The following is a 144,179-nucleotide window of genomic DNA, read 5'->3' as shown; positions in this document are numbered from 1 at the left end:
GAGTACATCATGAAAAACGCTGGGCTGAATGAAGCAAAAGCTGGAATCAAGATTGCTGGGAGAAATAGCAATAACCTCAGATATGCAGATGACACCACCCTTATGGCAGAAAGTGAAGAAGAACTAAAGAGCCTCTTGATGAAAGTGAAAGAGGAGAGTGAAAAAGCTAGCTTAAAACTCAACATTCAGAAAACTAAGATCATGACATCCGGTCCCATCACTTCACGGCAAATAGATGGGGAAACAGTGGAAACGGTGACAGAGTTTATTTCTGGGGACTCCAAAATCACTGCAGATGGTGACTGCAGCCATGAAATTAAAAGACGCTTGCTTCTTGGAAGAAAAGCTATGACAAACCTAGACAGCATATTAATAAGCAGAAACATTACTTTGCCAACAAAGTTTCATCTGGTCAAAGCTCTGGTGTTTCCAGTAGTCATGTATGGATGTGAGAGTTGGACCATAAAGAAAGCTGAGCACACTGAAGAACTGATGCTCTTGAACTGTGGTGTTGGAGAAGACTCTTGAGACTCTCTTTGACTGCAAGGAGATCCAACCAGGCCATCCTAAAGGAAATCAGTCCTAAATATTCATTGGACTGACTGATGCTGAAACTGAAACTCCAATACTTTGGCCACCTGATGCAAAGAACTGACTCATTGGAAAAGACCCTGATGCTGGGAAAGATTGAAGGCAGGAGGAGAAGGGGATGACAGAGGATGAGATGGTTGGATGGCATCACCAGCTGGATGGACATGAGTTTGTGTAAGTTCTGGGAGTTGGTGATAGACAGGGAAGCCTGGTGTGCTGCAGTCTATAGGGTCTCAAAGAGTTGGACACGACTAAGTGACTGAACTTAACTGAAATGAGACTTATGTTTAAATTTATATTAAGGTATAAAGATTAGAAACAGAGGAATATTTAATAATTAATCCAAGTCTTCAAGGACAGTAAATTCTGGTTAAAAGAACAAAATTTAGGTTTTTACTAGCTGAACTGTCTACCTGCTAAATAATTTCATGGAATCTTTTATAATTTAAGAATGTCTAAATAACACTTCTCAAATTTGAGAATGTCTAAAATTTTCTGTTAAAAATGTGAGATCTCAGTATTCATTTACTGTTCCTAAAACTGGGACATGGTAGGTGAATTTGGCATTTGGATATGATACATTCTAGAGTACAGAAAATATTTATGCACTAATTACAAATATGGGCTTCCCTGGTGGCTCAAATGGTAAAGAATCTGCCTGCAATGAAGGAGAAGTTAAGTGAAGTGAAGTCGCTCAGTCGTGCCCAACTCTTTGCGACCCCATGGACTGTAGCCTACTAGGCTTCTCCATCCATGGGATTTTTCAGGCAAGAATACTGGAGTGGGTTGCCATTTCCTTCTCCATGAAGGAATGGAGAAGGAGTCTCCAATGAAGGAGACTTGGGTTCAATTCCTGGGTCAGGAAATTCCCCTGGAGGAAGGCATGGCAACACAATCTAATATTCTTGCCTGGGAAATCCCATGGACAGAAGAGCCTGGCAGGCTACATAGGCCCTTGACAAGTCAGGAAATTTGTACCAAAACATCCTTTTAATCTTGTTGATGGAAACTCTTTGCATTATTCAAGTGCAGTTCTTCATTTTATAGATATAGATTGATAAACCAGTAATTATCTCTTCTTTCTGTTACTGAAGAATGTCTTTATTTCCACTTGATCTTCTATACCAGTGCAAATGCTTTTGAGAACTTAATTTTTTTAAAGACAAAACAATAAACAAGAAGTCTAACAAAAACTCCTTTGAACCCGTGTCTTCTCTCATCCATATTCTGTTTCTCTCTTTCCTTTTTTAGCCAATCTTCTTGACATGTAAATTAAAGCCATTTCCTTACTTTTCTTTCTATTCTTTTAATTTTTCTTTCTTTTTTTTTTTTTTCATTCTCAATCCACTGCAGTCTGGCCTCTTCCTCTACCACACATGTGAAACTCTAACATCAAGAGTCATCAATATCCTCCTGATTGACAAACATAGATCTTTTAATTACTGTACTTCTTCCTTAATATATTTAAAAAAATTCAGTTTCATTAACTGACATATTAAGTTCCCATATAGTCTAAACAAAACCTTTCAAAACCCACCCTATAATGTTTGATCAGCATTTGGGAATTTGGGATTAACAGATACACACTACTATATATAAAATGAGTAAACAACAGGGACTTACTGTATAACACAAGGGACTGTATTCAATATCTTATAAAAAACCTATAATTGAAAACAATATGATAAAGAATATACTACTCTCTCACAACATTCACAAAAGTAAATTCAGAATGGATTAAATATATATATGTAAGACCCAAAATCATGACTTCTAGTGTTGAGATCAGCTCGACAAGCAGGTTTTCTGAAAGCGTGATACGGCAAGAGAATGAGAAATGAGACACAAGAATTCAGAGAAAAGCGAGGATCAGGAGACCAACACCGCTCCAAGGTGAAGGTCCTGAAGCCAGGTTTATTATACTTTCAGCCGTGAATGAAAGAATATGCAGGGAGTTAAACTATAACTCCTGTGGCCTTCAGGACCAAAGAACAAAATGATCATTAACCATTGAGTAATTAGGAAACAGTAATCAATAACAAATCAGTAACTAAGACTAATATTCTTATCTATAGATTTTCCACCAGATATGTAAAACATGTGACTCTGATACGCCAGTTGAGAAACAGTCTGGGGCCAGTTTTCCAACCCCAGGACCATATCTGGTTTACAAGATTATGAACTGTTCCCTCTGGACTTGTCCCAAGAGTCTCATGCCATATAGCACCCAGTTTATCAATAATTATAAATTTTTTTTGTGGCCCTTGCTGGGGCCTGCTTTTCTTTTATTCTTCCTGTCTCCTACATTCTAGAATAAAATATAGGCAGTACTTTCTTTGACATCTACCATAGTAATATTTTTTTTTTTTTGGATATGTCTCCTTAGGCAAGGGAAACAAAAGCAAAAATAAACAAATGAGACCACATCAAACTAAAAAACTTTTTTCCAACAAAGGAAACTGTCAACAAAATAAGGCTACCTATTGAAAGGGAGAAGATATTTGCAAACTATTTATCTTATAAGGTGTTAATATCCAAACTATATCAGATCAGATCAAATCAGTCACTCAGTCGTGTCTGACTCTTTGCGACCCCATGAATCGCAGGACGCCAGGCCTCCCTGTCCATCACCAACTCCCGGAGTTCACTCAGACTCACGTCCATCGAGTCAGTGATGCCATCCAGCCATCTCATCCTCTGTCGTCCCCTTCTCCTCCTGCCCCCAATCCCTCCCAGCATCTGAGTCTTTTTCAATGAGTCAACTCTTTGCATGAGGTGGCCAAAGTACTGGAGTTTCAGCTTTAGCATCATTCCTTCCAAAGAAATCCCAGGGCTGATCTCCTTCAGAATGGACTGGTTGGATCTCCTTGCAGTCCAAGGGACCCTCAAGAGTCTTCTCCAACACCACAGTTCAAAAGCATCAATTCTTTGGCACTCAGCCTTCTTCACAGTCCAACTCTCACATCCATACATGACAACAGGAAAAACCATAGCCGCCTTTGTTGGCAAAGTAATGTCTCTGCTTTTGAATATGCTATCTAGGTTGGTCATAACTTTCCTTCCAAGGAGTAAGCGTCTTTTAATTTCATGGCTGCAGTCACCATCTGTAATGATTTTGGAGCCCCAAAAAACAAAGTCTGACACTGTTTCCACTGTTTCCCCATTTATTTCCCATGAAATGGTGGGACCGGATGCCATAATCTTCGTTTTCTGAATGTTGAGCTTTAAGCCAACTCTCCACTTTCACTTTCATCAAGAGGCTTTTGAGTTCCTCTTCACTTTCTGCCATAAGGGTGGTGTCATCTGCATATCTGAGATTATTGATATTTCTCCCGGCAATCTTGATTCCAGCTTGTGTTTCTTCCAGTCCAGCGTTTCTCATGATGTACTCTGCATATAAGTTAAATAAGCAGGGTGACAATATACAGCCTTGACAAACTCCTTTTCCTATTTGGAACCAGTATGTTGTTCCATGTCCAGTTCTAAATGTTGCTTCCTGACCTGCATACAAATTTCTCAAGAGGGAGATCAGGTGATGGAACTCTTATAAGTCAACATTAAAAAAATACAAACAGTCTCTACATTTTGAAGCACTATTCAAGTTTCCGTGACTTTAATACCTGGGCCCACAATGTCATCAGAATACAAGATTTCTATCAACAGTAGATGCATTTGTCTTCACTACTGAACATTAAAGTTTTACAAATATTTGATCAGGCCTAAGTCTTTGAATATTTGATCAAATATTTGATCAGGCCTAAGTCTTTGACTGCTAGGAGATCAAACCAGTCAGTCATAAGGGAAATCAGTCCTTAATATTTATTGGAAGGACTGTTGTTGAAGCTTAAGCTCCAAGAATGGATTCATTAGAAAAGACCCTGATGCTGGGAAAGATTGAAGGCAGGAGGATAAGGGGACAATGGAGGATGAGATAGTTGGATGGCATCACTGACTCAGTGGACATGAGTTTGAGCAAGTTCCAGGAGTTGGTGGTGGACAGGGAACCCTAGTGTGCTGCAGTCAATTGGGTCTAAAACAGTCAGACACGACTGAGCAACTGAACTGGACTGAAGTCTTTGAATATATTTGAGTATCAAATGTCCTTTTTCAACTTTAGTTCATAGAAACTCCAACCTTCCAGTTGCTCAGGCAACAAAAAATGTACATTTGTCTTATTTTGCTCTTTGTTTTTAACCACCCACATCCATTTCATTAGGAAATTCCCTTGACACTACCCTCAACTGGTTCCAGTACCTAATAACATCTCATCTCCTACGCTGCTATGACTTCACTACTAGACAATATCAGTCCTCACTTGGGTCATTGCCATAGTCTCCAATCTCCAAACTGGACTCCTTGCTTCAGACCTTGCTCATATTTATTCTATTCCTAAAACAGCCACTTGATTTATCCTTTTTAAAGATAAGTATAAGAGAGAGAAAGGAAGAGGAATTTAAAAGAGTTGCTTATTCAATGTAGATAATTCACGAAGCAATAATTTAGAATACTCAAGGTAAATAATAGATTTCAATGTTAAATAGGGTATTAAAACACACAAACGCACACACTGACAAGTTGGTAATTTCCAGAAATGTGAAGGTGATAAAGGGGCCAGTGATGCCTGCAATTGAAGAGTTCCACGCAAAAGGAGTAATAGCTATAAAAACCCTGATAGAGAACTATGCTTCTGATTGATATTTAAAAAAAAAAAAAGGTCATAGTGACTGGAGCAGAAGGGATTTGACTGAAGTGTTTGAATGAATGTCTACCCGTATGTGGGTCTGGATGCAACCCATGTGGGTCTTTGTAGGCTATGCTAAGATTTTTGTTTTTTAGTCTATGTGAGATGAGAAGATTCACAGAGAATGAAGTGAGGAGGTATCTATCTCTTTGTTCTTAATTGTTCTCTTCCATTATACAGTGTATGGTACTTGAGGTCAAAGACTGTTTTATTCATCTTGTCCCTAGAATAATGCCCAACACATAGTTATGAAATAACTTTTTGTAAATATAAATGTGTCTGTCAATTTTTTTTTAAGTAAAAAAAAAAGTGATGAGATTAAGTCCAAAATGGGACAGTTAAAATATTTAATATTATGTAATTTTAAATTATAAAATTAAAATTATATATTAAAATTATGAAAAATTTAATTTTCCCCTATGTTGCGGCATTACCATGTCAATTTTTCATATCAGGGAGTTATACAAAAACTGGCCTGATGAAAGCTTTGGGATTAGCATTTTGTTAGTTACTACAGCTTAACTAACCAATGCCAAAAATTAGCTGAGTTTGTGTTTTGGGCAATTTGCAACAAGTTATTGAGTTTTTCAGGAAATAAAGCCTTTTAAGATAACAAAAAATGTAAACTTTTGAAATAAATGAGCAGATGTATTTTACTGAATTTTGATTATATTTTCCTATGATTTAAATTTAATTTCAATCATTATCAGTAGGGATTACTATTATTAATGTTTTCATATGTAATTTTTTCAAATGGGGACATTTTCATTAAATTCAGATATAATTTAATATAATTCTATACCTAAGTATGCAAATATTTTCCTACAAGGTAGATGGGCGTCACAAAGAGTTGGACATGACTGGGCATGAACACACCAGTGAGCCTTCTAAGCACTCTACTGAAGTCCTATTTATTTATTTGAAGTTTTTTCCTACCCTTGCTAATAGGAACACAGATTTCCAGCCCCATGAGCTCTGGTGACTGTTTGACCCTCTTCTTTTTGGTGTAACCTCTCAATACTCTCTTGCTTGCTTTGAGCATGTATATTCATAGCTATGTGCTGATCAGTACTCAACTGAAGTCCAGAAGGAAATGCTCTGTAGCTCTCCTGAACCAGCTTTCTGTGCAGCTCTTCCTTCTCCATGCAGTTCTCTCTCTTCACAGTTCACAGGGATCTGCTCCGTAATGTCTGAACATTTGGTAATCTGAAAATCTCACTTTAATGTCCTCAGTTTAGTGAGACTTCGGGGTTCTGTTTAGATTACCCGTCCCAATTTTGTGGCCTGGGGACTCTCTCAAGCCAATAAACAAGAAATTGTAGGTATCACCTTTTTTTATCTTTCCCAGTCATTGTTCTATGTTATCTATTACCCAATGTCTGAATCTTTTTTTTTTTTTCGTATATCTTGTCTAAGGCAGGAGACTAAACCCAGTCCTTGTTACTTCACCATGGTCTGAAAAGAAAATCTGTGATCAAATTTAAATTTGTAATGAAATGAATATTAAAAGTCAACCTGAGATAATGGTTTTACTAAAGTTTATCTATCACTTTATATTTTCCATTAATTAAAATGAAAATATTATATATGCCAAAGGAACTGATTTCTTTTTTTTTAACTGAGAGTAGAAGGTTTTCAGCCTCAGACACCTAACAGATAGGGAAGGAATTTTCACTGCAATTTGTGTGGAAGATAAATATTCTAAGCTCAAATATATAGGATAGAGTCTGCAAATACCCTGAGGCATCTATTAATTTGAGAAAACTCTGAATCAAATTATTGTTTAATTTTGAAAGAAAATATGCAAACACAGCAAGGACCTGTTACATTTATTATGTTAGCTGCGTTGTTAGTGGGGACATTTTACGTACATCTATTTATTACAGGAGTAGCCTGCTAATATAGCTCCAAAATTCAAATTGACTCCTTAATTCAGTCTTTGGGCAGCCACCAAAGCCATTTTATGCTTTCAATCCACCACCAAATGCTTCCCCGCCCCAACCCTTTGTTTCTTCTTTCTGTATTATTTTTGATGGAGTAAAATGTATTTCATTACCTCTCTGATGAAAACTATGCAGGATCTTCCTATTTCACATAAATAACTCCTAAATAGGGGATGACAGAGGTAAGATGGCTGGATGGCATCACTGACTCAATGGATGTGAGTTTGAGTAAACTCCGGGAGCTGGTGATGGACAGGGAGGCCTGGCATGCTGCAGTCCATGGGGTCGCAAAAAGTTGGACACGACTGAGTGACTGAACTGAATTGAACTTTAAGCAATATACCACTTCAGATAAAATGTAAGAACCTGATATAACCATTTATTTATTCTTTCCTTCTTCCAGGATCTGTGCTATTGTCAAATGAAATTTTTCAGGAAGAAGGAAAATGATTCCAGATAAAAATTTGAATCAACAGAAGAAAATAGCACTGGAAATGGTAAATGTGTTGGCAATTTTTTTTTTTTTTTTATGAAAGATAATTGACTGTTTAATACAAAAGTGACAGCAGGATCCTGCATTCTTATTCCCTGTACTTTGCATACATCTTGTCCTATATTTAGCTACTCAAAGACACCAGGAATTTCTTTCCTTAGCTAAGCTGTTCTTTCAGCTTGGAGATACTGCATCCATATTTCATACAAAAGCACTCACATTTGCTCTGGCTCATCTTTTTGTTTGTGAAGTCTCAGCATAACTTTCACTTGCCTAAACAAATCTTTTCAATTCATCTCACTATAGCAACTCCCCACTAAGTATACTTTACCACCACAGTTTCTTCAGTTCCACTTTTCACAATTTGCAGTGTTATACTTGGCTTTGTTGTTGTTGCTCAGTCGCCCAGTCATATTCACCTCTTTGCGACCCCATGGACTGCAGCACACCAGGCCTCCCTGTCCCCCACCATCTCCTGGAGTTTGCCCGAGTTCATGTTCAATGCATTAGTGATGTCACCCAGCCCTCTCATTCTCTGATGCCCTCTTCTCCTTCTGCCTTCGATCTTTCCCAGCATCAGGGTCTTTTCCAATGAGTCATCTGTTTGCATCAGATAACCAAAATACTTTAATTTCAGCATTTAGTCCTTCCAGTGAGTATTCAAGGTTGATCTCCCTTAAGACTGACTGGTTTGATAGCCACATTTTTTAATATGTCTCATTACTAGCTCTATAATTTCCATGAGAATAAGAAACATTATATTGTCTCAATAATCTAAACAATGTTTGTGAAGTACTCATTGAATATTTGTAGAATATACGCAGGGTGCACTTCAAAATTATTTCCTTAGAAGTTTATTTTCCTACTAAGACACTCTTAAAAAGTCCTAAGAATTAATGTTTAACTTATTCTACATCATGCAATGGGTCATGTGAAGTTATTTAATATTCTTTACTTTGCGTTGTGTTCTACCTATAAAATAAGCATTACAAAACAGGCAAGTGACTTTTATTTTTAGCATGATTTCAGAACCTAGAAGAAAAATTACCATAACATTTTTCATACTCTTGAGCTTCTTTGAAGTGACCCTGTCACTTCATGTGATGTTGATCTCTCAGTGTTTCAGCACTTAAAGCTGTTTTTTTGGTTTCTTGCCAAAAGAACCACCATGGGGATTTATACTGGCAACTTCTTAAAAAATATACAGAACACTTCCAAAATAAGATGTACCTTGGGGCAATTCAAATCATTGTGTCACTAGTGATGAAAAGGCTGTGTACTGATATGACATTATATGTATTCTTAGGGTTGATAATTGGTAAGGCTTGACAGTCAACTGACTAGTTAACCTCCACAAGGGGATGTCAATGGACATCACAACCACATAGTCACAAGTGATACAGTTTTGCACTCAGGGGTTGCAGATATTTATATACACACAACATAAAACTTGTGGCCTAGGAAGAGATGAATAGAATGATTAGCAAGATATGTAATGCAATGGCAAAACCTAAATCTATTTTTTCTCTTAGTAAATAGTAGGTTTATAGTCATTATTTTTTCTTGTATATGTTTGTGTGTAGGCTTCTCACATATACATGTACACACATTCAATTTTTATTTAATAAAGCAATGTACTTTGGAATTGTAATGATCAGTTCAGTTCAGTTCAGTCTCGCAGTCATGTCTGACTCTTTGCGACCCCATGAATTGCAGCATGCCAGGCTTCCCTGTCCATCAGCAACCACCCGAATTCACTCAAACTCACATCCATTGAGTCGGTGATGCCATCCAGCCATCTCATCCTCTGTTGTCCCCTTCTCCTCCTGCCCCCAACCCCTCCCAGCATCAGAGTCTTTTCCAATGAGTCAACCCTTCGCATGAGGTGGCCAAAGTACTGGAGTTTCAGCTTTAGTACCATTCCTTCCAAAGAACACCCAGGACTGATCTCTTTTAGAATGGACTGGTTGAATCTCCTTGCAGTCCAAAGGACTCTCAAGAGTCTTCTCCAACACCACAGTTCAAAAGCATCAATGCTTTGGTACTCAGCTTTCTTCACAGTCCAACTCTCACATCCATACATGACTACTGGAAAAACCATAGCCTTGACTAGACAGACCTTTGTTGGCAAAGTAATGTCTCTGCTTTTGAATATGCTATCTAGGTTGGTCATAACTTTCCTTCCAAGGACTAAGCGTCTTTTAATTTCATGGCTGCAGTCACCATCTGCAGTGATTTTGGAGCCTAAAAAAAGAAAGTCTGACACTGTTTCCACTGTTTCCCCATCTATTTCCCATGAAGTGATGGGACCAGATGCCATGATCTTCGTTTTCTGAATGTTGAGGTTTAAGCCAAATTTTTCACTCTTCTCTTCCACTTTCATCAAGAGGCTTTTGAGTTCCTCTTCACTTTCTGCCATAAGGGTGGTGCCATCTGCATATCTGAGGTTATTGATATTTTTCCCAACAATCTTGATTCCAGCTTGTGCCTCTTCCAGCCCAGCATTTCTCATGATGTACTCTACATATAAGTTAAATAAGCAGGGTGACAATATACAGCCTTGATGTACTCCTTTTCCTATTTGGAGCCAGTCTGTTGTTCCATGTCCAATTCTAACTGTTGCTTCCTGACCTGCATACAGGTTTCTCAAGTGGCAGGTCAGGTGGTCTGGTATTCTCATATCTTGAAGAATTTTCCACAGTTTATTGTGATCCACACAGTCAAAGGCTTTGGCATAGTCAATAAAGCAGTAATAGATGTTTTTCTGGAACTCTCTTGCTTTTTCAATGATCCAATGGATGTTGGCATTTTGATCTCTGGTTCCTCTGCCTTTTCTAAAAACAGCTTGAACATCTGGAAGTTCACGGTTCACGTATTGCTGAAGCCTGGCTTGGAGAATTTTGAGCATTACTTTACTAGCATGTGAGATGAGGGCAATTGTGTAGTAGTTTGTGCATTCTTTGGCATTGCCTTTCTTTGGGATTGGAATGAAAACTGACCTTTTCCAGTCCTGTGACCACTGTTGAGTTTTCCAACTTTGCTGGCATATTGAGTGCAGGACTTTCACAGCATCATCTTTCAGGATTTGAAATAGCTCAACTGAAATTCCATCATCTCCACTACCTTTGTTCATAGTGATGCTTTCTAAGGCCCACTTGACTTCACATTCCAGGATGTCTGGCTCTAGGTCAGTAATCACACCATCATCATTATCTTGGTCATGAATATCTTTTTTGTACAGTTCTTCTCTGTATTCTTGCCACCTCTTCTTAATATCTTCTGCTTCTGTTAGGTCCATACCATTTCTTTCCTTTATCAAGCCCATCTTTGCATGAAATGTTCCCTCAGTATCTCTAATTTTATTGAAGGGACCTCTAGTCTTTCCCATTCTGTTTTTTTCCTCTATTTCTTTGCATTGATCACTGAGGAAGGCTTTTTATCTCCTCTTGCTATTCTTTGGAACTCTGCATTCAGATGCTTATATCTTTCCTTTTCTCCTTTGCTTTTCACTTCTCTTCTTTTGACAGCTATTTGTAAGGCCTCCCCAGACAGCCATTTTGCTTTTCTGCATTTCTTTTCCATGAGGATGGTCTTGATCCCTGTCTCCTGTAGAATGTCAGGAACCAACGTCCATAGTTTATCAGGCACTCTATCAGATCAGATCAGATCAGATAAGTCACTCAGTCGTGTCCGACTCTTTGTGACCCCATGAATTGCAGCACGCCAGGCCTCCCTGTCCATCACCAACTCCCAGAGTTCACTCAGACTCACGTCCATTGAGTCAGTGATGCCATCCAGCCATCTCATCCTCTGTTGTTCCCTTCTCTTCCTGCCCCCAATCCCTCCCAGCATCAGAGTCTTTTCCAATGAGTCAACCCTTCGCATGAGGTGGCCAAAGTACTGGAGTTTCAGCTTTAGCATCATTCCTTCCAAAGAAATCCCAGGGCTGATCTCCTTCAGAATGGACTGGTTGGATCTTCTTGCAGTCCAAGGGACTCTCAAGAGTCTTCTCCAACACCACAGTTCAAAAGCATCAATGCTTTGGCACTCAGCTTTCTTCACAGTCCAACTCTCACATCCATACATGACCACAGGAAAAACCATAGCCTTGACTAGATGAACCTTTGTTGGCAAAGTAATGTCTTTTCTTTTGAATATGCTATCTAGGTTGGTCATAACTTTCCTTCCAAGAAGTAAGCGTCTTTTAATTTCATGGCTGCAGTCACCATTTGTAGTGATTTTGGAGCCCAGAAAAATAAAGTCTGACATTGTTTCCACTGTTTCCCCATCTATTTCCCATGAAGTGGTGGGACCAGATGCCATGATCTTCGTTTTCTGAATGTTGAGCTTTAAGCCAACTTTTTACTCTCCACTTTCACTTTCATCAAGAGGTTTTGAGTTCCTCTTCACTTTCTGCCATAAGGGTGGTGTCATCTGCATATCTGAGGTTATTGATATTTCTCCCGGCAATCTTGATTCCAGTTTGTGTTTCTTCCAGTCCAGGGTTTCTCATGATGTACTCTGCATATAAGTTAAATAAACAGGGTGACAATATACAGCCTTGACGTACTCCTTTTCCTATTTGGAACCAGTCTGTTGTTCCATGTCCAGTTCTAACTGTTGCTTCCTGACCTGCATACAGGTTTCTTCAGAGGAAAGTCAGGTGTATATAGACATGTTGAACACTCAGGGTGTTGCAGAAGGGAAAAACACAATCCAAGCTAAATCTATTGTGCATCATGAAATCGATAATGTCCTTTGAGAAATAATATCCTGTCTTATTCAATGCATTCCTTTAGTTTATAATAAATTTCTAAACCTAGATACCAGTTATCAAAGACCTTGAAGGAGTTAAGCAGCAGAAACAAAAGGAGGAAAAAGTCTGTGTTACAGGTCATAAGAGATTACCATCTTAAAACTTTTTTTCATGTTACTGAAGTTAATTTTGATCTATTAAATTACTTGCATGCCATCTAATTACTTAGAACATATTTTATTGAATATGCTGCACTTATTCTAGATTCTCTAAGTCCTATGATTTTATAATTCAGTGTTACTGAATCAAACCTTGGTCTTCTCACTCACACATAGTGAAGGCAATCAGCTGACAATAGATTGTGGTGAAGAAACACATAGCATTTAATGCAAAGCATTAAGCAAGGAATCCAGGCACCTAGCACTCAAAAGGTCCACATTCCTGGGTGGTTTTCAGGGAACGATTTTTAAAGACAGGGTGAGGGAGGGGTTGTGAGGTATGTGACTAACTGGTGGACATTCTTCTTGGCTTATGGTGAGGTCATCAGGAGTCAACATAAATAACCTTGTGCTTCCAACTAGTCTGGTGTCTCTGTTTATTTCTTCCATCTGGTGGGCTTTTCAGTAGCTGCAAAAATTACTCCAAGGATACATCTCAGAACATTACCTATAATCCATGAGGAGGAACTAAAGGTCCCTGACTTTAATGGTTTAATGGTTAAACCATTATTATTTTTTCTGGCTTGACTGTTTTCCTTTGTTTCTGCATTTGCTCATTTATCTGATTAAATTTATTCTTTGGAAGTTGAAAAAGGCCTTGGAAGCTAAAGACTTTCCACAAACAAGAGGCAAGTAGAGGACTGGGGTGGAGCTCTGTCTCAGAAAGACCCCCCATAGGGTCTTGCTTGGTTAAAAGAGATAGATATATAAACATGAATATTGAACTCTTTGTGCCTTATATGTTATTAACACATTTAATAGACTTTTAACTTGATATTTGTAACTGAAATGCTGTAGCTAATGTATGCACAGAGTCGGACGTGACTGAAGCAACTTAGCAGCAGCAGCCAATGTATATTTATCAGAAGACAAAATCATATTTTTCTACTAGGGAACATAAATTCCATAATAAATTATTAACATGTATAATTTTGTTGTTAATTAACAATTTGATAGATTTTTCTTTTAAAGCTTTTTTGTTCAGTATTGGAATATATGTTTTTTTGTTTTTACAATTCAATTTTCTTTTCAAAATTTGACTGAAAGCAAATGCATGTTTAAAAGTAAAAGGAAAACAAAACATTGAAATAACAATGTCTAAAATCTAGACATATTCAATGTCTGAAAATATGTACCAGCATTCAATGTGATGCTCAAACTATGAAATACCTGTTTTATATTAAATTATGAAATTAAGACATAATTTGTTAACATTGTGTTATATGAAAGAATATAAACTTAGTGATAAGAGTTCAGTGTTCAAACTGCTTCCTTGTTTCTTTTTGTCTCTAAGATTTGAAACAATTGCTGAATTTCTCTGGGTTCTTCCTGATCTTTTAAATTAGGTTGATCATGTCACACACACTGAGAATTTATGAAGATTCAAGAAACATTTTAAGTTTCTCTAATTGGTGCTACAATGTGTTAACTAGCCTAATTGTTGATGCTAACTATGTATCCTCAATATATCCAATATCCTATAAGGTTTGACTGTATAAAAAGCATGAATAAAAGTGCTAGGCACAATTAGAAGACTCAAAAAGAGTAATGGATAAAAATTTCAGATTGTTTTATTGTATGGGACAAGTGATACTGATGAACAGTTCATTTGTTATTCTAGAAAGTGTTTAAAAATCATGCCTAACCACTAAGAGAATATAAATAGAAAGTTATAACTCAAAATAAAAAAGGAAAACTGAAAAAAATTAGGATATATTATTGTATCAAAAAAGACAGTACGTGAAGAAAAAGTGTTCAGGTAAATCCATAATGCTTACAAACTGGAAAGTGGAAAGGCAATATAATACTATGATGAAATAACTGTTTCAGAGCCTGCATTATTTTTCTAGGGCACATCTGTTGCACATAGGAAATACAGTATTTATATAAATTCTAATAGCCAATATAAAATATCAGTGCTTATATTTAACATAGGAAATACACATAGGAAATACAGTATTTATATAAATTCTAATAGTCAAGATAAAGTATCAGTGCTTTATATTTTAAGAAGAGAGTGACAATAAAATTCAAATCAGTAGTCTAATTCAAGATTATAACTAGTTCAAATGTTGCCAGATCATGGCAAATGTTGTAAGAACATTCATTTTGCACTACAGTAATTAAGAGTGGTTGTATTAGTCATGGTTCTCCATAAAAAAAAACATATAAACAATTAGCTTATGTGACTATGGTGGCTGACAAGTCCAAATCTGAAGTGTGAGCCACCAAGACTCATTAGAGTCAATGGTACAGTTCTATTATGATGAATGACAGCCTTAAGGCCTAGGAAAGACAGTGGTGCAAGTGAAGTTGAAAGGCAAACTGCTGAAGTTACTTTTTCTTTTTTACATGGGAGAGGGTCAGGCTTTTTCTTCTATTCTAATGTTCAATTGATTAGATACAGCCTACCCGAAGTATGGAGGGCAATGTTCTTTCCTGTGCTGACTAATTCCAGGCTTCCCAGAGGGTTCAGTGGTAAAGAATTCTCTGGCCAATGTAGAAGACACAAGGGACACTGTTCATTCCCTGGGGTTGGGAAGATCCTCTGGAGTAGGAAGTGGCAACCATTACAGTATTCTTGCCTGGAAAATCCCATGGACAGGGGAGCCTGGCGGGCTATACTGCATGGGGTCACAGTCAGACATGACTGAGTACACTGCTGATTCAAATGTTAATCCCATCCAAAACAGATTCATAGAAACTCTCAGAAAAATGTCTCACCAGATATGTGAGCAATCTATGGCTTAGTCAAGTTGAAACATACAATTAACAATCGCAGAGGTGTTGATTTGGGGAGTGGGGAAAGAAAAAAAAATAAAATGTGTGAAGATGCACTGGTGGGATGTAATGTTAGAAGGATTAGTGGGACTCCAGTATAAGGTTTATTCTAGAAATAATATGGTGGCATTGAAGAATTACTGACTGTGAAGTTGTGACTTGAAAGACACTGTGCTTCTTTATATGATCCACTGCTAAAATTATAGTATTTTTACTCATCTCAGTAGAAAATAATCTTGAAACAAATTAAATGAAATATAAGCAATAGTTTGCACTTGAGACTATGTTTTAAGAAACATTTTACTACTTATATTGTTTCCACACTCATTTTTCAGTTCACATTAAAAATTTCTAGATAATAGACCCTCTTGAACTTTAAAATTTCCCATTTGAAATATCACCCCTAGCTAATGTGCATTAGATTGCTAGGGATTTTATATCCATTGCCTTTTAGCAATACAGTCAGATACATTTGTGTCATTTTTACAATAAGGAAATAGATAAATAACTTACCCAAGGCCACACAACTTTAGAGTCTATCTAACTCTAAATAAAACAAAATATTAAATTACATGGGAAAAGGGGAAAAAAAAAGTATACTGACATACTTTAGTACATATTTGACCTGGAATAATAAAGATCAAAGAATAAATGACTCAAAGGAACCTGGTTTTGAGAGTTTCCCTAGGAATAGCTATTTAATGAGATGGATTCAAGGCAAAGAAACAAATGATCAGCACTAAATACAAGTAGCAGGGGAATATTTTAATGCTAAACTAGAAAGGATGTTTAATGTCAAACATTAAATAGCTCTCAATAAGTTTTTAGATTCAACTCAGTGTCTTGACAGTAGAAAAATGCAAATGGGCAAAAACATGCAAAAAATAAGGAATGTTTTCTTAAGAGCTGAAAAGCAAATTTGCCATATAATTAGACCCAGAATTGAGGACTGGAAATAACATAATGTAAAGGCTGTCCATGGTATCAAAACTAGGACTGGGCAAATGAGATAGATGCATATCCTATACAGTTACATGGCCTATACAAATATCAGCAGAATTATATTTTAGCATCTGGTCAATATTTACAGAATGAATAACAAGGTAAACACAAACGGAAAATGTTGGCTTAAAGCTCAACATTCAGAAAACTAAGATCATGGCATCTGGTCCCATCACTTCATGGCAAATAGATGGGGAAACAGTGACAGACTTTATTTTGGGGGACTCCAAAATCACTGCAGATGGTGATTGCAGCCATGAAATTAAAAGATGCTTGCTTCTTGAAAGAAAATTTATGACCAACCTAGACAGCATATTAAAAAGCAGAGACATTATCTTGCCAGCAAAGGTCCGTCTGCTCAAGCTATGGTTTTTCCAGTAGTTGTATATGGATGTGAGAGTTGCACTATAAAGAAAGCTGAGCACAGAAGAATTGACGCTTTTGAACTGTGGTGTTGGAGAAGACTCTTGAGAGTCCCTTGGACTGCAAGGAGATCCAACCAGTCCATCCTAAAGGAAATTAGTCCAGAATATTCATTGGAAAGACTGATGCTGAAGCTGAAACTCCAATACTTTGGCTACCTGATGTGAAGAGATGACTCATTTGAAAAGACACTGATGCTGGGAAAGATTGAAGGCAGGTGGAGAAGGGGACAACAGAGGATGAGATGGTTAGATGGCATCACCAGCTCAATGGGCATGAGTTTGAGCAAACTCTGGGAGTTGGTGATAGACAGGGAGGCCTGGCATGCTCCAGTCCAATGGGTTACCAAGTGGTGGATACAACTAAGCTACTGAACTGACTGAGCTGAAGCACAAATGAAAATGAAACCAGCATAGTGTACAAGTATCAAAAGCTCTGCACTGAAAAATCCAAAGTTGGGAGACCTCTGGTTTCCAGTTCTCCATGAAAGGGTTTAAAAAGCCTTCCTTCATTTCTATCCTTCACATTTAGTCTGAGAAACTACAGGACATTTTATATTTCAATTCCTTTGCCAAAAGTTTGGGAAAACTTGTTGTTTCTGGTCCCAGATGTAAAAAGCTTGGAAACCACCACTCTTCTCTAAAGACAACTAAAAAACTAGCTCAGTTGTTAAGGAATCTGCCTGCAGTGCAGGAGACCCATGTTTGATCCATGGGTCATGAAGATCCCCTGGAGAAAGAAATGGCTAACCCTCCAATATTCTTGCCTGGGGAGTCCAATGACAGAGAAGCCTGATGGCAGAGGAGCCTGGTTGACTGCAGTCGATGGGATTGCAAAGAGTTGGACACGACTGAATGAGTAACACTTTCACTAAAAAATTAACAATTCTTCCAATAGCTGTAAAAGAAGGGAAAATACAGGGCAGACCACTGTCCCCAAGACTGGAGACAAAGTAAAATTCAGGGAATCATAGCTTAGTGGAGCAGACTCAAGAGGGAGACATAATAGCAATCAGTGCCAGGACAGGAAAATTTAAACTGTAATGGAAGAACTGTTAGGGAATTATTTTAGACAACTGACAGTTAAAATTCTATTTGAAGGACTTCCCTGGTGGTCCAGTGGTTAACAATCTGCCTACAAAAGTAGGGGCCACAGCTATGATCCCTGGACTGGAAAGCTCCCACACGCCACAGGGCAACTAAGCCCACGAGCCACAACTATAGAGCCCGTGCTCCAGAGCCTGGGAGCTGCAACTACTGAAGCCTGTGCACCTTAAGTCCATGCTCCACAGGAGAAGCCCCTGCAGTGAGAAGCGTGTGCACCACAACTAGAGAGTAACCCCCGCTCACTGCAATTAGAGACGTCCACATGCAGCAACAAAGACTCAGCACAGCCCCAAATAAACTAATTTAAAACAAAAAATTATGGGGACCAAGGCCTAGAGGAGCTTCCTCTAGGAAGAATATTAGGGATTTATCTAAAGGACCTTGACCAGGTTCCCACAGTAAAAACATAGAACACACAACACCAAGGTGAACAATAATGTAAACTAAGGACTTTGGAGATTATGATGTGCTAAAGTAGGTTTATCAGTCGTATAAGTGTACCACTCTGGTGGTGGATGTTGATAATGGGGACATTATGCATGTAAAGAGGTGAAACTATACTTTCAGTTCAGTTGCTCAATTGTGTCTGACTCTTTGGGACCCCGTGGACTACAGCCTGCCAGGCTTCCCCATGCATCACCAACTCCTGGGGCTTGATCACCCTATGTCCATCGAGTCGGTGATGCCAACTAATCATCTCATTCTCTATTGTCTCCTTCTCCTCCAGCCTTCAATCTTTCCCGGCATTAGGGTTTTTTCCAAGGAGTCAGTTCTTCACATCAGTTGGCCAAAGTATTGGAGTTTCAGCTTCAGCATCAGTCCTTCCAATGAATATTCCAGACTGATTTCCTTTGGGATTGACTGGTTTGATCTCCTTGCAGTTCGAGGGATTCTTAAGAGTCTTCTCCAGAACCACAATTCAAAAGCATCAATTCTTCAGCGTTCAGCTTTCTTTATGGTCCAAATCTCACATCCTTACATGACTACTGGAAAACCCATAGCTTCGACTAGACAGAACTTTGAGGACAAAGTAATGTCTCTGCTTTTCAATATGCTGTCTAGGTTTGCCATAGCTTTCCTTCCAAGGAGCAAGCGTCTTTTAATTTCATGGCTGAGTCACCATCTGCAGTGATTTTGGAGCCCAGGAAAATAAAGTTGTCACTGTTTTCACCATTTCCCCATCAGTTTGCCATGAACAGAATGGGTAGGATACCATCATCTTTGTTTTTTGAATACTGAATTTTAAGACAGCTTTTTCATTCTCCTCTTTCACTTTCATCAAGAGGCTCTTTAGTTCCTCTTCACTTTCTGCCATAAGGGTGATGTCATCTGCATATCTGAGGTTATTGATATTTCTCCTGGCAATCTTTATTCTAGCTTGTGCTTCCTCCAGCCCAGCGTTTCTCATGATGTACTCTGCATATAAGTTAAATAAGCAGGGTGACAATATACAGCCTGGACATACTCCTTTCCCAATTTGGAACCAGTTTTTTGTTCCACCTCTCATTCTAACTGTTGCATCTTGACCTGCATACAGATTTCTCAAGAGGCAGGTCAGGTGATCTGGTATTCCCATCTCTTTAAGAATTTTCCACTGTTTGCTCTGATCCACACAATGAAAAGCTTTGTTGTAATCAATAAAGCAGAAATAAATATTTTTTCTGGAACTCTCTTGCTTTTTCTGTGATCCAATGGATGTTGGCAATTTGATTTCTGGTTCCTCTGCCTTTTCTAAATCCAGCAGTTCACGTACTTTAGAGACTCACAGGGAGAATTTTGAGCATGACTTTGCTAGTTTTTCAGAGGAGTGAAATTGTGCAATAGTTTGAAAATTCATTGGCACTTCCTTTCCTTGGGACTGAAATGAAAACTGACCTTTTTCAGTCCACTGCTGAGTTTTCCAAATTTGCTGGCATATTGAGTGCTGCACTTTCACAGCATCATCTTTCAGGATTTGAAATAGCTTAACTGGAATTCCATCACCTCCACTAGCTTTGTAGTGATGCTTCCTAAGGCCCACTTGACATCGAATTCCAGGATGTCTGGCTCTAGGTGAGTGATCACACCATCGTGGTTATCTGAGAGGTCATGAGGATCTTTACTGTATAGTTCTTCTATGTATTCTTACCACCGTTCTTAATATCTTCTGCTTCTGTTAGGTCCATATCTATTGTCCTTGTCTTTTCATGAAATATTCCCTTGGTATCTCTAACTTTCTTGAAGAGATCTCTAGTCATTCCCTTTCTTTTATTTTCCTCTATTTCTTTGCATTGATCACTGAGGAAGTATTTCTTATCTCTCCTTGCTATTGTTTGGAACTCTGCATTCAGATGGGTATATCTTTCCTTTTCTCCTTTGCCTTCACTTCTCTTCTTTTCTCAGCTATTTGTTAAGACTCCTTAGACAACCACTTTGCTTTTTTGCATTTCTTTTTCTTAGGGATGGTCTTGATCACTGCCTCTTGTACAATGTCACAAACCTCTTTCCATAGTTTTCCAGACACTCTATCAGATCTAATCCCTTGAATCTATTTGTCACTTCCACTGTATAATTGTAATGGATTTTATTTAGGCCATACCTGAATGGTCTAGTGGTTTTCCCTACTTTCTTCAATTTAAATCTGAATTCGGCAATAAGGAGTTCATGATCTGAGCCACAGTCAGCTCTTGGTCTTGTTTTTGCTAACTGATAGAATTTCTCCATCTTCGGCTGCAAAGAATATAATCAATCTGATTTCAGTATTCACCGTCTGGTGATGTCCATGTGTAGAGTCTTCTCTTGTGTTTTTGGAAGAGGGTGTTTGCTATGACCATGCATTCTTTTGGCAAAACTGTTTTTTGCCCTGCTTCATTTTGTACTCCAAGGCCAAATTTGCCTTTTACTCCAAGTATCTCTTCGTTTCAACCTCTTTCATTCTAGTCCCTTATGATGAAAAGGACATTTTTTTTTTTTTTTTTTTTTTTTTTGCTGTTAGTTCTAGAAGGTCTTGTATGTCATTATAGAACTGTTCAACTTCAGTTTCTTTGGCATTAGTGGTTGGGGCATAGACTTGGATTACTGTGATATTGAATGGTTTGCCCTGGAAACGAAGAGAGATCTTTCTGTCATTTTTGAGATTGCACCCAAGTACTGCATTTCAGACTCTTTTGTTGACTATGAGGGGTACTCCATTTCTTCTAAGGGATTCTTGCCCACAGTAGTAGATATAACACTCACATGAATTAAATTCATCCATTCCAGTCCATTTCAGTTCCCTAATTTCTAAAATGTCAATGTTTTTACTTGCCATCTTATGTTTGTAAGTTGCCACTTCCAATTTACCTTGATTCATGGACCTAACATTCCAGGTTCCTTTACAATATTGTTCTTTACAGCATTGGACTTTACTTCTATCACCAGTCACATCCCCAACTGGGTGTTGGTTTGCTTTGGCTCCATCTCTTCATTCTTTCTGAAGTTATTTCTCCACTGATATCCAGTAGCATATTGGGCACCTACTGACCTGGGGAGTTCATCTTTCAGTGCCCTATTTTTTTGCCTTTTCATACTCTTCATGGGGTTCTCAAGGCAAGAATACTGAAGTGGTTTGCCATTTCCTTCTGCAGTGGACTACAGTTGGTCAGAATTGTCCAGCATGACCCCATCCATCTTGGGTGGCCCTACATGACATGGCTCATGGTTTCATTGAGTTAGAGAAAGCTGTGATCCATGTGATCAATTTGGTTAGTTTTCTGTGATTGTGGTTTTCATTCTGTCTGCCCTCTGATAGATAAGGATAAGAGGCTTGTGGAAGCTTCCTGATGGGAGGGACTGACTGTTGGGGAATCTGGGTCTTGTTCTGATGCTCAGTAAATCTTTAACCCAATTTTCTTTTGATGGGTGGGGATGTGTTCCCTCCATGTTGTTTTGCCTGAGGACAAACTATGTATAGTTGTGGTAATAACAGTAAGGTAATGGCAATCTCCTTCAAAAGGACTTTGCCCACACTGTTGTATTCAGTGCCCCTGACCCTGCACCAGGCCACTGTTGAACCATGCCTCCACTGGAGACTCCTGGACACTCACAGGCAAGTTTGGTTCAGTATCTTGTGGGGTCACTGCTCCTTTCTCTTGGCTCCTGGTGTGCACAAGGTTTTGTTTGTGCCCTCCAACAGTCTGTTTTCCCAGTATGTAAATCCCACTGGCCTCCAAAGTCAAATTCCCTGTGGGTTCTCAGTCCATTTGCAGGATCCCCAGGTTAGAAAATGAGTTGTGGGTCCTACAGTTTTATTAACAGTGTGAGGATCTCTTTGGTATAATTGTTCTGCAGTTTGTGGGTTGTCTGCATGGTGGCTTTATTGTGGGGCTAATAGCGACCTTCTCCAAGAGGGTTTATGCCATATGCTGCATGTCCCAGGTCTGCTGAAGCCAGAGCCCCTGTCCCCATGTCAGGCCACAGCTGACCCATGCCTCAACAGGAGATATTCAAATACTCAAAGGCAGATCTGGATCAGTCTCTGTGGGGCCTCTGGGTACTGGTGTGTACAAGGTTTTGTTTGTGCCCTCTGAGCATCTCTGGGAGGTATGGGGTTTGATTCTAAACATGATTTCACCCCTCCTACCATCTGTTAGGGCTTCTCCTTTGTCCTTGGATAGGGGCTATTATTTTTTGGTGGGATCCAACATTCTCCTATTGATGGTTATTCAACAGCTAGTTGTAGTTTTGGAGTTCTCACAGGAGAAGGTGAGCACACATCCTTCTACTCTGCCATCTTGTGAGAGACTCCATCTTGCAAGGAAACTATATATAGTTTTGATAATTTTGTTCAATCCTCACATCCTAAAACTAACATACATTGCAATTTAAAGCATAATTGATATATTAACTATAAATATAATTAAATTTCCTATTTCTAAATCACAAACTTCTCAAAATTTGAAAGTAAAGATCTATTTTAATTTTTTATTCAATGAAATTAAAGTTTTCAAATACACCCTATATATATTTGAAAATTAATGTGCTTTCAATTTTGTAACTCTTCTGCATTCATAAGTCTTCATGAGAATAATGAGAAAAAACTTGTTGCTGAATTGATAGTTAAACACAAGTGTTATTTTTTTGTAATATAATTTAGGAAGTTTATATTGTAACATGAACATAACCAAGCCAATAGTTGCTTGTATAATTCCTGATAAAATTCATGTAATTTTCTCTGTCAGAGAATTGAAGAAGAGTAAAATTTATCGCCAATGGCCTTTGATTTAAGATGTCAGAATATTCATTTTGATCCAAAGAAAGGCATTGAAGTCAGACTGAACCTAATAATCAAGTATAGAAAACAAATGGATTAGTTATAGGCACTAACTCTACATTCTATACAGGACATACATAGTGCCCTGCAACATCTCAGGGACATTTGAAACTAAAATTTGATATTGATTATTATAAGATCTGTAAGCAGCCTATGTGAGTACCAATTCATCCTTTCACTCTATTAGGGAAACAATGCTGGAAAAGTCACATGCCCTTTCTGTGTCTCAGTTTCATTATTCTTAAAATGGGAACAACAGTGCTTCATGAGGTTGCCTTATGATTTAAGCTTTAAAAATAACTTAGAGCAGTATTTCAGTTCAGTTCAGTCACTCAGTAGTGTCCGACTCTTTGCAACCCCATGAATTGCAGCACGCCAGGCCTCCCTGTCCATCACCAACTCCCGGAGTTCACTCAGACTCATGTCCATCGAGTCAGTGATGCCATCCAGCCATCTCATCCTCTGTCATCCCCCTCTCCTCCTGCCTCCAATCCCTCCCATCATCACAGTCTTTTCCAATGAGTCAACTCCGCATGAGGTGGCCAAAGTTCTGGAGTTTCAGCTTTAGCATCATTCCTTCCAAAGAAATCCCAGGGCTGATCTCCTTTAGGATGGACTGGTTGGATCTCCTTGCAGTCCAAGGGACTCTCAAGAGTCTTCTCCAACACCACAGTTCAAAAGCATCAATTCTTCAGCACTCAGCCTTCCTCACAGTATTTAGCACACGGTAAATTCTTCAATGTCAGTGCGTTGCTTCAGTGGTGTCTGACTCTTTACCACCTCATAATGATAGCTCACCAGGCTTCTCTGTCCATGGGATTCTCCAGACAAGAATTCTGGCATGGGTTGCCATTTCCTCCTCCAAAGGATCTTCCCATGTCTCTTTCTTACATCTCTTGCACTGGCAGGTTCATACTATAGGGAGGCAGAGTTGTCTCTACTGATGACTTCATAGCTTTGAAATTGCTTTCCAAAGAACAAGAATGTGAGCCTTGACCTATGAATCAAAGCATAAAATCATCCTTTTTATTTAGTCTTTTGTCTTAAGCGCATAAAAGTATCAACCAGGCAGAGGAGTGATTAACACTGAGTTTCTTTCTGTGTATTTACCTAGAGGCAAAATCAATGAGCATCCCCAGTTAATAATAAAAAGTGATAAATGAATAAGTAATCACATACTTTCTTAAAGGAAGTTATGCCTCAGCCTTGAGGTATCTGTCAGTCAATTATTGACAGACTGATTTCTGCACATGAATATTATGAAGCATATCTTTAATAATCAACATATGCTGGAACTTATTTCATTTATTAGGTTGGTGCAAACACAATTGCAGTTTTGGACCATGAATTTTATTAATACTTCTGAATGAAAAAATAACTGGCTTTTTGTTGCAATGTTACCAGTGTTAAAAAAGGTTCTAATGAAGGCAAGGAGGCCACAGTGTACTGAATTTGTAAAGCAAGATAAGCCCAAATGTTACCCTAAAAGTCTCATTATCATGTCAATAATATGAAGAAATGAACTCTGCTTCCAAAAAGTGCTTTTGTTCCCCTGGTATGTGACTAATTTTTAACCTGATCCCAATGACATGATTACTATTTTCAGAAGCATATGTAATTCATCTCTGCAGGTAAACATTAGGCATGTTATGGAAGACTGGAAACGGTAAAAGCATATGACAGTAGTTACACAAAGTTCTTTTTGTCTTACCCACATTTTTCCATTATAAATTGGCACACTGATATGTTTTATATATTACCTTAGTGAACAGTTACCCATGCTATAGATGGAACAAATTTTTCACGTATTATGTGTTAAAGACATATTTTGTCTTTAAAATCAGACAGATTGCTGATCATGATTCAGAATGCAATAGACTGCTTTGAAATATTGATTTAGTTAATGACTCTGACCTGAAATACATTATCTGAAATTATTCTGACCTGAAATACATATTATGAAAACACTTGTAAAAACCTAATGTTGTATGAACTTGGGATATTACTTTACTGTGACATTAAGTCATGTCTCATTTTTCTGGGTCCAAATCATTAGATAATTCTATTGATATTACCTTAGGCCAGATTATTCTAAAATGCTTAAATTGTGTAGAATTCTTAGACTTTGTTGTGGCAAAATTTAATGGATATAGAAGATATAGCAAAATTAATTGGCCATGTTCCACTGCAGGAAATTCACTCCCTGATGGCTTATGGCTTATTGGGGTTGAAATAAAGTCTTCAGTATCTTCAAATTTCTTACAGCCTTTTTAGTCATGGGTATGGTATAATTTGCAATTTGATGTTATAATAAAATTTATTGAATATAAACTGGGAAAGTAAATATTGAGTCTTTTATGGATTCCAAAAGAAAATCCATAGATTAAAAAAAAAAAAAAAAAAAAGACGTGGAGTCACAAAAAACTGGGTATGGCATTTTGAATGTCTGATCTTTTTCCATCCGAGGAAAGATATCCCTTTGGGATTTGGGAGTTTGTGTATGCAGTAGCTACTGAAATGGGAAATAAAGATTTACAACTCAGAGTTTAGACCTTGTATATCCATTTCTTCCATGGAAATATATGGCATATGAGCCAAGAAAAGAAGAAAACAGGTGATAAATATATCAGGGGATCCCCAGAATGTACAGTCAGAGCAAAGTCAAGCAATAAAGTTTGCTGAATTTGAGACAAAAAGGAGTAATAAGAAAATACTAATACAATTATGTAAAATTTAAAAATAAAATTAAATTAAAAAAAAAGAAAATGAGTATAAAACGAAACCAAGAAAAGAGAATTTTTACAAACCTCAGTATAGAATAAAATGTATGTGTGTAGAGAGGAATCCATGGTGTTAAATATGACAGAGTTAGAAGTAGGTTGGCCACAGAGAACAAATGGTTTTTGACAATGAAGCAACTGGGATTTAAATAGACAGGTGAAATTAGAGATATTTTGACTATGTAAGAACTTATTATGGGACTTCTCTGGTGGGCCAGTGGCTAAGACTCACACTCCAAATGCAAGGGGCCTGGGTTTGATTCCTTGTCAAGGAACTAGATCCTACACACTGCAACTAAGAGCTTGCACGCCACAACTGAAAGAACTGAGGTGTTGCAACTAAGACCTGGCACAGTCAGATAAACAAAATAAAATAAATATTAAAAAAGAGAGTTATTATGAAGGATAATGATGGAACTACTGTAGTTTCTTCTTTCAAGGAGCATAGTGAAGAAGAACAGAAGAAGGAAGATATATTCAAAGAGAAGATAGATTATCATTCTGTTTTTAGCATGAGATACTTTTGAAAGTGTCTGCAGACTGAAGGAAGCAAGAGAGAAAATTTAAAGAGATAGTAAAAATTAACTGATTAATAATATGAAGTCTAGTAGGAGGTAAAAAGAAAAGCAATCTGGATTGCAGGTATATTAATGGGAAAGTAGACAGGATCTGAGGAGAAAAAAAAAAAAAACATTTATTTAGCACCTCTTGCCATGTTTAGATCTTTAAGTCCAATTTTCTATAGGAAAATTGTTTTCCTCATCATTCTTTAAGGTAATAGAATATTATTGTTAATATTTTTAAAATAAATACTTGATTTAGAAATAATTGGTTTCAAGAAGAAAGCTGCTCATACTAAAAAATATCCATTAACATCTCATTCTAATCCACTGCCCACTCATTTTCATCAGTCAGCAAATATTTATCAAACACCTGTTATGTGTCAGACACAATTCCTGGTGTGTGCATGCTAAGTTGCTTCGGTTGTGTCTGACTCTTTGTGACCCTACAGACTGTAGATCACCGAGCCCCTCTGTCCATGAGATTCTCCAGGCAGGACTACTGGAATGGGTTGCCATTTCCTTCTCCAGGGGATCTTCTGTACCCAGGGATTGAATCTATGTCTCTTATGTCTCCTGCATTGGTAGGCAGGTTCTTTACCACTAGTGCGTCCTGGGAAGCCCATACTCTAGGTAGGTCAGATAAATAACACTTATTTGGAAAAAAAGAAAACATAATATTCTGACTTTGAGAACGTTGTGAGGAGGATAAGATATATAACATGGATGACAGTAGCTGTAGAGCTGTGTGAGTTGTTAGTCTGAAAGCATTTTCTCTAAGAAGATGCTTGATTTGAGACCCAAATATAAGAAATTAAACTATTTAATTTTACAGAGTGTTCCTAGAAGAAAGAGCCATCCAGTGTGAATTACCTGACAAGAAATAAGAAATACTTGGACTATTCCAGAAACAAACAAACAAAGGTCACAATTGCTGTGATACATACAATCATAGGGTTAGCTTAGAAGGAGATGAATTTGGATGGTAGATTGCGACCAGAATGTGTTGAATATTAGCAGTGGGGGCTGGTCAGATTAGAGATGTATTTTGAAATTAGAGAGGATACAAAGGATATAGAGGAATCAAAGATGATGTCAGGATTTAGTTATTAAACTGAATAGATATTACATTTAATGAGTTGGAGAAGACATAGGTAGACTGTATTTTGGTGGAAGTTTTTTTTTAAAGGAAATCGACAGTACTTTTTGCATATGGCAATTTGAAGATACCTACTAGTGATAAACATAAAAATAATATGGAGGCAGAAATTTGGTGATTATTGAAGAAGTGAATGCCAGCAAAGAAAACTGAAGGAGGGTAATGACATAGGGGAAAAAATTAAGCTATGTATTGACAGTATCACAAAAGACAAAGAAAACTGTTTCTGAAGGGAAGAATGGGAGCAGGTTTTTAGGGTGCTGTGTGGTACTATATGGAGAAGGAATTGGCAACCCACTCCAGTATTCTTGCCTAGAGAATCCCGAGTACAGAGGAGCCTGGTGGGCTGCTGTCCATAGCGTTGCACAGAGTCGGACATGACTAAAGCGACTGAGCATGCGTGCACTGGAGAAGAAACTGGCAACTCACTCCAGTATTCTTACCTGGAGAATCCCAGGGACAGAGGAGCCTGGTGGGCTGCTGTCTATGGGGTCGCACAGAGTCGGATACGAGTGAAGCAACTTAGCAGCAGCAGCAGCAGCAATGGTACTATGATGGTTGTTATTATACATTTGCCCAAACTCATAGATTGCACAACACCAAGAGTGTACTGCAATATAAACTATGGGTGATAATGATGCATCAGTGTAGGTTCAGTAATTATAATAGATCTGCTGTTTTGGAGGAGGATGTTGATAATCAGGTAGGCTATGCATGCATGACAGCAGAGGGTGTGCAGGAAATCTCTGTACCTGTGACTTAACATTGCTATGAACCTAAATCGACTCTTAAAAAATAGCCTACTTGAAAAAAAAAAAAAAGAAAGAACACAAGGTATTGGCTATCAGCTTAAGCATGAGGATGGCCACCAGCAACCTGTCTCAGTGAAACTATGTGGAAGAGGGTCCCCTTGGAGTTGGCTTAGCATGGAAAAACGTGGGCTATAACCATATTTTTCCAGAAACATCACTGTGAAATGGATATAGTTTGGCAGTTTCCAAGCACTTAACTGATTATGTTTGAAGTCTTTTGGAAATTATTTGTAGATATTTCATTTGACTATGACACTGGATAGAGGCTTTCTTTAAAATAGAAGTGAGTTTTTGAGTTGGTTTTAAATGTTAATAACAGCAAACAGAGCACTTAACCTGCACCAGATACTACTTGAAATGGATAGGTCCTTGCATCAGTATGATGTGTATTGTTTACCATTTTGCTAAGGAAGAAACTGAAATGTAGAAATTAGAATTTCCCAAGTTTATATGGCAGAGCTGAGAGTAGAAATGATTTAGACTATGAAATGAGTACACAAATATTAAATGATGGTAGAAGGTGTCTATTGTATTCAAGGTGTTGAGTAAAGTCAGTGAGTGGGTGCCACACCCTTTGCTGAGTGTCATGGGACTAAAGAACTCTTCTCAAAGTTTCTGCTAAGGAAGTAAATTGAGGATGCCAGAGCCAAGTTAGAAGAAATTCTAGAATGATCAAAACAAGATGGATGCACTCGTATTGGAACAAGAATAGAATACAGAGATAAAAAAAAAGAAGGAGTTAAAAAGGAAATACAAGAATTGAGAACTGTGTGTCGATTAAAGTTTATAAATGGATATTTTGAGGTGGCTATTTATTTTTCAGTGTTCCTAGTGAACATTTACCCAAATAAACCAAGTTTTTTAAAAGGTGAGTGACCAAAATAGATTGGAATGAAAATATGAAACAGAGATATATGAGTGATGTAAGAAAGATACAAAGGGTTATGGAGCTTAAAAACAGTGAGGTGGTGTATGAAGGATGAGAAAAGTTTTAAGAGAAAAATGGCCAGTAAAGATGAACCTTAAAAAATGGATGAGAATTTAGTTACTAGCAATTAGAAGGAAGTGTATTATACATAGAGAAAGCAGCCTTAGTACCTCATCAAACCATTCATTCATCCACCCATTCATTCATGCAGCATATATTTATTGACCTATTATGTGCACAGCACTTTTAAAGTATTGTAAACTAGAGCATGAAAGAATAATTATAATACCAACATAATTTACTGCTACTACATGAAAGTCAACTATTTACAGCAGTTATCCAAATGATTATTTCAGATTTAAAAAAAAATCTTAGAAAACTTGGAACAATAAAATACATTGTATGTTTTACATTGAATAACACAGAATATCATATATATATAAAGCATGCATAATAGAAGTGAATGTATTCTGTAAACATAGCCAGTATAACAAACATTTGTACACATTTTACTATACCTTTAATATATTCAGTTCTCTGAAAAACATATTTTTGTCTTACCTGCCCTATGCTTCTTTGTTTATAAATACAATTAAATATGTAGCATAATTTAAAATTGCATGGTTTAACAAAATACCTATCTACATAATAATTATTTTATATAAATGCATGCCTTATTATGAGACTCTAGACATTGTTTACTTACTATAAACTCCCCACAACATTTGAAACTGATTAATTTCAGCTGAAGTTTAGGAGCAAGTTTACTTAATTCTTTTTGTTGTACCCAGTGTTTAATGATTCTAATTTTTTAAAAATTAGATTGCTTAATAATCCACAAACAAGCTTTACATCATATTACAGATGTATTTACTTTTTGTTTCCATTTTACTTAACAAGGTGTTTTAACCATTTATTCTATTTAATTATGTCTTTGATTACTGGTGCTTTATCATCCTATACTTAGACATAAACATTACACATTTTAATTTTTCTTCATTGATAAAAGTATTGTAACCTTCAGCAATGAACATATTTTAATTTGTAACTAACTAGAATCATTTAAGACTTTCCTTGTGGCTCAGCTGGTAAAGAATCCACCTGCAATGTGGGAGATCTGGGTTTAATCCCTGTATTGGGAAGATCCCCTGGAGAAGGGAAAGGCTACCCACTCCAGTATTCTGGCCTAGAGAATTCCATGGATTGTATAGTCCATGGGGTTGCCAAGAGTCAGACACGACTGAGTGACTTTCACTCACTCAGAATCATTTAACTCCTTCCTGCTTTCAGATAAAATATCAAGATTTATATTTAACTACTTGAAATTGATTTCGTGTCTATCCAAATGTATCTTTTTTCATGAAAATGTTTTTTTTCAAGAAATGAATAATAAAACTAACTTCCTCCACATCCTTTCATTGTTCTCACTTAGGGCAACTTCCAATTGTTGAAATCTCACCGCTATTTGTTGATTCAAAGTTTTCAAAACCATTGAATTTCTATTTTCATCTAGTCCCTTAATTCTAGGAACTTGACATCAGTCAGACAACCAGGCCCTTATTTATACCAGGTCCACATGTTCTTCATGTTATTCTCATAAGCATGGACTGTTTTTGCTTAGTCCATAGTTCATGTCTGACTCTTTATGACCACATGGACTGTAGTCCGCCAGGCTCCACTGTCATGGGATTTCCCAGGCAAGAATACTGGAGTGGGTTGTCATTTCCTTCTCCAGGGATCTTCCTGATCCAGGGATCGAACCGATGTCTCCTGCATTGGCAGGCAGATTCCTTACCACTCAGCTATCAGGGAAGCCCATATGTATAGATATTTGACATGAAATTACAATTATCACCTAATTTTTTCAGTAGAAGATCTTCTTTCTTATCATCAGTTCAATTCAATTCATTTCAGTCGCTCAGTCGTGTCCGACTCTTTGCGACCCCATGAATCACAGTACGCCACACCTCCCTGTCTATCACCAGCTCCTGGAGTTCACCCAAACTCTTGCGCATCGAGTCAGTGATGCCATCCAGCCATCTCATCCTGTCATCCCCTTCTCCTCCTGCCCTCAATCACTCCCATCATTAGAGTCTTTTTCAATGAGTCAACTCTTTGCATGAGGTGGCCAAAGTATTGGAGTTTCAGCCTCAGCATCAGTCCTTCCAATGAACACCCAGGACTGATCTCCTTTAGAATGGACTGGTGGGATCTCCTTACTGTCCAAGGGACTCTCAAGAGTCTTCTCCAATACCACAGATCAAAAGAATCAATTCTTCGGTTCTCAGCTTTCTTCACAGTCCAACTCTCACATCCATACATGACTACTGGAAAAACCATAGCCTTGACGAAATGGACCTTTGTTGGCAAATTAATGTCTCTGCTTTTCAATATGCTATCTAGGTTGGTCATAACTTTCCTTCCAAGGAGTAAGCGTCTTTTAATTTCATGGCTGCAGTCACTGTCTGCAGTGATTTTGGAGCCCAGGAAAATAAAATCTGACACTGTTTCCCCATTTCCCATGAAGTGATGCCATAATCTTAGTTTTCTGAATGTTGAGCTTTAAGCCAACATTTTCAATCTCCTCTTTCACTTTCATCAAGAGGCTTCTTAGTTGCTCTTCACTTTCTGCCATAAGGGTGGTGCCATCTGCATATCTGAGGTTATTGATATTTCTCCCAGCAATCTTGATTCCAGCTTGTGCTTCTTCCAGCCCAGCGTTTCTCATGATGTACTCTGCATAGAAGTTAAATAGAACTGCCTTATGATCCAGCAATCCCACTGCTGGGCATACACACTGAGGAAACCAGAAGGGAAAGAGACACGTGTACCCCAATGTTCATTTCAGCACTGTTTATAATAGCCAGGACATGGAAGCAACCTATATGTCCATCAGCAGATGAATGGATAAGAAAGCTATGGTACATATACACAATGGAGTATTATTCAGCCATTAAAAAGAATACATTTGAATCAGTTCTAATGAGGTGGATGAAACTGGAGCCTATTATACAGAGTGAAGTAAGCCAGAAAGAAAAACACCAATACAGTATACTAACACATATATATGGAATTTAGAAAGATGGTAACAATAACCCTGTGTACGAGACAGCAGAAGAGACACTGATGTATAGAACAGTCTTATGGACTCTGTGGGAGAGGGAGAGGGTGGGAAGATTTGGGAGAATGGCATTGAAACATGTAAAATATCATGTATGAAACGAGTTGCCAGTCCAGGTTCGATGCACGATACTGGATGCTTGGGGCTGGTGCACTGGGACGACCCAGAGGGATGGTATGGGGAGGGAGGAGGGAGGAGGGTTCAGGATGGGGAACACATGTATACCTGTGGCGGATTCATTTTGATATTTGGCAAAACTAATACAATTATTTAAAGTTTAAAAATAAAATAAAATAAATAAATAAAAGTAAAAAAAAAAAAAAAAGAAGTTAAATAAGCAAGGTGACAATATATAGCCTTGACAAACTCCTTTTCCTATTTGGAACCAGTCTGTTGTTCCATGTCCAGTTCTAACTGTTGCTTCCTGACCTGCATATAGGTTTCTCAAGAGGCAGGTCAGGTGGTCTGGTATTCCCATCTCTTTCAGAATTTTCCACAGTTTATTGTGATCCACACAGTCAAAAGCTTTGGCATAGTCAATAAAGCAGAAATATATTTTTTTCTGGAACTCTCTTGCTTTTTTGATGATCCAGTAGATGTTGGCAATTTGATCTCTGGTTCCTCTGCCTTTCTAAAACCAGCTTGAACATCTGGAAGTTCACGGTTCACATATTTCTGAAGCCTGGCGTGGAGAATTTTGAGCATCAGATCTACTATATTCTCAGATTCTAGTCCTCCACCTTGTCTGGGACACCATAAAATGTGGATGTTTGTTATGTCACTGTGTCTGTGTCATGTTTTTATCTTCTCTTTACAAAATGTATAAAATAGGAATTATAGTGGTGCATCCTTTATTGCAAAGAATGTTTACAAATAACTTAGTAATATATTCATATCTTGTGAGTGTTCATGCAGTGTTATGCCACATAGTGTATTTATATTATCAGCATCACTCTAGAGGTATAGGTTCAGACTAGAGAAAATTTGTTTCTTGAAAGAACAGAACTGAAATGGGTGAGATTTACACAAATATTACTAAAAATTGGAAAAAATTTTGAAAATCATGTATATCACTGCTTCTTACTTTTCAGAAAAACTAAGGTCACTTGCAAAACCAGCATCTCTGGGGAGGTTATGTTGCTTGTATATGAAGTATGTTTTTATAATTTTTGATGCAATTTTTATTTAATCATGTTGGACAGCACTTAGCAATTAAAGACACCATATTTTGAATGTGAATTCTTAAGGCAGTTCTATAAAGTGACACTTGTGTTCACTTTTATGGAAAGGAAGGATTTGTCTTGATTGCTGATTTGCCTTTTATACCATTTGATGTTTTATAATTGTGACATATCTGTGAGTACAAGAAAAAAGAATGTGCTGATGTGGAGAAATATGCAAGAACAGGGTTTGTTTTTTGATTTTGTTCTCTAGCTGAGGCAAAGTTAAAAAAAAAAAAGACAAGTTTTATATGATAAACTCATACATCTCAAATTTGCTTATTACAGAAAAAAAAAAAGTTAATTTTCTATTGTTGAAATATTTCCTAACAAGTTTTACTCAAGTTGAATGAATTGATAAAATTTAAAAATTATTTGAAAAATAAAGGTTAAGCAAAGGACATTCTTCATAACTAAATGAATAAAATAAAAGATTTTGCTTGCTTTTTAGTAAGTTTTAAATTTTGGAATAGTTTTTGATTCATAGAAAAACTGAGGTTAATAGAGTTTCTATATACCCTCACCCTGTCTCTATTATGAACATTTTATAAAATATGGTACATTTGTCACAATTAATGAACAAATACAAATGCACTATTATTAAAGTATCTAGTTTACTTAAATTAACTTAGTTTATATGTAATGTCTCTGTTCTCTTCCAGGATCTGACCCAAAGTATACATCACTTTTAGTAATGATGTCTCCTTAGGCTCCTCTTGGCAGTGACAATTTCTAAGACTTCCTTGTTTCCTCATTTTTGATTAGGAATTCTCAAAATTGTAGGCATGAAAATTATGAATTCCAGGTTCTTTATATGTTGGAGCTGAAACTGGAGTTCTAAATTATATGTTCAACTTTTCACTGGTTAATGTCATTCCTCTCTATATGCTTGAAAAGAGAGATTATGGTTTGCCACATTGCCTTGGCAGTAATTTTTAATTAAATATTTGATGAGCAGGAATTAAAATTTCCTGAGGAACTTCAAAACATTTAACAGCAGGTAAATTTTTTTTAATTTTGTTTTTTTTAATTTTTAAAACCATTTTTAACATGAGGTTAAGACAACTGTGATACTTACCATATGCTTGTGTAGGAACATGTTTCGTGCATCTGTTATTTTTACTGATTGATTAGGAATATGTTATAAGAATTGTGAATTTGAAACCTTTCTAGTTGCTGGCATCTATCACAACCTTAGTCCTAAAGAAATGGTAATTAGCCACCAACAGTGAAGTCAGTTTTGGAAAAAACAAATATCAATTTTCTGAAGTAGAATATAAAACCAGGCTAAAATAAGGCTTCTTTTTTGGTTTTGCTTTTTTAAAAAACTAAATCTGAGAATAAAAGTTATCATAAGAATGAAAATATATTTCTGGGCTTAAAATTACCAAAATGAAATAAGTTCAAGCCAAAATGATAGAGAACAAAAATTTATGAAACAGGAAACCTGTTGAAGTATATGGTTAATTAAATTTCTAAAACAATGAATCCAAATCAAAATAATGTTAATGCATATTAATTTAATCCTTCTTATTCAGATGTTTATTTGGTACTATTACATACTAAATCTCCATTAGAGAATAAACATAAGAATTATAGAGATTTTTCTTTGAAAGGACTGATGCTTATACTATAATCAATACATTCATCTGTATGGGATGTTATAGGGCATTGAATCCAACATCCGCATTCAGAGACCAGGAAACTGAGGACCAGAGAATTCCTTATAAGGTGAATGTTGTGATCTCAAAATCCTGATTCTTTGCTATAGTGGAAGAAAAGAAAAAGACACGTATATAAAAAATAACAAAAGTATATTACAAAGGATAGTGTGTTATATGTTACCAGAAAATACTGATGAAATGCTGTGTATATGAAAACTGTTTCATGGAAAGGAATTCAAAAGCCACTTCTATTAATATTTTGAAATTACTATTTCAGTACCCAAAGTGATGTCCTCAGGGTAAATAGAGATCAAGGTTCTCACCAGAACTTGAAAATATATTCAAGTTATCTAGCTGTTTAAAGTAAAAAAATAGCTTCATTTATCACAATAGTTTCCCACTAGAAGATCCTGTTTTTTGTCTCTATAGCTTTCTTTCTATAGTTAGTTCCTGTCAAAATATTTCACGTTATCACAAAACTTTTGCCAAATATCTCATACCTGTCTTCATTGTCTCTGTTCCAGATAGGTATAGGTAACACTTATCAAATATTGAGTAAACAATATGCTAGAAAAATCACAACACCTTCAGTAATCATCTGTTTCCAATAATATGGCCCCAAAATAGTAGTTAGTAAAATGTGTGTAATTTTACAACTAATGTGCTTGGCAGTAACACTAAAATCAACATTTGGTGAGAAAGTTATTTCTGGCAGTATGTGTTATTTTTGTCAAAGACAATGTGTGTGTTAACGTTTGATGAAATTCTCACAAACTATCTAATGGGACAGAAAATGTGCAAGACTACAGTAGGTGGCTCCAAATAACTCTTAATAATGAATTTTCCTCCTTGTATTCTTAGCCTTGTTAGTGCGTATTAGACCTAGTGACTTGCCTCTGATGAACAGAATGTGCCATATGTTCCACAAATGTGCCATATATGATATAACTTCCATAATCAGGTTATGAAGGGCTGTGACTTCTGTGTGCCTGCTTTCTTTCTCTTGCCCTCTCGCATACCATGATGTTGCAAGCTTCCATGTCATAAACTTCTTTAGGGAAGGACCCATGTGTCAAGGAACCAAAGAAAGCTTCCGTACAAGGGCTTGTAAGGAACTGAAGACACAGTTCAAAACCATGGAAGGAATTAAATTCTGCCAATAGTCAGGTGCATAAACTGAAAGAGGGGACCTTGTGATAACTGCAGATAAGCTGCATACAGATTCTTGGCTCATAGAAACTGTGATATAAATAAATGTGTTATTTTATGCCTGTAAATTTTGGGATAATTTGTTTCATAACAATAAATGACTAAGATTGCTGGGAGAAACATCAATAACCTCAGATATCCAGATGACACCACCCTTATGACAGAAAGTGAAGAAGAACTAAAGAGTCTCTTGATGAAAGTGAAAGCGGAGAGTGAAAAAGTTGGCTTAAGGCTCAACATTCAGAAAATTAAGATCATGGCATAAGGTCCCATCACTTCATGGCAGATAGATGGGGAAAGAGTGGATAAGTGTCAGACTTTATTTTGGGGGGCTCCAAAATCACTGCAGATGGTGATTGCAGCCATGAAATTAAAAGACACTTACTCCTTGGCAGGAAAGTTATGACCAACCTAGACAGCATATTAAAAAGCAGAGACATTACTTTGTCAACAAAGGTCCATCTAGTCAAGGCTATGGTTTTTCCAGTGGTCATGTATGGAGATGTGAGATGTGAGAATTGGAGTGTAAAGAAAGCTGAGCACCAAAGAATTGATGCTTTTGAACTGTGGTGTTGGAGAAGACTCTTGAGAGTCCCTTGGACTGCAAGGAGATCCAACCAGTCCATTCTAAAGGAGATCAGCCCTGTGTGTTCATTGGAAGGACTGATGTTGAAGCTGAAATTCAAATACTTTGACCACCTGATGCGAAGAGCTGACTCATTGGAAAAGACCCTGAAGCTGGGAAAGATTGAGGGCAGGAGGAGAGGGGATGGCAGAGGATGAGATGGTTGGATGGCATCATCGACTCAATGGACATGGATTTTGGTGGTCTCTAGGAATTGGTGATGGACAGGGAGGCCTGGCGTGCTGCGGTTAATGGGGTCGAAAAGAGTCAGACACGACTAAGTGACTGAACTGAACTGAACTGAATGCATGGTTTTAATGAAAAATTTATAATGTTAGGACAATGTTCATCATGATGTTTCATGATAAAACTTTTTTCCTAATTGTTATTATAAGAGAATTAAATTGTCTTGCCTTCTACCACTATTTTAACAATTAGAAAAGGAACCAAGGTACAAAAAACATGTCTTCCCTGATGGTACAGTTGATAGGAATCTTCCCGCCAATGCAGGGGAGACATAGGTTCAATCTCTGGTCTGAGAAGATTCCACATGCTGAGGAGCAACTAAGCCTGTGCACCACAACTACCGAGTCAGTGTGCAGCAATTACTGAAGCCTGCATGCTCCAGGGTCTGTGAGCCACAATTACTGAGCCCATGTGCTGCTGCAACTACTGAAGCCCTCGAGTCCATACTCCACAACAAGAGAAGCCACTGCAATGAGAAGGTCACACACCACCACTAGAGAATAGTCCATGCTCTCCTCAACCAGAGAAACCTCACCCACTTTCCAAGAAATATTTCCATTTAAAAAGAAGAATCTAACATGAGAAAGACATTTGAAGTTTAATCAATGCCACTGAAATTAAATAACATGGGGAGCCACTCATCCTTCCTTCCAAGAACCAGGCCACCAATCTCACCTGATTGTGAGACATAAATGTACCTTGAATTCTTTCTTGGGAGTAAAATAATTCTTGGAAGATGACAAAGGTTCTCTTCACGATGACAATGGCCATCTGCAAGTTATTTCAAGGTTCTGAATTCTCATCTCAGCAGAAAATTAATTATAAGACTATCTCAGCTTTTAATGGATTTTATATGATCTAAAAACCCTCTCTATATTTTTAATGTATAATTCTTTTATATTAATAGCAGACAGATATGAGAAATAAACTTTATGAAGCATACAGAACATCAATAACTCTCCATGTATTTTGAGAATTTTTACAGTATGCAATGATAAATCCTAGATCAGAAAGTAAGTAGAAATTACTACATTATTTCAAACATAGTATTTGTTATAAGTAATTGGGTAATTGAAAAACCTGTGAAATGGGCAAAGAAGCAGAATTTAGGCTCTCCTCAAGAATGACTGCTAAACACACTATAGTCTGGATCAACATAGGAGCTTCTATATCTGAACTAACCAGGAATGAGAGGGATCAGGAAGGACTGTCAAATTAAAAAAAATACACTTGGTAGTTGTAAGCCAAGGATCAGGAAACTACAATACTGTAATAGCTGCCTGTCATCCATGAAGCTAGTGAATGGACACCTGAACATTGCAGTGGACAACCTAACCTTTCCAGCACCAAGATCAGCAACAGAATGATGCTTCATCTTACATCAAACTCTCAAATTTCAATAAGCACAACTACTTAAAAATAGGGCTTCCCTCATGGCTCACATGGTAAAGAATCTGCCTGCAATGCAGGAGACCTGGGTTTGGTACCCTGGGTTGGGAAGATCCCCTGGAGGAGGGCATGGCAACCCACTCCAGTATTCTTGCCTGGAGAATCGCCATGAACAGAGGAGCCTGGTAGGCTACAGTCCATGGGATCGCAATGAGTCGGACGTGACTGAGTGACTACTCGCCGCACAGCACTTATGAATAACACTGAAGTCTTACAGACTACAAGGAAGTTAAATGGATGCTGCAGCTCAGTCTACCAAAGGTACAACAGCTCTCATTTTTGATTCTTCATCTGTAACAGCTCTTTGCCCATACTTGTACTTTCCAATAATAATGATAGTTACAACAACAAACCTCTGTCAAACATACATATCCTTTATATAAATAAAAAGTTCCCAAAAGATTTAGTGGGTAAATTGGACATGATGGATACATCATCTAATAAACAGAAAAAAATTGACATATACTGAGATATGGAAGACTATGGGAGGAAATACCAGGGATTCAATTTTGGATATGTAGTGTTAACACATTATATTGCTATTAGGCACGTAGTCAGAGACAGATCTGCAAATCTTTCCTTCTTCCCTCCTTGCTTTCCCCCTCTTCCACCCTTCCTTTCACTTGTTCCTTTTTCCTTCCTTCTTTTCTTTCTTTCCCTTCTCTTTCTTCCTTTCCTTAATTTGTTCCTTTGCTTTTCCTTCCTTCCTTGCTTTCTTCCTTTCATTCTCTTCTTTCTCTCCCTCCTTCTCCCTTTCCCTCACTCAGTCCTTCACGCTATTCCTCCCTTTAGCCAGGCTTTAACTGCTCATGATTAGGTTATAATTACAGTTCTAGCATTAATTTACAATTAACAAATTCAGATATTGAAAAACTTTGTGAAAATCTATGTCTTATCAAAAAGTTTTCAGACTATTCTGTTGACGTGGAGTACCTATACTACCCATGTGAACTTTATTAGAACTTTGACAAATGCTTTTAAGTTTATAGGATTTATCTTTTAATTATGCTATAATCATGTTAACTTATAATCATGTTGACTCATATATCACATATAGTTCCACATTATATCTTGAGAACATTTTAAAACATTTAGGCATTTTTATATCTGCATCTCTAGACACAAGATGTACATTAAGTATTCTGTTTTCTCTAAATGTAAAAATGAGGTACAAATATATTCTGCCTGGCTTTATTTCTCTATTTTTCCTTATTCTCTTCATTTTATTATTATTTTTAATTGGGGTATCACTGCTTTAACAATGTTATGTTAGTTTCTGCTGCACAACGAAGTGAATCAGCTATATGCATACATATATCTCCTCCCTTAGATCACCCCACCCGCATCCCTCTAGGTCATTACAAAGCACTGAGTTGAGCTCTCTGTGCTATACAGCAAGTTCCCGCTAGCTATTTTACACATAATAGTTTATATACATCAATTCCAATCTCCCAATTCTTCCCACCCACCCTTCCCCCTTTATCACTACATCTCCATTCTCTACATCTGCATCTCTATTTCTGCCCTGCAAATGCGTTCATCTGTACCATTTTTATAGATTCTAAATATGCATTAATATATGCATTAATATATGATATTTGTTTTTCTCTTTCTGACTTACTTCATTTGGTATCATAGACTCTACTCTTTGCCATTATAACACATATTTTTCTGGGAATCACCTCCTTACCTTCCAATGTGCCATCATTTTGGAAGCATTTCCTAATCAACCTTTTGCTCTGGATACAGGATAAGTGAGGGATCTCTTTCTGAACATATCTGCCCAGTTTTTCAGTAACATTTTCACATAACATTGTAATAACTGCTAATTCACTTGATATTTCCACCCACTAGAAGCTAATCTCTTTGGGGGCTGGGAACATATGTTCCTTTCTCTATTCAACATCTCTTTTAGTTAACTTTAACATTACTTTTTATGAAAACCTGCTAGATTCCATGTGCAATAAAAATTGAAAGAAATCATAACCCCTAACTTTAAAATCTGTTAGGAAACATTCAGTATGATATGGTAAGTATAATGATAAACATAGCCCAAGCATATTGAAGCCATTTAGTTTGTTGAATGAGTGAAAGAATTAACTATGAACATTCTGAAACGGATAACAGAATCGATGACATTTATGCCTTTACATTTGTACCTGAATAATAACCTAAACTTTTTATTTTTTTCATTGTTCTGGACACTTAGGTATTAAACTTGTTGGGCTTATTAAACAAGCACATAATCCTAAAACTCTAAGTCAATTTATTCCAGTGGCTTATGAGAGAATGCAAAAATGTTTATATAAATATTTTATTAATATAATATGCAGGCAAATTATGTGAAAATCAATTGATCCATTATTGCTCTTCAGAAGATGACTTAACATGTAAAAATTTATTGAAGCTAACTATAGAGTCTTCAGCTTTATATTACCTGGAGAAGGGCATGGCAATTCACTCCAGTATTCTTGCCTAGAGAATCCCATGGACAGTTGAAGCCTGGTGGGCTATAGTCCACAGGGTCACAAAGAGTCAGACACAACTGAAGCTACTTAGCAAGCATGCACACAGCTCCATACTAAACAATGCCTTAAACATGAAATATAGCATACCATTCTCATTACATATATATTCTAAAATATTCATGAAAATAATAAACAGTTACATATTTGCTAATTGATTACATGAAAAATGTTATTTATGCAAAATATTGTTGATATGCTCTTATTTATTAATTCTTTTCTTGGGAAAAATACAACAGCAGCAAGTGATAGCAGCATATGCTAGCCTCACTGTATTGTGCACTGTTTCTATTTTGTTCTTGTTGGAAATTAAAAATAACAGTAGTCAGCAGAGAGAGTTTATAAGCTTAAATAATTTATTCTGTGGCATATAAATATATAGGTTTAATTATAGTAAATATATTGGCAATTTTACATACACAAAAGTGTCACATTGAAATGACTTGCAGTACTGGTCATTGTTTAAACAATTCAATTTAATTTTTAGAAAACTAAGTGACAGTGTGTATATATTGGTTAAGTTATAAATGCATTTAGCAGCAAAGCACTCAATTAGCCCCAAATGGGAAAATAAATTAAAATTTTGAAATAACTACCATTTATTTTGTCTCATAATCCAGAGTCATTAGCAATGGGCACTGGTACCATGATTTCTGCCTTTATATTACAGGCTGACCTGCTCCTGTATTGACTGAATGCCTAGGTCATGCCAAGGCCTTTTCTTTGTGCTTGAAATATATCATGGGAGAAAAGACACAAAACCCGCTACCTTAGCATAAATTTCAGTTGGGGGAGCAAGTTAACAAAGAATGAACAAAATAAAGTGAGTAACATATTTGGAGATGGTAAGGTTAAAAAAAAAAAAAAGTAAAGAGTAGAAGAGAGAAGCTGTCTTGGGAGTGTGAAAGGAGACTAGGCTGCAATTTTAAACAGGGTCATAGGGTTTCCCTGGTGGCCCAGAGGTTAAAGCGTCTGCTTGCAATGAGGGAGACCTGGGTTTGATCCCTGGGTCGGGAAGATTCCCCTGGAGAAGGAAATGGCAGCCCACTCCAGTATTCTTGCCTGGAGAATCCCATGGACAGAGGAACTTGGTGGGCTACAGTCCACAGGGTTGCAAAGAGTTGGACACGACTGAGCGACTTCACTTTCACTTTCATAGGGTTTCAGGATAGCCTTACTGAGAAGGTCATGGATGTGTGTGCCTGCTCCAACACAGTGCCCCCTATTTGGAGCATGTGAGCACATGTGCACTCAGTCCTGTGTGGCTCTGCCACATCATGGACTGTAGCTTGCTAGGCTCCTCTGTCCCTGGGATTTCCCAGTCAATACTAGAGTGGGTTGCCATTTCCTTCTCCAGGGGATCTTCCCAACCCAGGGATCAAACCGGTGTCCCTTGCATTGGCAGATGGTTCTTTACCTTCTGAATCAATGGGTAAGCGCCCTGTTGAAAAGGTCTGGTATCAGCAAAGATTTGCAGGGCTTGATAGAGTATTTAGAGGAAGAGAACACCAGGTAAAGGAACAGGTCAATTAAAGGTTTTATATATTTGCAGACAAACAAGAAGGCCAGAATGGCTGCAGGAAGGTGAACTGGGAAAAGGCAGGAGAAGGCACTTAGAATGGACAGGTTTGGGGTGCCAACTTGCTAAGGCTCTGTGAGGCCAGTGTGTGCATTTTGGCTTGTATTCTGAGTGAAATAGGAAGGGAATAAAGAGGCCTTTGATTGGAGAGATGACACTATTTGGCCCATTTTCACTGATACACATTTTCTCCAGGATATTCCTGATAAAATAATGGAGAATGTGGCTCATCTGTAGAGACTTACCTAGCCCTTAAAACTTGGAAGCATAGGGTATTGAGGTAAAAGAAGAGATGAGAGTCACTTCAGGAGGTCCTATTATATTTTGAAAACATGTGATGCCACTGGTTGGAGCAAACCATGGAATAGTTGCCATTAGTACTTTGAATGCCTAATACAATTTTTGGCTCTCGCTACTCAAGATATCACCAAAGTGTACCTGAAGTGTTTCATTTGAGGTGAGTACCTAAGTTCAGTAATTCAAAGCACATGTTGGAGTGAGCATATTTTAGGTGGGAAAAAAGCAAGCTGATTTCTGTAAGAGTGTATAAGTGTTAACCTGATACAGAGAAAAACCGTCAAAAATGTCTTGCAATTTATATATAGAAAAGAGCAAATGGAATATATATAGAAAAATAAGTTTGTGCTACATAGAGGAAGTAAAACATTCTTGCTAAACTTTAAATGTGTTCTTAATTCTCTAACCCTCTAATGGAGCTTCAGAATTCATTTATTTTAGTTTGGGTATTTTGCCCCTGGAATAATTCTTTGGATGATTCATGCAGAATGAACATCTTTGTTAAATTGAAGCAGATGAGGACTGGAACTGGGAAATGCTTACAAAGTTATTTCAGTTTCAAGATTCTCAAACTTCAGCAAGCAGATGAATGAGGTAGAAACTTCAAAGATGCAGATCCTAAGGCCTCAGCCCCAGCAGTTCAGATTCACTGACTCTGGGATAGGACGTAGATATCAGTATAATAAAACCTACACATGAATCTATTGTGTGTTGCCATACACATATTGAGCAGTGTTTTAGTAGTCTAAATTAGAAGTGATAGGACTTGAAGTTGGCAGTAGCAGTGGAAATGAAGACAATAAACTAAGGGGATAGTTTGAATGTTTAACTATCAAGCTTGACCAAATAAGTATAAATACTGCATGAAAGAGGACACATGAATAGTCCTGACAATTAAACTCTGGTAATAAAGAGAATGTTAATGTTGTTAATGAAAGTAAGACTTAAGGAGAACTACCTTTTAGAGCAGAAAGATAAATTTTGCTATAAGACAGCTAGAGTTTAAGACGGCATAAAGAAAATGAAATAAAGATGCCTAGCAAAGTACATAAATGCTTTAGGGCCAGTGAGAGTGATGGAAGTTAGATTCAGCAATTATTTATATACATTAAGAAGTGAAACTGTAAAAGTGGTTGAAAGGAATACAAAGCTTGGAGAACACAGAAAGTGGGTGAGGTGAGTGAGGGAGGTCAGAAGTTTAGACTCGGTCATAAAAATGTTTTCTCTGAGAGGTGACCCTTGAAATACAAATTCAAAGGTAGATCAGGGATTAATTTTGGAAGAAGGCAAGAAAGAATAATCCAAGCAGAGACCACAGTCCCTGGGAAAACCCAGAGACAGAGTGGGTGGGGAAAAACTACTGCTTTATGAGCGTGATGGCTTAAACCTAAAGAAGCTGCCTGCAATGCAGGAGACACAGGAGATGCAGGTTCAATTCCTGGGTTGGGAGGAGACCCTGGAGGAGGGCATGGCAACCCACTCCAGTATTCTTGCCTGGAGAATCCCATGGACAGAGGAGCCTGGCGGGCTACAGTCCATAGGGTCTCAGAAAGTTGGACATGACTGAAATGACTGAGCACGGACGCACCAAGGGAGATGTGACAAGAGGGCCAGGATGAGGCCAGGTTCTGAGGACTTTTGTCTTTGTAGTCCAAGTAAAATGAATTTTTCTTTATAGTAAGAATGATGAGAAGTTATGAGAGACTTTTAAAGGAAGGAATGTCCAAGAACAGGGTACTAAGGACCTCCCATAAGATGCTGTCATAATTTGGGAGCAGGTACAAATCACACTGTTAATTCTAGCCTGCTGTTGCTTCCCCACATGCATATTACAAGGCAGCTGAATGGATCATTAAGAGTCCACTGAAAGGTGTCAACTCTTACTCCATACTCATTGTGTTACTTTACTTAATTTGGTGCATCTCAGTTTAGGTTTTATGTACTAGGGGCTTTAAAAAATATCAGTACCTACCCCCACCTCCCAGAGATTCTAAACTCAAATGCTGGCAATATTATTAAAACATCTTCAGGTATATCTCATGGATCTCCAAGACAGAGATTCATCAACTGTCACTCAGTGTTTTGTTCCCTCAACTCTAAAAATGAACTGATATCGATAGCACGTATATTGTCACCCTGCTTATTTAACTTATATGCAGAGTACATCATGAGAAACGCTGGGCTGGAAGAAGCACAAGCTGGAATCAAGATTGCTGAGAGAAATATCAATAACCTCAGATATGCAGATGATACCACCCTTATGGCAGAAAGTGAAGAGGAACTCAAAAGCCTCTTGATGAAAGTGAAAGTGGAGAGTGAAAAAGTTGGCTTAAAGCTCAACATTCAGAAAACTAAGATCATGGCATCTGGTCCCATCACTTCATGGGAAATAGATGGGGAAACACTGGAAACAGTGTCAGACTTTATTTTTTGGGGCTCCAAAATCACTGCAGATGGTGATTGCAGCCATGAAATTAAAAGATGCTTACTCCTTGGAAAGAAAGTTATGACCAAACTAGACAGCATATTAAAAAACAGAGACATTACTTTGCCAACAAAGGTCTGTCTAGTCAAGGTTATGGTTTTTCCAGAGGTCTTGTATAGATGTGAGAGTTGGACTGTAAAGAAAGCTGAGCACCGAAGAATTGATGCTTTTGAACTGTGGTATTGGAGAAGACTCTTGAGAGTCCCGTGGACTGCAAGGATATTCAACCAGTCCATTGTAAAGAAGATCAGTCCTGGGTGTTCTTTGGAAGGAATGATGCTAAAGCTGAAAGTCCAGTACTTTGGCCATCTCATGCGAAGGGTTGACTCATTGGAAAAGACTCTGATGCTGGGAAGTATTGGGGGGCAGGAGGAGAAGGGGATGACAGAGGATGAGATGGCTGGATGGCATCACTGACTCGATGGACGTGAGTTTGAGTGAACTCCGGGAGTTGGTGATGGTAAGGGAGGCCTGGCGTGCTGCAATTCATAGGGTCACAGAGTTGGACATGACAGAGCGACTGAACTGAAGTGAAACCTTGGAGATACTGTGGGAGGATGATTAAATATGGTGTCTGAAAACATTTAGCACACACCTGGGCTATAAGGAAAATTCAGTGCACATAGGCCATTCTCACCATCGCTCAGTAAAGTCTTTCCAATTGTTGCCCTAACCTTTCCCACAAAGCAGATGCATGGGAATAGCTTTTTTTTTCAACTTCCAGACTGCTGCTTTGTTATGCAGTATTTCTTTGTTCATTATCCAGGTGTATTAGGCCTCTGGTTTGATAGGTGCTGAGGTTTCCCTACTTTATGCTTATCCACATGGTAAACATGTGTTTGCATCACTTTTACCAGAGGTATGAAAAAAATATTTACACTGATTTTTCTCAATCCTTCCTATATATTATGTTTCTCTTCACCCCTCCCCATCCATCAAGCAGCTGTCCTTATTACCAATGTATTAAAAATACAAAATAAAAAGTAAAACAGAAAGCAAAAACAAACAAAAATGTACAGGAAAAGAAATCTTATTTAGAGGGAGGATAGACCTTTAAATGCTAATGTAGATAAAAATGTTTAAGTGTTGACCATGTTTACATTATGTAGTTTAAAACATGAAACTGTGCTGTGCAGAATCATTGTAGAATCAAAATTTTAGGTGACACTGTTGTATTCTTTATAGATGTCCCTAATGAAAACAGTTTTGTTCCATCTGCCTGAAACTACCCTGTAAACCTTGTTATTGAGTCCTTAGATGATATATAACATTGAACTTAGTCATCTGAATAAAGTTTGGATCATAGCAGGCTGCATTTGCCTGACTTTGCTTCCTGTATTGATTCACTGTGAAGAGGCTGTAATTCATTTCCTAGATTTCTCATTACAACTTTTCACATATTGTGATTCATTACTCCTCAGCACTTGAGAATAATTTATTTTCTATTATTTTGTGCTCTCTCTAGTTAAGTTATATATGTCTACAGGGAAACTTTCTTGAGGTCAGAGACAGTACTTTCAAGTTGCTAGGCTAACAGAACCAGTCACAACAGAAGCACCATTTTAGAATGTATAAGGCCTATGTTTATTATATTGTTGTTAGTTTTTTTTTTTTTTTAACAATGTTGACATGTCTTCTGGGATAAATAGAAGATACCAGCATGACACAAATTATGATGATCATGATGCTGACCTTGGTTCATCACTATCTCTGCTCAATATGCTGAATTATGTTCCTTTCAGTACAATGTCTAGTTATGAACACAACTTGCTAATCATTTTGTCAGATGAAAGTTAAATCAAAATGCAAAATGTCTACACAAAAGTATCAAATATTGAAATATAAAAAATATAATGCAAAAAGTAAGTCATATTACTTAATATAAAAGCTATAAATATTGTTTACATATAGACATATATATGTGTCTATTTGCATAAATGCAAACTATTAAATATTTTGATGCCTTCATGTATCTTTGATGTATATTAGATTTCTTCTATTATTTTAAGTGAAGAATAGAAACTCAAAATAGAAGCAGAGAATGGGATAAAAAAGTTGGAAATCTTGGCAAGAGGCAGTTTTCAATACATAGGATATGAACATTGCTGCTGCTGCTGCTAAGTCGCTTCAGTTGTGTCCGACTCTGCAATTCCGTAGACGGAAGCCCACAGACAGAAGCCCACCAGGCTACCGTCCCCGGGATTCTCCAGGCAAGAACACTGGAGTGGGTTGCCATTTCCTTCTCCAATGCATAAAAGAGAAAAGTGAAAGTGAAGTCACTCAGTCGTGTCCGACTCTTTGCGACCCCATGAATCGCAGCACGCCAGGCCTCCCTGTTCATCACCAACTCCCGGAGTTCACTGAGACTCACGTTCATCGAGTCAGTGATGCCATCCAGCTAGCACTTATTAAAAATTATATAAAAATATACAGTTTATTTAACTATAACCATTATTTTCCACTCTGCCTAGGCAAAAAGATAGTGCTACAGTTTTTTTAGTAATGATACCTGACAGAAGCAGCAGAATTAATTGCCTCTAGCTTCCAAAATTATGCCTCATTGTTCCAATGTAGAAAAATTCTCAGTGTGATTAATATATACTGTTTATACTAACAATGCTTAGTTGCATTCCACTGAAAGCTCTAAAGCATTGTTTTAGGAGCTCTCTGAAGGAGTAGATGTTCTGTTTTTCTGTAAATTATTGTGCTGTGTATAGTGCACTCACTTTTGAGTTTTTAAACGTAGGTTTGTCAGAGTTTAGTTTGAATTAAACAGCTTGGTGAGATGAAGTGGGAAAAAGCTGTTTATACTCTCTGGGCAGTAAAATGTTATCATCAAACAGTTGCTAAAAAACATGGATCAAATTACCCCAAAACAAAAATCACTGCACTGGCCTACATAAAGATTGCATTAAAGGGCTAATGAATGACCATTCAACAACCATCTTTTAGTGCCAGGTGTTTCACAGTTTCTATTTCATATGAATCTGAGAATGACTATATAAGTTAAATGCAAACATCTCTATTTTTAAAATAACGATAATAAAGCCCCCCCCCCCCAACCTCCACCAACTCCCAAATGTAAGCATTTTGTGTGCATTCACCAGCTGGCCAATGGCCACTTTAAAACCCAAACTATCCTTCCAACCATAGAGAGCTTAATCATCAGTCCTTCTGTGCTAACTTGCCAGTTCCACTTTTAATAAGAGAAAAATGGTTTCCTGTTTTATGGGCATTTTTAAGATGTTTTCCAAGTGACTTGACTTTGTGAAAATTCACCCAAGAAGTATCATGAGTTTTGTCTCATTCTGCTTAAAGTGTTAGATCTTAACAAGTTTGCAGACTCAGGATGTGAAACTCTTGGTCTCTTCCTCCACATATTTTGAGACAATGACCTGGAATATGAATGTTGTTTACTGTCTCTTGAATAACACTGTATCTAAAAGTACTATCACAAAATTCCAGAATGTTCAAGTTGAAAGAGACCTTGGAGATCAGTGGATCTGAAACTCTACATTTACCTATGAGAAAATTGAAAGCTGAGTCTCCCTCAGTAGAAATAACTCCCTCATGATAGATCCCCATCTAGTCACAGAACTAATTGCTATCAGAACCAGAATAAAACCCGGGTCTCTCTGAACATACTGTGGTGTTTTGTTTTTTCCACTGAATTAGGAGCAGTCTGATGCTAAAGAGTTATTTTACCCATCTCTTTATATCTTTGTATCAGCATCAGTATCAGTTTACCTCATCGAGCACCATGCCAGGCTTCCCTGTCCATTACCAACTCCCGAAGCCTGCTCAAACTCATGTCCATCGAGTCAGTGATGGCATCCAGCCATCTCATCCTGTCAGGTCCCTTTCTCCTCCTGCCTTCAATCCCTCCCAGCATCAGGGTCTTTTCCAATGACTCAACTCTTCGCATGAGGTGTCCAAAGTATTTGAGTTGCAGCTTTAGCACCAGTCTTTCCAGTGAACACCCAGGACTGATTTCCTTTAGGATTGACTGGTTGGATCTCCTTGCAGTCCAAAGGATTCTGAAGAGTCTTCTCCAACACCACGGTTCAAAAGCATCAATTCTTCAGTGCTCAGCTATCTTTATACAAGTTTGAAAATATCTGCTCTATTTAATTAAGCTATAACACTCCTTAAAATAATGAACTAAATTGTATTTGTTTCTAACTCAGGAGTTCAAACTGGTGTACTGAAATAGGGCCTGTATGCTTCTGTGCTTCTCAATTAAAGTATCCTGATTGCTATAGAAGTCTTATTGCTTTTACCAGGCTGACTTGGGTTTTAAATATTTTCCATTGAAGCAAAGTTTTTTTTTAGTCAATTGATATTTAATTATTGCTATTTGACTTCTTATCAATTTCACTATCTCAAAATGCTTGAATTTATTTAAAAAAACAAAACATTGATTTTTAAAAAGGAGTTTTCTGTTAAAAAAAGGAAAATAGACCTAAAATAACTGTATCTCTGCAGAAGCTAATTTAGGACTATGAGAAATGATTTCATTTTTATGTCAAAACACATTCACCTACTAATACTTTTGTCCTTTTAGTGAGGATTACATTTTTATTCATTTTTCTCTATGGATAACAAATTGCTTTTGAAAAAATAAACATTCTCACTGTGCACAATTGAAAATTACTAATTTCTCACTTATATAGATTTCTTAGAACATCTGATATATTTTTTTATTCCCTCCATGAGCAATAACATTGTAAATTGATGTGTTAAGCTGATTCATGCTTAGAACAGCAAAAAAGGGCAGTAAGTGGCTATGAATCTTTCATAAATGCAGCAGAAAAGATTTCAGTCTGTGCTTGCCCCTAACCCCTGCTAGTTTATGTCATAATGCATCATTACATACTGATGTTTGCTCTTGTGCAAGTCAGCAAAAAAAGGGATTACTTAGTGTATGTTGGCCCCTTTCCTTAAATTAACTGTGTCACTTTTGATTTGTTATGTTATTGGACCATGTTTTAGGACTTAACATCGGCAGCTGTGTCACAAATATACAGTTATCAGCAGAAGGTTGCTCTTTTGTCATTTGCATCTGATCATTTTAAACATTTTTATTCAGATAAAATCAGTTTTAAAGGAATATAAAATAATGCTCAAAAGTGAAAAGGACTGACGATGTTCACTCTAATAAGCATGTAGTTTGTTGTCACCTCTTTGTAGAAAATTGGTAGGAAGTGAACTTATTTTATGGATTCATTTATAGAATAAAATGGAAAAACTACTTGAGTATGAGATGGCCTTATTTAGCATATAGTTTTTTTCTATTTTTGTTTGTGGGCTAGATTCGGTGATCAGGTCAAATTTTGCTCAAATAATTAATGAAAATTTCACTGTCAACACAGACTATTATTCACAGTTGCACAAATATTCTATATGTACTTTTATTCTTCATATCACTGAGGAATACTAAATAAAGCACTCAGTTCAGTTCAGTTCAGTCTCTCAGTCGTGTCCAACTCTTTGTGACCCCATGAATCGCAGCACGCCAGGCCTCCCTGTCCATCACCAACTCCCGGAGTCCACTCAGACTCACTTCCATCGAGTCCGTGATGCCATCCAGCCATCTCATCCTCTGTCGTCCCCTTCTCCTCCTGCCCCCAATTCCCGCCAGCATCAGAGTCTTTTCCAATCAGTCAACACTTCGCATGAGGTGGCCAAAGTACTGGAGTTTCAGCTTTAGCATCATTCTTCCAAAGAAATCCCAGGGCTGATCTCCTTCAGAATGGACTGGTTGCATCTCCTTGCAGGCCAAGGGACTCTCAAGAGCCTTCTCCAACACCACAGTTCAAAAGCATCAATTCTTCGGCACTCAGCCTTCTTCACAGTCCAACTCTCACACTGGAAAAACCATAGCCTTGACTAGACAGACCTTTGTTGGCAAAGTAATGTCTCTGCTTTTGAACATGCTATCTAGGTTGGTCATAACTTTCCTTCCAAGGAGTAAGCGTCTTTTAATTTCATGGCTGCAGTCAACATCTGCAGTGATTTTGGAGCCCAAAAAAATATAATCTGACACTGTTTCCACTGTTTCCCCATCTATTTCCCATGAAGTGATGGGACCGGATGCCATGATCTTAGTTTTCTGAATATTGAGCTTTAAGCCAACTTTTTCACTCTGCTCTTTCACTTTCATCAAGAGGCTTTTTATTTCTTCTTCACTTTCTGCCATAAGTGTGGTATCATCTGCATATTTGAGGTTATTGATATTTCTCCTGGCAATCTTGATTCCAGCTTGTGTTTCTTCCAGCCCAACGTTTCTCATGATGTACTCTGCATATAAGTTAAATAAGCAGGGTGACAATATACAGCCTTGACGTACTCCTTTTCCTATTTGGAACCAGTCTGTTGTTCCATGTCCAGTTCTAACTGTTGCTTCCTGACCTGCACACAGATTTCTCAAGAGGCAGGTCAGGTGGTCTGGTAGTCCCATCTCTTTCAGAATTTTCCACAGTTTATTGTGATCCACACAGTGAAAGGCTTTGCCATAGTCAATAAAGCAGAAATAGATGTTTTTTTTGGAACTCTCTTGCTTTTTCCATGATCCAGCAGATGTTGGCAATTTGATCTCTGGTTCCTCTGCCTTTTCTAAAACCAGCTTGAACATCAGGAAGTTCATGGTTCACATATTGCTGAAGCCTGGCTTGGAGAATTTTGAGCATTACTTTACTATAAAGCACTCATGTACTACTAAATGCATTTGCCCTGTATATTCTTGGTAAGTGGTCTGATATTTTATTAATTTCAATCTAGCAGGAAAAACCCAATACAATTTTCTTATTTAAATATATTTATTTATTAAATATTAACTGAGTTACAACTCTGTTTTGGTTCCAGGATAAGCTCAGGGAATCTGAAGAAGAGTAAGATATTGATATTTTCATCAAAAAATCTACAGTCTTGTGGGAAGATAAAACTAGTCTGAGGAGAGCATACTATTTAAGAGAATAGGTAGACTATGGAATCAAAACACCTGGACCCAACAGGTAGATTTTTTACTGTCTGAGCCACCAGGAAAGTTGGCTGGTGGCTGCCAAGTCCTGCTATATGCCATCCAGTTGATCGGGAACATGTGTGTGTGTGTGTAGATATAATGTATTTAAAATACTTAAGCACAGTTGAACTTAAAAGAGACTGGTAATGAGACCAGTTAAGAGGTTGATGTGAAAATCATGTACATTATAAAATTTGTGAACAAAACTAAGTGAATGGACATTTGTAACATTGGGCATCGAGAAAAGAGACAAAGTTTAAGTGATATTTTAATTCATGTGATATATGTAAAGTAAAATGAAGTTTTCAAATATATTAGCTTGTAATACACAAAATTATGTAGTAACAGTTGTGTTATACATAGTAGAAATAGTATCTGTCACTCTGCCAAGTCAAATTTTGAATTTTTGAATAAAAAATGTGACAAGGTTAAAGCCAAAGAAAATAACAGTTTGGGTGCACTGGTTGTTTGCAAACAAGAAACAAGTAAAATATTTCATGAGAAAGAAAGTAAATATTTCAGTGGCTATAAGGCAGGTGGAATAAGCTGGCCTGAAATTACAGCCTTATAAGGCTGTGTTTATATCAATTCAGAACTGCTTACACAAAAACTGATTAAAAAAAAAAAAAAAAAAACTTTTATGGTCATGCTGCAGCTTAAAAATTCAAAGATTGTATTCTTGAGATTAAAAAACATTGATCAACTGTCTGGGTAGTCAAAAATATACATAATTTAGAATGTCAAGTCATCTCTACTCTCTCAGGAAAATAACTGGAAAAGATGACCTTTTGAGGTCAGATCTAAGATGCAAAAGTTTAATGTTTAATTGGCAGATAATTATTGAAACAATTTTTTTTTTTAACCTCTCTCTTTCTCCCTCTGGGTCTTGCTTTCAATTCCACTCTTTAACTCAAATTACTTCTTTTGTATTAAACTGAAATAGATTAGTGTCTGATTGAAGATGTTATGGATAATCAGTGACATGGAAAAAGAAGTGCTTAATACGGTTCTAAGCAATCATTCAGTTTGCTGAAATTATTTGTACAGGATGATGGCATTGCCTTTCCATCTTGATCATGGAGGGGTATGTCTAGTGGGAAATTAAAAGTAAAAAAAAAGCAAAAATGTCAAAGCATTTATGTTTCTAAAACCTAAAATAATTTCAACTTACACATCAAGACAAAGTAAGGCAAGGAAATCTTTACAATTTTTTTTTTAATTCTTCTCGATACTATTCACAGCACAATTGCATTCACAAGATGTTAAATCATATAGCTTAAAAAAAAAATCAGATTGAAATGGGAAACAACTTTCTAACATATTTGACTCCACTTCCAGGACTAATGTCGACACTCCCCAGAACCTTTGTATATTAATGGGAGTTGACATGTCATCATTCAGGTCAGTTCATTGTGCTGGTTTTTATTGTGCCAGCTACACCAGGGAAATAAGGAGAGAACCACTGATTTAGGAGAAGTTTTGCCTCAATAACCTTTCACAGTCCTTTCCAAAATTATGATTCAATGCAAATATATGAATTCCTGATTAAAAATGGCACTCAACAATATGAAATAAGAATGAAATAAGAGAGGAAAATATTTCAACTTTGTAAAGAAAGCCGTCAGAGGTGCACAGTATCTGGCATGCAGTAGTACTCAATAAATGTGTGTTGAAGGAATGAATGAAGAGGGAATTAGATGACTAATACTACCCCAACATAAAGCCACTTGATTAAAATGGACCAGCATTGAATTTAGCACATAAAATGTACTATACACCCAATCAGACCTAATGGACCTATAAAGTTATCATAACACTTTACTTGTATGTGCTTATGTGCCTCAAAAAAAAAAAACAAACAAAAAAAAAACAGCAACAACAAAAACAAAAGGAAACAACAACAAAACCCTCATTTTTCCTTACTAGATAAGTTATTTTAAATAATTGACACTTATAAACATGTTTGTAAACCCTGATCAGAGTCACTATATGTATGTGCTGTATTGTTCTATGGTCAGTTTGGTTATATTGGGAAGTATATATCCCAGGAATCTATGTCCTCCATGACATTAAATTAGAGTGGATGAATAATTGAGAAACAGAGTGAAGAAATACACATCAGGCTTGAGATGAACATATTATGTTGGAGATACAAGTAGTACAGAAGTTTTCCAATTTGTCCCTGCTCTTCCCTACTTTGTATCCAAAACTTATTCTTGACTGACTTCAGCTGCACCAACCAATAGCAACCTCAAACCCATTCACAGATGCTTTGCTGTACAAGTCAGAGAGGGGGTGGCCACAAGAAGCAAACAGCTAACACCCTTTCAGAGACTTCTGTACTAGCCACCTTTTTGTCTAGAAATTGAGCGTATTTAGCTGTAGCAGGTCCCTGAAATTTTTACACATTTGTTTTCTAATTTCTCCAATTCCTATTTTTGGATCATTATTTCTATGGATCCTACCAGGTAGCATTAATGGTAAAAAATGCCTGCCAAGGCAAGAAACATACGAGATGTGGGTTCAATTCCTGGATTGGGAAGATCCCCTGAAGAAGGGCATGGCAACCCACTCCAGTATCCTTGCCTGAAGAAGCTCATGGATAGAGGTACCTGGCATGCTACAGTCCATAGGGTCACAAAGAGTTGGACACAACAGAAGCAACTTAGCACTCATGTAACACCATATAACACTTATGCAATATCTAATTCCATTAATAAATTCCCAGGTCCATAATTCTTATGGTGCTTCACCTTCACTGATTTTATCCATTCAAGAACAGTCACAATGATCTCTTCCCATCCTTCATGCTTTTCTACAGTGTGAATTGCTACTCCTCCATCAAGTAATGGAGACCATTTCTCTACTTTATTACATCAAAGCTAGGGAGTGGTGCCTGTGACCTCAACAGAAAATGGCACAATTAATGAAGTATTGAAAGCAAGAGATGATACAACAATCTTGAGTTGTTACATCCTTTCCAGCTGAGGTTCCCAATATTTGAATTAGTCCAATCAATTCAAGTTTCATATCATCCCAGACCCAACTGCTCTTTAATAGCAACTACATGAGAAATTTGAAGTAAGAACAGCTATTCAGTCCACACAAAGACCTGTGAGACAAAATAATATATTACATTTCGATACATCTAGGTATGGGCTTCACAGGTGGTGCTAGTGGTAAAGAACCTGCCTGCCAACGCAGGAGACATAAGGGATGTGGATTCAATCCCTGGGTCAGTAAGATCCACTGGATGAGTGTATGGCAACCCGCTCCAGTACTCTTGCCTGGAGAATTGCCATGGACAGGAGCCTAGCGGGCTACAGTCCATAGGGTTGCAAAGGTCAGACATGATTGAAGTGATTGTGCATGCATGCATGGATATCTAGGAATGGGATCTAGAAATGGGGTTAATTATTAATGCAAATGTCTGTAACAAAAGCAATGAGTTACAAACACACTCTGCTTACCTGATACCTTGATTCCACCCCTGCAGTTCATTGGAGAATGGATTTGGCAGCTCCTAAGCGAAGTGCAGATGACACCACCCTTACGGCAGAAAGTGAAGAACTAAAGAACCTCTTGATGAAAGTGAAAGAGGAGAGTGAAAAAGTTGGCTTAAAGCTTAACATTCAGAAAACTAATATCATGGCATCTGGTCCCATTATTTCACGGCAAATAGGTGGGGAAACAGTGGAAACAGTGGCTGACTATTATTTTGGGCTCCAAAATCACTGCAGATGGGGATTGCAGCCATGAAATTAAAAGACACTTACTCCTTGGAAGGAAAGTTATGACCAACCTAGACAGCATATTAAAAAGCAGAGACATTACTTTGCCAACAAAGATCCATCTAGTCAAGGCTATGGTTTTTCCAGTGGTCATGTATGGATGTGAAAGTTGGACTGTTAAGAAAGCTGAGTGCTGAAGAATTGATTCTTTTGAACTGTGGTGTTGGAGAAGACTCTTGAGAGTCCCTTGGACAGTAAGGAGATCCCACCAGTCCATTCTAAATGAGATCAGTCCTGGGTGTTCATTGGAAGGACTGATGCTGAGGCTGAAACTCCATTATTTTGGCCACCTGATGTGAAGAGCTGACTCATCTGAAAAGACCCCAGTGCTGGGAAAGATTGAGGGCAGGAGCAGAAGGGGATGGCAGAGGATGAGATGGTTGGATGGCATCACCAACTCAATGGACATGAGTTTGGGTAAACTCCGGGAGTTGGTGATGGACAGGGAGGCCTGGCGTGCTGTGGTTCATGGAGTCACAAAGAGTCAGACACGACTGAGTGACTGAACTGAACTGAAGCAAAGTGGGGCAATGCATTCAAAGTTCAAGAAATTATATATGACTTGTTTAATTTTGAATAATTCCATTGTGATGTTTATGTTTGTACCATCAGGCCATTTGCTGCCTGAGATTAACAAGCATGACTCAGACCACCGAAATCCACCAAACACTATTTTTAAAGCCAAAAATGGATGATTTCCACTGTTCCCTCCTTAAAGGCAAAATATATTTTGAAAAAGAACATGCACCATGCATCAAAATTTTGTTATATAATTCATTTTATGTCACCATCTTTTACATTATTAAATAACACCCAGATGATGTATTGATTTTGATTCCCCTCTTCCTATATCTTGATTGCTGGAGAAGGTTGAAGAAATGAGTGGTGACTCAAAAACTTTGGCAGCAGGATGTTTGACCTTTCAGAAGTTACTTAAGAGTTATTTAAAACCACTGGTGACACATGAGTAAGATTTTATTGGTACTAAAAGACAAAGGGAGCCTTAGAGAAGAGGTTGTTGCCTAGAAGTTTACTTTGGTGGTGTTTAGTTAGACAGAATTCTGAATTCTTCGTTTACCACTTATCTTTTGTATGTTTACAATTATTTTCTCAGAGATTTAGTACTCCCATGTGAAATATAGATAACATAAAATCTATTTTAGAGTTTATTTTTTTAAGAATCCTATGCCAGTGAGTTTGGTGTTTGGAAAATTCTCTGTGAATTCTAGTTCCTTTTACCTTTAATTTCCAACATACTTCTGCCCTCCCTCATTTTTGCCTCACTCAAGTTCTAGTTTTTTACCTTTTTAAATATTTTCAGTCAGGTTTCTGGTCCACTAATCATTTATTCCTGTGTGTATTTCTTTCTGAGTGTGAACACATACTATATCCTAAGTTTTCCTTGACTTTGACATTTTCTCCTACCTTTATCCATGTAATAATCCTAGCAAATAACACAGGAACTAATGATAATTTTTTAAAGTAACTTCAATCGTTAATGAAAAGATGAGGAAAATTAAACCTCTTAAATATTCCCATGAGTTTAAGAAATTAATGTATCTGACCATTATAACATAACATTGCATTATTTTCCATTCAGTCATCCAGTTGCATCTGAGAAATATATAAATATATACATGTGTATATATTTACATATATATACATAATAATATATACATAGATATACATAGATATGCACATGTGTGCTATGTTACTTCAGTCATATCTGATTCTGGGCAACCCTATGGGCTGTAGCCCACGAGGGTCCTCTTTCCCTGGGGATTCTCCAGGCAAAAATACTGCAGTAGGTTGCCACGCCCTCCTCCAGGGGATCTTCCGGACTCAGAGATCAAACCCAGGTCTCATGTTTCCTGTATTGTCAGGAGGTTTCTGTACCACTAGTGCCCCTTGGGAAGCTGATTATCCTTAAACAGTTTATTCAGAGAAGATATACTAGTAGATATCTGACTACTGAAACAGTTTTTCTCGACTGTTTTATACTTTTCACAAAAAGTGGCTCTTTACTATTTTTCCCCAATCACTCTGCTTTCTTTTGATACCTCTTGGGAAAAAAACAAGTTTGAACTAATTTCTTATGGACACAGAATATCCCAACTATTCCTTGGAAATAACCAGATATACTCTTAAAATAGCAAACCCACATGCAGAGAAAAGTATTTTCCATGGCCTGTTAAAGTGAGAAAGTGAAAATCGCTCAGTCATCCCTGACTCTTTGCAACTCCATGGACTGTAGCCTGCCAGGCTCCTCGGTCCATGGAATTCTCCAGAATACTGGAATGGGTAGCCTATCCCTTCTCCAGAGGAGAAGGGATAACCTAACCCTGGAATCAAACCAGGTCTCCTGCATTGCAGGCAGGTTCTTTACCAGTGGAGCTACCAGGGAAGCCACTTGCCCATGAATTATTTTTGTATCATGATTTTTTGTTTGTTTGTTTATTTCTGCTTTGGTCTCAAAGTGAAAAAAAAGAAGACACCCGTCTTGGCACTAATTTCTGAAATCTCAATTGCTTTAAAAAACCAGTCATGCTTCCACTCATGAATCTCAGATCACTTTGGGATCAGTAAATATAGGCTGGCTCAGCTGGGGACCTCGGTTCATGTTTTGCTGGGCTACTTGCCATTTATTCATAGCTTTTGCTGCTTGATATTTATTATTAATTCATATTGATATTAATTTTATGCTTCCTGTTTATTACTAATTCATACACAATTTTCAATTATAATGCTTCGAATTCACATATACATACAGAGTTTTAATTTTTAACATCATTCAAGTATTTTATCTCAATTTGAAAGATGCAAAATTATGAATATGCTAGCTTATTCAGTTATTCAAAGAGCCAAGATGAAGATCTGGAATTCATTTCAAGAGATATTTATATTTCTTTTCAAAATTGCAACATATTATGTTAATATTTAGAGCTTGAAAATAAAACCCTAGATTCGAGTTGTATGTTAAAGAATTAGAGTGGTGGACAAATGAATAACATTATTTTACCTAAATGCCTAGAAAACATAGGACATAGGGAATGGTCTAATAATTTGCTACGAATCAATAGAAACAAGATTTGAAGTAAAAATGGGCAATCATATGGATGTGAAATGCAAAACTGAAATTTCACTAATATTGGCATTCAAAGGTTATTTTTATAGAAATTATGCACATAATTGGACTTAATATAATACTGACATAGTACACATGACAGTACCATAGCCTGTGAAGATCAGAGATTATAAATTTTGATGAACAAAACATTAATTCAATCATTCATTAACTCTTTTATTCAACACATACTGACAGATTTGCACCCTCTTCTGGGTACTGTTCCAGGCACATTGGATTCATAGCAGCAACAGAGCTAAGATCCCTGCCCTCATGGAGCATATTTTCCAGTGGAATAAAAGTGAGTAGGCAAACAAGATAATGGGCTTCCCTGGTGGCCTCAGATAGTAAAGAATCTGCCTGCAATTCAGGAGATGCAGGTTCCATCCCCGGGTTGTAAAGATTCCCCTGGAGAAGGGAATGTCTACCCACTTCAGTATTCTTGCTTGGAGAATCCCATGAACAGTGGAATCTGGTGGGCTACAATCCATGTGGTCCTAAAAAGCTGGACATGACTGAGCAACTAATATACACATATACATAATTTAAACAAGATAACATCAGCTTCAAAAATGGCTTTGGACCATTAAGTTTCAAAGGACAAAATGAGAAATATATTTTAGCACTGAATCATCTTAATAATTAAACAGAAAAACCCAAAGCTTAAATCTTTTATTTTCTTTGCCATGCTGGATTACAAACATATCTTCTAAATATAGTGAGACTATCTGTTAACATGCATTAGTTTAACCAGTGACAGTCTATGGGTCTTGTCTTTTTTTCTGGAAAATTTAAATATGCCCATTTTTAAAAGACATATACTTTATATTAAAATGTTGCATTCTATGGCATGTACAATACTGTTATCAATCTTACTCCACATATAATTATATTTCCTGGGAATTAGGTAATTTCAAATATTCTATAAAGTATAAAAACCTATGAGAAGAGAGGGTGAAAAAAATGTGGATAAGAAAACTAAAATGTCTTTGTCTTTTACTAGCATTTCTATTTTTGATCTACCTTTATCTTCATTGCTCTTGTTAAACTTGATGAGAGTTGAGACACAAGAACATTTGGATTCTTGAAGCTGAAAATATCTTATGTAAAATCATCTTATTGTTGTTATAAGACATATCTTTCTGCATGTTCTATATTAAAATAAACAGGTTTTATAGGTTAATAGAAATGTATTAAAGAGTTATATAGTGCAACTAATATAATGAGAGTTGGAAAAATTCAAGAAAACCAATACACTGAATGCTAATTTACTATACAAAAATTTTCATGATGTGGGTAAAAATAGGCATCAAATTAATTTCACCATCTTAAGCTTACTCCTAAACTATGTTAAAAATTACAAATTAGTTTAAATTTAAATAAAATATACCCTTTCATATTCCAAGAAAGTGAAATTTTCAAAACAGATTATCTTCAAGTCTGTTCAATTACAAAAAGTATTTTTTACTCTATGTACAATTTTGATGGAATAATGTCATTTAATGAATTCATTCTCAAATGCCTGTCTCTGCCAAGGAACAATCTAAAAACAAAGTATAAAATGAAATCTTAATATGTGTCACTAATCAAGGATGTACACATATAGTCTGTTTTTAAGAAGAGCTGGTACAAACAGTTTGCTGCCTTAGGAAGACAGCAATCTAACCTGAATATGAATCACTACAATGTCATCAAAAACCCTGCCTGTATCACAAATATTTTAGCTGGACCCCAAAGGTTCAGTTCATAGGATTATGCTGTGCATGTCCAGATTTATTCTCTTTAAATCCATTTAAACAGCAGTTATTGCTCCTTTAATTTCTCAAATTGCCTTGCACATGTGCCTTTTATGGTTGGCCTGTGGTGATTTAAACTTTCTGGGGGAGAGCAAAGGGGTAGGAAATGGGAAATATGCGTAGAGTCTTTGTCTAGAATCATTTAATTGGCTTTAGAGAAAAAGGCAAAAGTAAACAATGTTTTTAATTACAAGCAGCAAGATGCTGTCCTAAAATTGCTCTTCTGTTCTCTCAAATGTTTTGTATGTGTATAAATCATAAACTTTCAGCACCCTAAACATTGTCCACCACAGGCCCTCTACTGAATGGTTCAATGTTACTTTTTGTTGAAAGAAGTAGTAACGTTTTTGTCAGACTTCTAGAATCTCAGCAGTTTATAGACACTCAGAATTAATCTCATAATCTATTTTTAACCAATATATGCTTGAATGAGTGAGTGAAAATCGCTCAGTCATGTCCGACTCTTTGAGACTTCATAGTGTATACAGTCCATGGAATTCTCCAAGCCAGAATACTGGAGTGGGTAGCCTTGCCCTTCTCCAGGGGATCTTCCCAACCCAGGGATTAAACCAGGTCTCCTGCATTGCAGGTGAATTCTTTACCAGCTGAGCCACAAGGGAAGCCTAATTACTAAAAAAAAATGAAGTCTTTACTTAAAAATAAAATAAATTTCAATAATGTTAAATATAAGTAATGCTTATATATAGTATCTCTTAGCCAACATGTGGTAATAGTTTTCAATTGATTTTAATGTTTTAAGAAGATTTTTAGAAGTGTAGTCATCTAGGCAATGATCAGAAATTCATGGAAATTGGATTGTTTTCTTATTATTAGAAGGAAGGGTCATTATTAGGAAATAATCTTTATTTATTTCCTTGGTTGAGGTGATTTCTTCAGTAAACAATTCTTGCCATATCTGTCCTTGGTTCTATATCTTTTGTTATGTTGTGTTCTCTCTCCTTTCTTTTCTTCATCGAAACCAATTTCCCTTTCCTATTCTTTCTGACAAACTAATTATACCACTAGCAATATGACTATAATTGTGATGAGCAATAAAGAGCTTTCCTAAGTTTAACATAAAATATTTTAAAATATATGAAACGAGTCACCAGTCTAGGTTCGATGCACGATACTGGATGCTTGGGGCTGGTGCACTGGGACAACCCAGAGGGATGGTATGGGGAGGGAGGAGGGAGGAGGGTTCAGGATAGGGAACACATGTATACCCGTGGCAGATTCATTTTGATATATGGCAAAACCAATACAATATTGTAAAGTTAAATTAAATAAAATTTAAAAAAATATATGCTGTTGATATAGCTATCTGGTTCTTTGTTGTATTTAATCTTATTCTATTTTTAGTCAGAATCAAGCTATGTGCTTTCTCTTCATTAATGTAGAAATGCATCCTACCTGAGGATCAAACTTTATGCCTATTTGAATTAATTTTCCCCTCTTATGACAGTGTATAACATGGCCTTATGTTAAAAACACTCAAAAAAATGTATAAATGAATAATCTATGTGTGAAATGAATTAATGCATATAAAAACAGATAAAAGTAGAGTCTTTAAATTGTTATTCAGATCTAAAAGTATGATTTATAAGGAGATGCATACATGGATATATATGTATGTACTTTATACATTAATATGAACATTAACATAAGATTGAGATTATATTTTATTAAATTTTATAAATATATTATATATATTAAATATATCTCCTTATGCTCATACTGGACTGATGAGTCTTTTGAATCTTGTTAAACTTATCCGCATAGTAAGGGAGAATATATGTTATTTTTATGACAGTCATCATCACAAATCACACTTTCTGTATCTAATATGTCTTGAATTTGCCAAGGATGCTAAATGAGGGATGAATTGATTACATGATCTATTTCTCCATCTGCCTGCCTGTCTCTATATCTTCTACAGCGATCTCTTTATCTACTCATTATCAAGAGATTATATTTTCTCTGCAGAACATCTCATGCTGATTCAGAGAGAAGATGTTCTTAGAGATCTTTTACAACAAACTAGGTTGTATAATATTTTTTTTTTTTGTCTCTGTACTCTAGGGAAAATGGGTATTGAATTGAGAAGACATGCACTTTCGGGATCAAGATATAACTGAGCTGGATTATATTTCTCTAGAGAGTGCTTTGATTATACAATTTGATTACCTTTCAATTTGAATCTTCTGATTCACATGTTATCTAAATTAATCTTTCCTGATGGGCAGCTCATTTGGCCTCATACCCACTGTTTGCATTGCCAAAGGCATATACTTATAATAGTTTATTGTTTTAAGCTTCAAATTATTAATGATATTTTGAAAACCCTTATAACTTTATTACTTTTCTCCAACCAAGAGCCATTATTTGAAAATGCCTCATTTTAAGGCTTATTAATTAAAAGATTTTCACTAATTAATACATACAACAGTGAATAGCCCTGTTATATTCTAAATATGCTCAGACCATGCTTAATCTGGAGAACCATAAATTACACTTTCAACTCTTATTTACTGAGCAGTAACTACACTTCATGCACTGTGGTTTCTGGCTTCTTTTTTTTTTTTTAATGTTTTAATTAGATCACAGTAGACTTATTGAAATTAAAATAACAGATCTCTTAACCATTACTTTGTCTAAAAGTCATCTGAAATAAAATGTCTTGGCATTTAAAAATCCACCCAACCTGGTAAGGAAATACAAATTTCCTTACCATGTTGCATTCCTCACCAGGTTGTGCAAACATATATTATTCAGGTATTCTGGGTTCTCAACTGCGGGGATTTTAAGTCCTCTGAGAACTAGGGAAATGGTAAAATTTTTGTCTATATGATTATCTCAAGTCCACAGATAGAAGGTTGGGGAACTAAAGTAAAACTTGTTCTTTAATTTCCAATTTTTTTTTTTTTTTTAGAGAAAGTAGCTTAACTAATGTAATGCATTACATAAGAGATTGAAATCTAAATATACAAACTATTTTCCTAAACCTTCATATGTTTCATCTAGTTTACAGTCACTTTATTGAGGCCTGAATTTTCCATGGGAATAGCTAGGCTTCTATTGGAGTTATTATATAATGGATAACAGATATTATGTATGAGCAAGATTTTTTATTCACTATTATTAAGCTTTCAGTTATTTTTGAAATAAAAAGTGACTTTTATAATGTATTCAGAGTATAGAAAATTTACTAAAATATATGATGCAAGATAAATTCTAAAATAATTTCTAATGAAAATTTTACCAGAGGTTTGCCAAGAAATAAAAATGTTGTCGAAGTATACCAAAGCCTTAAGAAGGCTGTACATGAAAGATATAATTTATATGAAAAAATAGAAAAATAGTCCCATTATCATTGCTTTGGGCTTCCCTGGCAGCTTAACTGGTAAAGAATCCACTTGCAATGCAGGAGATCCCAGTTCGATTCCTGGTTTGGGAAGATCCCTTGGAGAAGGGGTAGGCTACCCACTCCAATAACCTTGGCTTCCCTGGTGGCTCAAATGGTAAAGAATCCACCTGCAATGTAGGAGACCTAGTTTGATCCCTGAGTTGTGGGAGATTTATGTTTGATCCTTGGTTTGGGAAGTTCCCCTGGAGGATGGCAACCCACTCCAGAGTTCTTGCCTGGAGAATCCCTCTGTCCAGAGGAGCCTGGCTCTTGATCCATGGGCTACAGTCCATGGTGTCATGAAGAGTAAACACAACTGAGCAGTTAAGCACAGCAGAGCATCATTGTTTATCACAATTTTGTATTTTTAAAGTATGATTCCAGCTTGTGCTTCTTCCAGCTCAGCGTTTCTCATGATGTACTCTGCATATAAGTTAAATAAGCAGGGTGACAATATACAGCCTTGAAATACTCCTTTCCTATTTGAACCAGTCTGTTGTTCCATGTCCAGTTCTAACTGTTGCTTCCTGACCTGCATACAGATTTCTCAAGAGGCAGGTCAGGTGGTCTGGTATTCCCATCTCTTTCAGAATTTTCCACAGTTTATTGTGATCCACACAGTCAAAGGCTTTGGCATAGTTAATAAAGCAGAAATAAATGTTTCTCTGGAACTCTCTTGCTTTTTCCATGATCCAGCAGATGTTGGCAATTTGTCATAGCCTTTGAGCTGTATTATAGGTACTGAAACCTCTACCAGGTGGAGAAGTTAACTACACAATGACCAGATATAGTCATGACATATGCTGCCAGTTCTAAGAATTGGCCTCAAGGAAATGGAAACAAATTGACCCTGGAACTGAAGATTAACTGTACTTAAAGCAATCTCATCTAGTCAAGGCTATGGTTTTTCCTGTGGTCATGTATGGATGTGAGAGTTGGACTGTGAAGAAGGCTGAGCGCCAAAGAAGTGATGCCTTTGAACTGTGGTGTTGGAGAAGACTCTTGAGAGTCCCTTGGACTGCAAGGAGATCCAACCAGTCCATTCTGAAGGAGATCAGCCCTGGGATTTCTTTGGAAGGAATGATGCTAAAGGTGAAACTCCAGTACTTTGGCCACCTCATGCAAAGAGTTGACTCATTGGAAAAGACTCTGATGCTAGGAGGGATTGGGGGCAAGAAGAGAAGGGGACCACAGAGGATGAGATGGCTGGATGGCATCACTGACTCGAAGGACGTGAGTCTGAGTGAACTCCGGGAGTTGGTGATGGATGGGAGGCCTGGAGTGCTGCGATTCATGGGGTCGCAAAGAGTCGGACATGACTGAGCGACTGCTCTGATCTGATCTGATCTGATCTGAAAGCAATCAAGATGATGCTGATCACACTGCTATATTTAAAATGGATAACCAATAAAGACCTACTGTATAGCACAGGGAATTCTGCTCAATGTTATGTGGTAGCCTGGATGGGAAGGAAGTTTGAGGGGGAATGGATATATGTGTGTATGTGACTGAGCCCCTTTACTGTCCACCTGAAACTATCACAACATTATTAATAGGCTATACTCCAATAGAAAATAAAAAGCTTAACTTAAAAAAAAATGATGCTGATCAGTCCATCAGTGACCAATTTCAAAATAACTGTCAGAACTGACTGCACATACATGTAGCCCCCTCCCTCCGTCTATAAAAGCTCTTCCCCACTGACCTATCAGTGGGAGGAGTTGGCCTTTGGACAGGTGTCTGCCCTCCGTCCAACCCCCACCCCCCATTTTCTGGCACCGAAAGTGAAGCAAAGTTCCCTTTCCACCAACCTGGCCTCTTTAGTGGCTTTTGAGTGGCTAGCAGCTGCACCCCGTTTTGTTTAACACTGTCACATCAAAGTGAAGACTCCAAAAGAAATACTATCAGAGTATATGCTTGTCGCAGTGCCTTTTAGAATCCTAAGGGCCAAATTAGTTTTGATTTGGAAAATACAGACTGTGACATTTCTTAGACTTTAAGTGTCATGGAGTAATTCATACCATGAACAAAATATGTCTGCAGCACTTTCTTACTAGGAGATTTACAGCTTTAGGTGGGGACAGGGAGGATGGAAAAAGCAAATAAAGTTTATCGTTCACAAAATCTAGACATGTTCTTAAAATTCTTCCAAGCATAGTTGGACAGCAAGTCATATGTGATGAAAACTATCTATACCTATGTTTATGGTGCATTATTTTTAAAAATTTGTTAAAACAAAATATCATATTTCAACCCCAAAGTAACATTTCATTAGTTTAAATATGTTGTATTAGTCAGGGTTCTACAAAGAAGGAGAACTAACATACAGATGGATAACAGATATATAGATATCTCCTATGTTTCACATATTTCATGAATATCCAATATAGCCTATATATCTTTGAGCTTTATTATAAGAAACTGGCTCATATGACATGTAGGCTGAGATGTCCCAAGATCTGTAGTGAATAAATTGGAGACCTGGGAGAGACAATGTTTTCAGTCCAAGCCCTGAGAACCAGGGGAGCTGATGGTATAAATTACAGTCTGAAGGCTGATGGATTCAAGACCCAAGATGAGTCAATGTTTCAGTTTGACTCTGAAGACCAGAAGAGACAAATTTCTAGTTCAAATTCATCAAAGAGGAAGATCTCCCTTTCAGGCTTTTTTGTACTATTTAGATTTTCAATTGATTAGATGAGGGCCAGCCATATCAAGGAAGGCAATTTACTTTCCTCAATCTACTGTTCAAACGTTAATCTCATCTATAAAAACCCTCACAGACATATACTCAGAACAATGTGTGGCCAAATATCTGGGCACCCAAGTGGCTCAGCCAAGCTAACATATAAATTTTACTAACATATAGGTTTATTGAATTTTACACATGAATGCAGAATCTGTCTCTCAATCTCTTTCTCTCCCTCTTTACATTTTTATAAAAATTACTTTGTTGGTGATTGATTTTTTTTTGCTTGTTTTTAATATCAGAAAGAGTTGTAACTAATTCTAACTACATTAAAAGTATGCTTTGCAAGAGAATCATAAAGAAACAAACTTGAGCAGTTTACTTTGATGGAGAACATAGAAGTTTGAAAGAACAGTCCATTATTTGTATTATCATTATCTGACAAAGTATTTATTTGATCAATAAATAATAATAACTCACATTTATTAGAAAAGAAGCAAAAATATGCTAACTGCCTTCTACATTGGCTGGAGAATCACAGAATGTGATATTTTCAACTGACAAAAACACCAGAATATTAGCTTGGAAGTCACCAGGAAATAGTAACTCACTTCACATCTGAAAGTTTAATAATGTTTCTGTTTGTGAAGGGATACTAACATGAATAGAATGGAAAATCAACATACTGTAATAAAAGTTAGCTATTCTCAAGAAACTGGTATCAATTTACTAATCTCTGTATTTCTCACAGCCTTATGAATATCTGAGGACATTTTTTTCTATCTTGAAGCCCAAGTTGTATCAATTAGGCATTTATTTTGTGTAGTTATCATATTTCTGAGGAAAGCTTTCCTCAGGAAGTGGACTCTGCTAATTTTAAGTTGATTGACAGAGATATATTTTATTATCTGTATGTTTCTAGGGAATGATCACCAAAACAAAGCACTCTGGTTGTGATGTAGATAGGCAGAATTTGGAACAATATTTTCCAACCTCAAATGCCTGCACACATTTGTATCACATGAGGTTTCTAACAGTTATGTGTTTCTGAATGCAGAAACACAATGGACTATCCATACAAACACTTTAGTCATTGACAGAGGCTGAAAACAAGTGAATCTCTAGTGGAAGTATAGAAAGAATATTTAATCAGGAAATTTATGAATAGGGAAAATGGAAAACTAGTTTTCCTAAAATGATTAGTGAGTGTATCTAGGAGAAAATTAGATGCTTTTACTTAGTAGTTTATTGGAACTTGATTTTTCTCCTTTGTGATAGTAAAATGGCCGTCTTTTTATTCCTTATATTGGTGTCGTTGGGTTTCCATGGTGGCTCATTAGTAAAGAATCTACCTGCCAGTGTAGGAGATGGCAGGTTCGATTCCTATGCCAGAAGATGTCATCGAGAAAGAAATGAAATGTCACTCCAGTATTCTTGCCTGAGAAATCCCATGGACAGAGGAGCCTGGTGAGCTACAGTCTATGGTGTCACAAAAGAGTCACACACGACTTAGTGACTAAAAACAACAATCGATCTCATTAGTAAACTGACATGTGATACTTGGTGTGGGCATTACAGGTAGCTCTTTAATATACCATTGCATTTTAAAATGATTTTTTCAAGGGAATGAATTTTAAGAAAGCTTTGAAATATTGACTTATGCTTTGAAATCCATAATTTATATACAATAATATTTCCTTAGATGCAGGAATTAGAAATTTTTAGATCTTAAGAGCATGATGATGCAGTCTAAAATATCCAAAGTGAAAATGTCAGTCACTCAGTCATGTCTGACTCTTTGCAACTCATAACTGAATTTCCAATTTGGAAACTATCTCCCAATATATAGTAAAAGTAAAGGACCTAAAATGAGCTCCTCTAATAACAATGCAGCTTATCAAATACTCATTCTTTTGTCTAAGCATTTATTGAGATGTTTCATAGGTATAACACTGTAATCAATCCTTTAGCATGAAAACAATAGACAATATAGTCCTTAATTTCAGAAAGCATGGAATTTATTTGTGCAGACCATAAAGACTACAAAAAATCTATAATGCATGTTAAATATTAGCAGGCTCATGGTGTTTTAGAAATAATAACATTGATATTATTTAATGATGCAATGGTAATAAATCTGAAATTAAAAGAGTATTTTACTGCTTAAACTGAAAACATTCTGATTTTTTTGTTTCTAAAAAAATGTTGCTGTTTTCTCCAAAATGTAAAATGTCTCACCGATCTTTCAATTTAACAAATAAAATGATTTAAAAAACATAAATATTTATTATCTGAACACATGCTAAAATATATTTTTAAAATTTCAAATTTATTCTTGATATCAGTTCAGTTCAGTCACTCAGTGGTGTCTGACTCTTTGTGACCCCATGAATCACAGCACACCAGGCCTTCCTGTCCATCACAACTCCCGAAGTTCACTCAAACTCATGTTCATCGAGTCAGTGACACCATCCAGCCATCTCATCCTATGTCATCCCCTTCTCCTCCTGCCCCCAATCCCTCCCAGCATCAGGGTCTTTTCCAATGAGTCAACTCTTCGCATTAGGTGGCCAAAGTATTGGAGTTTCAGCCTCAGCATTCTTGATATATTACTTATTAAACTATAAATTATTTTTAGCATAATGTAGTATAGTTTTACTATACCAATAGTTAATATTATATATAGTGATGGTACATAAGAAGAATTCTAGGTGAAATTAGGAATAGATAAAGAATTGCTAAGGTCATCACTGTGATTTCAATGTATTCTTTCTTTCTAACTTGTAAAATATAACAAGAAACAAAGTAAGAAGAAGTATTAGAGAAGGAAACATCCTTTTTGAAAGATCAAACTATTTTGCCTATCTAGAAAACACAATGCAATAATCTATGAAAGATGTTAGAATTAAAGTAATTCATTAAGCACAGTTGAAAAATAAATATACATAGGTTAGCAGGTATCCCATTATATTTATCTATTGCTGCACAAAAAGTTGTCCCCAAATCTAGCAGTTGAAGACAACAAACATTTACTATCTCACAGTTTCTGAGAGTCAGAAATATGGAAGCTGCTTAGCTGGGTGATTATGGCTCACAGTCTCTCAAGAGGTTGCAGTCAAGCTGTCAGCCTGGTCTGCAACCAACTCAAGACTTCACTAGAGTTGATGTATACGTTGCTAAGCTCACATGATGTAGTTGTTCATAGGGTTCAGTTCCTCACAAACTGTTTGAAAAAGATACATAGAGAGACATAAAGCCCAAAGGGGAAGCCCCAGTCCAGATCAATCTCAGAACTGACATGCCATAACTTCTGCCATATATCATTAGTCATCCAGATCAACCCTAGTACAGTACAGTAGAAGTCTATCTATGTATCAGTTCTAGGAGTTACGGGTCATTGTTAGACATTTTGGAGGCTGCAGAGACAGCAGTTGGAAAATAAGATCACACACACACATTCACAAAATTCAGTGTATAAACAAAGTATGTATACAGATCTTCCTCAACTTACAATGGGCTTACATCCTTTTAAACCCATCATGTTAAAAATATCATGAGTTTAAATGCATTTAATACACCAAACTTACCGAACAAAGTAGCTTAGCCTGGTTCACTTTAACCTTGCTCAGGGCACTTACATCAGGCTAAGTGGGACAAAACCTTCTACACAAAATCTATTTTATAATAAAATATTGGATATCTCATGTAATATATTGAATGCTATTCTGAAAGAGAAAAACAGAATGCTTTTGTGGGTACAGAATGGATGTGTGTTCACTTCTACTCTTGCTATCACAAGACTGACTCTAGTCATGGTTCTTCGCTGCCACCCACAATCACTAGAGAGGATGGCCCTGAAATCACCAGCCCCAGGAAAAGATCGAAATTTAATGTACAGTGTATACTGAATGCATATTGCTTTTGCACCATCTTAAAGTTAAAAATCATAAATTAAACCACTGAAAGTTTAGAACTATCTGAATGTATGTAATCAAAGGTGTATTTATTATGGGCTTCCCAGGTGGTGCTAGTGGTAAAAATCAGTCTGCCAATGCAAGAGATGCAGCTTTGATCCCTGAATTGGGAATATCCTTTGGAGAAGGGAATGGCATCCCACTCCAGTATTCTTGCCTGGAAAATCCTGTGGACAGAGCAACCTGGAGAGCTAAAGTCCTGGGGTTTCAAACAGTTTGACATGACTGAGCAACTGACCACCCCTGATGCACCTGCATTCTCTAATTCAATAGCCACAGGCCACATTGACTATTTTTTCCTCAGTTTCACTCACTACCTTTAAAGTGCCAAGAAGCCACATGTGACTACTAGCTACCAAATTGACTAGCACAGAGATACAGAATATTTCATTCATCATAAAAAGGTAACTTACATCATGACCATGAGGAATAAAGAGAAAACACTTCAAAATACAAAAAGATCTGTGATGACCCAAAGAGATGGGATGAGGGAGGGTGGAAGGAAAGCTCAAGAGTGAGAGGATATATGTATACTTATAGCTGATTCATGTTGTTATAGAGCAGAAACTAATGTAACATTGTAAAGCAATTATACTCCAATTAAAAAATAAATTAACAAAATAATAATTGATGCAATCACTTTTGTGTGATTATATCAAGTAGATAAAAAGAGACCAAGAAAAAGTGAGTTTTGCTCACTTTTTGTTTAATAGAATAGAGCTCAGATACTGGAGGAGCTCTAGGAAAAAAAACAATGAAAAGAAAGCTAACTTGGATAGGCAGGTTTTAAATTTAAACAGACAATAAACACTCATTTGACAATACCATTCAATATCCAAATGCAAATTTAAACTTCAGTTGCTGAATGTCTAGTTATTATACAAAATAAGTATCTAAATAATGGAGTTTTTTTAATTCCTTGTCTTTGAATTACTATATTACTTATACACATAAAATACAAATTTTGTATTCAAAATGTTAGGCCATGATGCTATTTTGGAGCATTTCATCTCATCAGTAACTTAAATTTTCTATAGCATCATTTAATGTAATGTACTTCCCATTGGTGATCAAAAGACATTACAGATTCCAGTGACATAATGACACATTATCAATGTGTCCTTATGGCAAAATTACCCTTATGTTTTTGTCAAGGTCAGTGTCTACCTAAAGGGTTATTTTAATATCATTAAAATTCAGTGATACAAAACAACCTTTCTTGTTACTATGTAAGAATTTTTATTTATTTTATTTTTGGCCATGCAGCTTGCAGTATCTCAGTTCCCCAGACCACAGGAGTGAAAGCCCAGAATCCTAAACACTAGACTATCAAGGAACTCCCAAGAATTTTCAAATTGACTATTTTCAACTTCAGTTTCTTTGAAATTGCTTAAAAAGAAAAATCAAAACAAAGTAGTGATCCTGATACTGCATATACCCAAGGATACTACACCTGATGGGTGTTAGACTAATACTCTGAAAAATTTACCCTTACTTTTCTTTCCTAAGCCTGACTGCATTTTCTAGATGCACCAATTCTTCAAGTACAACTCGATGTGTTTTGATATGAAGAAGAACACCCCACACATTTCATTTATTGCTGTGTGTGAAGTTTCTGTAAATCCTTAGGGATGGAGAAGAAACATGGCCAAGTGGAAAGAGGTAGGATAAGCTTTAAGACTGAATGCCTACAACTTTCCAAGTGGCTAGAAGCAAGGCCCCTTTATGCAGTAGGTGAAATCTAACAAACTAGCCTAGAGCTACTTTGAGGTGCTTGAATTCAACACTTAGATTTGAACTGATGCTGAAGCTGAAACTCCAATACTTTGGCCACCTTGTGAAGAACTGATTCATTGGAAAAACCCTGATGCTGGGAAATATTGAAGGCAGGAGGAGAAAGGGACAACAGAGAATAAGATGGTTCAATGGCATCACCAACTTGATGGACATGAGTTTGAGCATGCTCTGGGAGTTGGTGATGGACAGGTAAGCCTGGTGTGCTGCAGTCCATGGAGTCGCAAAGATTCAGACACAACTGAGCAACTGAACTGAACAGAAAGTACTTAGCAATGTTTGTTGTAATATAATCTGATATAAAATATTTAATTTCCTCTGGATAATCAAACTTCCTGTATTTCAAACCTGAGGAAAGCAGAAGGGAGCTGGGGGTGGGGGAGAGAAAAGGATATAGAGTGGCTACTCTACACAGTAGCATCTACACTGCATTCAAGGAGCCCAACACCTCACCCTGGACTCTTCTGGGCTCTGTACTCCAGGAGAGATTTATAGAATTTTCTCTACCCCTCTTCACCTAACCCTGGATTTCTCCTGGGAGAAATGCAAGCAGCAGTGAGATGGTGGAGACCCAGAAACACTTGACAGAAAGACTGGGGGTGGTTCTGAGGCTTGTTAATTTCCCAAAATTGTAACTTTAGCAAAACTGCATTGTTAGTATTTAGAAAAAGACTTTTTTTTTTTAATTTAACAGGTAAAAGGAAAAAAGAAGTTTGTGTCCTCAGAACTATTTTTGAAATATTGTTGCATTAGGCCATGTGATCTTGAGCAACATAATCCAAAGGAGTCTTTTGTTGCCTTTTCTATTAAAAAAATGATATTAATATTTATCCATTTTAAAAAAGAAGTTACAATTTACACATATATAATGACTACTGAATAGCTGGCATTCAGTAATCTGAATTTTTTGTGTATGCATTTGAAATATTATTTCTAAACATGGGCAAAACACCGCTGAAAGGAAAATTAAGTGTCAGCAATCTTTATGTAATTGATCACATTTGCAGTAGACAAAGAGACATTTAGATAAGCAGAGGTGAGAAAAGGACTGCTAATAATGCCAGTATATGCCTTCTCTCATAGAAATCAAGAAGTCCTGGGTAAATATGATGAGAATTTGTGAGAAATCTGACTTTTTAAAAACAAGAACCTGAAGGTAATTAAATCTAGGGTTTATAATCCTTAAGACTCGGGTTCTGATTCCTGTTCCATAATTCATAATTTGTGATTTTTCTAAATTAGTTATTTCTAAGCTTTACTTTTTTAACCTCTACAATGAGTAAAATGTTCCTACTTGACTTACAGGATTATTGTGAAAACTACAAATAAAATAATTGTGTATTATTCCTACCTGGATCTCTTGTTCATATTAAGTAACTGATTAATTATTATAAAGATTATTATTTCATCAGAGTAATTTCCATACCAAATCTTAACCTTGAGAAAGGTCTGCAGTCTGAGATCAGGCAAATTACCTTCAGAACACACTCAAAAAACCCATGTTTCAAACTCTGACCTTCAATGATAGATCTGCCCACATTTTTTGACAGTTACTACTGGAAATTGCTGTATTGTCCTTATTTTTTATATTAACACATTTTAGTGTTCATTTTAATTTTGTTCTTTAGCCTCAAGTTGTCTCAAATATGAATGGAACATATGTTCTTTAAAGCACATGGAATAAATTAATTGTTAAAATACATAAACCATGCTTTCAAGTTGAAAAGATCTTCACTTTTTCTGATATAAATAATCCTAGAAACTATGTTTTAGCTTTAGCTCTTGCTAGATTTTCAGGAGTTTGAGATTTTGTCCTTTAAATAAAAGTTGTGTTTTCATCATAGCAGTGGCTTTTAACAATGAAAAGTCACTTTTTTGCAGTAGGAAATTACTAAAGAGAAACAGTCCATTGCTGGCAGTTGAGAAGATAAACCATTACCTTGTTCCAGCAAGTAAAGTTTCTTTGTGTCAGTTGATATAATAGATCACAACAGACTTAACTAAGACATAGAGTCTATGTGGGAACCCAAGGTGAGGAAAACATTCCTATTCCAGTTTTCTTTCAAGCCTATAATGTTTGCTTATCAGAAAGTTCATAGGTCATTTTAATTACAAATAATGATTGAATACTACCATGGTAGGCAGAAAAGTATAATAGACAAGAATATCAATTTTGGAATACCTCCCTGAGGTACTAGCTTTATACTTGGTAAGATGTCATGTCCTGTTACCTAGAGCTTTTCTCTAGTGCAAAAATAGGAAAAATATCAATTTATCCAAGTAACTGTAGGATTAAATAAGATGGTGCATGTACAATGTCTGGTACAGAGAGCACAGAAATAATTCTCCTCTCCACGTCTTGTTGCCATTAATATCATTATTATTATTTTTACATTGCTTTGGTGCTATAGATAAAAATATTAGACAACTGTTCAATTCAAATGTTACTTTATTAAAACACCCTTGGCTTTCCTCATGGTTCAGTTGGTAAAGAATCCGCCTGTGATGCAGGTGACCCTAGTTTGATTCCTGGGTCGGGAAGATCCGCTGGGGAAGGGATAGGCTACCCACTCCAGTATTCTTGGGCTTCCCTTGTGGCTCAGCTGGTCAAGAATCCACCTGAATGTGGGAGACCTGGGTTTCATCCCTGGATTGGGAAGATTTCCTGGAGAAGGAAAAGGCTACCCACTCCAGTATTCTGGGCTGGAGAATTCGTGGACTATGCAGTCCATGGGGTCACAAAGAGTTGGACACGACTGAGTGACTTTCACTTTCACTTATCTTCTACTAAAAAAGCTTCTCTCTCTTCATTCCTATGATACATGCTCTATATTTTACATGGTTCCATACATGTCTATGTCTTAAAAATAATAAAAGTCTTGAGACTCTGATATCCTCTGAGACGTTTGCCCAGGCAGTGTTCTTTTCTCTGTAACAGGTCCAGCACAGAGCCTTGTGTATTCATAGGCACAAACATATTTGAAAAGGAGAGGAGAGGGGAAGAGACAAGATCAGAAGAGAGCATGGGGCAAAGGAAGCATACTGGAATAACGTGAAATTAAAGGAGAGGAAGAGATCTGTGACATGTAATGCAAACTAAGGAAGAAAGAGGTTCTCTGTTAGAAAAAGACAATCCTTCCTGGTTTTTTTCTTTTTATTTTCAAGTTTTTGCTTACCAAGACTGAATTCTTAAGAGTAAAATTAGTTTGGGCCTACACATCTCAAACAATTGACCACTTTGGATAAGCTCTGTTTAGGAAGAACAGTGTTCTTACCTGAAAATAGTTTAAACCATAATCCTTCAATAATACAATATGAACTAAAATTGGAAATATGAATTGGTCTTTAAAATATGCCATGGTGAGATGATTACTTCATATAGGAGACATACTTTTTATTCATACTTTTGACTTGTTTTTAGTTAATGTTTTTGATTCACATATTGACACTTGCATGGCAGTAGACTCTGATGTTGCTTATCCAATGGTGATTCCCCGTTCTCCTTTGTTAACTGTTCCCTGATTTATGTGTCCCTGATTTTTTACATTCCTCAAGAAAAAGTTATTCTCAGTCCTAGCCCCTGAAGTGAATTCTAACCAATCTAAATCGATCATGATAATTCTAATCTCCCTTTCGAATGATTAAATTAGTTAGGCACTTCTACCGATGAGGAATTGATATTAACAAATTGGAGACATTTTCTGGGCTTTTCGGAAATATATTTTAGTTATTAATAAAGAGAGATAAAAATAAGTGTTTTTCTCTTTATTTCAGTGTCTGAACAATAGTCCACATACTTATAGCTGAAGCAGCAATACATGGACCAAGAGGTATAGTAACAAACCTGTTGAGGCTAACAGGATAAAACTATGGGCAGCATATGGGTTTCTAATGACAGTACTGGGAGGTGAATTCACCAGCAGAATTTATTATGTGAGATAATAAATACAAGTTTTTAGATTGGTATTTTGACTTTGGGTGTTTAGTTCCTTGCAGGAAACACACCTTAAATAACAAATTACAACTACAGAGACACTTAAATAGGTTTTAGTTAATAGATATTGATCAACATAATTTTAAATAAATTATCACTGCAAATATTTTTTTCTAAATTGAAAAATACCATTCCCCAAGTGAACTAGTTTGTTTTTTCCTATATTCTTGAATCTCATTTTCCATCCCACTCTCTGTAATTTCCTTCTGTATTTTTCTTTTAATCTTCTAGAACTCTTTGACTATTAATCTTGTATAAAGTGAACAATTTATGACAGCAGGAAAGAAACTATGTTTTGTTCACTACTTTCTACAACTTTCATAGCACATACTAAGGCATTTTATGAAAATAATTAGTTTTAAGAAATATTATTTTGATTTTTAATAAGCTTGTGTTAAAGAAATATTCTTACTTGTAACAGCCTCATGAAAGTATCAACTCATTAAAGATATTTCTAAATCTATTTTCAAAAGAAATTGTATTAAACCATAAATGAACCAATGCTTTTAATATCATTGTTCTCTCCTAGGATAAAACATTATGAAAGTTGCTGTAAAGAAGTGTCAAAAAATGTGATTATGTTTTCATTTATGCCTAGATGACTAAAGCAGTACATATACATTAAAATGTATTAAAATACCAGACCTGCAAATATGACATAATTTTCAAGGCTAGAAAAGAAAACTAATACAATTATGTAAAGTTTAAAAATAAAATAAAAAAAAAAAAAAGAAAAGAAAATTACTAAAGGGAATGTGTTTGGTCAGATCCTTATCTGATCCAAAGGAGATAAATGTTGAAATCTTATCATGTCTGAGAAGACATACAAGATCAATTTCCCTAGTGACTTAAATAAATTCATTCCTAATCTTAAAGTAATTGACATTCTGTGGTTAGAATTTAATTGCAATACTTATTTAAATAGCCAATTTTAATGAAGGCAAAGGGTCATTTTTAGTAATTTTAAATTAGAAGAATAAATAAGAGAGTAAATTAATGTTTTGAATTTTCATACTTTTTGAGAAGGAATGATCTCAATTCATTTTATTGATTCCGAAGAGAAAAATAATGACAGCCTGACACTAACTTTAAATAGCATTTATATGTATAGAAAAATATGTCTTGTGAGCATTTTACCCTGATGAAAAATTCCATTTTCAAACATTATAAAACACAAGATTATAAAGTAATTAGCCTCCTATTAAAATAAATAAATTAATTCAAAAAAGAAATAATATTTTAGATTCAAAATATAAATGATACTTTTTTGTATCTTCTAAAAACAAACTTATTTTATTTTATTATAGATATTCTATGAAGGTTGAATGCTGCCCTATGAATTTCTGCTAATTTATTTTTTAAACATCTTTTGTTTAAAAGTTGAAAAATGCACTTTATTTTGTGATGTCTTCTAAGTTAATCTCACAACTATATTCACTTCAATTTTTTTCAGAAAAATGAAGCTTTCTCATTTGTAATATCTATATGACATTTGGGGTTATGAGAATCATATTTGTCAAATATGCCAAAGTTATGTCTGTACTTATGATATGAGGTAAGCTACTGAAGATGACAAAATAATTTCTGTATTCTTCTTTTTTTAATAGACTGTATCTTTTAGAGCAGCTTTAGGTTCACAGCAAACTTGAACAGAAGGTGCAGAGATTCTCATATACCCCCTGCCCTACACAGGCATAGCATTTCCTACTGTCAACATCCCCCAACAGAGCGGTATCTTTGTTACAATCAATGAACTTATGCTGACATATCATTATCACCCAAAGTTCACCTTTGGTGCTGTACATCCTATGAGTCTAGACAAATTTCCAATAACGTGTATCTACCATTAGAGTATGACACAGAGTAGTTTCACTGCCCTAAAAACCCTATGTTCATCTTATTTATTACCCTCTTTTAACGATTATCATAGGCTTGTCATTAGCTATGTGCATACAAGAAAAATATGTGAAGTTTAATACAGCCTTGAATCGCATAACTTTAAAAAAAAGAAAAACAGACAGCAGAAATTCTTAAGGTATGTAAAACTACGAGTGTAAATGTAACATTTTCTGGATGAGTAGGAAGATCCCCTGGAGATGGGCAGGGAAACCCATTCCAGTATTCTTGCCTGAAGAATCCCGTGAACAGAAGAGCACAGCAGGCTATAGTCCATGGGGTTGCAAAGAGTTGAACATGACTGAGCGACTAACACTTTCACTTTCAGATGCAATATGAGTCATATTTCCCTTACGTTAAATGTTCTTTTTTTTTTTTTTTTTTCAAATTGTCATTTTGAACCTAAATCATCTGATAGGTCAAATTTCTTCATGATTCAGGACAGAAATTGACTTTCTTTTATCTTCTTACTTCCTCTCTTTTACTTTTTTTAAATCATAGAGCTTAGAGGTAAACTGCAGCTAGATGCGGTGAGTCAAAGTGGCTGGTCATACCCTCCCCCTGCATTGCTCTGGTAACAGAAATTCAGCTAAATGCTAATGCTTTTGACAGCCACCTGTAAGAGCTCCTTGAAATAAGAGAATACTCATTTACACCTGTGTGGAGAATAAAATTAGATAATATCATATTCTGAAAGGATAGGTTCACTAATATTAGCTCAAGTGCCAATCAGCCCTGCAAAGCTCTCCTTGTTACAAAATATTACACAATGGAGTTAGAAACGTCTGCAAGCGTTGGTGTCATGGTTCCTTGTGCCTTTGTTGGGGATTCTACAGGAATGTGAATTTGGTCATAGGATTCTCCTGTAACAATTAAATGATTGTACTATTTCTTAGAAAGAAAGTAGTGGAACATAGAGCACAGAAAAATTTAGAAACTATCTAAATTTTAAGAGCTGGTAAGATGGTTGACAACACTGCCAAAAAGAAGCTACCGTGAGGTCTGAAATGCTCTCTGTGACAATAGTAACACCTGTTTGCTCCATGAAGCTCCTACATATATATCTTGTGAGTAGGAAACACTTAACACTGTGACAAAATGGGAGTTTTCTGGTGGTTCAGTGGCTAAGACTTCAAGTTCCCAATGCAGGGAACCAGCTTCAAACATTTTTTTCTGACCAAATATGGTCATCCACAGGGCAAGCAATGCCCTTTAATTTAGGGTCATAACATTAGAGATGAAGAAAGAATGATCCTAGAGCTTAGGCAGGGCACACAGATAAAATGGGGGAAAAAAAAACTGATGGAGGATTAAAGTTGGTAGATGAAATCAAGAATTATTGACATTTAATTTTGTGGTGACTTAGACATCCAACTATAACAATTATGCAGTAACTTTTATATATACATTTAGATGACAAGGAGGCATTCGAGGTATGTGTATATATTTGAGGGCTTCCCAGGTGGTGCTCATGGTAAAGAACCCACCTGCTAATGCAGAAGACATGAGAGACAGGGGTTCCACTCTCTGGGTGGGGAAGATTACCTGGAGGAGGGCATGGCAACCCACTCCAGAATTCTTGCCTGGAAAACCTTACAGACAGAGGGATCTGGCAGACTACAGCCCATAGGGTCACAAACAGGCAGACACGACTGAAGTGACTTAGCACACACACACTCATTTGTATATTTGAGGGTCATAAGCACACAGGCTGAAGTTAAAGGCACATGAAATGACCTATGGAAAAAAATGTAGATAGAGAAGAAAAACAAAAAGATAACCTCCTTACTGGTCACAGATCTGGCATGCTTTCAGGATATTCAGGAGAGGTAGGAGAAGCACTAGATCAAATAAGGGGATTTAGCGATGGTGCACGGGCGCAGCCAAGAGGAGCTACCCCCGCCCGAGGACAAAGGAGGCAGCTGAGAGGAGCTAACTGTCATCAGAGGTAAGAAGCAGCGGCTGCACTTTGCTGGAGCAGGCGTGAAGAGAGAGCCCATGTCCAAGGTAAGAGAAACCCAAGTAAGACGGTAGGCACTGAGAGAGAGGATCAGAGGACAGACAGACTGAAACTAAAATCACAGACAAGTAGCCAATCTGATCACATGGACCACAACCTTGTCTACCTCAATGAAACTAAGCCATGCCCTGTGGGGTCACCCAAGATGGCCGGATTGTGGTGGAGAGGTCTGACAGAATGTGGTCCACTGGAGAAGGGAATGGCAAACCACTTCAGTATTCTTGCCTTGAGAACCCCATGAACAGTATGAAAAGGCAAAAAGATAGGACACTGAAAGATGAACTCCCCAGGTCGGTAGGTGCCCAATATGCTACTGGAGATCAGTGGAGAAATTCATTTTGATATTTGGCAAAACTAATACAATTATGTAAGGTTTAAAAATAAAATAAAATTAAAAAAATAAATAAATAAACAACAATGGAGTACCCAAAAAAAAAAAAAAAAAAAAAAAAAAAAAAAACCTGCAGAAAGAATGAAGGGACAGAACCAAAGCCAAAACAACATCCAGTTGTGAATGAGACTGATGATGGAAGCAGGGTTCGATGCTGTAAAGAGCAATACTGCATAGGAACCTGGAATGTTAGGTCTATGAATCAAGGGAAATTGGAAGTGGTCAAACAGGTGTTGGCAAGAGTGAACATCGACATTATAGGAAACAGTGAACTAGGATGGACTGGAATGGGTGAATTTAATTTAGATGATCATTATATCTACTATTGTGGGCAGGAATCCCTTGAAGAAATGGAGTAGTCATCATAGTCAACAAGAGTCCAAAATGCAGTACTTGGATGCAATCTCAAAGACAACAGAATTATCTCTGTTTGTTTCCAAGGCAAACCATTCAATATCATGGTAATCCAAGTCTATGCCCCAATCAGTAATGCTGAAGAAGCTGAAGTTAAACAGTTCTATGAAGACCTACAAGACCTTCTAGAACTAACACTTAAAAAAGATGTCCTTTCCATTATAGGGGACTGGAATGCAAAGATAGGAAGTCAAGAAACACCTGGAGTAACAGGCAAATTTGACCTTGGAATATGGAATGAAGCAGGGCAAAGGCTAATAGAGTTCTGCCAAGAGAATGCACTGGTCATAGCAAACACCCTTGTCCAACAACACAAGAGAAGACTCTACACATGGACATCACCATATGGTCAACGCCAAAATCAGATTGATTATATTCTTTGCAGCAAAGATGGATAACCTCTATACAGTCAGCAAAAACAAGACCAGGAGCTGACTGTGGCTTGGATCATGAACTCCTTATTGCCAAATTCAGACTGAAACTGAAGAAAGTGGGGGAAACCATTAGACCATTCAGGTATGACCTAAATCAACTCCCTTATGACTATACAGTGGAAGTGAGAAATAGATTTGAGGGACTAGATCTGATAAAGTGCCCGACAAACTATGGACGAAGATTCATGACACTGTACAGGAGACAGGAATCAAGAACATTCCCAAGAAAAAGAAATGCAAAAAAGCAAAATGGAGCTCTGAAGAGGCCTTACAAATAGCTGTGAAAAGAAGAGAAGTGAAAAGCAAAGGAGAAAAGGAAATACACACCCATTTGAATGAAGAGTTCCAAAGAATAGCAAGGAGAGATAAGAAAACAGTGATCAATGCAAAGAAATAGAGGAAAACAACAGAATGGGAAAGACTAGAGATCTCTTCAAGAAAATTAGAGATACCAAGGGAACATTTCATGCAAAGATGGGCTCGATAAAGGACAGAAATGGTAGGGACCTAACAGAAACAGAAGATATTAAGAAGAGGTGGCAAGAATACACAGAAGAACTGTATTAAAAAGTCTTCATGACTCAGATAATCATGATGGTGTGATCAGTAACCTAGAGCAGACATCCTGGAATGTAAAGTCAAGTGGGCTTTAGGAAGATCACTACGAACAAAGCTAGTGGAGGTGATGGAATTCCAGTGGAGCTATTTCAAATCCTGAAAGATGATGCTGTGAAAGTGCTGCACTCAATATGCCAGCAAATTTGGAAAACTCACCAGAGGCCACAGGAATGGAAATGGTCAGTTTTCATTCCAATCCCAAAGAAAGGCAATGCCAAAGAATGCTCAAAATGCGCAATTGCAGTCATCTCACACGCTAGTAAAGTAATGCTCAAAATTCTCCAAGCCAGGCTTCAGCAATACGTGAACCATGAACATCCAGATGTTCAAGCTGGTTTTAGAAAAGGCAGAGGAACCAGAGATCAAATTGCCAACATCCACTAGATCATCAAAAAAGCAAGAGAGTTCCACAGAAACATCTATTTCTGCTTTATTGACTATGCCAAAGCCTTTGACTATGTGGATCACAATAAACTGTGGAAAATTCTGAAAGAGATGGGAATACCAGACCACCTGACCTGCCTCTTGAGAAACCTATATGCAGGTCAGGAAGCAACAGTTAGAACTGGACATAGAACAACAGACTGGTTCCAGATAGAAAAAGGACTACGTCAAGACTATATACTTTCACCCTGCTTATTTAATTTATATGCAGAGTATGTCATGAGAAACACTAGGCTGGAAGAAGCACAAGCTGGAATCAAGTTTGCCGGGAGAAATATCAATAACCTCAGATATGCAGATGACACCACCCTTATGGCAGAAAGTGAAGAGGAACTAAAAAGCCTCTTGATGGAAGTGAAAGAGGAGAGTGAAAAAGTTGGCTTAAAGCTCAACATTCAGGAAATGAAGATCATGGCATCCGGTCCCATCACTTCATGGCAAATAGATGGGAAAACAGTGGAAACAATGTCAGATTTTACTTTTTGGGCTCCAAAATCACTGCAGATGGTGATTGCAGCCATGAAATTAAAAGACACTTACTCCTTGGAAGGAAAGTTATGACCAACCTAGACAGCATACTAAAAGGCAGAGACATTACTTTGCCATCAAAGGTCCATCTAGTCAAGGCTATGGTTTTTCCAGTGGTCATGTATGGATGTTAGAGTTGGACTGTAAAGAAAGCTGAGCGCCGAAGAATTGAATCTTTTGAACTGTGGTGTTTGAGAAGACTCTTGAGTCCCTTGGACTGCAAGGAGATCCCACCAGTCCATCCTAATGGATATCAGTCCTGGTTGTTCATTAGAAGGACTGATGCTGAAGCTGAAACTCCAATACTTTGGCCACCTGCTGCGGAGAGCTGTCTCATTTGAAAAGATCCTGATGCTGGGAAAGATTGAGGGCAGGAGGAAAATGGGATGACAGAGCAGAAATGGTTGGATGGCTTCACAAACACGATGCACATGAGTTTGGGTAAACTCTGGGAGTTGGTGATGGACAGGAAGGCCTGGCGTGCTGTGTCATGGGGTTGCAAAGAGTCAGACATGACTGACCAACTGAACTGAACTGAGAAACTACATATAGAGCAGAATTATCTGAGAGACCTGGACTTCTGATTGTAGTTCAAAAGACAGGCAGAAGGGGAAATGGAATAAGTCTTAAGAGTCTCTTGAAGGTGGGTTCATGATTGGCTCATATTTTATGCTACTTGGTTATTTCTTCTGAAGTACCTGATGATGTCTGAAGTGGTCTGGGGCAGGACCAGTAACTGCCAATAAAATACTGGATCCTATTTCACCATTATTATTATTTTTAAATGCCAGAGAGTGACCATATAACTCATTTATGGAAATATCAAACAGTAGTATCTTTGTCACTTTAGATACCTGGGAAGCTTTGCTGGACATCTCAAATATCCCATCTGCAGTCTCCTGATAGGAAATCAGAATGACAGGGACAGCAAAACCAACAATAAACCAAAACTATATGGAGCATGTATTCAATATGTATATTAGTTTATTAATGTCTATATAGAAATACCTCAATTTTTGCTTATCTCATCTATATTTAAGAAACACAAGCACACACACCAGAATGAGTATAGTTTACACACATCAAAAGTTTTAAAATCATTCTAACATAGTGATTGAATGTCATGTAATTTGAAACCTGTGTTGATGTAATTTTGATGTAGCTTAAGAAATATGTGACTTTTATGACCCCATGAAAAGGTAACTATGTAACATCTTTTTATGTTATGATATGAAGTTTCATTGTAGGATCATTACCAAAAAACATCTAAGATTTATTTTGCTACCCAAATTTGGACTTAGTCCAAAACAATGATGGTTTTTGAATCTAGAGTGCTAACATCATTTCTATTTAATGCTTAAGTTTAAGGAAATATAGTAGACACTGTTAAGCAAGAATTGACTATTTTGCACATAAACTAGCACTCCATAACTTTTAACTTTGAACTTATACACTTTGACAACTCTTTAAAATATTCTATGTAAGTGGTGGGATCTGTATACTATTGAGTTTCAAAACCAATGAGGATGATGGTTTTGTTTTATATATTTGATATAATCAAGTTTAATCCATGTTTGAGTCAAATAACTAAAATCTTTACAGTAGTTAATTGCAATTAGTTGTAAAATGATTGAAAGTGCATTAATGACCTAGAAAGTTGCAGTTTAACATATGAAGACAACCAGCTAACATTTCACTCCATATTAGCTACTGTTTGTAGCATTATTCAAGAATTAATTTACTTTAATCTCACCTAGAACCTATGAGGTAAAAGCATTACTATTACCATTTTACAGAATAAAAAAGAACAACATAGAAAATGTGCATAATTGGCCCAATGTCACTCATCTACTCAGATGTACATCAGGATCTGAACCCAGATTTCAAGTTTTAGCACTCATATATCTAACAGTGTCACACACACACTTCCAAAACAAGAACAACACTAATGATCAACATTTTTATTTGAATATCTTGAATTTACTTTATGTGAAATGTTATTTCTTATAAAATTGAATATGAAAGTGAACAAATAGAATTGCCTTTCTCTTTTCATCAGCATGGTTACAGATTTACACACCTTGAAAATAACCTGAGGTGCGGGGGACAGAACTAGACCTTTGTGAAGTCTGCAAATGTCAGAAGATAAAACATCCAAGTTATCAAATTAAATCTTTAAGCTCAAGGACGATGCAATGTCTGCTTAACAACACAGTGTCGGGATAGGCTATAAAGAATTCATGTACTCGGCATGATGTTTTATTCATATATTGGTAAATGAATACATAACTATTTGAAAACATTTTTGTTTCTGACGTAAACTACATCATGGAATATGAGAAGTTTTATTTTTTAATCCTTTGTGCAATAACGGATACATGATTTTGCTTATTTCATTAAAAGAAAGAAATCATTGTTATCAACACATTTTAGAACTATTGGTGTTAAAACCCTCATGAATGAAATATGCTCTATAGTGGTTAGAAGCTTTATATTGTGATGGGAAATAACAATAAATTTTTGAAAAGGAGATGAATACATAAAGCAACTTATTTTTTAAATGTAAATTAAAATAAACTTGATATATCTTGCTGATGCTTTCTTTCATATGTATGTTAATGAACACACTTGAGTTGTTCTAAATTACAAGTATAATAATTTTCTAGAACCAGGCCTGAAACCTAGCCCAAGAATATAAAACTATGTAGACTCGCAGCGGGCCTTGAAGAATCCCTGTGTACCCAGGGTTGCCAGATAAAATTCAGCTCACATAGGTATTTAGATTTCAGATAAACATGAATATTTGTTTACTGTAAGTGTGTCCCATTTGGGTCATAAGAATATTTGCTTTTTTACCTAGAATTCAAATTTAACTGGATATTCTGTATTTTGACTTGCTAAATTTGGCAACTTTATGAATGCTCCATGGCTCTTTGGGTCTCAGTTATGTTACTGACCATCAATCTATTTTATCTGTAACATTACTATGGATATACAGAATGGAGGAAGTCAGAAAGAGAAAAGCAAATATCCTATATTGATGCTTATGTGTAGAAAATAGAAAAATGTTATAAGTGATGTTATTTGCAAAGCAGAAATAGAGACACAGAGAACATGAATAACAAAGGAGAAGGGACAGTGGAATGAATTGGGAGACTGGGATTGACATATATACACTACTGATACTATGTATAAAATAGATGACTAATGAGAACCTACTGGATAGCTCATGAAACTCTATTCAATGATCTGTGGTGATTAAAATGGGAAGAAAATTCTCTCTCTATATATATATATGTATACAATATAGAGGTATACGAATGGATGATTCACTTTGTTGTACAAGTGGAAACAAACAACATTATAAAGCAACTATAATCCAATAAAATTTAATTAAAAATAAATTTAAAAAATAAAAATCTTTGAATGATTCAACTTACTATTCAAAAAGAATTAAGTTCTTCATATTACTGTGAATGGTCACTAAGACAAATGTTATTAATGAGCAAAATGCTGTATGTTTTTGAACACAGTAGCAAAGCCAAGAACTGATATTTACAGGAATTGATCTCAAAGTATCCACACATATCTTGGCAAAAAAAAAAAAGTCACTTAACATGGTTAATGGCAAACTGTTCTGAAAAAAAGAATGGTTATTATAGGAATGTTTGTATAAAAGTATTTTACATGTACATAACACAGTTTCTGGCTATAGAAACCCATGTTTTTTGACTGTTTTAAATTTTATTTTTAGCATGTAGTCATTCACCCTTTAATTCAGTTCACATTATTAATTTGAACAGATAATTTAGAAAGACTGGTGAAGCACAAAATATATTTGTCTTGTTGATTTTCTTAACAATTAAAGCTACAAGGAGACTGCATTTTTGTAAATAGCTATGACAGCTGCCTAGTTAAAAGCATGAATTCTTCATTCAGCAAATAATCTCCAAAGTGAAACATAACACTTTATCCTTATTTTCATAACTCTTTGCTTAAGACAATAATAACATCTAAACTATTACTCAAATGAATGTCATATATTTATCCAATAAGAATTCCTATAGTCTTTATTATGGCCATATTGGAAAATGAAGAGAAGAAGGAATCTTTAAACTGTAGTGAAAGTCACTCAGTCGTGTCCGACTCTTTGCAACCCCGTGGACTATACAGTCCATGGAATTCTCCAGGCTAGAATACTGGAGTGGGTAGCCGTCCCCTTCTCCAGAGGATCTTCCCAACTCAGGGATAGTAAAAACACCATAATTCTAAATAGACTCGAGGACAGTATACTTTTCTGCTTCTAGAACTATAGGCTGGAGAGCCTGTATTTCCTTTTTGAAGACAAAATAGATCCTACAGGGTCCAAGAGTAATATTTCACCTCATTTTAGTTTCTGAGTGGTGAAAAAGTTGATCATATTGTAAGAGATGTCATCAGCAACACTATACTTTTTCCACTACTGATTCTGATTTTTTAAAGTCTCTAATCCCAGAGCATCAGAATTATGAGTAATGACTTTATCTTCTTTGCTTTTTAATCAGTATCATATTTTAAGTTTTAAGTTCCAGTTTTCGATATAAAAGTAACAACATTAGAGAAAATTAAAAAATAAATATAATTAATAAAGCACTTAATCCTATGACCTAATAACATGCAAACATACTTTGAGCTTTTTTCTGTGTATTTGTGTGTGTGTGTGTGTATACTGAATGTGTATTACATTCATTTTATTACACATTTATTTTTCATCCTATGGTTTACTAAATAAGTGTGCTATGAACTATTAGTTGAGTGATTATTCATATTTATTAATACCTATTAATTCATCTATTTAAAAATATATAAGATGGCTACCTGGAGATTGTGGGTGGTTTTAAATTTTTGGAAAACTTTATATCAGTGTTTGTGAAAGGCTTTCTTGCTTTTGGAAATGATAGCAGGCTAGGCCCTGTCTTGTAAATTTTACAAAAGAAACTGTGAAGACTAATCATCTAAAAAAAATTTTTAAAGCCATTCTATATCTAAATGCAAAAGTCTCAAACTGAGATGTTAAGTATTCTCTTAAGTAATATGAATTGGGTTGATTTTAGACTGTACACTTGAAAAATTAGTCACTTGGAATTTTTAAATCATTTCAGATTTTGACTAGACTGTTAAACACCCATCATTGTCCAAGATATTATTTAACTTGGAATATTCCGGGGTTTGAGAATGTTTTATGATGACTAGATGCGCTGAGGGTGTCCTATGAGATAATCTCATGTGTACATCAATCATTTTGGATGGAGCCAAGTCAGTTTTAGCTTGAGACTTGCGTGGTAGGGAGATCATTTTTTGCAAACATGTCATCAGACACACACAGCTGAGCCTCTTCTTTGCTATGTGACAGCCAAAATTTGGTTCTAGTTCTGTGTGACTGTAGAGCTTGTACTATTTCTGGTTGAGAAACAAGTTGCTGCAATATTGAGGTCTCCTTTTTGTCAGTCCTCCTGGTAACAGTCCCAACTAGCACCTCTTTTCTGAACTGGCTTTTTCATGAGCTCAAGTGATAAGCTAGCACCAGCTTCCTTCTCTTCCTCAGTATTCCATTGCTGCTAAGTCGTGTCAGTCGTGTCTGACTCTGTGCGACCCCATAGACGGCAGCCCACCAGGCTGCACTGTCCCTGGGATTCTCAAGGCAAGAACATTGGAGTGGGTTGCCATTTCCTTCTCCAATGTATGGGGAGGGAGGAGGGAAGAGGGTTCAGGATGGGGAACACATGTATACCTGTGGCGGATTCATTTTGATATTTGGCAAAACTAATACAATTTTGTAAAGTTTAAAAATAAAATAAAATTAAAAAAAAAGAAAAGGGAAAGTGAAGTCGCTCAGTCGTGTCCGACTCTTCGCGACCCCATGGACTGTGGCCCACCAGGCTTCTCCGTCCATGGGAGTTTCCAGGCAATAGTACCGTAGTGGGGTGCCATTGCCTTCTCCCAGGATTACGTTACTGCTTCCCATATACCCACACTCACTGAGTGAAATGCCTAGGTTATAATAGTCTATCTCCATTTTCATACAGTTTATTTTGAGATGTGGCAGAGGTGGTGGCAGGGCAATTCTTCAGCTCCCTGATAACTTCCCCCATTCCTTGAAGATCACTTCTGGTAGGGAGTGGTTTTTACTGCTCTGTTTGTGGAAGTATATGCCTTGTTCTCAGCTGCTCCTAATTCCATGATGACCCCTGTCCTGTTTCCCCAAAGCATCAGCCAGGTCAGAGTGATGTGTTACAGATGAGTGAAAGAGTCCCAGCTCCCTCAGAAATAAAGGGAGTCGAGCTGCAGTGTTACACTGGGCTTCTCAGCCTCCAAGAGCTCCTCCTATTTCCAGAATCCAGACATAACTTTGCACATTTCCCTTCCCTTCCAAGGTTAAAACCAACTGTCAGAAGGGGATGCACGTTGTCTGTCTCCGTTATTCACCTGAGCTGATCCTAGCTTTTCGTCATCCTCCTCTGCAGTTCCTGGTAGACAAGTGCTATGTTGAAGAATACAGACAGACCTTGTTAGGCTGTCCTGTAGTTTGGTATTACAGATGTGCTATTAGTGTAATAACGTGAAGGCTGTCTGCTCAGAGAAATACATAATTTATATAAGAAATTATTTTAATAAGTTGTTTTCCTACTACAAGTTTTTCTTATCTGTTTTATTTGAGTAGGTTTTATACATTCTGGGACAAAATATAATCCAAAACAACCATGATTCTCTTGTTAGTTCCAGTTCCTGGTGTCACCATTTCTCAGCCCCTATTCAAGGCTTCTCTGTGTTAAGGACTGAAATTCTTGCTTTATGGGTGTTGAGAGGGTGGGAACTTGATAAACTAAATAATAATGCACTTTCCTTTTGCTCTGAAATTGCATGTTTTCTCTTTCTCTGAGTTGTATTGACCTAAAGAGTTAATTTCCTCTGTATTTTTTAAAGAAAATATTAAAAATCAACGGGCCTCAAAAAAAATATGCAAACTCACATCCTCACTTCATCTGTCTGTTGAGTGCAGCTGACTATCAAAGGGTAATTTATTTATATTTGGAAGAATAAAAGTTTCAGTCACATCCATTCCATTGATTTGTTATTTTATTGGAAGTACTCTTGGTTCTGAAATATGATGCAGGCTTACCTGACATTGTCTTGCAAGTATCAAAATTAAAAACTTGGCACTCAGGGGAAGAAAACTATAGCCATGAGAACAACCACAACAAGAGGAAAATCCCTGTTGCTCACCTGATGTTTTGATTTGCCCTCCAAATTCCCTACTGTCCAACAGCTCAAATCTCTGTAGCTCTATTTCTGCACTGTCAGAAGATAATTTAAAATATCTTCTGCCAGCATGGACATAGTGCTTTCACTCTTATAAGCCTACAATTTACATTTTTTAAGATTAAAATACATGACCAGTTGCAGCAGGGGAAGTAATGTGAACTTCACAGAATTCTGCAAACTCCTGCTTTGAGACCAGAAGAGGGGCCAGCAGGTTCAATCACTATTCATTTGATCTTAAGATTTTGCTATGTCAGGGAGAAATACTGTGTTTAGGGACAGGAGACTCAATCTGCTGCTGGCCAACAAATTGACTGCATAAAGTGTGATTTGCTATCTGAATAAAGAAATATTTTGGCATCACAGTTGGACTTGGATATTTGGCAGATTTACTGAGAAGCAAATTCAATATATTAAAAGATTTACTCCATCTTTATACTTATAAAATACCTCTCCAAACTATAATGATGCAATATTCTTGAGGGCAGAAGGGGATTGCTGAGAATGCATACCTCAACATACTCCTGGTTGTAACTACTTTATTTTTTTATTTTATTTTATTTTTTTACCAAATCATGTATCATGTATAGAAAAACCTGGGGAAAATATAGTGTTTCAAAGCTTAAAGGATCTTATGAGCATTTAAAGCTTATATTCTAGAAAAAAATGACTAAAGTTGGTTAGGAAGGAGCAGTTGGTTAGCAGAAGGGCTGAAATCTGATTTTTCTCACTGGAGATCATTTATTAGCAACTGGAGGCAGCAGGTAACAGTTGATGACTGAATAGCTTTCCATGTTCTATTTCATGGATTTCATTCAATATGTTATCATTTACACAGTGTGAAGTTTAGTAGCTAGCTCGGCAAGAGTGAAATATTTCCATTTTAAAAAACCAAGCAGTCTAATAGAAGCTATTCGTCGTGGAGCGATTCCTAACCGTTTTTTGTTGTTATTTTTTTTTTTCCAACCGTTTTTTGTTGTTGTTGTTTTTTTTCCCTTGGTTGCTCTGACTCCGTCTCCTCATCTTTCAATTGTGATAATGGTTGCATTTACCTCAAAGGGTTGTTTATAAAGGAATGTTTTATGAAGATGTGTAAAGCATATGTACCTAGGCACATGATAAGTAGTATACATGTGCTTGTTATCATTAGAGCCTTTATGTTCTAGAAAAAAAATTAAAACTTAACTAGTTGAAAATGATTTTATTATTGAAACAGAAAAAAAATTTGAGAGTTTGATATTGAAACTCCAACTAAAAATCTTAATTTATCTACTTAAAACAAACAATTGTAATATATAGTGGAACTATATGTAACTTTGTATTTTCCAAGTCTCCTGTAAATGTGTTATTATAGTTTCATAAATGAAAAAATAAGAAATATAAAAAGAAATAAGATTGGGGCTCTCCTGGTGGCTCAGTGGTAAGAATCCATCTGCCAGTTCAGGAGACATGGGTTTGATCCCTGATATGGGAAGATCCCACATGCCAAGGAACAATTAAGCCTATATTCCACAACTATTGAACCTGTGCCCTAGAACACAGGCACCATAACAACTGAGCCCATGTGCTGCAACTGCTGAAGCCTGTGTGCCCTTAGAGCCTGTGCTCTGCAACGAGAGGCCATGACAATCTGAAGCCTGTGGACTGCAATTAGAGAGTAGCCTCAGCTCACCACAACTAGAGAAAACCCTCACAGTACCAAAGACCTAGTGCAGTCAAAAAAAAAAAAAAAAGCCCAAAAATTCAAATGAATTTTCCCTCTGAAGAAGACAGCCAGTGCTGTTTCCATCGAGAAGCAACGTGTCTTAAAGTGCAATTAACGGGGGAGGAGCCAAGATGGCGGAGGAGTAGGACGGGGAGAACACTTTCTCCCCCACAAATTCATCAAAAGAGCATTTAAACGTCGAGTAAATTCCACAAAACAACTTCTGAATGCCGGCAGAGGACATCAGGCACCCAGAAAAGCAGCCCAACTCTTCGAAAGGAGGTAGGAAAAAATATAAAAGACAAAAAAAGAGACAAAAGAGGGAGGGACGGAGTTCCGTCCCGGGAAGGGAGTCTTAAAAAGAGAGAAGTTTCCAAACACCAGGAAACCCTCTCACTGCCGAATCTGTGCCGAGCTTTGGAAGCACAGAGGGCAACATAAAAGGGAGGGGAAAAAAAATAAACAATTAAAAATCGCGGATTGTGAGCCCTACGGTAACTCCCCCAGCGGAGAAGCAGCGCAGACACCTGCACACGGCATTAGCAAGCGGGGGCTGGGCAGGGAAGTGCGGCGCGGGATGTGTCCCTTAGAGTAAGAATCCGGCCGAATGTCCTGAGCGCTATCTGAGCGAAATAATTTGGGCTAGCAAACCAGACTGTGGGATATCTACCACGCGAAAAGCCAGCCCTAACCTAAGACACCGCCAGGCCCGCGCACAGAACAAAGGACTGAACAGAGATAGTCGGCTGCAGACCTTCCCCCTCCAGTGACAGGCAGCCAGAGCCGGAAGGGGGCAATCGCAGCCCCAGAGAGACACTATCTATAAAACTGTAAGCAGGCTTCTTTGCTAACTAAAACTTCTTGGGGGTCTGGACGGTCAACAGCTGCCTGAGAAGGTGCGCCGGTTTTACACCCAGATAACCGAGTGGCGGGGAGGCGATTAGTCGCAGCACTGGCGCCCGCCAAACACCTCATCACCTGAGCTGCTCGGATCTGGGAAGAGCACAAAACGCAGGCCCAACCGAGTCTGCGCCTCTGAGGACTACCCGAGTGCCTGAACCTGAGCGGCTTGGACCTGGGAGCTCAGCCCAGGGCTGGCCTCTGATTGTTCCCGGCGGAACAACCTAGAGCCCGAGCAGTGTGGGCACGGAGGCTACACGCACTGTGAGCGGGGGCAGACCCAGTGTGGCTGAGGCACTGCGAGCGCACGCCAGTGTTATCTGTTTGCAGCATCCCTCCCTCCCTCCCCACAGCGCGGCTGAACAAGTGAGCCTAAATAAAAAAAAAAAAAAAAAAATAGTGTCCTCAACCATCCCCTTTGTGTCAGGGCGGGAACCAGACACTGAAGAGACCAGCAAACAGAAGAAGCTATAACAGAGGGAAACGCCTTGGAAGCTACAGGCCATAGATTAAAACCCTGTGGTTACTACGGATTACATAGGAAGGGGCCTATAGATCTTGAGAAATATAAGTCGGACTAAGGAACTGCCAAAAATGAACTGAACCCACAATACTCACAACAAAACCAGAGAAAGACCTAGATATATTTTTACTATTTTTACGATCAATCTTTCTTTCTTTTTTTTTTTAATTAAAAAAAATTTTTTTAAGTCCTCTATTGTCCTTTAATTTTCACTTTTATAACTATTACTTTGCAAAAAAAAAAAAAAAAAAAGACCCTATTTTTTTTTTCTTCTTCAGCAAACTTCATATATATATATTTTATAATTTTTTGACTGTGGTTTTTTTTTTTTCTTTTTTCTTTTTCTTCTTTTCTTTAACATTGTATTTTTGAAATTCCAAACTCTACTCTAGATTTTTAATTTTAGCCTTTTGATATATGTTATCAATTTTGTACCTATAGTTTTTTTCATAATTTCTGTGACTTTTTTTTTCCTCTGTTTCTTTCTCTTCTTCTTTTATATAACATCATATATCTGCAATTCCAAACTCTACTCAAGATTTTTAATTTATGCTTTTTGGTATTTGATATCAATTTTGTACCTGTATTTTCTTTATAATTTTTGCGACATTGTTTTTGTTGGTTTGTTTGTTTTCTCTCTTTATTTTTCTTCTTCTTCTTTTTTTTTTTTTTTTTTTTAACGTTGTATTTTTGAAATTCCAAACTCTACTCTAGATTTTTAATTTTTGCTTTTTGGTATTAGTTATCAATTTTGTACCTGTAGTTTCTTTATTACTTTCACGACCTTGTTTGTTTTTCTTTGTTCGTTTTTTCTCTCTTTCTTTTCCTTCTTCTTTTCATTAACATCGCATTTTTGAAATTCCAAACTCTACTCTAGATTTCTAATTTTTGTTTTTATGTATTTGTTACCAATTTTGTACCTTTAAGAACCCAATCTTCAGGACCCATTTTTCACTAGTGTACGAGATTACTGGCTTGACTGCTCTCTCTCCCTTTGGACTCTCCATTTTCTCCACCAGGTCACCTGTATCTCCTCCCTAACCCCTCTCTACTCTACCCAACTCTGTGAATTTCTGTGTGTTCCAGACGGTGGAGAACACTTAAGGAACTGATTACTGGCTGGATCTGTCTCCCTCCTTTTCATTTCCCCCTTTTATCCTTCTGGCCACCTCTGTCTCCTGCCTCCTTCTTCTCTTCCCTGTATAACTCTGTGAACATCTCTGAGCGGTCCAGTTGTGGAGTGCACATAAGGAAGTGACTACTGGCTAGCCCACTCTCTCCACTATTGATTCCACCTCATCTCATTTGGGTCACCTCTAACTCCCTCCTCCCTCTTCTCTTCTCCATGTAACGCTGTGAACCTCTCTGAGTGACCCTCACAGTAGAGAAACTTTTCATCTTTAACATAGATGTTTTATCAGTGGTGCTGTGTAGAAGGAGAAGTTTTGAAACTACTGTAAAATTAAAACCGATAACTGGAAGTAGGAGGCTGAAGTCCAAACCCTGACTCCAGGGAACTCCTGACTCCAAGGAACATTAATTGACAGGAGCTCATCAAACGCCTCCATACCGACACTGAAACCAAGCACCACACAAGGGCCAACAAGTTCCAGGGAAAGACATAACAAGCAAATTCTCCAGCAACAAAGGAACACAGCCCTGAGCTTCAAGATACAGGCTGCCCAAAGTCACCCCAAAACCATAGACATCTCATAACTCATTACTGGACATTTCATTACACTCCAGAGAGAAGAAATACAGCTCCATCCACCAGAACATTGACACAAGCTTCCCTAACCAGGAAACCTTGACAAGCCACCTGTACAAACCCACACACAGCGAGGAAACGCCACAATAAAGAGAACTCCACAAACTGCCAGAATACAGAAAGGACACCCCAAACTCAGCAATTTAAACAAGATGAAGAGACAGAGGAATAGCCAGCAGATAAAGGAACAGGATAAATGCCCACCAAACCAAACAAAAGAGGAAGAGATAGGGAATCTACCTGATAAAGAATTCCGAATAATGATAGTGAAATTGATCCAAAATCTTGAAATTAAAATGGAATCACAGATAAATAGCCTGGAGGCAAGGATTGAGAAGATGCAAGAAAGGTTTAACAAGGACTTAGAAGAAATAAAAAAGAATCAATATATAATGAATAATGCAATAAGTGAAATTAAAAACACTCTGGAGGCAACAAATAGTAGAATAACAGAGGCAGAAGATAGGATTAGTGAATTAGAAGATAGAATGGTAGAAATAAATGAATCAGAGAGGATAAAAGAAAAACGAATTAAAAGAAATGAGGACAATCTCAGAGACCTCCAGGACAATATTAAACGCTACAACATTCGAATCATAGGGATCCCAGAAGAAGAAGACAAAAAGAAAGACCATGAGAAAATACTTGAGGAGATAATAGTTGAAAACTTCCCTAAAATGGGGAAGGAAATAATCACCCAAGTCCAAGAAACCCAGAGAGTCCCAAACAGGATAAACCCAAGGCGAAACACCCCAAGACACATAGTAATCAAATTAACAAAGATCAAACACAAAGAACAAATATTAAAAGCAGCAAGGGAAAAACAGCAAATAACACACAAGGGAATTCCCATAAGGATAACAGCTGATCTTTCAATAGAAACTCTTCAAGCCAGGAGGGAATGGCAAGACATACTTAAAATGATGAAAGAAAATAACCTACAGCCCAGATTATTGTACCCAGCAAGGATCTCATTCAAGTATGAAGGAGAAATCAAAAGCTTTTCAGACAAGCAAAAGCTGAGAGAATTCTGCACCACCAAACCAGCTCTCCAACAAATACTAAAGGATATTCTCTAGACAGGAAACACAAAAATTGTGTATAAATTTGAACCCAAAACAATAAAGTAAATGGCAATGGGATCATACTTATCAGTAATTACCTTAAATGTAAATGGGTTGAATGCTCCAACCAAAAGACAAAGACTGGCTGAATGGATACAAAAACAAGACCCCTGCATATGTTGTCTACAAGAGACCCACCTCAAAACAGGGGACACATACAGACTGAAAGTGAAGGGCTGGAAAAAGATTTTCCATGTGAATAGGGACCAAAAGAAAGCAGGAGTAGCAATACTCATATCAGATAAAATAGACTTTAAAACAAAGACTGTGAAAAGAGACAAAGATGGTCACTACATAATGATCAAAGGATCAATCCAAGAAGAAGATATAACAATTATAAATATATATGCACCCAACACGGGAGCACTGCAGTATGTAAGACAAATGCTAACAAGTATGAAAGAAGAAATTAACAATAACACAATAATAGTGGGAGACTTTAATACCCCACTCACACCTATGGATAGATCAACTAAACAGAAAATTAACAAGGAAACACAAACATTAAACGATACAATAGACCAGTTAGACCTAATTGATATCTATAGGACACTTCATCCCAAAACAATGAATTTCACCTTCTTCTCAAGCGCACATGGAACCTTCTCCAGGATAGATCACATCCTGGGCCATAAAGCTAGCCTTGGTAAATTCAAAAAAATAGAAATCATTCCAAGCATCTTTTCTGACCACAATGCAGTAAGATTAGATCTCAATTACAGGAGAAAAACTATTAAAAAATCCAACATATGGAGGCTGAACAACACACTGCTGAATAACCAACAAATCACAGAAGAAATCAAAAAAGAAATCAAAATTTGCATAGAAACGAATGAAAATGAAAACACAACAACCCAAAACCTGTGGGACACGGTAAAAGCAGTCCTAAGGGGAAAGTTCATAGCAATACAGGCACACCTCAAGAAACAAGAAAAAAGTCAAATAAATAACCTAACTCTACACCTAAAGCAACTAGAAAAGGAAGAAATGAAGAACCCCAGGGTTAGTAGAAGGAAAGAAATCTTAAAAATTAGAGCAGAAATAAATGCAAAAGAAACAAAAGAGACCATAGCAAAAATCAACAAAACCAAAAGCTGGTTCTTTGAAAGGATAAATAAAATTGACAAACCATTAGCCAGACTCATCAAGAAACAAAGGGAGAAAAATCAAATCAATAAAATTAGAAATGAAAATGGAGAGATCACAACAGACAACACAGAAATACAAAGGATCATAAGAGACTACTATCAACAATTATATGCCAATAAAATGGACAACGAGGAAGAAATGGACAAATTCTTAGAAAAGTACAACTTTCCAAAACTCGACCAGGAAGAAATAGAAAATCTTAACAGACCCATCACAAGCACGGAAATTGAAACTGTAATCAAAAATCTTCCAGCAAACAAAAGCCCAGGTCCAGACGGCTTCACAGCTGAATTCTACCAAAAATTTAGAGAAGAGCTAACGCCTATCCTGCTCAAACTCTTCCAGAAAATTGCAGAGGATGGTAAACTTCCAAACTCATTCTATGAGGCCACCATCACCCTAATACCAAAACCTGACAAAGATCCCACAAAAAAAGAAAACTACAGGCCAATATCACTGATGAACATAGATGCAAAAATCCTTAACAAAATTCTAGCAATCAGAATCCAACAACACATTAAAAAGATCATACACCATGACCAAGTGGGCTTTATCCCAGGGATGCAAGGATTCTTCAATATCCGCAAATCAATCAACGTAATACACCACATCAACAAATTGAAAAATAAAAACCATATGATTATCTCAATAGATGCAGAGAAAGCCTTTGACAAAATTCAACATCCATTTATGATCAAAACTCTCCAGAAAGCAGGAATAGAAGGAACATACCTCAACATAATCAAAGCTATATATGACAAACCCACAGCAAACATTATCCTCAATGGTGAAAAATTGAAAGCATTTCCTCTAAAGTCAGGAACAAGACAAGGGTGCCCACTTTCACCATTACTATTCAACATAGTTTTGGAAGTTTTGGCCACAGCAATCAGAGCAGAAAAAGAAATCAAAGGAATCCAAATTGGAAAAGAAGAAGTAAAGCTCTCACTGTTTGCAGATGACATGATCCTCTACATAGAAAACCCTAAAGACTCCACCAGAAAATTACTAGAACTAATCAATGACTATAGTAAAGTTGCAGGATATAAAATCAACACCCAGAAATCCCTTGCATTCCTATACACTAATAATGAGAAAACAGAAAGAGAAATTAAGGAAACAATTCCATTCACCATTGCAACGGAAAGAATAAAATACTTAGGAATATATCTACCTAAAGAATCTAAAGACCTATATATAGAAAACTATAAAACACTGGTGAAAGAAATCAAAGAGGACACTAACAGATGGAGAAATATACCATGTTCATGGATTGGAAGAATCAATGTAGTGAAAATGAGTATACTACCCAAAGCAATCTATAGATTCAATGCAATCCCTATCAAGCTACCAACAGTATTCTTCACAGAGCTAGAACAAATAATTTCACAATTTGTATGGAAAAACAAAAAACCTCGAATAGCCAAAGTGATCTTGAGAAAGAAGAATGGAACTGGAGGAATCAACCTGCCTGACTTCAGGCTCTACTACAAAACCACAGTTATCAAGACAGTATGGTACTGGCACAAAGACAGAAATATAGATCAATGGAACAAAATAGAAAGCCCAGAGATAAATCCACGCACATATGGACACCTTATCTTCGACAAAGGAGGCAAGAATATACAATGGATTAAAGACAATCTCTTTAACAAGTGGTGCTGGGAACTCTGGTCAACCACTTGTAAAAGAATGAAACTAGAACACTTTCTAACACCATACACAAAAATAAACTCAAAATGGATTAAAGATCTAAATGTAAGACCAGAAACTATAAAACTCCTAGAGGAGAACATAGGCAAAACACTCTCTGACATACATCACAGCAGGATCCTCTATGACCCACCTCCCAGAATATTGGAAATAAAAGCAAAAATAAACAAATGGGACCTAATTAACCTTAAAAGCTTCTGCACATCAAAGGAAACTATTAGCAAGGTGAAAAGACAGCCTTCAGAATGGGAGAAGATAATAGCAAATGAAGCAACTGACAAACAACTAATCTCGAGAATATACAAGCAACTCCTACAGCTCAACTCCAGAAAAATAAATGACCCAATCAAAAAATGGGCCAAAGAACTAAATAGACATTTCTCCAAAGAAGACATACAGATGGCTAACAAACACATGAAAAGATGCTCAACATTACTCATTATCAGAGAAATGCAAATCAAAACCACTATGAGGTACCATTTCACACCAGTCAGAATGGCTGCGATCCAAAAGTCTACAAGTAATAAATGCTGGAGAGGGTGTGGAGAAAAGGGAACCCTCTTACACTGTTGGTGGGAATGCAAACTAGTACAGCCACTATGGAGAACAGTGTGGAGATTCCTTAAAAAACTGGAAATAGACATGCCTTATGATCCAGCAATCCCACTGCTGGGCATACACACTGAGGAAACCAGAAGGGAGAGAGACACGAGTACCCCAATGTTCATCGCAGCACTGTTTATAATAGCCAGGACATGGAAGCAACCTAGATGTCCATCAGCAGATGAATGGATAAGAAAGCTGTGGTACATATACACAATGGAGTATTATTCAGCCATTAAAAAGAATACATTTGAATCAGTTCTAATGAGGTGGATGAAACTGGAGCCTATTATACAGAGTGAAGTAAGCCAGAAAGAAAAACACCAATACAGTATACTAACGCATATATATGGAATTTAGAAAGATGGTAACAATACCTGTGTGTACGAGACAGCAAAAGAGACACTGATGTATAGAACAGTCTTATGGACTCTGTGGGAGAGGGAGAGGGTGGGAAGATTTGGGAGAATGGCATTGAAACATGTAAAATATCATGTATGAAACGAGTTGCCAGTCCAGGTTCGATGCACGATACTGCATGCTTGGGGCTGGTGCACTGGGACGACCCAGAGGGATGGAATGGGGAGGGAGGAGGGAGGAGGGTTCAGGATGGGGAACACATGTATACCTGTGGCGGATTCATTTTGATATTTGGCAAATCTAATACAGTTATGTAAAGTTTAAAAATAAAATAAAATTAAAAAACAAACAAACAAACAAAAAAAAACCCAATTGAATTGTATAACACAAAGAGTGAACATAATGTAAACTAATGATTCAGCTAATAATATATTTGTTCTTTAGTTATGTTAGTTAATAAATCCACTATACTAATGAAAAATGTTAATAGAGGAAACTGTGTGTGTGGTGGTAGAGGATGGAATAAATATGAGAATTCTATACTAAAAAAAAAAAAAAAGTGCAATTAACTATTTAGATGATGGTTTCTGTAACATAAACAAGCTTCAGCTGGGATTCACTTGAAAGACTGAGGCAAAATAATGAAATAGAGAAGTCACTGGTGTGGCTTGCCCTCCTGTTTGTCACTGAACCTATACTTTCTGGGCCTAACATATTACAAAACATTAGTTTTAATTGTCTTCTTTTGGGGAGCGGGGAATAGGGCAAGAAAAACACGAGGAAGAAAATTCTCATTAAATTCACTGAATTATATATTACAGATATTTTTTCATGGAATGTTGGCATCCTGAAAGTAATACTTAAATAATTTCCCAGCATGGCATAATCTATGCCTGCACATATTTTGCATAAGTTATTACCTTCTACCAAGGAATGAAAATGAGAATTGTTTAAAATGGGATATGCTTGATAGTGAATCAAATTTGCTTAGTATGTAAATTATTTCCTGGGAGTGAATAAGGCACATTGGGAGCAATTTAATAAATGATACCCTGGAGGGCTGAATGGATTAATGAACCTGATTATCCTTCTCCCGCAGAAGGAGAAAACTGTCACTCTGCAGTTAGCTGAAAATGAGCTCTCCATAGTATCACTTCAAGGTATTTTGTGGGGTGAGAAGAGATAAATATAGGTGCCCCACTTAATACTTCTTGGGGTAGAGCTACTTTATGTGATTACGTTTTTTCTTTGTTAGTATGGTGTCATTAGCAAAGGAGCACACATAGTCTCACTGGGGCAGAGAGTGAACTGGTCTGTTTAAAAAGTACACCTACTCGGGTGCTGTGGAGCCTAGCCTAAGGTGAACGCCACAGTCTTTCCTCCTAAATCCTGATGCTTAAGGCTGCACCTCGTGTCCTCCACAGCGCTGCATAGCTATTTTCCCATAGAGCACTCTGTGGTATGGGCTTCATGCTCTTTAGACAGCCACAGACCAGAGATGTAGGTAAGTCTCACCAAGAAAACAAAGTCTCTTATCTTTTCGTTAAAAATAGATTATTAGATTGATATTCATATGTGACAAATTACTACAAAAGTAGAAGCTTAAAACAACAAAACATCATTTTATTGTGTTGGTCATTTCAGGCTGCTATAACAAAAACACTATAGGCTCAGTGACTTAAACAATAGACATTTATATCTTACAGTTCTGGAGGCTGGGAAATCCAAGGCCAAGGTGCTGGCCAATTCAGTTCTTGGTAAGGACCTTTCACCAAGGGAGGCATGGAGGATGCTTCTTGGTGAATTCTCACACGGTTTCTGCATCCTTCTGTGTGTAGGTGCTGTCACTTCAGCTGTGTCTGACTCTTTGCCACCCCATGGACCATAGCCCTCCAGGCTCCTCTGTCCATGAGATTCTCCAGACAAGAATACTGGAGAGAGTTGCCATGCCCTCCTGCAGGAGATCTTCCCAACCCAGGAATCAGGAGGGATGACATCTTGGTGAATTCTTATATGGTGGAGAGAGAGAGAACTTGGTTTTCCTCATCCTGCTACAAGGACATGAATCCCTTCATGGGTGCTCCATGCTCACAACTTCATCTAAACATTATTATCTCCTAAAAACCCCACCTCCTAAATGCAGCCTATTTGTGGTATCAAAGTTTTGGGCCTATGTAAAGAATCTCTAGGCTGTCCTTTAAATTCTTTCTTTTCCCAAAGTGTTCAACATTAAAAAAAAAAAATCAATACCAATATATACCTATCTAAAAAGAAAAAAAAAAAAAAATGTGACTTATAAGCTACCTAATCTAAAAACTAAGAGAATGGGAGAGGTAGATCTATACTTAAACAATAAAATGCAAACTATATTCATTATTGTAACAAGGAACATAAAAATTATTTTATAGTAAAGAACAAGGACAGATTAATTTCAAGAGAGTTGTAGAGGAAAGAGGAAAAGTTGGAGATCAGTTGATGGAGGACAAACTGGATGGGAGCCAGGCTTTCAAAGTTGTGTGAGATTTTAACAGATATTCAGAGTGAAGATTTATAACATTTTAAAATATTCATCCAATTAATCATTGACTATTTAAGCAATAATTTTGTGCACTGAAATGTATATGGCACTATGTTATTGAGTGCTGAGTATATACCAGGAACATGTGGTTGAACAGGCCATATATATTAACTCACTAGATACTTTAAACAACTCTAAATGGGGAAGCACCATGATCAGAGAAGCAATTATGGGCCAAAATAAGAGAGAAGAAATGTTTAAAGTCTTCCTCAATGATATGACCCCTTAGTTAAATTTTGAAGGAGGTATACGAATTGTTCAGCAATCAAAGAGGAGTAGAACAATTGTGTACTGATATATAAGTCACCCAAGCACTGGAGAGCAGGGTACATTTAATAACAGTAAGTTGTTCGATTGTATTAGAACTTGACTGTGTGGATAAGAGACTTCTATAAGCAAATATGATAATTTAATGTGATTATGAAGAGTTACTTCCTTCAAGCAGACATACTGTCAAAAAGTATCCCTCCTCCTGCTACCCTTTAACCAAGGTATGAGGTTTCTAGAGTGGAATGGAAGCTAAATTTCAGATCCTGTTTATCCTGATGACCATAATGCCCAGAAAAATCAGCTACACATTTATCCAAATCCCTCACCCCAGAAATTCTGATTTGGAGCTCAAGGGAAGTAGAGAAATTCAGAGATGGAGTTTAAGGGAAACAAGTCAGTTAATAGCCGATGAAATCTGATAAGAAATTGTGTAGCAAGATGCCAAAGTTAATTCTAGAGGGAAACAGTACAAAGTTATGTAATAAATATCTAGGCATGAAGATCCTGCTTCTCAACTGCAGTTTTCCGAGGAATCAGATCCCTTGTCAAGGACCTTGAGCCACCTTAACACAGAAGAGTAGATTAGAAAGAACATGCTATCTGTGAATTTTGTGTCAAACTTACAGACCTGAATCTACCTTACAGCGTCCCTGTAGGCTTCACAATAAGTTTTCTGAGTAAAAGGGACATGGACGTGACATTGAGAACCATCAAGGAACATACATGGAGTGGGATCCTGAAGCCAGAGTAAAGTATTCAAAAATAAATAAATAAATAAAGGAGCTAGCAAGCTGACTGTGATCTCACTTTGACAGCACTGGCTGGTGATGTCAGTTTGGATAGATGACCAGGATTAAGCCTGCGATGCTGTCTCTCCCCCAGGTCATTAGGCAAAATCAGTTCAGTTCAGTTGCTCAGTTGAGTCCAACTCTTTGTGACCCCATGGACCGCATCACGCCAGGCTTCCCTGTCCATCACCAACACCTGAAGCTTGTTCAAACTCATGTCCATCGAGTCAGTGATGCCGTCCAACCATCTCATCTTCTGCCATCCCCTTTTCCTCCTGCCTTCTTTCCCAGAATCAAGATCTTTTCCAATGAGTCAGTTCTTCACATCAGGTGGCCAAATTATTGGAGTTTCAACTTCAGCATCAGTCCTTCCCATGAATATTCAGCACTGACTTCCATGAGATTGAGGCAAAATAAACCCCTGGAATTTAGATTCAGCCCTGCTGAAAAGGTAGGTTGAGGAAATTCAAGTTGGATTTTTCAGAAAGTATTTCTTTTCACAAGAGAAACTAAAAATAATAAAATAAAGTAGATGAAAACAAACCACTGATGGGGCAGAATTGCAATGAACTGACCAAATTCCCATGTAAGTTGAAAGCTCTAAATAAAACCAGTTGACTGACTGCATTAAAAAAAAAAAAAAAATATATATATATATATATATATATATATATATATATATATATATATGTGATGTAGTTCTTACAGACATGCATTTTGTAACAGAAGATTTTGGGACAGGCAAGAGAATTCACTGATAATATATATTGCATTTTATTCTGAATCCAAAATAATGGAATAATGGTTTGAATGGTTTTAAGAGAAACTGCAACATGATCAGATTTATATTTTAAAAGATGAGTCTGGCTATAGTACAAATGATGGGCTGGAGGAGATTGGAGACAAAAATTCTTACCAATGGGTTAATTTTGATGCTTTGATTCAGATGATTTAGAATAAGAATTAAAATAAAATAGTGTCAGTGTATTTTATCTTGTTATACATGAACAATTTGTCATGGGGACTGAAAGAGAGGGAATGATTAAGAAGGAAGGTCTTCAGTTTTCTGTCATATAAGTTATATTGAAAATAATGCAATTTATAAACATAGGGAATGCAGGTAGGAATCAGAACTTGAGATCTGAATGCTGGATCTGAAATATTTGTGGGCATGAGAGTCAGGAAGATGTTCATGTCTGAAGATCCAAAGAGAGATCTAGACTGGAGTGATTGAGTCCCGTTATGAGCATAGAACTGGTAGTTGAAGGCCTGAGATGAGACAACTCACAAAGTATAGAAAGGTAAAAAAGAAGTTCAAAATAGAACACTAGAACATAGGGAAACACATGGCCCAGAGAAGAGAATGAAACAAGTCAGTGGAAACACTGCTTTCCAGGTTGACATGGAAGAACAGAGTTTCACAAAGAAAAGAAAAGATCAACATTGTAAATGTCAAAAAGAGTTCAAGTATGATAAGGACTAAAATGTGTCTATTAGATTAAGCAAAGAATAAGACAGTGTTGACCTTTGTGAAAAATTCAATAAAAATAGTAAGGGCAGAAGTGAAATTACAGGGAGCTGTGATATGGGTGAGAGGTTAGCCGTTGTCCTTCAAGTATTTCCATTATGAAGAGAAGGAGGGTTGGAGAACAGGTATAAAGGTCAAAGTCACCACAGTATATTCATAGAAGGGACAGTATCATCCACAAGGGACAAAATTAGTTTTTTAGCAAAGGAGTGGGAATAAAAAAAATCTTACTCTTTTTGTGTATAAAGCACTGAGATACACATAACACTCAAGGAGAGGTAGAGTATATCTGTGGTATTAAAACTTCATGGGATAAAACTAAGAAAAACTGTGTAAAAAGTTTCCATAAGGGGATAATAATAACAGCAACAAGAATAATAATTAAGAAACACTTGTGTAAAGTAGTGATGTTTGCAGAAAAGGAAGTATTGAAAGGTGGAGGAAAATAAAAGTATTTATAGCCAGTAAAAATTGTATTAAAAAGTTGGGATTCAAAAATACCAGATAATGAGAAAAAGATTAACCTTAGGAAGTATATATGATACCTCTTTCTCTGAAAGAAAGAAAGGGTAAGGATGAGTGTAGAAACCCATATTTTGTAAACAAGAGGGTCCTGTTTAATGTCTTTTTTATTCTTGCTCTAAGAAATAAAATCATTCAGACTGAGGGATCAAGAAGCAGATAGGAAGGAGAGATAAGAAGTTTAGAACATGTTAAACTATGATGGAGAAAATAGTAGTAGGCAGAGTTCTGAGATGGCCTCTGAGACTCCTACTCTTTGTAGTACAAGCATTGTTTTAGTTCTCTCCCCTTGGGTATGGACTTCCCAGATGGTGCTAGTGGTAAAGAACCAACCTGTCAATGCAGGAGATATAAGAGAGAGCACAAGTTCGACCCCTAGATTGGGAAGAGTCCCCGTAGGAGGGCATGGCAACCTACTCCAGTGTTCTTGCCTAAACAATCCCTTCGACAGAGGAGCCTGGCAAGGCTACAGTCCATGGGGTCAAAAAGGGCTCTATAATCTTAAAAGCTTCCCTGGTCTTTCCCACTCACAGAACAAACTGGCCTTGTTCTGCTGGAATTATAGTTTGACCTGAACATATACAGTAAACACTAACCCCTCAACACCTTTATATCCTCCTCTAACTAAATAAACAGATCCAGGATTCACCAATGTAGAAGGTCTCTGGAGTTTCTTTGGTTAACATCCTGAAGATTTCCTCTATGTTGGGAGAGCAGTGGGCTGTCCAGAGGTCTTTATAATGACAGTTCAGCTCTGCTCAAATGTTGTACAGAATGATGTTTGTCACCATAGCCCTGGCAGGCTACAGCCCATAGGGACACAACTGAGCAACTAACACTTTCACTTTCTTTTCTGGGTGTGGGAAGGCTAGAAAATAGATTAATTTTGCTCTCAGGATTAGATTAATTTATATGAGGAAGGAAAGGATTTAAATATGGAATTTAGGCCCCAAATGCTTTTATTTATTTATTTTTTGTTGTTTTGTTTTGTTTTTTTCATTTTCATTTTATTTATTTATTTTTAATTTTATTTTATTTTTAAACTTTACATAATTGTATTAGTTTTGCCAAATATCAAAATGAATCCACCACAGGTATACATAAAGAATCCAAAGAAAGATTATGCTGGGTGGGCCTGATCCAATCAATCCTTTCCACCTTGATCGGGACTTTCCTGAATGAAGAATTTCAAATTTCTGTTGTTTCTCCTGTTGGCCTTGAAAAACTGAAAAGCCCTTCTGTGAACCACTATGGAAAGTGTTGACATGACAGGGACCTGTGAGTGGCCTGTAGGAGCTGAGTAGTCCTTGGTAGACATTTAGCAAGAAGATGTGTAACTTAATTATATGACCACCAGGAAAATAATTCTGCCAGCAACCTGAATGTGTCTAGAAGAAGATCCTGCCTTAGTTAAGCATCCAAAAAAGAATTTAGTCAGTGAGACTAGAATCAGTCTGTACAGCTACAGAATAATTTTCCAGAATCACTTAGTCACCTAGACGCATGAGTGTGTGCTAAGTCGCTTCACTTGTGTCTGACTCTTTGTGATCCTATAGACTGTAGCCTGCCAGGCTCCTCTGTCCATGGGATTCTCCAGGGAAGAATTCTGGAGTGGGTTGCCATGTCCTCCTCCAGGGGATCTTCCTGACCTGGGGATTGAACCCAAATGTCTTGCATCTCCAGCACTGGCAGTTGGGTTCTTTACCACTAGCATCTCCTCGGAAGCCCACCTAGAGCTGAAGAAGGAGGAATTACTTGGAATTTTTGCAAGAAAGAGTGGTAGAAGAGAAAGAGAGGGAAGTACAAGAAGACAAAAAAGGATGATACTGGCAAGGGAGTGGTTTAAGTAATGAAACCTGAGAGGGACTCTGCTACTTGTCAGGAGTGTGATGATAAGAAACTTCCCTCTGGCTTAGTTTCCTCATCTACAAAATGGGATAATAATAGTAAATGGCTCATAGAGTTGTTGTGAATACTTAAGACATTTGTTAGGTGGTTAGAATAGGAAAAGAGAGTCCAGAATGATGGTGGCTAAAAGACAAAGAAAGGGAAAAGCCCATAAAAATAGAACAAAGGAAGGTCCAGGACCTGAGTGAGAATCTCAGGTAAAACAAACAAGCTTCCTGGCTAGCCCAATTTACATAGGGCAGGCTCAGGGCAAGGAGAAAAAAATATATAAATGGAGGAAGCCAAGACAGATTGAGGCCTCTCTTCTCTTCTCTTTTGGGTCGGCCCACCCCTCACACCTTGAGGATGTATTTTCCTTTGCTTGCCAAACAAAACAGCTGTAACACTGGCCCATCCGTCTCTTCAAATTTTTGCTGTGGCGAGACAGAACCGAGGAAATTACAAACTCCCCTAACACATTTAAAGAAAATACAATAGTGCCTGCTTGTGGTAAGCCCTTCAGAACTGTTAGATAGCGGTTAAAGGAACAGTCATGTAGTGACAGTGTTATAAACTGAATGAATGGAAAAAGGAAGATGAGATGAGAGTGGATAGATGAGAAGAAAATTGAAATTAAAGGATGGCTGGCACGAAAGCAGAGGGTCAAAGAGAAAATGTGGGCAGTGTCAAGTAATGAGTGAGCCTAAGGAAATCGTAGAGTGTGATACTGGATTTACAATTTGGAAAAGAAGAGTATATAAACAAAAGAATGGAAAACAATTCCAGTCCAGTTTTCCAAAGAAGTAGTTGCTGACCTAGCATGTACCCTGAAAGAAATTCAGGATGAACAGAATAAGGCTCTCTGTGTTTGGGGAAAATAGGTAAAATAGGCCCTATTTCTGAGCCTATGCCTCAGAGGCTGAACAGCTTCCACTCTTGCTAATTTGACTGTTTCGTTACTGTCCTACAAACAAGTACACACAATGAGAAATGTGAGGCATAAACCTTCTGCTGCTCTGACCCACAATATAGCAAGGGCCTCACATGTGAGTGAAACCTTCTCCAGTCAGCTGAGCATCAGCCAACCCACCAGCTAAAGACATCCCATGAAGGAGCCCATCAGAGTCAGTCAAGTTGGCTCAGACTTCAGTAGATGAACTGTCTAGCCAACATAAAATGGTGGGCTAAATAATCATGTTATTTTGTGCCCCTCTGTTTTGAAATGGTCTGTGCACATATAGTAATCCAATTAGAGAAAATAGTATTTTAATTATATACTCAGTATGAATCACCTAAATGATAAAGGTGTTAAAACAGGCAAACATAGAAACAAAGTAAAGATGTAACACATTTTCTTAGGTTGTATTAATTGAAATAAAATGTCCAGAATAATAATGATAATCATTCTAGGCTGCATTCTCACAGTCATGTTACAGATGAGAATTGAATATTAAAATTCAACATTTTATATACATACTAATTTATTGATACTTGTGCAAGCAAAGTGTCCAGGATTTTACTTGTAAGTATCCATCATTCATTTTTTTCTACAATCTGGAGATATGTAAATTTATTAATAGGAGAACAATCTACAATGTCAGATTTAACATGTCACAGAGAATTGAACTTACATTCTGCATGACTCTGAAACACTGAAAACATTTTTGTATATATATGTTTTTTGGGGAACAATAAGTTTAATCCAAACAGAAATATTCAAGGAATTAAAATTCAAGGGCTTCCCTCGTGGCTCAGTTGTAAAGAATCCACCTGCCAATGCAGGAGACACAGGTTCGATTCCTGTTCAGGGAAGATCCCACTTGCCATGGAGCAACTAAGCCCATGCTCCAAAGCTATTGAGCCTAGGCTCTAGAGCCTGCGAGCCAAAATTACTGAGCCCAATTGCAACAGTTAGTGAAGCCTGCGAGCCCTAAAGCCCATGCTCTGCAATAAGAGAAGCCACCACAATGAGAAGCCTGTGCATCACAACTAGAGAGTAGCCACTGCTCTCCATAACTAGAGAAAAAGCCCTATCAGCAAGGAAGACCTAGTGTAGCCAATTCAAAAGGGAATGACCTGTAACTTGGTAGAGGGCCCTCCCTCACAGGAAGCACAGTAATCAGTGTTAAGGATAGAACTGTAACAGCCCTTCCAACGTGAGATATTATCATGTTACATGTACTTTCTACCCAACACAAGGGACAGAATGGTCTTTAAGCTTGACCACATTGTTAATCAAGAGGACACCATGTCCCAAACTGGAAGATACATGGCTTGAAGTTCTGGGGATGTAGAAGATTAGGGGAAAAGAGAAAATAAAATGGGAAAGCATCCTAAACTCAAACTTCTTTATTTTCTTTTCTGTCAGTTGTCAGCTAGAAATTGAGTTTACCAAGGCAATGGCACCCCACTCCAGTACTCTTGCCTGGAAAATCCCATGGACATAGGAGCCTAGTGTGCTGCAGTCCATGGGGTCACACAGAGTCAGACATGACAGAAGCGACTTAGCAGCAGCAACAGCAGCAGCAGTCCAGTATCAGTTCAGGTGCAACTGAGTCACAGAACTTGTATTATAATATAAAATGGGGAGCAAATCCAAAATAATCAGAGAGTAAGACAGAGCTGTTCATAACTAAATGCTTGGTTTGATGTCTCTGCTGTAAACATTACAAGGGCTCAGTGAAACAAAACAATTTTATACAGATAGTAGCATCTAAGACAATTTTAAAATAAACTGAACCTTGAGTTTAGCCTTAAAAGAGAGAAAGAAGATATATTTAAATTTAGCTTCCTAAAGGTTCAGTTCAGTTCAGTTAAGTTGCTCAGTCGTGTCTGACTCTTTGCGACCCCATGAATCGCAGCACGCCAGGCCTCCCTGTCCATCACCAACTCCCGGAGTTCACTCAGACTCAACTCCATTGAGTCAGTGATGCCATCCAGCCATCTCATCCTCTGTTGTCCCCTTCTCCTCCTGCCCCCAATCCCTCCCAGCATCAGAGTCTTTTCCCATGAGTCAACTCTTCTCATGACGAGGTCAAAGTACTGGCGTTTCAGCTTCAGCATCATTCCCTCCAAAGAAATCCCAGGGCTAATCTCCTTCAGAATGGACTGGTTGGATCTCCTTGCAGGCCAAGGGACTCTCAAGAGTCTTCTCCAACACCACAGTTGAAAAGCATCAATTCTTCGGCACTCAGCCATCTTCACATTCCAACTCTCACATCCATACATGACCACAGGAAAAACCACAGCCTTGACTAGAGAGACCTTTGTAGGCATGTCTCTGCTTTTGAATATGCTATCTACGTTGGTCATAACTTTCCTTCCAAGGAGTAAGCGTCTTTTAATTTCATGGCTGCAGTCACCATCTGCAGTGATTTTGGAGCCCCCAAAATAAAGTCTGACACTGTTTCCACTGTTTCCCCAACTATTTCCCATGAAGCGATGGGACCAGATGCCATGATCTTCGTTTTCTGAATGTTGAGCTTTAAGCCAACTTTTTCACTCTCCACTTTCACCTTCATCAAGAGGCTTTTTAGTTCCTCTTCACTTTCTGCCATAAGGGTGGTGTCATCTGCATATTCGAGGTTATTGATATTTCTCCCGGCAATCTTGATTCCAGCTTGTGTTTCTACCAGTCCAGCATTTCTCATGATGTACTCTGCATATAAGTTAAATAAGCAGGGTGACAATATACAGCCTTGACATACTCCTTTTCCTATTTGGAACCAGTCTGTTGTTCCGTGTCCAGTTCTAACTGTTGCTTCCTGACCTGCGTACAGATTTTCAAGAGGCAGATCACGTGGTCTGGTATTCCATCTCTTCAGAATTTTCCACAGTTTATTGTGATCCACACAGTCAAAGGCTTTGGCATAGTCAATAAAGCAGAAATAGATGTTTTTCTGGAACTCTCTTGCTTTTTCCATGATCCAGCAGATATTGGCAATTTGATCTCTGGTTCCTCTGCCTTTTCTAAAACCAGCTTGAACATCTGGAAGTTCATGGTTCACGTATTGCTGAAGCCAGGCTTGGAGAATTCTGAGCATTACTTTACTATCATGTGAGATGAGTGCAATTGTGCAGTAATTTGAGCATTTTTTGGCATTACCTTTCTTTGGGATTGGAATGAAACTGATCTTTTCCAGTCCTGGGGCCACTGCTGAGTTTTCTAAATTTGCTGGCATATTGAGTGCAGCAGTTTCACAGCATCATCTTTCAGGATTTGAAATACCTCAACTGGAATTCCATCACCTCCACTAGCTTTGTTTGTAGTGATGCTTTCTAAGGCCCACTTGACTTCACATTCCAGGACGTCTGGCTCTAGGTGGGTGATCACACCATCATGATTATCTTGGTCGTGAAGATGTTTTCTGTACAGTTCTTCTGTGTATTCTTGCTATCTCTTCTTAATATCTTCTGCTTCTGTTAGGTCCATACCATTTCTGTCCTTTAGTGAGCCCATCTTTGCATGAAATGTTCCCTTGGTATCTCTAATTTTCTTGAAGAGATCTCTCGTCTTCCCCATTCTGTTGTTTCCCTCTATTTCTTTGCATTGATCACTGAGGAAGGCTTTCTTATCTCTTCTTGCTATTCTTTGGAACTCTGCATTCAGATGCTTATATCTTTCCTTTTCTCTTTTGCTTTTCACTTCTCTTCTTTTGACAGCTATTTGTAAGGCCTCCCCAGACAGCCATTTTGCTTTTTTGCATTTTTTTTCCATGGAGATGGTCTTGATCCCTGTCTCCTGTAGAATGTCAGGAACCTCAGTCCATAGTTCATCAGGCACTCTATCTATCAGATCTAGGCCCTTAAATCTATTTCTCACTTCCACTGTATAATCATAAGGGATTTGATTTAGGTCATACCTGAATGGTCTAGTGGTTTTCCCTACATTCTTCAATTTAAGTCTGAATTTGGCAATAAGGAGTTCATGATCTGAGCCACAGTCAGCTCCTGGTCTTGTTTTTGTTGACTGTATAGAGCTTCTCCATCTTTTGCTGCAAAGAACATAATCAATCTGATTTCGGTGTTGACCATCTGGTGATGTCCATGTGTAGTCTTCTCTTGTGTTGTTGAAAGAGGGTGTTTGCTATGACCAGTGCATTTTCTTGGCAAAACTCTATTAGTCTTTGCTCTGCTTCATTCCGTATTCCAAGGCCAAATTTGCCTGTTACTCCAGGTGTTTCTTGACTTCCTACTTTTGCATTCCAGTCCCCTATAATGAAAAGGACATCTTTTTTGGGTGTTAATTCTAAAAGGTCTTGTAGGTCTTCATAGAACCGTTCAACTTCAGCTTCTTCAGTGTCACTGCTTGGGGCATAGACTTGGATTACCGTGATATTGAATGGTTTGCCTTGGAAACGAACAGAGATCATTCTGTCATTTTTGAGATTGCATCCAAGTACTGCATTTAGGACTCTTTTGTTGACCATTATGGCTACTCCATTTCTTCTGAGGGATTCCTGCCCGCAGTAGTAGATATAATGGTCATCTGAGTTAAATTCACCCATTCCAGTCCATTTCAGTTTGCTGATTCCTAGAATGTCGACATTCACTCTTGTCATATCTTCTTTGACTACTTCCAATTTGCCTTGATTCACGGGCCTGACATGTTATATCAATTCAAAAAAAACGTAATAACAATGGGTAATATTTATGGCTACTTAATAAGTACACAAACTCTGCCTATTGTATCCATTTATCTCACTTCTAACTTCAAACAATCCTATTATATGTGTATCCATATCTCTCCATTTTAGAGATAAAGAGACTCACAGAACAAAGTGCTTAAGCAGTTTGCCTAAGGTTGCACTGCTGGTGAGGAGAGAGTCAGCAGTCACCTTCAGTCAACCAGACCCCAGACTCCAGGTGTTTAATCAGTAGAGTACTGCCTCAGGGCAAAAATCGTGTCCCAGACAATGCACTAGGCCTAGCGCAAGACACTGAGCTAAATATTTCTAACTGAACGTCTAAAGACTACTACAGAAGTAGAAGGACCGATATGGAATAACCAAATATAATTGAAGAGAGTTTGATAAATTTCAAAATGTACAAACCAAATACTATGGGACAACTGGTGGGTGAGATCAGTCTGGCTGATGAGCTTAGGGACAACTTCATGGAAGAGGGACTATTTACCTTTGGTTTTGAAGGAGAGGTGCATTTAAAAGCATTTTTATCACTCTGACAATTTAGGAGAGACAGATGATGTTTTGTTGCTACAGGATAAAGCAAAACCCCAGGGGGAATTGAGGGAGGATTTTTTTTTTTTCTCCTGTTGGCAAGGCAAAGCATGCTCTGCTACCAAAAATGAAAAACCAGTGCATGATCTCTTAAGATTCCTGTGGATTTCTTTTACTAAGAGACTATTTTATTTCACACATGCTGCAATACATTAAAGTCTATCTCACACACAGCTTTTTAAAAATTGTGTATGTTTTTTATATAATGCATCACTGCATTATATCACTGCATGTTAATAAAATATATAATATATATTTGCTGCATGTTATGTATATATAATTATATATATATAATATTTATATCACTACGTGTTAATAAAATTAACATTGTAGGGTACAGTTATGTACTTAAGAACTACATATGAGTTCTTATAGAAGAATCTCCAAAAGAGGTTAGATCAATACTATTTTAAAATCTGCAAACATATTTAAGTGAGGTTTTAAAAACAGCCAAAACAAACACTTTAAAAATCCATCACTAAGTTATCTTTTTTATGTTTTTTTTTTCCTTCTGTCTCAGTCCTAGACAAGGGTTTCCTTCCTTAGCATCACATAAAATAACAATGCCTAAATTCACTTTCAAATTAGAACCCCCTGCCCCACCTCATCCTTTCCAGATAAAGTTTTAATGGAAAAATGCATTGCTGGAACCAGCCTGTCATGTCTACCTAATAGTTCAGTCTCCCATGAAACTTTCAGGGCCTTTTGGGTCATCTGCTTTATGTGCCACTGACCTCACTCACATCCCCAAGGTGTACCACCACACCATCCACAAAACTGAACTCTCTGATGGAATGCCTCATGCTCAGTGATGCCTTCTTCTTAGAGATGCCCCTTTGGACAAAGACCAGAAGGTAGATGGGATAGCAGAGGCAGAGGTGAAGATAAAATATGAGCCTAAGAGAATACAAAACTAATTCTTTAAAACTTGTAAGTGTCATGCTATGATAAATGAACTTAACTGAGTAATTGGGGATTATTTAAACTTGGTGCCAGTATTATGGTAATATATGTGATGTGTCAATGGCAAATAAAAACAATCAAGATGGTGAGAAAATAAAGGAAAGGAAATCAATTTATGATCTTGTAATGATTCAAATATGTGCTGAACATAGAAATAGATAGTTGAAGTAATAAATAGGATAGATGAAAAGGAGCTGTAGAAATAGCATAAATAGAAAGTGATGCCATCACTAAGAATTGGTTAAGAGCAGAAAATAACTAAGATTTTCAGCCTGGTAGGCTAATGAATTTAATTCACTCAGGAAAACCTTACTAAGTATTCAAAATGTGCTCAGGAAGAGGTAATTGGATTCAGAAATAAAAGCCATAATCCTTACTATCAGATAGCTTGTAGTTTATGATGGCAGATCAGTAGTTGGAGCAATAAAAATTAATAATAAGTATTAGAGCTTCAGCAATGTTTTTTATGTTTAAAATTAGGGACATGGTGTGAAAGTATGGTATTCAGGAAGAGCTTAAACAAATAAGTTACAACTGAGTGAATTATAAAGAATAAGTGTGTATCTATTTTCTAGAAATAGATAAAAGAAGGCTATACTTGAAAGTCAATGGTTTTCAAATAGTTGTTGGGGGGGATGAGAAACACTCACATTTTTAAAGCTATTATTCATGCCTAGAGGTTAGAATTTAGGGGAAGAAGGAGAAAAAAGTAAAACATTGGGTGATCATGGAGATTTTCCTGAAAGATTTATGTAGATAATGCCTTGAATCAATGGAAATCCTTAAAATATTTTCATCAAGGAAGTTCAAGAATCAGATTTGTATCTCAACATGCTTTTGGACAGCATCATGAGGAGCTGATTCAGTGTTGATCAGACTTGAGACAGGAGACTAGCTGGGAGAAGATGCTGTAAGAGAGGGGTGAAGCAGTGAGGACTTTTACTAATAGAGGGCAGGGGGGAAGGGAATAGAGGCTAGTTCAAAATGGTTTGTTGAAAGGATGAAACTAGTAGTATATGATGATTAAAAATATATGCGGAGATTCTACTCCTTCAGAGAGCTCCCCTCAACCCAACTAAGGCTAACCAATGTCTTTTAGGTGGCAGAGACATCTGCCTGCCCTGCTCCTCCCGTCATGCTTTCCTTAATAACACGACTTCATTTGAAGTAGCAATGGAAATGCCAAAAGGATAGCATTCCTTTCAGCATGATGTAGCCAATTAGAATTAAAGGAACAAGATTTTTGGTGTCTTCAGGAACGTTGTTGAAAGGTTTTAACTCCTATGGTATGCACCTCTTCTGTCTTTTCTCTGCTTTGTTTTCTGCCGTCTGGAACTTAGACTCAATGGCTGAAGTCCAGCATCCTTCATGAACTGAGGAGAGATCTTGAGTTGACAGCTATCTTCATCAGCTCAGGCTGCTATAACAAAGTACCACAGGCTGGGTGGCTTATAAACAACAGAAATGTATTTCTCATAGTTCAGGAAGCTGCAAGACTGAGATCAGGGTACCATCCTGGCTGGGTTCTGATTAGAATCCTCTTCTGGGTTGTAGACTGCCAACTTCTTGCTGGATCCTAACATGGCTGAGAGCAGACACAGGAAGGGAAATCTCTCATGACTCATAAAAACACTAACTGTACTTGTGTGGGCTCCACTCTTATAAATTCATCTAATCTTGATTACTGCTCAAAGGCTCCACCTCCTAATATCACCATATTGGGGAGATACACTTTAAAAATGTTAACTTTTTTTCAGAGACATAAATGATGTACCTTTTACCCACTATGCTTAATATTTTTGCTACTTTCCATCATCTAAAATTATTTTGTTACTTATCCATTGTCTACCTTCTTCTAACTAGCTCCTAAGGGCTATGAGAGAAGTTACTATTTATCTAGCTTATCATTATATCCCAAGCAACCAGCACAGTAGAAAGTATAAACTGGGCAGCCAATATACATGCTTTGATGACTAAAGGGATGAATAAGGTGGATGGGGATATGGAATATATCAAATACTGGTTTTTGTCTTTGGAAGCTATCTCAGTGATTTAAACAGTTTTAAAATGGAGAAAAACTGCAAATCTGAGGAAAGAATGAATTCAATTTTTATCATCTTGAACCTGAGATGTCCATTTCACATGCAGGTTGAATCATCCAGTAGAAAATCAGGTATATAAATTTAGAGCTCAAAAGGGTGTTCTGGGTTTGGGAACAACAGTATTGTTAACCATCAGTATACTGGGGATAATTCGATGTCTAGGGAACTGATGAGGTTGTACAAAGAAAATCATTGCGAGCAGAAGTCAGAGAAACATAATATGATGTGCAAAGAGGAGTTAGAAAGGCAGGAAAAGAGGAAAAAAAACCTCTTGCGCAAAAGTCAGGGTAGGACTGAAAGTAAGTGAGAGTGTGAAACAGATTGAGATATAAAAAATAAATTAGCTTTTGAATTTCACAATTAGAAGGCATCTGTAAATATCAGGCCAGAAGTAGATTTCATGGAGTGAAAAGGCAAAAGGACATGGAAACAAAATTGAGAAAGTAGACCACTTGCTCATTAAACGATAACAGGAAGGCAATGGGAAAGACACAGTAGGATTAAGAAGAAAAGATGAGGTTAAGAGAGTTATGTTTATTTTCAAATGAGAGCAATTTGGATATATTTTTTACCTAACACAGGCTTCCCTGTGGCTCAGTTGGTAAAGAATATGCATACAATGCAGGAGATCTGGATTGGGAAGATCCCCTGGAGAAGGGAAAGGCTGACCACTCCAGTATTCTGGCCTGGAGAATTCCATGGACTGTATAGTCCATGGTGTCGCAAAGAGTCAGGCACAGCTGAGCGACTTTCACTTTCACTTTATCTTTAACACAAAGTAAGCAGCAACAACAACAAAAAAAAGTTGAAAATATGGGAAGAAGGAATTTTGATGAAATAAAATATCTCCAGATGCTGAAAGCAACATCTTTGGAGTGAGATGTTTTGTAATTCTAAACTTGCAAGTAGAAAAGAGAAAGTTACTTTTACAGATCTAAATTCTGACTCAATTCTTGGTCCCAGTTTGCACGGGCTTTTTGAAAATTGTAATGGAAATGTTCAGCTTGACATTTTATATGGAATGATTTCTTCTTCTCAATCCCTGAAGAATATAAAAGATGACTGGCTCCTTTTTTTGATGTGGAGTCAATACTTCCAAAATATCTCCTGTGAGGCTAAGATGTTATTAGGACTAAAACTAAAGTCTCTGCATGGGATTGATGATTTCTCAGTTTTGAAAAGATGAATGTGGAAGTTGAGGATATAATATTTCAGATATCTGAAGTAATGATTTTGAAGGATTAAAAAAGAAAGGAAGCAAATTTTATCAAGTGCCTGATATTAATAATATTTTGATCAATTCTAAATATGCAGGAATGATAATTTTATATACACAGAGAGTGAAGTTGAGATGTTCAGTAACTTATCCTGGGGACAAAGCTAATAAATGGCAAGTCAAGATACAAGTCCATTGATAATCATTTGTTTTATGGTAGGAATCTGGGCACATGAAATGGCTGGAGTTGGAGGCAGAGGAATAGAGATGGTGATGGTGGGACCCATATCCCTTTCCCTTGAATCTAGATAGATTCCATGGCTGCATGACCAATAGAATATGATGCAAATGATAGTCAACAGGCTTCCAGGCCTGGTCCTTAAAAGGCTGGTGACTTGCATTTCTGTCTCTGCTTGCTCCCAGAACATGGTGTAAGGAAATTCCAGTCCTGTGGAGCAAAGCCCAGGCTGGGCTCCCAGCCAACAACAGCACCAAATTCCCAACCATGTACAGGAGCCACTTGAAAGTAGACTCTGCACCCATGTAAGTCTCTCAGTGATTCTTCACAGAGCAGAGATGAGCTATCTCTTTAGAGCAACAACAACAAAATTACAGATTTTGAGAAAAATAAAAATCTGCTGCTGTTTTAAGCTCCACCTCAAAAAAGATACAAGTCCAATCTCTTTGATTCCAAAGTCTACATCATTCAAGCTTAATTCATGAATTCCTTAAAATTGCCCTAATTGAAATTCATCAAGATGTGTACTCCAATGCTGTGCATCCATCATCACATCACTTCCTGTGTAGAATAAATAATTACTTACCTTATTAAGGGTGCATCCTGTACCACAGTGAAAAGGAATTCGACTGAGCAGCCAAAAAATGCTATGACTTAAAAGAATAAGAAAATATCTCAGCATATTTTAATTCTGAATTTACATATTAACCTCACAACATTAATTCTTGCCAAAGACAATTATATTGTTTCTTGACAAAATTCTCAGGTAATAATTACTGAAAAAAAAGTTGATTCTTTAGCCTTTACAATCACTCTACTTTTATCTGTATGCCTCATATTACTTACCTCCTGTACCAGGGAAAGTATTATCCATTAAATATCAATATTTTGAAGGCAACAAATTTGTGAAGTACTGCGTCTCAGTATTTAGCAAATCCTTATCCAACCAGTCCATTCTGAAGGAGATCAGCCCTGGGATTTCTTTGGAAGGAATGATGCTAAAGCTGAAACTCCAGTACTTTGGCCACCTCATACGAAGAGTTGACTCATTGAAAAAGACTCTGATGCTGGGAGGAATTTGGGGCAAGAGGAGAAGGGGATGACAGAGGATGAGATGGCTGGATGGCATCACTGACTCGATGGATGTGAATCTCAGTGAACTCCGGAAGTTGGTGATGGACAGGGAGGCCTGGTGTGCTGTGATTCATGGGGTCACAAAGAGTCAGACACGACTGAGCAAGTGATCTGATCTGATCTTATTGGATTCTAAAAGTAAGAAAGCTTACTTATTTAAGTCAAGTCTTAGTGAATTAAATAAATCAACAACTAAAAGGGAAATTTCTAGGCATACAAAAATACAAAAGAATACACAACAATTTCTTTGGTTTATTTCCTTAAAATCAATATTTTGAACCCAACAATGTGATAAATTAAACACTGGGTATTTAACTAGTTGTTCTATTTAGCAAAAATATTACAAATAGAGATATCTTCATTATTGCAGTAAAGTGTTGCAGTTGGAAGCCTGGTTCTGAGTCATAAAGATATGAATTTAAATACTTGCTTTTTCGCTTGCTACTCTGTAATTTTCAGGGATATATTCAAAATTTATTAGTCACATTTACAGAGTCTGAAAAATGGGGATACCATTATGTATTATAAAATTGTGATAATTAAATAATATATATCAACAACATATTTACTCTGTGTCTGGATCACAGTAAGTGTTTAGCTAGGTAGAACCTCTGCTAAAGTAAGATAGGTTAGCAGAATGGTTCAGCACTTAGATTTAGGAATGAGACAATGAAAGCTTGAATCTCTGCTCTACTATTTAAAAGCATGATATATGACAAGTTTCAAAAAACTCCTTGTGCTTCAGTTTCTCCATGGGGTTATTTATACTATAAGGTTCTTTTGGGAATGAAGTTAGATAAAGCATGTGAAGCACCTACTGGATGGGTGAGTAAATATCAAACATCATAGACAATATGTATCATGTATATATCTGTGCTTAGAGTTAAATGAAAAAGCTGCTTTCAGACTAATGTCTTATACAATCACACACACATGCATAATATACAATATATGCATACTCATATATAATACATAATAATGCAAATGTATATTTTTAAATATATACACACATGTGTGCTATCTATCATGCAAAATTTGGAAGCAATAACTGGAAATCCCAATATTTATTATGTATTCTAACCAACATTTAACTATGTATTCATATTTCTAATTCAGTTGAATCTTTTTGCCCTTTATTTATATTTTCTGAACAGTTATTTGTGTCATAAATTATAAGAGAAATGCTAGTTTCACCTTCATGGAACTTGAACTAATGTAGGAATTTTACATTAAATGAGCATAAATTATGAATAAGTGTATCAAAGTACATGGACAAGTAGGAAGAGAAATTTTAGTTGTAAGAAATAAACTTTTTTTATCTGGAGTTACAATTTAAATTTTCAGCCTCTTTTACTGATTTTTGAACCATCAACATTCAGAAAACTAATATCATGGCATCCGGTCCCATCACTTCATGGCAAATAGATGGGAAAACAGTGGAAACAGTGGCGGACTTTATTTTTCTGGGCTCCAAAATCACTGCAGATGGTCATTGAAGCCATGAAGTTTAAAGATGCTTGCTCCTTGGAAGGAAAGTTATGACCAACCTAGACAGCATATTAAAAAGCAGAGATATTACTTTGCCAACAAAGGTCTGTCTAGTCAAGGCTATGGTTTTTCTAGTAGTCATGTATGGATGTGAGAGTTGGACTGTGAAGAAAGCTGAGCACTGAAGAATTGATTTTTTGGAACTGTGGTGTTGGAGAAGAGTCTTGAGAGTCCCTTGGACTGCAAGGAGATCCAACCAGTCCATCCTAAAGGAGATCAGTCCCGGGTGTTCATTGGAGGGACTGATGTTGAAGCTGAAACCAATACTTTGGCCACCTGATGCAGAGAGCTGATTCATTTGAAAAGACCCTGATGCTGGGAAAGATTGAGGGCAGGAGAAGGGGATGACAGAGGATGAGATGGTTGGATGGCATCACTGACACAGTGAACATGGGTTTGGGTAGACTCTGGGAGTTGGTGGTAGACAGGGAAGCCTGGCATACTGCGATTCATGGGTCACAAAGAGTCAGACACAACAGAGCGACTGAACTGAACTATCTTAGATCTGGATCATGGAATATGAATGGAAGTGATGTGTGATACTTATAGCATGAAAAATAAAAATATCCCATAAAATCAGTCCATGTTTTATATCCTCACTCCATCTCTCTGTGTATCTGTGTCTCTCTTTTCCTCTCTCAATTCACTCTGGGGAAAGTTATCTGCCTGCACTGAGGGCTGTGAGACAACCTGCTGGAGAGGGCCACGTGGTGAGGAAAGCCCATGGGAACCAACTCTCTTGGAAATAGATCCTTAGTCTTAGTCAAGCACTGAATCTCTGGCTGATACTTTGAAGTCTTTGACTTGAACTTTATGAAAAACCAAGAGTCAGACCACTTGGCTAGGTCATTATTAACCCAAAGAAGCTGTTGGATGATAAATCTAGGGGTTTCTTTTAAGCTGCTAAATGTTGGAATACTTTGTTACACTGCAATGGATATATTATTTTTAGTTTTCTGATACCCTGCTCTGGTAACAAAACCAAATAAATACTTTTAGTAGCAATCTCTAAGTACAGACATTTTTATCATGCTAAACCTTAATCCAGTCTACTCCCCAAGCAATAATGATGAAGAAGCTGAAGTTGAATGGTTCTATGAAGGCCTACAAGACCTTCTAGAACTAACACCAAAAAAGATGTCCTTCTCATTATAGAGGACTAGTATGCAAAAGTAGGAAGTCAAGAAATACCTGGAGTACAGGCAAATATGGGCTTGGAATAGAAAATGAAGCAGGGCAAAGGCTAAACAGTTTTGCAAAGAGAACTCACTGGTCATAGCAGACACCCTCTTCCAAAAACACAAGAGAAGACTCTACACATGGACATCACCAGACAGTCAATACTGAAATCAGATTGATTATATTCTTCACAGAAAAAGATGGAGAAGCTCTATACAGTCAGCAAAAAAAAGACCAGAAGCTGACTGTGGCTCAGATTACGAACTCCTTATTCTCAAATTCATATTTAAATTGAAGAAAGTAGGGAAAACCACCAGACAATTCATGTATGACCTAAATCAAATCCCTGATGATTATACAGTGGAAGTGAGAAATAGATTTAAGTGACTAGATCTGATAGATAGAGTGCCTGATGAACTATGGACGGAGGTTCACTACATTGTATAGGAGACAGGGATCAAGACCATTCCCATGGAAAAAACAAAATGGCTTTCTGGGGAAGCCTTACAAATAGCTGTGAAAAGAAGAGAAGTGAAAAACAAAGGAGAAAAAGAAAGATATACACATTTGAGCAGAGTTCCATAGAATAGTAAGGAGAAATAAGAAAGCATTCCTCAATGCAGAACAATAGAGGAAAAAATAGAATGGGAAAGATGAGAGATCTCTTCAAGAAAATTAGAGATACCAAGAGAATTTCTCATACAAAGATGGGCACAATAAAGGACAGAAATGGTATGGACCTAACAGAAGCAGAATATATTAAAAAGAGGTGGAAACAATACACAGAAGAGCTATACAAAAAATATATTTATGACCCAGATAATCATGATGGTGTGATGACTCACCTAGAGCCAGACATCCTGGAATGTGAAGTCAAATGGGCCTTAAGAAGCATCACTATGAACAAAGCTAGTAGATGTGATGGAATTCTAGTTGAGCTATTTCAAATCTTAAAGGATGATGCTGTGAAAGTGCTGCAGTCAATATGCCAGCAAATTTGGAAAACTCAGCAGTGGCCACAGGACGGGAAAAGGTCAGTTTGCATTCCAATCCCAAATAAAAGCAATGGCAAAGAATGCTCAAACTACCGCACATTTGCATTCATCTCACATGCTACCAAGGAAATGCTCAAAATTCTCCAAGCCAGGCTTCAACAGTATGCGTACTATGAACTTCCAGATGTTCAAGCTGGATTTACCTAAGGCCAAGGAACCAGAGATCAAATTGCCAACATTCTTTGGATCATCAAAGCAAGAGAGTTCCAGAAAAGCATCTACTTCTGCTTTATTGACCACACCAAAGCCTTTGACTGTGTGGACCACAACAAACTGTGGAAAATTCTTAAAGAGATGGGAATACCAGACCAACTCATCTGCCTCCTGAGAAATCTGTATGCAGGCCAAGAAGCAACAGTGAGAACTGGACATTGATCAACAGACAGGATCCAAATTGGGAAAGAAGTATGTCCAAACTATATATTGTCACCCTCCTTATTTAACTTATATGCAGTGTACATCATGAGAAATTCTGGACTAGATGAAGCACAAGCTGGAATCAAGATTGTTGGGAGAAATAGCAATAACTTTAGATATGCAGATGACATCACCCTTATGGCAGAAAGCGAAGAAGAACTAAAGAGCCTCTTGATGAAACTGAAAGAGGAAAGTGAAAAAATTAGCTTAAAGCTCAACATTCAGAAAACTAAGATTATGGCATCTGGTTCCATCACTTCATGGCAAATAGATGGGTAAACAGTGGAAACAGTGACAGATATTATTTTGGGGTTCTCCAAAATTACTGCAGATGATGACTCCAGCCATGAAATAAAAGACACTTGCTCCTTGGAAGAAAAGCTATGACCAACCTAGACAGCATATTAAAAAGCAGAGACCTTACTTTGCCAACCAAGGTTGATCTAGTCAAGGCTATGGTTTTTCCAGTAGTCATGTATGGATGTGAGAGTTGGACTATAAAGAAAGCTGAGCACCAAAGAATTAATGCTTTTGAACTGTGGTGTTCGAGAAGACTCTTGAGAGTCCCTTGGACTGCAAGGAGATCTAACCAGTCCATGCTAAAGGAGATCAATCCTGGGTGTTCATTAGAAGGACTGATGCTGAAGCTGAAACTCCAATACTTTGGCCAACTGATGTGAAGAACTGATTCATTTGAAAAGACCCTGATGCTAGGAAAGATTGAAGGCGGGAGGAGAAGGGGATGACAGAGGATGAGATGGTTGGATGGCATCACCGACTCAATGGACATGAGTTTGAGTAAACTCCAGGAGCTGATGATGGACTGGGAGGACTGGTGTGCTGCAGTCAGTGGGGTCACAAGAGTCGAAAACTTGGATTTGGTTTTCAGACTGTTTGCCCTCTGATGGAGAAGGATAAGAGGCTTAAGGAAGTTTCCTGATGGGAGAAACTGACTGAGGGGGAAACTGTGTTTGTTCTGATGTCCTGAGCCATGCGCAATATACATTTAATCCAATTTTATGTGAAAGGGGGAGGCTGTGTTCCTTCCCTGTTAATTTAACTGAGGCCAAACTATGGTAAAGGTAATGAAGATAATGTTGACCTTCTTCAAATGGTCCCATGCAGGCACTGCTACACTCAGTGCCCCGGACCCTGCAGCAGGCCATGGCTGACCCATGCCTCCACCAGAGACTCCTGGACACTCACAGGCAAGTCTGGATCAGTCTCTTGGGGGTCACTGCTCCTTTCTCATGGATCCCAGTGTGCTGAAGTTTTGTTTGTGCCCTCCCAAAGTCTGTTCCCCCAGTCCTGTGTAAGTTCTCTTGGGTCTATGGTGGGTTAATGGTGATCTCCTCCAAGAGGTTTATGCAATACCCAGCTTTACTGCACCTAGAGCCCCTGGCCCACAGCAGACCACTGCTGACCTGTACCTTCTCAGGAGACATTCACACACAATTCTGTCTCAGTGTCTGTGTGATCTCTGAGTCCTGGTGTGCACAACATATGTTTGAGCCTTCTGAGCATCTCTGATGGGTATGGGGTTTGATTCTAAATGAGATTTTGCCCCTCCTACCATTTTGCTGGGGCTTCTCTGCCCTTGGGCATGGGGTATCTCCTTACAGCCGCTGCAGCACCACACAGCCACTGCTCTAGCATCATGCAGCCTTGGCTCCATGAATGTCAATGGATATGTATAATTTCTGAAGATCTTAGCAGTCAAGAATTTTTTAAAATATATGATTAGATAATGTTTTACTGTTTACTCTAAAATAATCCCAGCAATGAGTTCAAATTAATTGCCTAGTAGGACTTTAGAGGAAATACTCATACACAATATTTTTAAGTGCAAGGGTAAAGGAAATAAAACCCCTGTTTTAATGCAGCTGTATCTTGTAGCTGCCATTGATTAAGTCTGCAACACAGAAAATGAAAGTGATTCTTCAAGGTCAAGGTTACAATATACTGCTCCAAATACATGGATCCTGAAAACTGAGTAGTTTAATCCATAAGATCTTAGGCTTCTTGGAGTTAAAGGTATGCTACATGGTATTCAGTTGATCTTCAAATAATAGCATGTCTCTAATTCATACTCTAAATTAAACAGCAGAAAACAGAATTTTGAATTTATGGCACTTTTACTTTCATTGAATATCAATGATGTTACTATTTGCTTTGAGTCCATAAAGTCCCTGTCATCATAGAATATTTAATGAGGTGGGAAAAAACGGAACTTCCCTGGAATGCTTATAAGGTTTTCAATATTATTGAACTTTGAAAAATCATTTGATTTTAGGGATCATAGACTACTTGCATGGACTAAAATTATGTTGACCACAAGATTGCTAAGATATTTTAAAAGGTCACTTGTGTGGAGGTGGGATTGTTCAGTTCAGTTCAGTCGCTCAGTCATGTCTGACTCTTTGTGACCCCATAAACTGCAGCTCTCCAGGCCTCCCTGTCCATCATCAACTTCCAGAGCCCACCCAAACTCATGTCTATTGAGTCGATGATGCCATCAAGCCATCTCATCCTCTGTCATCCCGTTCTCCTCCTACCCTCAATCTTTCCCAGCATAGGGTCTTTTCAAATGAGTCAGCTCTTTGCATCAGGTGGCCAAAGTATTGGAGTTTCAGCTTTAATATCAGACCTTCCAATGAACACCCAGGACTGATTTCCTTTAGGATGGACAGTTTGGATCTCTTTGCAGTCCAAGGGACTCTCAAGAGTCTTTTCCAACACCACAGTTCAAAAACATCAATTCTTTGGCACTCAGCTTTCTTTATAGTTCAACTCTCACATCCATACATGACTAGATGGACCTTTGTCGACAAAGTAATGTCTCTGCTTTTCAATATGCTGTCTAGGTTGGTCATAACTTTCCTTTCAAGGAGCAAGCGTCTTTTAATTTCATGGCTGCAATCACCATCTGCAGTGATTTTGGAGCCCAAAAAAATAAAGTCTGACACTGTTTCCAATGTTTTCCCATCTATTTGCCATGAAGCGATGGGACCAGATGCTATGATCTTCGTTTTCTGAATGTTGAGCTTTAAAGCCAACTTTTTCACTCTCCTCTTTTGCTTTCATCAAGAGGCTCTTTAGTTCTTCTTAGCTTTCTGCCATAAGGGTGGGGTCATCTGCATATCTGAGGTTATTGATATTTCTCCCGGCAATCTTGATTCCAGCTTGTGCTTCCTCCAGCCCAGAGTTTCTCATGATGTACTCTGCATATAAGTTAAATAAGCAGGGTGACAATATACAGCCTTGACGTACTCCTTTTCCTATCTGGAAAGAATCTGTTGTTCCATGCCCAGTTGTAACTGTTGCTTCCTGACCTTCATATAGGTTTTTCAAGAGGCAGGTCAGGTGGTCTGGTATTCCTATCTCTTTCAGAATTTCTCACAGTTCATTGTGATCCACACAGTCAAAGGCTTTGGCATAATCAATAAAGCAGAAATAGATGGGTTTTTTTGGATCTCTGTTGCTTTTTTTGATGATCCAGTGGATGTTGGCAGTTTGAACTCTGATGGGGTGGTAGACTAAGGATATTTTTTCTAGAGAATGTGCATTACATTACCAACTAGAAAAGAATGTCAGTAGATAATACCTATATGTAAAAACATTTTAAAACATGGGTTTGTTAATTAGGACTATAGAGATCAGTAGTCTAATGGAAGAATCAGTTGAAGTAACTAAATCTGTTACCTGTAGGAGGAAGGAATTAGGATAGAAATATATGGGTACAAATAATTTTTTGTTTTTCTTGTCTTGGATTTTTGTTTGGACAAATAGTTCTATTTCATGTTATATAATATGGAAACATATTCTTTAACTACAAATAAAAATATTACCCTAGAATTCTAGCAGTATCTGATAAATATTAATAATAGGCAGTCAATAAATATTGGTTCTTTTTTGTGAGTCTCAACTTAAATGTCCCAAGAGCATATAAATGATTTTTATAGTTTAGGATGTAAATATATTATTTTCTTCCTCTTCATGGTTATTTTTCCATCTTTAATGGTTTGGTGGTTTAGTCACTAAGTCATGTCTGACTCTTGCGATCCATGGACTGTAGCCTGCCAGGCTCCTCTGTGGAATTCTCCAGGCAAGAATACTGGAGTGGGTTGCCATTTCCTTGTCGGGGATCTTCCCGACACAGGGATTGAATCTGGGTCTCCTGCATTGCAGGCAGTTGATTTACCAAGTGAGCTATGAGGGCAACTGACATGTTGATGTCAAAAGAAAGAGCAAGTGGCAATCTAAAATGATTATATTTAGAATTGGGTATGATTTTTCAGGAAAGGTTGCTGGTAAGCTTCTTAAACAAGTACTTTGAAAAGATATTATGTGGTGAAGCAAAAGGTGATAAGTATAGAGATAGCTGCCAGAGGTCTCAGAAGCAGGAATCAATATGATGTGTGGGGTCAATTGCAAACTGATTTTTATGACTTAATTATGGAAATACTTTAAACAGATAACATAAAATTATATTTTTAAGCTTATATAAAATACTATTTTGTTGATATGTTCACATTGTTTTTGTTAGGGAATTTAAGAAACTTCTGCATGTTTCTGAGGAAAAGGTTAAAAAAATAAAATTCAAATTTGAAGAATACGATTGTGGAATGAACATATATGATAGTTTGAAAGAGAGGCCAAACAATTACTTTATGTTCTGGACTTTCTCATGTAACAGTAACTAAATATCTTAGTTTTGCTTCTTTCTTTTCTTTTTCTTTTACTTTATTCAGTAAACAAAATTTTATCTCTGTTTAAAGGAAAATTATCTCCTACACTCTTTAAAATGAGATACCATGCACAAATTTATCTAGCTGCTGATTTCCTTACACTGATTTGAGTTTGCTGGGAAGGCTAAGAGTGGATGATTCACTAATTTCAGAGGAATAAATGTTCAATTTTCACTCACTCTACCCCAAACATCAAGGACACTAATTAGATAACATTAGAGAAATTTAGTTTAAGTCCTATCTCTGAAATGCTCAGCTCTTTCAGAGGAGTATTATATAAATCAAATAATGCATTTATATATTTCCCGATTCTAAAGAAGATTAATCAGTTGATAAGCATGCATACAATAAAATGAAAAAAAAAAAACAGATAAAAATTGCCACCAAATATATGGATTAGGATATGGCAGAAAGATATGCAGACCACTGTCCTACTAAGTTATTAAAGTTGAACTTCATGAATGGCTTGAGTTTCTAGGACCCCTAAATTAAATTAGAATCATAGTAAGGTGGTGCTAGTGGTAAATAATCCACCTGCCAATGCAGGAGACATAACAGATGTGCATTAAATCCTTGTATCGGCAAGATCCCCTGGAGCAGGAAATGGCATTCCACTCTAGTATTCTTGCCTGGAAAATTCCATGGGAAGAGATCTGGTGGACTACATCCACGGGGTTGCAAAGAGTCAGATATGACTGAGCGAATGAGCACTACTACTATAGTTAGTAATAGCTCTCAATATTGTTAGTTAGAAGAAATTATAATTTCTTACATGAAACCACATCTTTTTTCTGGAGCTTATGTTTGAAAACTTCTCTTAATGGTGTTCGTGCAAGAAACAGAGCAAAAAGAATAACAATAAAAATAACTAAAATTAACTGGTTCTTAGTATATGTAAAATACCACATTAACCATGTAACAGAAATCGTACTACTTAACTATTAATTTAGTTACATAATTTCTATTTTATAAAGAGGAATAAAAGAGCAAATTTTAAAACTGTATCCAAAATCACACAGCTAAAGGTAGCTGAAAAGTGATTTTACACTTTCTTTTAGTAAATGACATACTCAGTTGCAACCCTATGAATGGAAGATTAAGGTACTAAGGGATGGAGTATTATGTGGGGCAAACAAAGAAAGTATAGGGATTATAAAGGAAGGAGGACCTAAAAAGTTTATTTGGTTTAATAATTGCCTTATGAAGCATCATTTTTATTTCTACAATGTAGCTGATTCAATTAATGAGAATATCTTTTGCTTTCACTGCAGGCTTTTGAAGATAAGCTGAACCAGCATACAGCACATAGAATGTACACATTGAAATTAGCATTTCAGTGCTTTAAATATTAAGGAGAAACTTGCCTTATAGTGTACCCTCTACTTTTTATCCTTTTATAGTCAGTATAATAAAATCTAGGGTGCTAAGACCATGGTGTATGAGTCTTCAGAAAAGGAGGCATCAAGTAAGGAACTCAGTCTTCTGAAAGTCTAAGGACTAGTCTAAAGGTTTCAAAAGAATCATTTTCTTTCATCTGTGACCCAGCTGAATTCAAGAGATGAGTACCAGATAAGAGTTTAGACCCAGGATTTTGTCATCAACAAAGGGTATTATCTGGCATCAAATGGAATTTGTGGTGGGGAATCTAGAATTGTGGTTGTACAGTTGAAATAGTAAGATTTCATTATTTTGCCATCTGGCCTTTCCTTCTTTGCATAAAGTGAAGTATCAGGCATGTGCTTACTCTTCAAAATACCTTGACAAACATGAAGAAATAAGTAAAATAGAGTGTCTACTGAGAACCTTATAGGAGAAAAGACAAACAAAAACTTCTGTTCGAACAAATTTAATTTTCTCTTGGAGTCCTAATTTGATTATTATTTGAGAGACTCAATGGTTTGGCTAGTCTCTATGGATTACTTCTTGAAGGGTTTTAACATCAAATTGATCTGTCATTTTTTTAGTGATTATTCTTCATCATTTTCCATTCTAACTATGATGTTATCCTTGTTATACTGTTTTCAAATTAAAGAATATTAGATTGAGTGGACCAAAATATGTTCAGGGGGGAAAAACTGCTCTGCATTTGATACGATTTAGATTTGTTAGAAGTTCGAAAATCAATTACAACTTTCTAAAATTCATAAGCATCAGAGTCTCTGTGGATATTTGATGACAAAATTGATTTAATTTTGGAAGGCTAGACATATTCTTACCTCATTGAAATACAATGATTTTATTAACAAGCATAGTTTATTCTAGAGGACTATTAGTGTGTCAAGGAAATTTAAAAAAAAATTACAACGTTAGAAACTTTTTTATATGTCAAAATGGACTATTGTTATTTCCTATCACATGTTGATTATCCAGAATTATTAATACAGCCAGTTGTTTATTACAAATATTTGATTTAAAAACAAATCCTTCCTCTGATTATCTACTGCCATTTACAGTCAATTGCTGCCAAAAATGTCACCTTCTATCAAAATCTGTTTTTGAGGACATCTAACCAGAACTTGTTGCTCTTGGAAGCTTTTTCAAATCTACCACAGTAACTAACCTGCTTTGGGTACAGGTATACAGATTTAATTATCTACTTAATTATTTAAGATTTCTAAATTATTTAATTTTCTAAATTAAGATTTAGAAAACTTAAGAAAGCCTGTAAATCAGATTCAGAATGACTTGTATGAAGATTACACGGTATGTAAAATAATTTACATGTGGAATACTGAGAATTTAAACAACAGTGTTTTTTTTTATTTTAAATTTTATTTTATTTTTAAACTTTACAAAATTGTATTAGTTTTGCCAAATATCAAAATGAATCTGCCACAGGTATACATGTGTTCCCCATCCTGAACCCTCCTCCCTCCTCCCTCCCCATACCATCCCTCTGGGTCATCCCAGTGCACTAGCCCCAACCATCCAGTATCGTGCATCAAACCTCATTTCATACATGATATTATACATGTTTCAATGCCATTCTCCCAAATCTTCCCACCCTCTCCCTCTCCAACAGAGTCCATAAGACTGTTCTATACATCAGTGTCTCTTTTGCTGTCTCGTACACAGGGTTATTGTTACCATCTTTTGACATAATTTTTATAAGAAATGTTTTGGGTTACAGACAACTTACTCAAATATGAAAATTTGAAAAACATTCTATTAATCATCGCTACCGTGTCTTCAAACTTCTGTAGAAATTTACTGGGGGCAAGTCTTAAAATACACTTATGATAGTACTACAATTAACTGTGAATTTTAATCTTGAACCGCTTAATTGCTCTAGATATTTCAAAAAATTACACTAAGCTGAATCACAGTTAAATTAAAGAGCTTGGTAGATAAATTATCCTTTTAGTATGATGTTTTATATATTTTTTTCACTTTAGGATGTACTTAATACACATCTAAATACACCAGTCAATGGATTATTCATCTCAGCATGGCAATTTGGGCATAGATACTAACAAAGTAACACAGATAGATGATGTGATACAAACACTCTAACACTCTAACAAGAAAGAACACAAAGAGTATAGGACTAAAACTAAAAGCAATTGTTTGGATCGTGAAAGGCACAAAATAGGAAAAAAAAATTGTCTCAGAGGATGAAAATAATTACATTTTATTCTTCTCCTTCACAAAGACTATACAAAGATTATTCAAGTAATGTAATAAACAACCAAGAATGCACTCAAGATAGCTAAATGATAGTCTTCAAGTCACATAGAAGACACATCCAAAATAGTAGGTAAGATGCCAAGAAGCACTGTAGCAGGTGTCCGAACCAAACACTTTGCAACAAGCCACAGCTGGAAATGCCTGTCATGGTTAATTTTATGTTAATTTGACTGACCTCAGGTATGACTGGGCTTTCCTGGTGGCTCAGCTGGTAAAGAATCCGCCTGCAATGTGGGAGACCTGGGTTTGATCCCTGGGTTGGGAAAATCCCCTGGAGAAGGGAACAGCTACCCACTCCAGTATTCTGGCCTGGAGACTTCCATGGACTGTGTAGTCCATGGGGTTGCAAAGAGTTGGACATGACTGAGCAACTTTCACTTACACTTTTCAAGGTATGACTAGGTAGCCAGTAGAATATTATATCTGTGTATGTCTGTGAGTCTGTTTCTGGAAGACACTAGCATTTTATTCAGTAGACATAGTGAAGAGAGGAGGCCCCACCAATGTGGATAAGCAATCATCCAATCTGTTGGCGATCTGAATGGAAAATAGAGTGAAGAAGGGGTGATTTCTTGTTCTCTTTTTAAATTGGGAAGTCCGTTTTCTCTTGCACTTGTATGTCACCAGAGTTCTTGGGTTTCAACATTTGATCAGAAACAGGGAGTTAAGACAATTATTTCCACTGTTCTCAGGCCACTAGAATCAGACTGAATTACAATGAATTCTCAGCTTACAGGTATCATACTGTTATACTTCTCTGACCTCCATTATTGTGCAAGCTACATCCTATGAGAGAATCCTGACTAATACAATGTCTAAGCTTATGACTAATAAAGAACATTTAAACATTGAGGATTTTGGTATTGTTGGAAAGTTTTTGCTTCCATATCTCTAATTTGATATGGAAACAAAATACCTTGATATACAATATCCTTAATTTTGCAAATTTACTATTACCTGTCTTGATTTCATACTGTATTACAAAGTGATAATAATCAAAGCAGTATGTTACTGGCATTGAAATAGACATATAGATCTATGAAACAAAACAGAGTTCAGCAGTAAATCTACAAATTTGTGGTCAACTTCTCTGACAAGCATGCCAAGAACACACACAGATAGTCTCTTCCAATAAATGGTGTTAGAAAACTGGAAAGCCACGTGCAAAGAATGAAACTGGATCCTTATATCACTCAGAAATATTGACACAGATTGGATTAAATACTGAAATGTAAGTATTTATGCTTCCTCTCATTACTTTAGTTTTCTCTCCTTGCTTTTTCTTTTATTTTTACGTATAGAATAATTTGATATTGGACATATTTGGGTAATTACTATATATTTTTTTGTAAGATAACTGGCAGAATATCTCTTACAAAGTAAGGAATCTATCGTAATATATTAAGATGTCTTTTTGTATTTGTATTCTTAACACCTAAAAAAGGGAAACACTATGCAGTATAAACATAACTAGGCATCCAATCTTTGTACCATAAGTATTCTTTATAATAACAATTGCTGTTAATGAATTAAGTTTCTTTTTAAGCCTGTGTGCAAGGAAATATAGCTGTTCTCTTTAAACGGGCAAAGCTTGAAACCACCCAGACAATGTAGACTATGGTAGGATGAATTGAGTTGATTTTCTATTCACTTTGCTCATCTGATGCTCTACAGTTAGTGCCTTTCTTTCAATATTCTACATGTCATGCTTTAAATTTTTTTTAAAAAAGATTAATTCATAGTTTGTGCTTTGAGGCTATGTTTTCAGAAGTATGTTAAATATATGACTGTTGTATAGTAGGGATAAAGTTAATTGCATTATTGAAATTTCTAATGCATCTATCACGAAATTCAAAAAGTGCTGTTTGCTTGCTCTTTGTTTCAAGGTAGTATTAAAAAAATTAAAAAAAAAAAAAAAAAAAACCTTGCTTCAGATTGAAATAAAGTATTAGTTTTTATCTTTTCCCCAAATAATTCTTTGTTATTATCCTGTTTGGCAAAAATAAATGTGCAATATTTCATGAAATCAAGTTGGGCCCGATGATTGTGCTAGTGCAGGGTGTCTAGAGGATTTAGCATATGTCACCCCATTTGTCCTTTATGTGTTTTTCATTCTAAGCACACTGGGATGAATCATATCCCTTGAAGAGTGTGATATAATTCCTGTTACTCCTGAAGCCTGTGTGGATTTGGCAGTGTGGATTTGGCTGGTGGGGATGGGAGAACTGCTGATTTTTTGTGAGCAATGTCTAAAGGTAACTCAGTTTTCAAATCATGATTACTTTGTTTTTCTTTCCTTTTACTTACTTTCTAGCAAACACATAATATACTTGTTATAATAACACTGTAATATATTTCATTATACGTGAAAGTAAATTCTAGCTTAAAAAATGTATTCAAATCATTTTCATTATTTAAAATTAACATTCAATTCCACTCTATTTTCTGCTATAAATAAATGCCTAAAGGCTAACAATTAGACAAGAAAAAATTTGCTGATAATTAGTCATAAAAATTATCTAAGCATTTATATTTCCATGTACATACGAATAGAGTGTAACATTATCTAAATATAAATATTTCTCTAGACAGTGGCTTGTAATCTCTGTGATTATCTATAATAACACATTTTAATATGTTTTGTTCAAAGACCAAAGTTATTTTATAATATGAAAGCAATTAAGCCCAGTTCACTTCTTCATCTTTAAATAAGCGTTAAATCCTAGAAACAAAGGTTGTCAATTAAGGTCAGAACCTTCTTTCACACCAGATACTCAGGTGTAAGTGCTGTATGTGGACTACTGATTGTCTTTTTTGCACTGTTTCTGGATGTCATGCCTTGTATACACTGAGTCTTTGACTCACATACAGCTCAAGAATGAATTGAATCTTCTATCTTTACTTCTCCATATTGTGGACACTTCTCATCCCTGAAAGAATTATTCTAAAAGACTAAACTATTTAAGGGAGAGAGGGGAGAAAAAAAGGAAGGAAGGAAGAAAGGAAGGAAGAAAAAGGAAGGAAAATGGAAGGGGAAAGAAAGTGACACTGAACAAGTTAAAAAATTTAATAGATTCTACTTTAAATTGATACAATAAAACTTAAAATGGAAAAGTGGAAAAAAAGAAAAATATTTATTAAGCCTTTCTCCTTTCTTTGTCTTTTCTTGCACTCTCCTTCAACTTTTCAATATACAATTTATCAACAGAAAGCACTTTTAAAATGTCCTTGTCATCAGGATAGTCTCCCCAGCACTGTTTAGATGTAACTTTGCAAAGAGAGAGAAAAACCCATTAGGTTCATTCTGTTTATACTCTATTAAAAGTCATAATAATATAAGAGCTTATTTGTGTATATGACAATTGGTTTATAAATGTGAAGGATGAACAGGCAGTTTTTGAGGTGGGTATTTGTTGAAATGGAACATCTGACCTACATAAAAATAAACTGGGTTGTGAGTCATTTAGTCAATTACTAAAGAAACCCTCATTTAGTAATTTTACATAAGATTATGCCTAAATACAATTAAAACAAACAAAATGTATATTGAGTAGCTGAGCTACATATTTTATTTATTTATTCAATTCTTTTTTACCTTTGTAGGCAAAGACTCCTTCCTCTTACAGCCAAAATTCAAAAGTAACATGGATCCAGAAAAGGTAGTAGAGATGGCCATGAGAGTATACGAAAAGAAGGGGGAACGTGAGGAGTAAAGTGAGATGAGGAGACGTTAGTTGATGTTAATGTTTGTTCCAGAAGAAAAATCATAGAGGAAAGACTTTGGGACATAACCAAAGCAGCCAAGAGTATCAGATATCTCTGTCTTTTTTTTTTTTTTTTAATCAGATTGCACTTTTCTCTCTGTCCTGTGCTGCACTTGAAACATCCTTATTTTTGACAATTGACTTTAGTTATCTTTTTTAATTAATAATACAAAAAAGCTTCCCAACACATGATTTGCCATCTCCTTTTACTCCTAACATTCTCCTTGAATGTATACTACCTCACATCAGACCATTCTGTTTTCAAACAAGGTGCATTTATTATGCACGTACTTTGAGTCTGTACATCCTTTCCTTAACTTAGTTGCTAATATGTAAACAGATTAAAATGTAGTACTTTTGTGTTCTAAACAATATGGTACATGAATAAACTAGCAATTCACATACAACTTTAAAGATTAATCCTCATTTAGGTGCATATAATAGTTATGGTTATAACAAATTATTTAAATTAAGAAATTCCTTAAAGTATTCTTTAAACGAGAAAAAATAAAAATGAAGTTCTTGTGCATATATTAAGATGAGTCTTATTAAGGAATATGATCAAATTACATGTCATGACAGTATTTGATTTACATTCTTTTGTTGTGAAGATCTCTCTTGATCCTCTGTTGACTTTATTAATTGCTTCTGTGAAATGTAAGTGGGTGTATAATAGGTTATTATATTGCAAGGTCTTTTTCAAAGTGGTTTTGTACTTGTTCCTCTCAATTCATCTTGAATTTTTGTTTATTATGTTGGAGTTTAATGTGTATTTCTCTTTGATTAGATTGGAATGTGTTTGGTGTTTAAACTGTTCTAGATGATAATTGGCCTTAGCAAGACAGAATCTAAAAATAAAATCAGAAAATCAAATAAAGCTCTAGCTCATGATTTTAAGGGAAAAAAGCACTTAGTTTTTAAAGCAGAAGTAGTTCAAGATAATGTCATTCTTTGTGTTCTATCCTTTTATGAATTGCAGTTTAAATACTATTTAATAGGATGTATCACTAGAGATATTTATTCACAACATGATTTTCCTCTAAATCCTTTCATTTAGGGACAGCTCCAGTGTTTGTGTATTCTGCTTTGTTGGATTTACTATGTTTCCCCTTTGCTTTCTCATCTGGTAGTCAGTCTAATATTTAAGATTGAATAGGTTTTGTATTGCAGGAAATCATAGAATGCTGAATGCTAAAAGATGAGTGAAAATTGTTCATTTTATTCAAGTTACTGATGGTTCAATGTCAGATATATAGTCAATGACTATAAAAATGTCATAAAAATTGTGGCAGAGGCTCATAATAGCCTGCATAATAGAACAGACTTGTAGCATAAGGCTTACCTGGGGATATCCTTCAAGTTATAAGTTCTAGTGTAACACAGCTACCACACACTCTCTATAAAATGCATTTCATTAGAACCTTAAATTTTTCCTTTGCTTGATCTTTCATTTTTTTTAATAGTGCAATACACTTCCATTTATTAATTTAACATTCATGGTCTTAAATATTCGTTATTTGCCCTTCACTGAATGAATTGTGATGTCCTTATGCTTTTATTCTTAGACTGTAAGAGAATTTACAGAGGGAAAGGTAAAAAAAGAAAAATGGATTGATGGTGGGGGACGTCAGTCCATAGAGTGACAGGAATGTGCCAGATCCATTCAGAACATAATCACAGAAATATTAACATGAAATATCAGCTTTCTAAGCTAATTTCTCTGTTGTCTCACTTTGAACTGATTTTTCAAGGATAGGTAAGACCTAGAATATGCTTAAATTTTTTCATTCTTGAGGTTTATGATGCATTTCTATTTAATTCATGTTTTGAAAAACATTTACATCTAATTCTCATAAATTAAAAAGCTGACTTATAATTTTAAATCTGGTATAATACACTTGTAGGAGTGGATATTAGCCTGCCAAAATGTCAATTAGGCCAAGGTACACCAAGCCTTTGATGCTGGGAAAGATTTAGGGCAGAAGGAGAAGAGGGTGACAGAGATGGTGTGGTTAGATGGCATCATTGACTCAAGGGACATGAGTTTCAGCAAATTCCAGGAGATGGGGAAGGACAGGGAAGCCTGATGTGCTGCAGTCTATGGGATCACAAACAGACACCAAAAAGCATCTGAACGACACCACCACCTAGCCTTTACTATACAATGTACAGCTATTAATTTATGTAATAAAATCATATTTACTGTGGTTTTATATGAGCCAGTTAGTCTACTTTATAACTAAAACAAAAAATAGAGGTAGCTTCTAAACTATGTTTTAGAGGTCAGACCACTCAACAAAGTATGTAAATGAGGAGCATTTTGAACAGAAATAATAGCATGCAAAATGTTATAAAAAGTAGAAAATTACAAACAAAATTCAGAGAACATCAATGTTTCTGTATATCTAAAACTGCAGAATGAAGTGATATAAAAATTTTAAAAAAGGTATAATTAGTTGAGATTTACATTAGTTACTATATTCTAAATACTATAACATATTCATCCATTCATTTATCAAATATGTACTGAGTATTTATTCCCTGCTAAACATGTTTTTAGCATGCTTAAACTCAAAGTATAAAGTTAAGAGATACCTGGAGTATTGGGCAAATTTGGCCCAAAGCAGGGAAAAGGGTAACAGTTTTACCAAGAGAATGAACTGGTCATAGCAAACACCCTTTTTGAACACCAGAAGAAACAACTCTACACATAGACATCACCAGATGGTCAACACCAAAATCAGATTGATAATGTTCTTTGTAGCCAAAGATAGAGAAGCTCTGTACAGTCAGCAAAAACAAGACCAGGAGATGACTGTGCCTCAGATCATGAACTCCTTATTGCAAAATTCAGATTCAAATTGAAGAAAGTAGGGAAAACCATTAGACCATTTAAGTATGACCTAAATCGACTCCCTTACAATTATACAGTGGAAGTGACAAATAGATTCAAGGAATTAGATGGACAGAGGTTCATGACATGGTACAGGAGGCAGTGATCAAGACCATCCCCAAGAAAAAGAAATGCAAAAGGGCAAAATGGTTGCATGAGGAGGCCTTACAAATAGCTGAGAAAAGAAGAGAAACTAAAGGCAAAGGAGAAACGGAAAGATATACCCATTTGAGTGCAGAGTTCCAAAGAATAACAAGGAGAGATAAGAAAGCCTTCCTCAATGACCAGTGCAAAGAAATAGAGGAAAACAATAGAATGGAAAAGACTAGAGATCGCTTCAAGAAAATTAGAGATACCAAGGAACATTTCATGCAAAGATGGACTCAATAAAGGACAGAAATGGTATGGACCTAACAGAAGCAGAAGATATTAAGAAGAGGTAGCAAGAATACACAGAAGAACTATACAAAAAAAGATCTTCATGACCCAGATAACCACAATGGTGTGACCACTCACCTAGAGCCAGACATCCTATAATGCGAAGTCAAGTGGGTCTTAGGAAGCATCACTACAAACAAAGCTAGTAGATGTGATGGAATTCCAGTTGAGCTATTTCAAATCCTAAACAATGATGCTGTTAAAGCACTGTACTCAATATGCCCACAAATTTGGAAAACTCAGCAGTGGCTGCAGGACTGGAAATGGTCATTTTCCAATCCTGAAGAAGGGCAATGCCAAATAAAGTTCAAACTACTAACAGCTGCAATCATATCACATGCTAGCAAGGTAATGCTAAACATTTCCAAACCAGGCTTCAACAGTATGGGAACTGTGAACTTCCAGATATTCAAGCTGGATTTACAAAAGGCAGAAGAACCAGAGATCAAATTGCCAACATCTGTTGGATCATCAAAAAAGCAAAAGTATTCCAGTAAAACATCTATTTCTGCTTTATTGACTATGCCAAAGCCTTTGACTAGTGTGGATCACAACAAACTGTGGAACATTCTTAAAGAGATATGAATACCAGACCACCTGTCCTGCCTCCTGAGAAATCTGTATGCAGGTCAAGAAGCAATGGTTAGAACTGGACATGGAACAGCAGACGGGTTCCAGATTGGGAAAAGCAGTACATTAAGGCTGTATATTGTCACCCTCCTTATTTAACTTATATGCAGAGTACATTATGCAAAATGCTGGGCTGGATGAAGCACAATCTGAAATCAATTGCCAGAAGAAGTATTAATAACCTCAGATATGCAGATGACACCCCCCTTATGTATAAAGCAAATAAGAACTAAAAAGCCTCTTGATGAAAGTGAAAGAGGAGAGTGAAAAAGTTGGCTTAAAACTCAACATTCAGAAAATGAAGATCATGGCATCCCGTCCCATCACTTCATGGCAAATGGGGAAACAATGGAAAGAGTGAAACTTTATTTTTGGGGGCTCCAAAATTACTACAGATGGTGATGCAGCCATGTAATTAAAAACACTTGCTCCTTGGAAGAAAAGCTATGAGCAAGCTATACAGCATAGTAAAAAGCAGAGACATTACTTTTCTGACTGAGTTACTTCTAGTCACAGGTATGGTTTTTGCAATAGTCATGTATGGATGTGAGAGTTGGACTATAAAGAAATTTGAGCACTGAAGAATTTATGCTTTTGAACTGTGGTGTTGGAGAAGACTCTTGAGAGTCCCTTGGACTGCAAGGAGATCCAACCAGTCAGTCCTAAAGGAAAGCAGTCCTGAATATTTTCTGGAAGGACTGAAATTGAAGCTGAAGCTCCAACACTTTGGCCGCCTGATGGAAAGAACTGACTCATTGGAAAAGACCCTGATGCTGGCAAAGATTGAAGGCAGGAGAAGAAGGGTATGACAGAGGATGAGATGATTGGACGGCATCATCAGCTTGATGGACATGAGTGTGAGTAAGCTCTGAGAATTGGTGATGGACAGGGAAGCCTGGTGTGTTGTAAACCATGGGGACACAAAGAGCTGGACACAACTGAGTGACTGAACTGAACTGAGTCATGTTTTTAGGGATTACAGTAGTGAATAAAGTCAATAGAAAGGGAGTAGATTAAAAAAAAAAAAAGACAAATCAACAGGTAAGTTAAATGCTACTAAAAATGAGAAATGCTGGTGTTTGATCATATTTTTAGAAAATAATAGTTCAAAACACAGTAGCTTAAAAGTAAACTATATTATCATCTCTTATGATTCTGTTGATTGACTGGGATCAGCTGGGTGCTTCTGATACATACAGTAGCAGCTGGAATTGCAATCATGGGAGGATTCAACAGGGTGGGAAGATTCAAAAGAGCTAACTCATAACTGTTTTGCCTTGGTACAAACATCCAAAAGATTAAGATTAGTTGGCCTACTGAGGCTATTTGGCTTCCTTCTCTTTCCATGTAGTCTCTGTGTGTTCCACAAACCTCTGTACATGATGATCTCTCCATAGGACTTCAACAAGGAAAGCAGATTTCTTACATGGTAGCTCAAAAACAGAAACTGTTGAGTCTTCTTAAGATTTGCTGTTGTTGTTATTCAGTGGTGCCCAACTGTTTGTGACTCCATAGACTGAGTACATGAGGCTTCCCTGTCCTTTATTGTCGCCCAGAGTTTGCTCAAACTCATGTCCATTGTGTCAGTGATGCCATCCAATCATTTAATCCTCTGCTGCCTTCTTATCCTTCTGATTTCTTTTTTTTTTTAATTTTATTTTACTTTTAAAATTTACAATATTGTATTAGCCCCACCAAACATCGAAATGAATCCGCCACAGGTACACCTGTGCCCCCCATCCTGAACCCCCCTCCCAACACCCTCCCCCTGGGTCATCCCAGTGCACCAGCCCCAAGCATCCAGTATCGTGCATCGAACCTGGACTGGCAACTCGTTTCATACATGATATTATACATGTTTCAATGCCATTCTCCCAAATCTCCCCACCCTCTTCCTCTCCCACAGAGTCCATAAGACTGATCTATACATCAGTGTCTCTTTTGCTGTCTCGTACACACGGTTATTGTTACCATCTTTCTAAATTCCATATATATGCATTAGTATACTGTATTGGTGTTTTTCTTTCTGGCTTACTTCACTCTGTATAATAGGCTCCAGTTTCATCCACCTCATTAGAACTGATTCAAATGTATTCTTTTTAATGGCTGAGTAGTACTCCATTGTGTATATGTACCACTGCTTTCTTATCCATTCATCTGCTGATGGACATCTAGGTTGCTTCCATGTCCTGGCTATTATAAACAGTGCTGCGATGAACACTGGGGTACATGTGTCTCTTTCCCTTCTGGTTTCCTCAGTGTGTATGCCCAGCAGTGGGATTGCTGGATCATAAGGCAGCTCTATTTCCAATTTTTTAAGGAATCTCCACACTGTTCTCCATAGTGGTTGTACTAGTTTGCATTCCCACCAACAGTGTAAGAGGGTTCCTTTTTCTCTGCACCCTCTCCAGCATTTATTGCTTGTAGACTTTTGGTTCGCAGCCATTCTGACTGGCATGAAATGGTACCTCATAGTGGTTTTGATTTGCATTTCTTTGATAATGAGTGATGTTGAGCATCTTTTCATGTGTTTGTTAGCCATCTGTATGTCTTCTTTGGAGAAATGTCTATTTAGTTCTTTGGCCCATTTTTTGACTGGGTCATTATTTTCTGGAGTTGAGCTGTATGAGTTGCTTGTATATTTTTGAGATTAGTTGTTTGTCAGTTGCTTCATTTGCTATTATTTTCTCCCATTCTGAAGGCTGTCTTTTCACCTTGCTAATAGTTTCCTTTGTTGTGCAGAAGCTTTTAAGTTTAATTAGGTCCCATTTGTTTATTTTTGCTTTTATTTCCAATATTCTGGGAGGTGGGTCATAGAGGATCCTGCTGTGATGTATGTTGGAGAGTGTTTTGCCTATGTTCTCCTCTAGGAGT

At 36.9% G+C, this 144,179-nt stretch overlaps 1 long non-coding RNA gene across 1 annotated transcript; it reads right to left on the bottom strand.

Annotated features, from left to right (window-relative positions):
• Positions 1-23,939: 23,939 nt before the first annotated feature.
• LOC123334443 lies at positions 23,940-120,845 on the bottom strand. The gene is made up of 3 exons (XR_006552297.1): positions 120,659-120,845; positions 120,399-120,465; positions 23,940-24,341 (listed from the first exon to the last, which is right to left on the bottom strand). It is a non-coding gene; the product is annotated as an uncharacterized LOC123334443 (long non-coding RNA).
• Positions 120,846-144,179: the final 23,334 nt, after the last annotated feature.

This window comes from Bubalus bubalis, chromosome 7, assembly GCF_019923935.1.
Source record: "Bubalus bubalis isolate 160015118507 breed Murrah chromosome 7, NDDB_SH_1, whole genome shotgun sequence".
In the NCBI taxonomy this organism is placed as follows: domain Eukaryota; kingdom Metazoa; phylum Chordata; class Mammalia; order Artiodactyla; family Bovidae; genus Bubalus; species Bubalus bubalis.
The sequence above is the reverse complement of the archived record's forward strand: the minus strand, read 5'-3'. Positions and strand labels throughout refer to the sequence as shown.